Below are 144,179 nucleotides of genomic sequence, written 5' to 3' on the forward strand. Positions count from 1 at the left end.
ACGTTTCAGTTTGGATCACTTTGGAGGGAAAGGCAGAAGAAAGAATGCTTTGCTTGGTGTCTTAATTGTGAGCTAGAGGCACAACTGTGAACGAATAGAAAAAGCTGAATTTTTTCTTGTGTACATAATGGTAACCTCCCATTAAAACAAACAAAAACCGAACCAAACAAAAAAAACAGAGACATCTTCAGTATTTAAATATTTATTGGGCATGCAAGGAGTTTCTGCCTCACAGGTGTTTAAATGGTCCTTCAGGCAACTGCACCTCTTTTGGATATAGCCTTGTCCTTCTGTTTCTGCCTGGCAGTGTCCAGAAGGCTTTTAGAGGATGTGTTGCAGCAATGCTGCAAATTCTGACTCTCCCCTAGGAGAGTTAGGAAAAAAAAAAGTTAGCTGGTTTCACTTGCTGAAAAATTATTCACAAAAAGTTCAGCCAAAACAGCTTGGTAGGAATTAGCCAGAGTTACTATATTGTGAAACATGACCCACTTCTATGTCTTAATTCATATGAAAGTCTAGCTTTTTATTATTTAAGTTTTCTTTTTTGTTCTTTTAAAGTACAGCATTAATGAAATGATGATTAAAAAGTCATTCCACTCTTTCTCGTTGCTGCATTGAACCTGCTTTTGTTAATTGCTAAAATATTTAAAAAACATTAAAGTAGTTAGTTCCTTATTAACAAACATCTGCTATTTCCAAACTTCTAAGAGCCTGAAAAATTGGTATGTAGTGAGATGACTTTTAGGTACATATTAGGTACAAACCCCAGGCCAGCATACAGTCCCTTGTGTATGCCATCTTCCTAAAACATTGCCAGACTTTTCCTCTCCCTGTAAAGGTGTTTTTCATTCATCTGGGCAAACTGGCTGCATCCACACTATTAAAGTCTCCCCTAATCTCTGGCAAGGCAGCATTGAGCACAACTGGATCAGAATCCCTCTGTAATTGAGCTTTGTGCTTGTAGGTGTGATGAGGCAATGGCAGAGATTAGACCCAAGTATTTTTGTGGACCCACATATAGACTTCAGTGCTGCCTGCACACATATCTCATGGTCAGAACTGAAGCTTCTAGACACGCTTTCAGACCTAAGAGGAGTTTCTGTTCCAAATACATGCTAGCTGTTAATAAATAATTATTAAAATATTAAAAATTCTAAAAAATCTGATGTTAATTTTCATAACAATGAAGGATGTTGTTTTTCATACAGAGAGTAATGTGCAGTAAATGTGGAATTTTAATAGCAATTAGGTGAGATATGAAATTAAAATCAGTCTGAAGTATTAAACTAACATTCCCTTCCTGATCCACCTCCAGGTTTTAAAGTACAGAGGCTCCATCTTGGCATTCAAGAAACCCCAAATTTAAACCACGCATTACTACTGAAAGCCCATGGCTTCTGCCTGAGCCACAGAAGGGTGAACATTCTTCCCTTCATTCCTCTGCTGCTTACAAATCTCTCCTTGTTTTCTTTCCGTGAAAAAAATGATTTAAAGGGAAACAATGGCACAAGAATAGAAAAACAGTAGCTGGGGATTGTAAGGATGACATCAGCCCAAGGTCTGGGACAGATTTTATTTTGCTGTAGCTGAATAGCCAATGGCGTTTACTTTAAAATCAGTTTGACTTCAGACCACTCCAGGCATAAGCAATCACATATAAAATTCCAATACAGACACCTCTGCCTTGGGTGAGCTGATCGGTAATATTTATTTATCTGTCTCTCTGTCCTTGCTAGAACCTCCTCATGTTTACCATAATATAATTCCATTTGGTTGTCAGATCACTGGTTTTCTCTTATCATGATCAGATTATACTTGGAAAGTTTCCATTTTGAAGGACACTTCCTATTTCCTATAACTTTAAAACATACCCTAAGCAAAATTTATTGAAGAATTGACTCAATTCAGAGCCTGTCAAGGCAATACAGCAGTGAGGAAGGTGCCAGGTTTGAGTCGCGCTGTGTATTGGGTGCCTTCTGAGACTTGCAGCCACCAAGCCTGTGAATTTTAAAGCAAGGCACATGAAGTATGAGTTTTCAGCTTCTTCATATACAGTGTGTGTTGCCTATATGTAAGCTGTTTTGTGAGAAAGCTGGCATCCTGCATTGCTCCTGAATATGGTTTGCCAGTTTGCAAATAAAAGCCCAAAGAAACAAAGTGTTTAGAAACAACTGATTAGTTTACATTTACATAGCTCTACTAAACACATTACTCCTTTAAAATAGAACTGAGCATCTCAATTTCCCCACCATTCCTAAGGACTGAAAATGTGAATCTGGCTTTGAATTCTCAATTTTAGAGAATTTGGGGCCTATTCTTAGGCCCCAAATACTGGATATCCAGCAACATTGTTCAAGTTTGGGGGTTTCTGGGAACAAGGCTCATGCCGCAGTGGGTTTTAGGCCAGCATTAAAGGTCACTTGGCAACAGAGTTCTAGTTCAGTAGATCTTCTTTCCTTCTATCCTAAATGTAAAGTGTATCATTAGGTTTTGTTATTTGTAAGATTAACTAGAACAGAATAAGCATGCTATTTCTTATCTTTCAATATTTCATAAAGTATTCTGATCACTGTTTTAAATATATTAGTAGCCAAGCTAGATGTCATTATTTTTCTTCTCATGGCCCTGTTCTCAGTTAGCAAAGGTATAAATGGATTCAGTTCACTCAGCAAAGAAAAATACACTCAGTATATTTTTTTCAAGTCCATTGTGAGTATGCCATATATATGAAATCATATCGGTGTGGAGTGTATTATATGAAACAGGTTGATTTCTATCTCACTCACATAGTCCATTTATTATCTATAAATGTAAAATGTTCCAAATCTATAATGGATTTCTTTGCATTTATAAAAACTGTATCATACCTATTGTACATAGTAATGAGAAACCTTATATAAAGTACATACAATCAGCAAGCAACAAGGAAAAATATTTCCTGACTCATTCTATCAGATTAAATGTCCATCTCTTTCTTTGTTTTTTACTGAGGACAGTTTGCTGTGCCTCAAAGCCCTGGGACAAGCTTGCTATAGGTCGGTGTGCCCTAGGGACTCTCTTGGCCAGATGGGGAAACGAGCTCCAAGAATCAGTGAAGAACACAAATGGTTTAGATGGGGCCGTCTCACAGTGAATAAACCTAATGCAACTGCAGCAGAGGTGCATGGACAGCAGGAAATTTTCTTCAGTTGCAGCACCCAGAATATTAAAAGATTTATAAATGACACCCAGAATCTTAGCAAATTAAACATGCTTTTCACCTGTGAGGGGACATACCCCTCCACTTATTTTAATATTCCACCATGACATACCAATAGCTGAATTCTTCCCAAATGTGGATGACAGCCTCCTGTTCCTTGAGGACCGAGAATATTACATGCTGAATTGCCTGTGTTGTACACTTCTGAGTTTAGTAAACCCCAATTAAGATTAGCAGTCTGCTAGAAGCACTTTTTACCACAGCTTGTGTTAAGATTTTCTTTAGAACTTCTGATTGTTTGGTATCAGACTGCTAATCTCCAGGTGGATATAAGGCATTGCCTTGTATTTTAAACTTTGGTATCTGAGTCCATGACTCAGTATGATCTCTTGGAAAAGGAAGTTTTATGTAAGTTAAAAACATATGCATGTTTTATAACAGCAATAACTTCTTATGAAAAAGTGATATACTTTTATTATATAAGGGACATTGCCAGTTCATAAGGGACTCACAATGCTCAGTGATTCAGTGCCCGCTATGTACTTAAAATGTTTTGTAGAGTACTTCAGTGTGTTTGCCTAAGAAGTAAAAATTGCTGTAAAAATGTAAGTTGCGGTAATGGTGTTATTGCAAGACATTTTTGCCAGCCACAATGAATGATTTCTAAATGCCACAGTGTGATTAAGCTGTAAGGCACAACAGGTTATATTACAGTGTGAAGCCCTAGGTGTGCTGAAATTAGCTTTCAACAGCTCACCCGGGAGTATCTCTGGGAGATTATAACATGACAACTTTACTGTTTTTTAAAAATGAATAAATGAAGTCATTAAAAAGCATTTTTTTCCCAGATAAGTGAAGTGCCTTCCATCACCCAGTGTGCAGTCATTAGGTCTAATGTGCTTTTCTGCAGAAATATTTCAAAATGATCCAGGGTTGCCTTCCTTGCTATTGTGGCAATAGAAAGATTTGTTACAGGAATCTTGGTTCTCTCTGAACGAAGGATGTATGCACAATTACCCAACATACTCAATTTTCAGATTCTATAAAACTGCACTACCAACCGACCCACTATGTTTTCTAAAACATTTTTTGCTCCAAAGCTCTTGTTATTTCACTCCATAAGTTTTTCTTCCCCATTTCTTTCTTCCAAGAACAAATAATGCTAGAGACCTCACTAATTGACTGCCCCATAACATGTCTGATTCCTCAAGAGCTGTTTTCAGCATTTTGAAAACGTATACCATAAGGCCCACTAAGTGTTGATCATCATTATTTTTTGTAATTAAACAATGTGACACACCAGTCTTCCCCTCATTTTGAAGAATACACACTCTAGGAAAACAAGCAGAAGGCATAAACTATATTTTTATGCACTTCTATGTTGGTTGCACACAAAGATGCCATGCTGCAGTGATTCCAGCTCAGCAAACTGTAAGGCCTTTGCAGAATGTAGGTGACAGCTCAAGGGTACAACTAGGAAATGTGATTCAAAGCAGGTAAGGTCTGTCCATGTAGCCCAGCTGTTGTGGTTCTTTTCTGATCAAGACATGCTGCTATAAGCCCAAATGTCGAGCATAGGACAATGTCAACATTCGGTTCAGATCTCACCAATGAACCTCAGGAACAACAGAGCTTTTCCCCTCTTCCCTCTGCTTTGGCACTGGAGCACTGCTGGCTCTGAGGTGAGTTGAGACCTGAGCTCTTGTGGACTAGCAAGCAGCCCAGGTAGTGGTCAAGCCTCTGGCATCACTTTTGCAGCCTCCATGGGAGAATACTTGACCCTCAGCAGCCCTACAAGAAATTTCTGTCCTCTCTGCAGCTCTGCCGTGAAGCATCTTCTTTCCCTGTTCTCATCCTGTGCCCTGGAGAGCTGCCAGGAGATTTGTCTCATGGGAAAAATGTAAAAATAAGCTGTTTAAGGTAAATGGAATGATAGTTAAAAGTAAAGGCAAGCTTGGGGGCAGTGTATAAGGACAGGACAGGAAGAGCTAAAGTATAGAGGCAGCAGGTTTAGAGTCTTTCATTAAACCTACTTAAAAAGTTAAAGTACATCAGACCTATCCAGTTCCGCACACGTGAGATAAGTCACACTGCTGTTGTAGTTTCCCCATTGCTGCTTTTCGATTATTTCCCACTTTTCATTGTACCTGCACATCAACTTCTAAGTAGGCTGCAAGCTCTTAAAGAACAGATTAGAGTAATGTGCATGTCTGTAGTTTGTCTAACAGCAAGGAGGTCTTTGGGGGCTGCTATCCCATGTAACAAATACTCATTGCAGAGGCTGGAGTGCAGCAGCCCCTGTGGGCTCTTGGAAAAAAGTCCTAACTGGATTCAATGAACAGGGATTTCTTCTACCTGTGTGCAGGGTTGGAGAGACATGGGGTTAGTCTTCAACAGTAGTTACACCTTTTAAACTCCGGTGTATACACCTAAGGTCGGAAAAACAAAAGAAACAACAGAATCAATGCTTGCAGTGGTTCTCTTTCTTTAAATAAAGCTGAGGAGTGTTGTTATTTACCTTTCATGGTTTGTGCTACAGGTAAACCCATAGTGTTAAAACATACCACCATCTTTTCACAGTACAGATGGCAAGAGCTTATCCTTACGTAGGTGTCAGAATGGATCATACTTGTGATGGAGTGTTTTGATAATGCTTCACTGGTGACAACACAAACTCTATATCCATCTGACTCCAAACAACAACAACTATTTCTACTCACCTTGGAGGGCAGTTGCTGCAAGCATTTGAGAATTTCTTTCTACAATAATTAAAGATGTTTACCTATTTATAAAATCCCTAAACCATCTCCTATAATACCTTCCATTTTGTTTGGAAAAAAATCCAATTTAAATAAAATTAAAATACTGCTCTGATGTAAAGGAACAGAATATTCCAGAACCTAACACAATGTGTAAAAATTTGAGGGTTTTTTTTGGTCTCATTGTGGCTCACATGTGGTTGATTGATAGAAAATAAAGATTAAATTCCACTATATAGTGTATTCCAAACTTGGTTTTGGAAACATACAGTTTACAGACTTTGAAGTATATCACCTTGTACAGTTGGCTTTGAATATTTTGAAGAACAGTACCTTTTCATGTTTTATTTTGGCACCTTTATCTGATTGAATTATTTGTTTTGATGGAGAAGACTGTAAGAAGAAATTCCTCCACTAGGAAGAAGAGAGTTGGCATAAATTTCATGGCATATATGCAGTTCATAAGTGGAAGCATTTGATACAGTACATCTCTCCCTCTCTCAAGTGTTACAGAATTAGCCAGTTTGGTTAGATGTACTGGATAAATTAAAGACAAGTGTGTTGTAGCTGTCCCAGACTCATAGAACTGAGAGCTGGAAATAACATGTTCCTTTTTTTCAGCTGTCCTCCACCAACACAGACCTCTTCGATTTACTACATTCTCAAGTGTTTTAGCAGACTAATTTTTAAATGATTCACTGCTGGAGTTTCTACTGCTTCCCTCTAGAGACTGTATCAATCTGATAGATGTCACCATTAGAAAGTGCATCGGCAGTCAGGCTCAAATAACTTTCATCCAGTTTCATCTCAATATTACTTCATGGGCTACATTACAGAAATCCTGCCCCTCCTTGGCCACCACATTTCTCTTACTTGCATTATTATAGTCTCTTGAAACTCACATCAGGACTGAGGTGTCCTTGAACCATGTTTTTAGTATAAATGCTTTATAAATGATTGTTTCTACCTTACCAGTCTGCAGTCTCTTCAGATAAGTGACTTGGCAAATATGAAGTGCTAAGGAGACAGACGTAATATAAAAACAAGCCTATGCAAATATTTTTGTACTTATAAACAGATATTGCAGTGCACTGACATTTAACCTACCTTTCCCTCCTTTTTATGTGATTTTCTCATCAACCATCACAGGCTTGTTAGTTGTAAATTAGCCAAAAAAACTTTCCAAGCAAGATTGGGGCCTTACAGAATGGACTTTCTACACCCTCAGCTGCTTTTTTTTGTAAACATTTTTTCTTGTACAAAACGACACAAACACATTCATGGTAAATCACACAATACTATTCAGAAACAATAGAGGAACCTAAATTACCTGATTGATTCCAACGAAGAAGCATCCTTACAGGCATCTCAGTAAAAATCTTGGCTCAATATACCATGCTTGTCACAAAGGCTAAGGTGTCAGGATGTACACAGAAAAGGCTAAAAACCAAGATTAAAATTATAGGATGCTGTTCAAAACCAGTAGTGCCTCCTCATTTAGAATCCAGGATCCAGGTCACAGGATCTCGCTGAAGGAAGAATTAAGGAGAGAGGAGAAATTATATGTTCAAGCCAGTAAAAGACTGGAAAAAGACAAACAAGAAAAGGGTGGTTAATCTTGCAAGAAGATGGATAACACAAGACACAAGAAAAGAATGAAAAATGGTACATGATATAATGGTTTTCAGCCAGATGATATCAAGGATAAGGGATTATAAAAGATAATCAAATGGTCCTACAGCACTCAAAAATACATTACAATTTAAAATTAATAAACTCTTGTTCACCTTTGCCCTTCAAAATCAAGTATTTTCTGTCAAGATTTCAAAACGAACACCAAAATATAAGACATATGGTTTTGTCAGTGTTATCATGGATGCATGTTTTACTCTTTCAATAAAAAATAATGGATCAAGTGAAAAACATTCTGAATACAGGTTTATCAACCCATGAGGGGGGCTTAGAATGATCTGTCCATCTTCTTTCATTCTTCACTACATCTTTTTTGTTAATGGAAGAGTTTAATAAATACTAGAAAAGCCAGCTGAAACTGTTGATTCTAATTCATCAGATGTACAATGCTTTCAGATGATTCTCCCAGGATAACAAGAGAAGAAATTTGTCAGTCTGTTTTACCTAATTAACCAGCAGATCATGCACAGCAGCCAGGACAAGGGTCAATATAGTTGTCACCTGCCTGGGAAAAGCTGTCCCAGCGACCTGGCTGCTAGCACTCTAGGGCAGTGTGATGATGGCTTCTCAAACTCTCTTACTGTGGCTCTTCAACCTCACATAAAATTATTAAAGATTAATTGCACACAGATATTTCACCTCCCTAGCAAGTACTCTACCTGCCAAGATGAAGCACCATTCCCAGGGACTCTCTGACCTGATTAATATTTTAAATATTTTATTCAAAATCATATAGCTTCAATAAGTGAGATCAAGGAATACCTGCTCTTATGACCCCAGGAATACATTACTGTGGACCCCTGCCAGGGGCTTGGGATCTTTTTATACTCCCTGCTCACAATCAGCCATGAGTAAATATGAGCTGGTGTCTCTTTCACAGATGTCCTAGCTACCAGTGGAGTCATTGATAGTAATTTCTGCCAGTTTTGCATGAGAGTGTCGGTACTTTATACACAGTAGAAAAAGATCAAGGGGAGACTGAGGGCACTTCAATCAGACCATCTTTCCTATGAGGCACAGAAGCCAAATTAAAGGGTATGTAAAAGAGTCTGAGCTGATGTAACCAGCAGACTGTGGGTTTGCGCTCAAGATAAAACTGTCTTTCCCAAACTACCAGATAATTTCTGCCTTAGCTTTCACCTGTACGCCCATTTCTAGGCGTAAGAGTTTAGGCCTCAGTTTCAGTTCCTGGTGGCAGTGCTGTTCCCCAAGTGCCCTGCTCTGCCACCTGCATCGGCTCCTGCACCTTCACCCTCATCTGATTGCAACTGAACTGAGACCCAAGCAACATTTAGCACAAGCCACAATCCAGCCCCAGCCAGCTACTATCACCCTAGAGAAAACAGCACCTTATCCAAAGCCTACTGTATTCAATGCAAAGACAGCTCTGTCATTTGGATCCAAATAAGAAAACGTTTAGGAAAAAAAGATTTTTTTTGAGGTTTCCCTTTCCAAAGCTAAATAACTAAAATGGAAATCTTAAATACTTCAGAGTGAAAAATATTGGGTTTGACACATTATACTGAACCAATTCAAGCAGAAACTATTTCCAACTGGCAGGTTTCTCTCTTGTGCTCAGAGTTCTTTGCATGTTAAAGTTGCAACAATTCAGTCACCATCATTCTTACACCAAACCATACATGTGGACTCTTAGATACTTTTCTAAAATGCACTAATTTTAATGGTGTTTGTATTACAGCTGTTTTAACTCCAAGTTGTGACAGGAAAAACACATAAATATGTTTAAAAATTAAGTCCTTTGCAAAACAGTGAAGTTAGAGCTACTTGGTGCTATGCTCCACTGAAACATTTTTACACAAGCACATCAGAGTTTATAGGAAGGACAGTCTGCCTATTTTTTAAAACATGTTTTCGTTCTGAAAGATGAAACTGACTTTCATTTGAATCTGGCATGAGGAAGCCACAGAAAATAAAATAAAATAAAAACATCCCTATTCCTGCAGTTCTACATTCATACCAGAATCATGGGTATTTTTGGTTTTATGTGCCTAAAGCTGTAGAGGAGTTGTCAGTGCCCAAATATTGCTTTTTGTCATGATGGATAAACTCCTGCAACAACTACATTGACAGCTTCCAGGTAAGAGAGAGAATGTTCTCTTCTCAAACCCTTGGCTGTTCACGCACAGCTTTCATCATTAAACTACCTTCTCCTCCATATCTCAAAAGTCTAGGAGCCCAACACTGTGCTGCAAATCAACAGTTAGTTTATTACCCTATTTTAATTTATATTCTTTTCTGAATTTATTTCAGCCTTAATAATTTCAGTTATCATATTATAGCATGATTGATATACAGCAGATTTTTATCTATGGTATACAGAAGATATAAGGTTGAGATATATTGTCAGTAGCTACTGCTTAGGTTGTTCCTTGGCAGAAATTACTGTTCCTATCCACTTTAGACTGTCTAGGACTCTAAGGAATAGTTGCTGACTTTGGTTCAGCCCCAGCCTGAGCTTTGAGGATGAAAGAATTTGACACATCCCACTACTCCTCAATGTTTTCCAAGCATCTGTATAAATACTTTCTGTTTGATTGGTATAATATTTTGGACATTTAGAGCAAAAATATGTAGCCTGAGATTGCGGAATTCATTTCATAGCTCAAAGACAAGCATTGTACAGTTTGGAATATATATGCCATTGGTTTCTTTTGACTCACACAGACTGAAATGCAATGTATCAAAAGTGTAGCCTGGATAATATCAAAATAAACTGTTATCTTAATCACAGATTCAGGCAAAATATGTTTCAACAAAGAGCACCAATTAAAATGTGCATCTCCGGGTTACTTAAACTTTAGTGATCCTGTGATATGTGTCACTGACATTAAAATTACTTGTTAATGTCTGTCATAAAAAGTGATGTCATATTCAAAACTTCTTTAAGTGAAAAATTGTTCTCCTTCAGTTTCTAGATAAGCTTTCTGCAAGCATGCCTAACAGCAAAATCACAAGGTGGATTTCACTTCCAGAGCTTTTGCTCCCAAACTCATATTTATTAGCCCACATATAAAAGTATGCATGAAAAGGAGCTGACAGAGCACAGTGAGGCATGAATTTCAAGTATATTACAGAATCAAAGGTCAGAAGCAGATTTCCTATTTGAATAGCATTTCAGATCCCTCAATACACGCTTCACACCCCAAAGAGGTACACTGTCTAGACTGAGCAGCAGATGGCTACTGATGGCCCTGCTCTCCTCATCATCTACAGCATGTTGAGGCCATGCAAAATTTCGGTGTCCTGAAAGCCTCCTCTCAAAGCAGCCAAATCCAAGGGGCTGGGGGGAAGGACCACTAGGACCATAGATTTCCAACCATATGTATTCTTCTGCCAGGACATGACTTTAAGTAATTCCCAAAATACAGTTGTTTATTCATCCTTTTTTTTTCTCCATCCATAGGTCCCACTTGATTTGCTAACTAATTTTAATGATTACCTCTCCTTGGATACCACTCTTACTTCTCTTTCTGTTCTTCAGTTTCAATATATCACCCACAATTTCCTTGTTGTCACCTCTGTCCTTCTTTCCCATGTTCCTCCTCTCACCCAAAATGCACTCAGTTCCATGACCGTAATATCTGAACTCAATAATTATTGCTGGAGGGAAGATAACAATACAAACTACTTTCCTACTCCCAGTACATTTTTGGTAGTATTTTACCTCTTTTCAGCAAGAATGCTTAGGAATATGTACAGCACTGAAGGGATAAAGAGTCAGCACCGGGGCTCCTATCTAGTGTGAAAATCCTTGTGATTGTGAAATGTTTCATTAAACAGCTGCTGTAACTATTCCACACTTTAGCATTTAGGAGAAATAACACGAATAGAAGCATTTTGCTTAAGCTGACTTTGCACCGACCAACTATGAAACACATCATTATAAATTAAATGACTTTGACAAGTAACAGCCCTCACAGCTACTTTGGCCTAATGCTCCCAGCGAGGGTCTCTGGATATGGGGTTTATCTAGGTGACATCATCGAGAAGCCAAAGAAGGAAATTAAACATATCCTAGGTGATTTCCTCTGAACAGACTTTATGTGAAAGATGATAAATAGAGCTCTGTATTTTGAACAGGAGGTTGCAGCTGGGGCAGTGCTGACAGGCTCTAGGCTTTGTGCCAAGGTATTTATTTACTTGTTGTGTCATGACAAATATTAAGCCAGAATCTGAAGTCTCACTGAGCAGCTAAACCTCAGAGGGCCTGGCACAGAAGATCTTGCTGTGTCTCTGTGTCCCCTCTCCGTGGGGAATGAGGAGTCCATGTTTCATCAATGTCTTGACTACCAGGATTTATATTTCACCATGGGGATGAAAACTATTGCATTTTTGCCGATGAAGAACCCAAGTGCTTTTCCTGGGACTGTCAAATTTGCACAATGCTCCACATTTCTGCACAAGTCCAAAACAAAACAGTTTTGATTTAACAACAGAAAAATATGTTTTAAATATTGAATGGCTGTGTTTGGGAGGAGTACTGGCTTAGATCCCTGCATACCAGGAAATGGCTTCTATCAGACATTTGCTAAATAGAAAATAAAACAAAATTTCACAGACTATTGGCGAAATACAGGAATTCACAGACTATTGGTGAAACTACAGGAATTACCACTTAATTAAATGGTTACAGACTGGTGACTGCAGACATATTACCTTTTACTGAGAAGAGCTTTGTAGGTCTTGTAACCTAGCAATAGTAAAGAATGAGAATTATGAAGTAGATAACTAATGAAAAATTTAATAATTTACCACTTTTGTTTGTGTAGTCACTGAAAATGGTTTCACTTGGATGCTATAAAAGCATACTTTGGTATGTAAGTTATCAGCCAGTGCAAATAATACATCGTTCCCATTGCATTCAAGATTTGAAAAGTACTCACAGCAATATTAGGAAGACACCAGCACTAGGCAGGTGAGCTTCTGTACAAATCACTGCAGAAATGTCCGCTGAATGAGGCTGTGAGATGAGGATGCATACTTAAACCATCACTGAAGGAATACAAAAGTAGCTAGATCCAAATCATTTGTGCCCATTTTATGTACTCAGATGCTGGGTCGTGAAGCAATAATTGAAAAATTATATGTGGCTTTTTAGCCACATTTTATTAAACTGCCTCTCTTAGTCACTTCAGTAATATCTTGGTGATACACTGTGCTGCCCTATGTACAAAAGAGCCAGGTGACACTTTTCTCTCTCTGGTTCTTTGCTTCTCAAGTCTGGGAGAACAAAAAGCACCATGAGGTGACATTTCCTGAGCCTGATTCCCCACTGCTTCGCCAGTGCCGTCACAGTAATATCCTGTGTTGATTTTGCTAAGGAGGAGGAAGAAGGAATCAGGTCTTCAAAGGAAAAATTTTCTTCCCAGTCCCTGCTAGTAAAAGTAATTTTACAGCTTTTGAAGGAACTGCCTCTGTGTCCTAAATGAACACAAATCATGATGCATAAACTAATGCTTGAAAGAAAGTGAGATTTGGACAATGAAATCTGTTTTGCAGTGCATGAGATTGAAGAGGGCCCAGGACAAGAAATCAAAAAGCAGCACTGTTAGGTCTACAGTATCTGTGATGCAATTTTGCCAGTCTAATCATAGAGGCTTCACACCATACAATACAATACGAAAAGGCACCCATTTGCATCCATAAATCTACCTGAAGAACAGTATTCAGTCTTGGGGCTAGCCTGGATGTTGATCTGCAAGCACCGTGAACTCAAATCTGGAGTGAGTACAGAAAAGCAGGAGTGCGAAGGAGGCTGGGACTTTCACCAAGGGGTTGTGTGGTAGCCGTGCTGTGCTCCTCATTAAATTGCTGCCTCTGCCTGGTAACGCTGGAAGGGAAATGAAGGCTATGAAATAGCAGGGAAGTGGGAAAAACAACAACCAGCTACAGAGCCTTTGTTGTCAAATGTCTGCTTACGTTGTTTTTATATTCACAGGAAAGCCGATGGCAGAAGAAAATTTAAATTTTCCACTAGCAGCAAAACATCATTGAAGATTACCATGTCTCCAGCTGCCTTCAGTGTGCACCACTGTTTTGCTGCCTGAATTTCAGTGTGCGCTATTGTATTGGTCTTCTCCAGCCCTCACCAGGTTTGGTTCTAGAAACACTTGTTCAGTCGGTAACCTTCAATTATCTGTGATAAAAATGTAACTTGTGTTACTGATAGTCTTTCGCTTGTCAAATTAACGCTAATTGCGTTGTTTTGTCTCTTCATCTAACAGTTTCTTCCCACTTTACACATAGAAGAAATGTTTAAAAATAAACAATCAGAAAAATGTGCTGCTAGAGATAAGCTAAGTCTGAAGTACTGAGGTTAGAAAGAAACCTCTGCTAATGGCTACCAGGAATCTGTTGATCTCTCAAGTTTTGGGATTGCGTGTTTCGTAGTCACTTCACTATCGAGAACAATTTGTGAGGATTTAGGAAGAAGATTCCCCCAGCTGTGTCTAGTGAAAATGTAAAAGTATAGAAACAGAAAACCTTAATTCAGAGGAGATAAGAGATGAGTGAAAAAAGATGAGTGAAATTAGACAGCATTACTGGATGACAGAGGAGCTGAACATACAGTGCAAAGCTCTCTAGCACCTATTTTGTGTATGTGACTTTGTCTTTATGTTGTAAAATCGAGTTCTTAATCCTTCTGCTCTTTTACCACTTCATTGTAACAAGCGAAGTGAGGTGGGACCTATAGGAGATACATGACAAGCCAGTGCCATTGCAGAGCTGTTCATGATACGGCTCTGACTGTCCTGCCAAACTGTGGGCTGCAGTTTCCATCTCATGCCTGTTCATGTAAAGAGAATAACATGTGCCAGGCACCACAGATGGGTCAACAGCTGGCACACGTGAGTTTTGTGTATCGCTGAGTGTTTCCCAGCCAACCAGATAGTTTTGGAAAACATTCAGGGAATGCGTTAGAAAGCTGTCCAGTGCCATTGATAACAAGAAGAATAATGCTCTAGTGAAGACTTGCTGCCAGAGGAAAATGTTGGCATGTGATAAATATCACAAAACTTGCAACTTTTCAACAGCTAGCTCACCAGCCAAATGTCACCCACTTCCAAGGAGGCTCTCACAGCTGTTTTATAAAAATAGAAGACATTTACTGACACTAATAAACTCCCTCTACAAAAGGCTCAGTACTTGAACCAAAGCCAATGCTAACACTCAGCCCCCAAACCTGACCCTGTATCTTAAGTCACTGTCAGATTTGATAACATTCTCCAGATGAGAGTAGGAGGACATTTGCTGTGAAATTTAAACAGACACCAGTGGTAATGTTCTCTCCATGGGTTTACTGTTTCTTTTGAAACCATAGTAGTTCTTGACTTTTTCTGTCACCAACTCAGTAGACAGAGGCAGAGGAAAGGGGCAGTGCAGTTCTAGGACTATTCAACACTATCAATAGCTTTTCTTCAGACGTGTTAGATAACATTCAAAAGGAAAACCTGAAAACCCGATGTCCTCAGTCTCCAGGACATATAAAAAACCCATGTTGACTTATTCTACGAGGGACTATCATCTTCAGGCAAATTATTTCCTTATAATCTATTAGTCCCTGCTGAACACATAATGGCAATTCTACCAAAATACCTGGAAAGTGAAGCTGGTGAGGGATGCTAGCGTATGCATATGACACAGCATATGGTCAATGTAGTTTCTCACAGAGTCTGCCTATGGTCCAATGGCTTCTTACAAATCAATCCTGGGAAGTCTTCTCTGACACAGTGCTTCAAAAAACCCAACTACAGTTCAGCAGATGAGTCAATGCAGTCACTTTTTTTCATATTGACCACAAATATCTTGCTTGTTCTTGTACTGCACTTTGCTGTATTACCCATTTGCTGCTTATATCTTGCATTTACAATATATTCCTCAAAGCAAGAGCCCTCCCCTTGTGCATATTGGTACAGTGCCTTGCACAGCAGAGCTCTGGCCTCTAGGTGTTACCATAATATAAAGAATAAACAAAATCTCTGTTTTGGGATATCCAGCCATTTGCCAAGCACAAAATAAGGTTTTGTGTTAATAATATCTAATTAATAAACATTATTTTTCATAACAAACAATAGCAGGGTGCTAAACCAATATTAACCATAGGAAGAAAAGTGTATTTTACTTGCACCCAAAAGCACTTAATCCAGGCTTGCTGGAAGGCTCCCTTTATCACAGATGTTTCTTTTTTTTTTTTCTTTCGGGTGAATAGCATGGCAGTGGAGATTACCTGAGGTATTAACAGAGCCCTGATATAATTGAGAGGGGCTGAGACAGAGTGTTCTGACAAAAGGTCCTGAACTTGCTTTCCCCATCCTTCCACAAAGCTTGAATTAGTTGACCTCTAGGTCATACTATAAAGGATACCTTTTTTACCAGGCTCTTTCTGGGAAAGCAGGATGAGTGGGTTGTGTTGGATGGTAGGCAAGACCTCATTTTCATTACTTTAGGAAGGCTTTTATATAATGGTGCTGATTTTGACTTGTGTTTATTTCACATGCTTTCTTGGACTTTTGGATAGGCTTGTTTTTCACTAAATTAAAATAGTAAATAATGATGCAGTAGATTCCTGTTGAAACTGCAACACTTATTCTTACAACAGTTCTAGTAATTTCTGAACAGTTTGTTCCCAACAGAAGTAGGTGGGAGGAGGAAGGTCTGTCACTGACTGCTGTTGTGGAACACAGTTTTCCTTCAATTGCCTGCCTGGGTTGACACTGCAGCTACCTCATGTTGTTGTAGTGGACATTACCTCAGGGACATTACCTCAGTACTGCTCTTCAGAGCTGCAGCAGAAGCAGCATCACAGTCTCTTACCTTGGGCTCCCTTTACACACCAAGGAAATGCAGGAGAGAAGTCCACAGGAAGCCACTTCCAGAAATAGCTTTAAACTGTGCCTTTTGTTATGGTTCAGTATAAAAAGAGGTGTGATTCCAGGAAAGCCGTAGCTTGCCCTCAGGTCTTAATAGTATGAGTGGGGACTGTTTGTTCAAGTTTTGTCTGGCTCCTGAGGCTGGTTCTAGTTTGTCTAAGCTGGCTGAAAAAAATGCAATGGTACCAGATGTACTGGATGAAGACAAAAAATTCAGGTGCAATAGATATCCTGCCAAAGTTTGTTTGCAAACAGAGTTGAGCTTAGGACAGATTATTTTGTTATGAAACCCACAGTCAATGTGTTTAAACACTACAGATCCTGGTGTATGTTGTGGTGTGTAGGCGTCCACCTTAGTAAACAGCTGATCAGAGAGGGAGCCAGCAAGACGAGTCCAACATCTTTATACTGTGTGATCTAACTCCCAAAGAGCATCTATACAAAATGAGCTCTGAAATGACTTTATTTTTCTATTTTTTTGTTTTGGAGCTTGCCAAGATGAGTGGCTAGTGCAGTCCTTTCCAAAGACAGAAAAGGTTTTGCTTTGTGAATAAATTAAACACTATCTAAACTGGTTTGCAATCCCTTTATGTAAAGGACTTTCTGAAGTCACTCTTTGTCTAGACTTTTCTCTGGTCTAGGACAAAGCTGCCTTTTGCTCTGTAAGTGCATTACTTCAGTGTAGCTGACACTCACCTTAGGGGGAACAACATAATTCAAAAATACAGTGTGTCCCTGCTTTTATTCATTTTTCAGGACAATAGGCAGAGTCACAGAGTGCTTGGTGTGAGTTGGGAATTACATGGGCAGTGGAAAAATTCTGTCCCCAACCTCAAAAGAAAGAAACTGCTGTGCAAGTACCTCCTCCCTCTGACACAGTTTTTACAGCATCTGGATATAGCCAGTGAAGCTTTCTGAGTTTTTATTTGACTTGGAGTATTTCTTTAGTTATTTCAGAAGTTCAATTTTCTTCACCCAGTGTTTGGGAAGAACAGTCAAGCATCACCCACTCCACTGCTTCTCTTTTTGTCATGTGTGGGCCCCCTACTCTACTAAGAAAGCCATGCAGAACCCTCCAAACCCCCAAAAAACAGACTTTTAAGTAGAGCTGTTAAAATAAAAATACATATATATCATCACACCACCAGAAACATTAGGCAGAAGATCTTAATTTTTAATCTGAGTGAGTAATACAGCTTACAGATTTTCATGGTATTCAACACAGTGAATGGTAACAGGACGGAGGAAGATCTTTCTGAAGAGCACCTTCCTCCATGGTATGCCCTGCCTCCACCATGATGGGACACTGGCAATTGCGCTGCTGCAGGAGTTCTCCTGCTCCTGTTGGTGAAGCGTGATCTTTGTCCCTCACCTCTGAATCAACTACTATTGAAATGTCAGTGCACTGCTGACTTGTTTTATTTGTGCATTATTCAACAGCAATTCTGCCACTTGTTCTGAGTAAGAAAATACTGAATGAAGAATCGTATTTATTAGACACTTAGGAGAAGGAGACCAGTAGTATTTTCCCTGCTGGCATTTTATACAAATAAAATATATTTATCCTTGGTGGAGGATTCTCAAAGTGACTAATCTGAGCACAATTGGCTCCTACCTGAATAAACAGCTGAAAGACAGGCTCCTTCATGCCACATATCTGACTCCTTGGGAAACTGAACTATTCTAACTGTCTAAGGCCTGGGCTACATAAGTGAAAGGCATGATTTGAAATGTGTGTTTTTAAATCAAATCATCTTCAAGTAAACCAAAAATCTCCTATCAAGCTGAAACAAGAGCACACCCCAGCAGATTTCATTCACTTAAGTTCTGTCATTTGAGGAAACCCTAACTAAAATGGCACAATTTCCCTATACAGAATAAGGTCTTTCTTATGGCAAATGTCATATCATATGAAAATGCCATCTTCTCAGTGTCACTAAAGAGTGAAGCAGCTCCAGGAAGCAAGAATGGAGAAAATTCATCCAGACTTTTAAATGCCCAACCAGACACTACCTTCCTCTGCAAAGAGAATCTGTCTTTTGTACCACTTCACAGCAAAGCTGAACATTTTCTAAGACTTCTAAGAACAAAAAATAACCCCCCTCCAGGACATTTTTTTAGACACAGATTCCAGCATAAGTCAAGCCTCAGGGCACGGTGTGAGTTGGTTTCTCAAGTGGACAGGATTCATGAAAAGAGGAAACAACAGAGAGAAAAAGTAAGAGCATAGCACTCCTCCCACATCATCAAGCACCAGCCTTTGCTTCAGACAGGGATCAACAAATCACTGTGTGAGCAATGAGAAGTATGATAAATTTACCACAGTGTGATAAAATTGATTGCAATGGTAACTACTCCTACTTTTCAGAAAATGTTAGGCTGGATTTCTTTGGTTGTGGATCCAACCAAGACATTAATCTCTAGTGTTTTTTAGCTACTGAACGCTGGCAAGACATTATGAATTTATCTGAAATAAAACCAAAAATGAAATCTTTTCTTTGACTTATTGAACTGTGGCAGTGGAGCACAACCTCTTCCTGCTTCTCTCTTTGCCACCTTGTGTCCATTTCCCCTGCACAGTAAAAACTATTTTGGGGATTTGGAAGCCCAGTGAGTCCTATTTTCTTCTGTATGAAAATATAATCCCAGGGTTTTAAAATATTGCCTTTGGGACTTGTCAATTTTGAATGCATCCAGGAGTAGAAGTAAATTTTTAGATAACTGCAACTTCGCAGAAAAAAACTAAAACATTTCAATGGTAACAATGCTGCTTCCAAAAATAAGAAATTCAAGCATTTGGATTGCCTGAAGAAAAATAGAAGATATTTTTTTATTATTTCAAAATTAAAAGAACAGATATTTCAAGCCCTTTCACTTAAGATTTTTTAAAGAAAACAAAACAATTCTTTGTGACATTTCCTTTTAAACATAGTAGTTTCATTTCAAAACTAACCTTTAAGAAAAAAGTGGTTAAATAACCTACGATATGAATAAAAAATTTTTGCCTCAGGTTGACCTAAAATGTAAATTTGAAGTTTTTTTTCATACATTATCAAAGCATTTAGACACTTTTTTTTTTTTTTCTCCTTTCAGTGCAAATAGATTTTTCTCACTTACTTACATTTTCTGGTTTATCCATCAATCACTTACCTGTAACCTGAAGTATTTAGGAAATCTCTCACACTTTTGCTACATTCTCCATTCTCACTCATTAAAAACATATATACAACATAGATCCCTCTGGTAGCTGGCTTAGACACTCAGTCTACCCAGTAGCTACCCCTGATCCCAGTATCCCCAGTTGCTGGCACTGGGACATGTGACTCCCCGAGGTCTCAGCCTCACCCTCATCCCAGCTGCTGATACTCAGACCTATGCACACTGTAGATCCCTGCAGTGATTACCCATAGACATGCAGTTCATCCAGTAGCTGCCCTGGATCCTTGCTCTCCCCTCATGCCTCTTGCACAGACACACACATGGGTCTCAGCAGACCCGCAGATGCCACAGCCTCTCCAGCAGTTGACCTCTACCTCCTGATCCCCCCAGTACCCAGTTCTTCTGGTTGTCTCACTCCCAGACACACACGTACACCTAGCTCCCAAGCCACCTATCCTACTGACCAGCTCAACGTTCACTAGTGATCACATACTGACACATGCACCTTCACCGCTGCAGGCATACTGGCTCCTCTGACCCGTGGCCCCCCCTCCAGTTCCTGCATTCAGACCCCCGTACACACACATGCACTCAGATAGAGAGCCCCTCACCCAGGAAAAGAGTTAGGAAAGGAATTTAATAAGAAGCCAAGACAGCCTGGGGGATCAGACAAGGGCACTGGCCAGCCACTTGTTTACACAACTGGTTCCTTTTATTCCCTTTATCCCTCTGTTTTCCCATGCTTGTTTCTGCCCAAACTACCCTGGCCTCTCCTTTTCCCAACCTTTGGTTCCTCCCATAAATATCCTATAATAAGTCTTGTGCAAATGCTCTTCCCTGGTATCCCATAATGAGCCCATATGCCTTGGCAGTGACCCTTCAGTCTGTATGTTATCTCAGGACAGCTTCTCCCAGGGACCAACAGTGGTAGGTGTCACTCCTAGCCCATGAGGCTAACACCCTCCTGGGATGGTGTGGGGGGCCAGGTCAGGGACTCATGTCTCTGGCTGGGTTATTGGGATTCCCCTACCTGCCGCTGTTCCTCTGTGCTCCTTTGTGTGTGTGGAGACCAGCTTCTTATCACACATCCTAACAATACTTAGTATAAGAGGCTGGTTGGGTGGGTAAGAGTTCAAGAACTACTCTGAGTGGAGTTCCTCTTCAGTCACATTCATGCCCCCCTTCTGGTTGCATTTCTTTAAGCATTTGAGCAGATGCTTTCCTTTGTAGGGTTGCTTGGAGAACGACTGTTGCTAACACTGACTTATGATGATGAACAAACAAAAAAAAAAAAAGAAGAAAAGGAAAAAGAGTATTTTCTGTGGTTTTTTCCTCTTAATTGAAAATGTTCATCGATCAATTCAGGAAAGAAGGAGTAGGTGAAAAAAACATGCCTATTCTCAGAGATTTTGTCAGTGGCTGAAGTATCAGAAACAGATGGCAGCTGACATGACAAAGTTACAAACACCCTTAGTTGGTATGCTACAGGCATACCATGAGGAGTTCTGTCACAGAAGATACACTATACCATACCAGCCTGCACTACATCAGTGTTGAACAGCTGATTTTTTTTGTGCAGTGCATTGTGGGGTGACAGCTACCAGTCAAGTTTTCACATTTCAAGCAGAATCTTCAGTTCCTGCAAATTTCCTGTTTCACGGCTTTTAATTTTTGCTAGTCCCTCCTGTAACATCCATGCTCTGTTCCTCTGTGTTTACCAGTCTCTCTGCTGGAAACGGCTACAAGCACAGATGCTGAAGAGTTGATGTAATTCTTCTATCAAGTTCTAAACAGAGACCAAAGTCTTGCTTCTTCTGCTTTGGCAGAACTTCAGCAATTATTGCAGTGGCTCTCCACTGAGCCAGGAAAATGAGACAACTGGGGAGGGGGTGCTGCAATACAAAATGAGAATTGCCAGGTGATGAAGGCATTCATCAGCCAGCTACAGAGAGCAGAGCGGTGCCCCTGGGCCTCTGCAACTACTGAGAGTTCATAGTAGTTCAAACTGAGTAATCAGCAAAACCATCAAAATTTTCCAGTATAGAAAATAAAACTTCTGGTGGTCCTATATGATATGGCATCCAGTTCTGCTCACGAGCAGCAGTACCAGAAGACAACCCCAAATTTTTCCATCAGCCCTCTGCATTGTGATCAAACTGCAATTCTTTTCTTTTGTCTAAAAGTCTTGCTCATTCATCTTTTTCTTGGCTTCTTCAGCATTTAAATAAGGATAATTAATTCTTAGAATCATTTAGGTTGGAAAAGACCTTTAAGATCACTAAGTCCCGCCGTGAACTGCCAAGTCCACCAATACAATCCCTGTATTTATTCAGGAGCTATGGTTGCACCATGGGCTGAGGTAGTGTGAGAAATTTTTAGACCAGTACACAGTCTGAGATTTATTTTTTTTTAAAGGTATTTAAAAAATAACAGTAGATTTTCTGTAATTCGTTGCTCTCTTCTGAATCTTGGTTGGCAACTGATAAGCCAAGAAACCAAAGCAATCAATCAAAAACCACTAATGCTTTCTTATGTCTTGGGTCCTTTGGCCACTTCAATGACTGCATCCTCCTTTGGAAGGAAATGGTCCATCTTACACAGATAGGCATATTTTGGTATTTTTACTGCATAACTGTTCGTATCAACAATGCTGCTCCCACACAAGACATTGTGTTGTGCCGTAAAGGACTTATGCCATTATGGCAAGTCATCTGTATTCAAACAGCACGAGTTAGATGTTACTTACTGAACTCAAAATTGAGAACTGATGCACACAGGGTGACACTGTCATAAGGTAAGGTTTATCATTTCAACATAGTTCACAGCACAGCCAAGCTCTGCACAAATGAGCACAAAATATAAATGTCACATTTAGCAGTTTGTCAGCACTCTGTACTTTCCTAACGTCTCAAAAAACTTTCACTGAAAAGGCTACATGGCAAACGTATAAACAGAGTAAAATAGGCCAAATTCCTGTGATTCTTTACTTCGCACTGAACAAGTATCAGTCATCTAATCTTTCCACACACTTTCCCTTGACACCCTTAAGCGTCAGACAATGATAGGAACAATTTCTCTGATCAAGTATGACAATACTGGCATTTATAAATTAAAATACGTATGATTTAGTATCTCTTTTCTGATCTGGAAGTAGAATCTGCTTTACCTTCCTTTAAATGGTAGCCAAGCTTTGAGTTTTGTTTGCTTATAGTCTGGGTTTCTTTCCATCAAGACCTAAGGCACTTCTTATTTTGGCTATTTGCTTTATTTTAATCACACAAATATAAACTTTTCCACCATATTTCAGCATTGAATTTGTATTGAAAAATCTCAATTGCTTCTTTTTCCAACATCCATTCGCTCTTGGGTTGCAATAGTTCCATATGAACTTCAAAAAAGGGCTTTGCTCACCAGTGAAGGCTGAGGGATCTCTGTTCAGACACAACCAGCTGAGATTTCAAAGATGCTCAAGGGAAAATGCAAATTAAATTGCCCCACAGGACTACCTGGGTCAGTGCCCTGTCTCATAATCTTTGTGAAAGATGATGTTCAGAGACTGTTTGTAATGTGCAGTAAGTGTCATCTCTTTCGTCTTTTATTGAGTTCTTAGGTCTTTTTGTAAAATTGAGTATGCACATTGCAAAGCTTGAGGCGTGAACGGGGCTACTTCCATTCATACAAATTAATATCAACCACTGTTTATTGATGGTAAAAGTACTACTTTATTTTATGGAAGCTGTATTGTTGCGTGTCTAACATATCATATTCTACTAGATGTTTTTATATGCAACTATGAATGATCATTTTAAATAATATTCTGATGCTACTTGGGGAATTACTGACTTATAGTTTATGAAATCTTTCCTCACATTTTTTTAATAATAGATTTTGTACCTTTTCCATAATGCAGGAGAGTAGCTGATTATAATGACACTGTGAAGTCTGATGAAAACCTGCCCCATTACAGAGAAGAGCTGATGAATGTAGTAAGACACCAACTCCAGCAGGAGCTCTTCAATGATCAGGAGATGGGGGTAGGGGGGAAGGAGTTGTACACAATGGAAACAAGGACATATTGCTAAAAACCAAGTTAGAAGAATAGCACATGATGGAGGGATAGACACAGAAGCCTATCACACAAAATGATATACAGCTGGAAGAAAACAAAAGGCAATCAGGAAATACTCTGAAATGCATTAGACGTAATAACGTGATGGGAGAAAGAAGGGCTTGTTATTTAAAGGGAGAAGGCGAGCTATTGCAGGTGACAGAGAAAGCCAAAGTGTTCTTGCTTCAGTTTGGTTGCTTTATTCTATATAAAGAGGTTAAGGAGATCAGCCACTTAACATGGTTAATATTAATAACAAGGGATGAAGAAAACAGGCCATATTAGGGGAAAAACAGGCTAATGATATTAAGATAAGTTAGATCTTTAAAGTTATCATTCCCTGACAAGAATCACTTAAGGCAAGTTTAGCCAGTTTTCTTGGATGACTTGTGAGGACTCAGTGGAGTGAAGAAAGGGAAACAACTAGTATCCATTAGGGAGGAAGGGAAGGGGTAGCGAGAAGAAAGATTAAAGGAGGTATAGGCCCAACAGAACAGGTAACATTGATGCCTGGAAAAATATTAGGCGCTACATGATTAATGAATTTGTAAGAACTTCAAGAATACAAGAATAATCAAGTAATAATGAACAGCCAACATTTGTTAGTCAAAGCCAGGTTTTAATCAAAGCAATCTTGTTTCCTCTTAATAGGACAAATTTCCTAGAAGACAGAGGGAAAAAGTAGATGCAATCTATTTTGACTTTAGTAATGCTTTTGATCTAGTTTGATGTAGTGATCTTATAAGTAGACTGGAAAAATTACTGGAAATGTGTAATTAGACCAAAAAAAAAATTTGAAGAACAGTTATTGAGTTTAGTCTCAAAGCAGAAAGAGCATTTTAGCTATCACAGTGGTCTCACCTATCCTGTATTTATTATCCAATTATTATTTATGACAGTGATATAAACAATGAAACAGAAAAGCACATATCTTAAAATTGGACATGACACCAAACTAGAAAGCAAAGATTTTGGCAGTGGGATAAGAGTTCAAAATATTTTGTTAAATTGAAGAAATTATAAATACAATAAAAATCTGTAATTACAGGAGCAAAGAACTACATTTAAGAAGGAAAAAAAATCTTATTTAAAAATTTGTGTTAGGCAATAGCTATCTTGAAAGCTGCACTGCAAAAAAAATTCTGACACATGCAGTGGAATGCACACATCACAAAAATGTGTGTTACTGAAAATAAGACAAATGTCATTTTAAGAAGCATTACTTAGAGCTTTGTGTAAACAACAAAATACAAAATTACACCTTTTCACTCAACACTGCTAAAGCTTCTAATGAAAGATCATATCCAGAAAAATTGGAGAAAAGAATAAATTGCAAGAGTAAGCGTCTTAGAAAATGTGATCTATGTGGGAAAGTTAAAAAAACACACCTCTAAGAAAAAAAAAAAGAGAAGACTCAAAAGAGATGATATGCAAAGGTTATTCTAAACAGGACAAAGATGTACAATTGCCTGCATGCATGGGGTTAGGTAACAAGTTGTGGGTCTAATCTAAAACTCAGGATAGAGATAAGGAGAAACTGTCCAAGTATAAAAATGTTTAAACATCAGAATAGGTTTTTCAGAAAGGCTTCACACCAGAGATTTAAAAAAAAATTTGTCAGCATCTGCCAAGAGCCATGTAGGTATGTGCAATTCTGCCTCAAATTATGCACATGGACTAAATGATCTCTTCAAAGGCTGTTACCACTTTGTATTTCTTTGATAACAAAATCAAGCATTTCCCCATTCAAAAATACATAGCAGGTGACCTCTGGTCCTAAAATGATTCTGACTGAAGTTAGAACAAGGCTGAGACCACAGTGTAATTCAATACATCCTATTTGGCATTTATTTTTCAATACTACTTCAATCTTATTGCATGATGGGCATCAGCAGTTTTACTAAAAAAGTAAAAAAGAGTTACCCTTCCACCTGACTGAGAATTGATCTCAAATTAAAATTGTTCTTTGCATATCTTAACACATTTTTCCTCCTAGGAAGTTTGCATGAGAGCAAGTTCTACACTTACCTCCAGTCTGTGCTTTAACTGTCCTAAAAAGAAAACAAAAAAGCAAAACAAGCAAACAAACAATCATCAGCAAAACCCCACACACATTGCACACAAAAACAAATGAAGTGCTAGGTCTGGGCAGAAGAAACAGGGCGTTTAGCTGACTGTGTCTTTCTGTATCCTGTGTCCTAAAATGTCAAGGTAACGTGCACTTCACCACAAAATTAATGTCAAAAGCTGTATTACCTAATAGTAAGCATCAGCTGGGATCCTCAAATCCAGTAGCATGAGCTGTTTCTTCATGGCCTGTGAAAAGATCATTCTTGCCCAACGCCAGCTCAGAAAAACAGGTTTTAAGAAACAGAACAGCCCATTTGAATCCCTTAGGGACTGGTCACTGCATGATTCCTTTGTTTTCTGGTGGTCTCTGAAGTAAGAATACCTTATCAGAGAAGATACACAAAATAAACTATGCTCAGTAGTCATCAGAGATACTTGTTTAAACACCTCAATTTTTTAAAAGAAAACAGGAAGGTCTACAATCCCTCTCTTCTCTGTCAACAAAGTAGGAGAAGTGCATTCAAAGGAAAAATATTAAGAACATTTCTTCACTGAATCACCAAAACACATTTCCCTTGTCCCATCCCTTAGCAATACAAAAGGCAGTACTTCTCTGTAACATGGGACCTCCATTTTCTGGAGAAAATAAAAAAAAGAAATGCTGATGCTGGACTGAAAGAATGCATTGGGAAGGCAGATAAGATCATTCCATTAATTCACCCACATACTTCACACAGTCACTTTAGGAAAGTCACTTGTCAGAACTGTGGGGTAATTTTTTTTTAATCTATAATTAATCTCAAATAAGCCACTGTTTCAGAGAAAGAGGACCCAAAGTGCCGATCAAACAATTATTTTGTTCATATTTGAGTAGCTGAGCAAAAAATAGCATTTTTGAAAAGCAGAATGCACATTTTTATGGTGTCATTGCACATCATCAATGAATATTTATCTTTAAAACAATAACTGGGCAGAGAATAGGACTGAAGTGTCAAAAATAAAGTGGAAAAAAATCTTGCTTAATAAATATATATATGCACAACTAATTTACATCTCTAGAGAAAATTAGACTTACTTCTATTTCCCTAACTTCCCACACACACACTCCAAGGAATGTCTTGATGTTCCAGTTTTATGTATGATTTGTTTATTCATAATTTTCCGTATTTTATTTTTTTAACTGTGTTTTATAATCCTTCCCTTTGTGCTTTGACAAACAGCTATCAGCATAATCGTGTTTGGAACGGAGTGAATGCCAGGGAGCAGATGCTTGAAATGAAGTTCAGGCAACTAGAAATGGAGAACAGTATGTTGGCCACGGTATTAGCCATTTAACTCTTTCTTGCCATCAGAGCCATGATTTCATTTTCTTTTTCATGCAGAAGTGTTAGCTATAGGGACTGGTACCATGAGGAGAAATGCTATGACCCTAATACTGGGAGAACAGGATACAACTCAAGCTGTAAACCAGTGGACTGAGTCACATCAATCTAATGTAAGTGCTGCAAGAGATTACTATCTACTCACTTTAGTTGATTTTGTTTCCTGTGCTGAATGCCTATGCCCCAGTGACACTGCAAAGTTTTTCACTGGATACTCCACAAGAATGAACTTAAAACCATTATATTTTACTTTAGTCTGCCATTCTCCCTCATTTACTTTCACATGTGCTAGAATCCACGATGCTTTTCCTTGTCTTCCCCACTTTTCTCTTCTTAACAAAACAGGTAAAGGAATAACAATGTCTGCTTACTATAAAATACATCTGCAGCTGGAAACATTCCTCCTTTAATCTGTCAGCTGCTTTTAGGCAGAAAAGAGAGATTTTGCAACATGTCTTGAATAACTTTTGTTCACTCAGATACTATGAAGGCAACTCATCCCACTAGGGATCTTGTTATATAGTTCTTCTTTCCTGTGAGTTTTTATGGAGAGGGTACAGAAGAAAAAAAAATAGTTTTGCACTGACATGGTCCATTAAGGACAGATCAGCAATGAAAACAAGCCATTATTTACAGATGTCCAGGAGAACATCAACAAAGTTTAGCCACTTCAGCATTTGTGCCCTATCTGATGCTGCAAAGAGCTGATACAATTATTTCTAGTCTGGGGGTAGGCTCGTGTCACTGCTTTCTTCCATCTCACACTGATGCAGCTCAAGAGAAGCCCAGTCAAGCCTTTTTTGCATCACTGGTTTTGCAGTCTTAGGGAGATATAACGGTTACAAAGCAAGCAGATAAATAATGATAGAAGGCATCTTTAGAGGCAATCCATTTACTGATTTAAGATGTTAACTAGGCAACTTTAAAAACTGAAGACAGCTTCAATTTTATCTTTCTGAGGGATTTGAAGACAGCAGTAGAGTTACATGACTATCACGCGGAAAAAGGTAGACAGGCCATCTCCAGAAAAAGATCAGGAAGGCTGGTGGTTTGTTGGTTTCGTGGTGTTTTTTTTTTTTTTTTCCACACAAGTCCAAAACCCCATACCTTTCTGCTACCATTCTAAGTGGATCTGTTGGTTCACCTGTAGGACTCTCCCCACTCAAAAATTTTCCTTGTGAGTAACAGATATGCTCATTAGCTTGTAATAATTTTTTCACAGGTCTCAATGTATCACCAGTAGCCATTCATAGATTCCCACCCCCACAGGACTAGGCACATGACAGCTTACTGCTTGTCTTGCCCAGAACAGAAGCAAGTCTAGGATGGTATCCACAGAATTAGTCACCAGTATTATACATATTATGCATCATAACTTTCTAATGCTCTTTATCCATACATTTAGCTCTATAAGACACCTGTTTATAAAGGCTTTGCCTTCCTCTTCCCTTCTTTTCAGGCCTTCTTTTCCCTTCATCTTTCCTAGAAGTCAGCAATTCATGATAAAGTCTGTCATCTGGAGGGAGCAGGGGAGGCAAAATCCTGAGCTGAAGAGGAGTCAATACTGTATGAATACAGAACATGTATTAGAAAACATGAGGCACCTTACGACAAATTTCCGGTTAAAGACAGGTGAAAACTTTGTACCTATTTGCAGACTTTAGCAAAAAAGATGTCTTACAAAATATGTCCCCCAAAGATACATCCTGTCACCCAACTGCTAGAAGAGGAACTCAAGTCTACAAAAGTCCGAAGAGAATGGTGAAAGGAAGATCACCCTATGAGAAGGGCCTCATAAATAAAAAAAATATAAATAAACAAATAAATGTTCTTCATATGTGACTAAGGGAACACAAAGAGATGTTCATTCTTCAAATTCCTTGAGAAAACAGCTGTCACCAGAACCAGCATCCAGGTTCTGAGTGCCATAACGATGCCTGCAAAGGTAGGGTGACAGGCACTGGCTCCTCCTTACTTGGTGGATCAGTAGGGCCAAAGAGGGTGAACAATTATAGAGAGGAGCAGGATCCTCCTAGCACAAGCTTTTCCACCAGTTATTTCAATATCAGCATATTGCAATATTTGGACGGTGATCTTTTTTGCTTATTCTTCATATCATAGGAGATAGATACATGAAACTAAACAGTGATACAGACTGTATGAAGCTAGTAGGTTCTTTAAAAGTGAAAGAGATAATCCCAAAGAGTAGTAGAAGTTTGAGAATTAAGAGTACAATGTTTCCTTACTATCCACGCACAATTAATTCTGGAAAAAAGTAATGACTTTAGCTGCCAGGAGAAATAATACATTTCAGATTATAGGGGTAGTTAAATCTTCCAGTATATTTATCATCAGTTTCACATAGATCAATTCATCAGTTCAGACTTTTTGATGGATGAATGAAGGAACCCTGCTTCAAACTTAAGGCTTAAATTTCTTAGATCTGTCTACATTAAGAAAATAGTTGATACTGGTCACTGGGAATTTATATTTTAAGAACAAAACAAATACAGCTGACAACCCAGCCACACTGGCAAATTTGGCAAGAACACATTAATTTAGTATATTTTATTATGGATACATTTTTGGTGGGACTATTTAGCTCTTAGATCAGTAACAAAGTGAGCAAATAATTTTACGAAGGAGGTAAGCACATGTAGCAGCTGTTTGTAGGTGGTGCTTCTGGTTTTGCAATTTGGAGTAAGTTGCAGCTTCAAGAAGCAGCTCTAACAACAATAGCAGCGGTAATGAGAGGCTGCTAAATTGGCTAAAATTTGTACAAAGTGTCCAAATGAAACTATGGATTTCCTTGAAATTTATTGAAACTATTTAGCACAAATGACCTAAATCAGCCTAATTCAGTTTATATCCATCCATTTTGCAGTTAATGAATGCATTCTTGGCCACACACAAAAAAAACCCCAATAAATCAATTTAAAAGAAAAAAAAGTAAATAAAGCTAGTAAATGAATGAAAATGTGATTTGCAGGAACCACAACTCTAGTAAACAATGATGTGAACAAAAGGAAAAGATGTTTTTCTGTCTTCTACATACGATCTTCTGCATCTAAGAATCTAGATGGACTTCTAGCAACCACATGACGCAGAAATGAAATGAAATTGGTTGTGGCAGAGATTGAAATAAGAGGACATCACCGGTTGTCTTAATTTACAGCATGCTAAAACCAGTCTGCTTTAAGTTCACTAAAGCTCAATTGAATCATCAGCCAGGTCCCAAACCTGGGCACGCCCAGGCCTGGCTGTCCCTGCCTGGTCCCCTTGTGGTTTCCCCACCCTGCCCATGGCCCAGGATCCCATTTCAGCCCCCTGGGGCTGTCAGTCCCTGTCCCAGCAATGCCACAACAGTGTCTGTCTCCAGCCATATCTCCTGGATGCACATGGACATCCACTGTGGGCAGCCCATCTCCTGGAAAGGCACCTCAGTTGTACATTGCAGCCTTGTCTCTGGTCTCTTTGGCCCCATTTGCATTAGCTCCTGATCATAGAATCATAGAATGTCCTGAATTGGAAGGGACCCACAAGGATCATCAAGTCCAATTCCTGTCCCTGTGTAGGATAAGCCCAAATTTCACACCATATATCTGAGGGCACTATCCAAATGCTTCTTAAATATTGTCAGGCTTGGCACCATGACTACCTCATGATGGGAGCCCCTGGATGGTCCCTGGCCCTGGTTCATCACTTTCCATGTCAGGGGCTGTTGATGGACACTGTTACAGTCCCCAGCTCTGTCCACTATGGTCAGACCCCGTGGCAGCCATTAGTGAGGGTCCACCTCAGATCTCACCTTGCCTGCCTTCAGGAGCACTCAGTGCTCACTATGCCCTGACAGTTAGTTTGGAGGGTGGGAAGAGGGAAAGGAGAGAGCAGCCATCTTCACTCAGAGTCCTACACAGAAGTGGTTGCTCCACAGTGTAAAGGGAGGCCCCGTTCTCCCCTCATCCTGAGCTGCCCCCATGGGTTAGCCTCTCCTGGGCCCAGATCCCCAGAGTGCAAGATCTACCCTGACTCCCCTCCTATCCCCACCCCTGCTCCCACAGGATGCCTTGGTATTCAGAGGACAACATAGTCCTCGTGAGGGATGACCCAAACTCAGAATTAAACAGGGATGTCTCTGGTGTTTCGGTCGCTTACGGTTTGTAAAATGGACTGAGTACTTCTCTGTAAGTAGGATACAGAAAGAAGCCTTAGTCGATAGGTATTTATTAATAGCTGAATTTCATACACTGCAAGAAGTGACATGTAAAATGGGAGCAGGGCTGAAGAGGAAAAAGAGTTTTTATGCCACTATAGCTTTTGCCAATTGAATGCACATTGACAATCCAGGAGAGAGCCTAAATAAAGAAATAAATTGAAACTACAGTCTACATCCTACACCTAAAGGGAGTTTCCCCATGACAAGCCTCAGCCAACTGGGCCAGGAGGCTTTTTTGAATAACAGTTTTTCATGTCATTACTGCAAATTAAAGAAAAAAAAAAGGAAGAAGAAAGGAAAAAAAAAATTAGGAGTGCTGGTAACTGGTTTGGTTTTCTTGTGAGCACTAAAATCATGGCAAGAATTATAATATTAGTTTATCACTTTGGGATACTTTTGAATTAAAAAAAAAAAGTTGTCATATCTTTAAAAGAAAAATGAAGTGTTTTTTAATGTATGACTAAAGGTACTGAAAGATATAATTATTTGTCTCCCTTGGTAATTTTGTTCTACAAAAAGAACAGTTTTGCAGTTTCTGCTTAAGCTCTCCCTTCTTTTATTATGTTATCCTCTTCCCATTTCATCTCTCCCCCATATTATTCCACAGTACTATTTGTCCCTCCCCCATGTCTAGGAAAGCGACAAATTTTGATACAATGATTCTTTTCCTTTCCTCCTTGTACTTTTTTTCCTTTTGCTGTCTTATTTTCCCTTCATTTCTGTAACTCCCTCCCGCTAGACTTGTGCATCTTTTCCAGCTCCATTCCCTGATTCTCTATTTGTTTCTCCCTTCTCTCTCCATTGTTTCTTTTTATCTTCCTAGAACACAACTTCTTACCACTTTTCTGCATATTTTGTCACTTCCCTCTTTATTTCTTTTCCTCCTTATGCCCTTCATCTTCCCGATCTGTACAATCACTAGGTTAGACAAAGAAAGGGTAAGATAAAGAAGAGGAGAGAAAAGTCATACCCTGTACCAGACCTGGTTGCCTCTCCCTTCCTCTGGCACCAAAAAGCAGTAGTAACCAAGGGACTGTTTTTTTCAAAGGGTAGGAGTCTTCATCATCCATCTCCTACCCATGGAGAAAAGAGAAGGAAGCCACTGATACCACCTCTTCCTTTTACTACAGAGACAAATCTGCTTTTGTTGCCCCAAGAGGCAAAGCAAGAATATTTGCTTGAAAACCAGATCTCACCATCTCAAATGCTGTTGATACATCTCATGCTTGCAATAACAACAGGAGTCTCAGAAATTCCTTCAGGAGTAATGGTGACAACTTTGAACTGTCCTACTGCAGAATCCTTGCTTCTACTGCCCCTGAGAAAGGTGAATTACATTACATGTAAGCAAGATTCTTTTAGCTGAGTGAAATTGTCTAACTCCTTCAGGGGAGAGAAAAAAAAAAAGGAGGAGGCCAAACCCTCACGCCTTTCTGAAACACTTTAGTTTTGGGCATAACTACAAAATTAAAGAAGATGATAGAGTTTTTCTGTTGGAGCAGTTCTACTACTTAATATCAGTAATTGATCACTCATAAGACCACTGTGTGGGCACTCTCAGCCCCAGCTTCCAGCTAAGGACATCCGAATCCATCTCCCCATGGAGTGCCTACTCTTAGCACAGGAGGTTGTTCCAAGCTGCAGAGCACTGATCAGCTTCATTTTTATGGACTTCCTAAATGCCCATTCAGTCAGAGGGACCCCCTTCTTTACAGCATGGGAGGGGAGACGTGTTTTAATTGCTGGTCTGACCTGGCAGATTCATTGAAACCATCCTCCCTCCTGAGAGCACTGCACCATGAGGGTACAGAAATATTCTCATTTACTTCCCACCTCATCACTGAAATCAATGCAAGACTTTCTACTGACTTGGGGCTTGAATAAGCTGCTGTGTAATTATATTACTGTACCTTATACTGTTACACTTTTATATTCTATACTGTAATTATACAGCACAGAATTAATTGCATGCAAATGTGTTAGCACATCGTTAATAAGATTTATCAAGCACTCTTCCAAGTAAATTACAAGAAATGATCGTAACATGGTAAGGATGCAGCATGACATAGTTTTTTGGAAAGCCTAAATGGGAGTGTTAGGGCTTTTGGATTGTCACAATCGTCATTATGCTACCTAAAACAATACCCCCAGAGTCCATTCAGAAGAGCACATGCACAACCGTAGTCACTTAGCCAAGACCCACAGACATTGCTGAAACAAGCGTGTTCTCAAGTGCTGCCTTAAAGCAGAATTTTCTCTGCACTAGGCCTTAAGCTCTCCATGTCTGTGCATATCTCTCTACAAGCCAGTATAATACATTGTACACCCTAGGCTTAATCTTGAGCAGTCTACAGTCTTAGAAATATCAGGGGAAAAAAATCACATTGGTCTCTAATATTAAGAAATTAAATTTAAAGTATTTCATCTTCCTATAGTGCTTTAATTTGTATCCATCTCAAACAGTCTGTCTAGTGCTCTTCCTCTAATTGTGCTATCAGACCAAGTTTTTCAAGGCAGGGATTGACTTTCCAGGTGCATTCTGTAAGCCATCAGGCATAATTCTGATACTTAATATAGAGTAACAAGAAGAAAAAAGTACTGTAAACAAAACAGGGAACATGTCAGAATGGGATGCCTGACACATTACTGTACGGGGGTGTTCTTCACACTCCAGCCAACATATTTTTGCACCTTGCAAGTCCAGTGAATCATCCATACTGTAAAGGGGCAATAATGTTTTGGTCTAGTAAATTAGTTTATCAAACAACAATATAAAGCAATATTTCTTGAAGTTATAGCTAGCAAAGTTCTTAAGAAAATCCTTAATGTCAGTTCAGAGGAGCTTAACACTTATGACAACTCATTAGAAATATAAGCTACGAAATCTATGCCAGCAAAACCCAATAATATGTGAATTAAGGTAAGGACAGAACACACAGGCTTAATCCTGCAGACTTACGTGTTTAAATAGGTTCCACTTATAATTAAATTTCACACTGTTTCTGACAGGAAGAAAAAAAATTGCCTCTATTGCTGTTAATATATTTGCCACACAATTTTGGCAGCTTTGATCAGCTTTGTCATTTCAGGCATCCGGTAGTTTTCATATTGATTCAGGCATTAATCAGAACACATTTTTTATTTCAGAATTAGCATACCAAAACTGTTTTGTGAGTTATCATGCTAATATGTTCTATCAAAGACTAAATTAACATTTTACCACTGTTAACCAGAGGCAATGCTTCATACACAATTCAGATGATGTCGCCAAACTTTTCATATTACCAGCTGCTTAAATATGAGGATGCTTAATATCTGTGGACCTGAAGAAATATCTTTTGAGAATAACCTAACAACAAAGCCCCCCACAGTCCAGTACCGGTATTCCTAGAGCTAATGAAGCCCCATACTGTTCCTAAGCTCTATTGTACTTCCAGTAATGAGGTAAAGCACAATGTTCCAAACACCACTATACAGCATCCCTTTCCATCTTCACCTTCCTTTCATTTTTTCAAATTTCTTTTGGTCTCAAAGGTATTATGAAAAAGGATAGGAGAGTGGAAGGGATGAGGGAACTGGTAACATGCCGTATCTGAACTGCTTTCCTTTCCTGGGAGCAAAAGAGAAAGACAAAGTAGTAAGACTGTATTTTGCTGTTTTCCACTGTCTTCACATGCAAACTGCTACCCTTCTTCTAAAGCAACCATTCAATGCCAACAATTATCATTATGCATTAGTGTTTTGCTGGCAGAATTCCTGGCTCTCAATCCAGAGGCTTCCTATGGCAAGTGTACCAGTTTCATCGTACCTGTAAATGCACAGATCATGCATGCAGCTACTACCTGCCAGGGCGTACTCACCAGTCACCATCCAAGCAAACTTTCTTGACTTCTGTGACATCTGCATAACAACATTCAGCAGGGTATCTGAGAAGTTGTGCCAGCAGAAGTTTGTATCTTCTACATATATGACGAATCTTTTGCCAGGAATCTGATAGCAACCGTTGAGGGTAGATGGAAGTTTTCACTTTTCGTCTGAGAATGGGTCTTATCCACAATGGGGAGCACAGCTTAAGTACTTCATTTAGACTCAGAATAACCATTATCTAGGTTTAAATTCAGACTTAAAGTTTCATTTAAAACAAAATTTGCATACATTTAGAACAACAGATACACTCGTTTATAAACTTTGTCACCCTAATGTAAGTAATTATAAATTAAAAATAATTAAGTCTAGACAGTGCCAAACTCAATTACTCAGGAAGTTGACTTGCTCCCAAAATTCCCTGTGTCCTTTATCACCTTTTGATACTCAAGAGTATCAAAAAGTATCTTGATACTCAAGAGTATCAAAAAGACTTTTTCGCCAAGGTGAGGACGTCACCAAATTTTGGCAATGTCAGCCCAGAGGCACCAAATTCCTGAGTCCTGATACTGTCTCGGTCAATGGTGCAAAGAAATACCAACTGCAGCAATAATGGCAAAGAACAAGAGCTGGGCTGTTCCTCAACTATTATTTGCATCCACTCTGAGATCCACCTGTACAAACCTGAGAGGAACCATGTTCCCATCAAGTTGCTCTCCTATAAGCAAACTGCCAGAATCCCCATTAGTCTCCCTCTATAAATGTCAAATGTTTAGCAATAATTTAATGTTTAAGGGAACAGGACTTGGATGCCACTGCCAATGTCTCTGTCTACAAAGAAAGGTCACAGCTCCTTAGCCAAACACCAGTAATTCAAGGCTATCTGGGTTGCTGCTGTGACATAATTGTCAAATAGCAGCTGGGAGTTTATAATCACATCTTAGCTGTGGGTACTGCTAACTAATGGCAGATATATTTCTTCCTACAGAGGAGCTAAGATTACTTCCTCTGTCTCCTCTGGCTACTTTCCCAACCTGTCATCACAATCTCAGTTAATCTGAGTTGAGCCTCAGCCAACTAATTCATATCTCTGCTGTGCTCTTCTTTGCGAACTGAAGTGTTGTGTCATCCATCGTGGGTGGACGAAATAAATTCACACATGTTCTCTTTATCAATAGGCTAAAAATAACCAGATCCCATCCTTCCTAAGGGTGGGATTCATTCATCTTAACTTTTAGCAATCTGAAGTCCAATCTGGTCTCCCTTACCTCCACACAAAGTCAAAAAAGAGTAATAAGCAGATCCAGAAGGTAAGTTGTTTGACCTGTTTTAAACTTATTCTGCTTTCAATGCCTGCTTCTCTCTCTTGATTGTGATGATCAGACTTGCTCAAGTTTTTTTGACCTCAGAGTTAGATCCCACACTAACTCCCAAAAGGCCCCTTTTCTGGTTGAACAAAAGTGAAAAGCAAACCAGTGTCCAGCGGTATCCACACTAGAAAGAAGTTTGGGAAGAAAAAAGTTACCCACACTTATCTGCTGAAATCTAAGAGGAAGAAAGAAGGCACTGAAAAAAAACAGTTTCATCTTACTCTGATGAGAGATACTGCTTACAGTCCTTCACAAGCAACAGTGTTGGAAGTAGCTGTAAGGTTTAAAGCAACTGACAAAACGCCGACACCAAGTCATCAACTACTCCTTACACAAATGCTATCAACCACCTCAATCTCTCTGGCACAGCAATCCTCATTTCTTATATCCCACAGCTCCAAGTCCACAGTTTTAGAAGCCATATAACTATTCACATCACACTGAGGCAGGCTGTAATCCACTGAAGACAATGCAGTTCTTCATCAGCTTCAAGTTAGATTTTTTCCAAAGACTTTCTTAAATCATGGCTTTCCAGAAGAAAAACCAACACTTGCTTAATTCTTCAGAGAGATACAAAACTTTTTTTATAATGAGTAAATGATGTATTTGAAAAATATGCTTTTTACTTAAAAATATCTGAGATTCAGAGTTTGCTACTTCTCTTTTGAAACACAGCCCACCTTTAAACCTCAATAAAAGGTGAATTTCTCACCTATGTTGGTTTAACACTTCAAGAGGAGACCTTGCTATTTAAACAATATACTTAGCTTTTTAGAACCAGAGTTCTGCAATGAAGAATTTGCAGATTTAGGCACTGTTTGCTCATGTAGAAAAGTTCTTCCTTTTCTAGATTTCAGATGCCTTGGCTAAATAAATATGTTTTCCTTCTCTGCCAAAATTCCTCCCACCTCACCAGCAGCAAGCAATATTATATCAACAGCAAAAGAACTAAGAGAAAACTTTATTACAGTGAGATTTCCTGAAGAGTTGGCGCCTAGCAATGCAAAAAAACAGAAAAAAAAATGCTATTTCCTAACTGTTTCTCTTGTACTTTTAAGGGATCTAGCCTGCAGAGAGAATTTTGAAGATCTTACTGCCCACTCTCTGCACCTTTGGGAGCCCCACTACCATTGAATCTCTGAGTTTACATGTTTTGCAACACAGATAACAGTATCACTATTGATCTAGCACACTGCAATTGCCTCTCATTTATAAAACAAGCACAAAATGCTATTACAGCCCTTCACATGTAAGATGCAACACAGCACACAGGGGATCAGTAAGACAGAGTAGTTGACTAACGAGCCACCAGCCAAGGCTGCTTACTCCATCATTAGTGTGAAAGAAAGCCTTGCAGTAGTTCAATAATCTCTGCATCAGCTCATCACCCACAGCGCAAGGCAGCTTGCTGAGGAAGGAGAGCCCAGAAACTTGCTTCTTTTGAGCCTACTGAGCCATTTGTATCAGCGTTGTGCTTTCAAAGCTGCTTCTGCCTGGGAAAGAATGAAACTCCTGTTTTCAGAAGAAATCTGGTCTTTCATCAAGACACTTAAAAAAATAAAACAAAACATTAATCAGGGAGTCACAGTAGTTAACCCATTGGTGGTGTGAGGTGGGGATATTTAAAAAGGCTTTTGCTAGCCCAGGAAAGCAAATCTCCCAAAGTAGTCCCTGTAGAGTGAAAACATGCTCTCCAAAGGGCAATTGAGAGCAGGCTCTGAAACACAGGTGATCTGACTTACCCACCAAAGGAGCCTGCTGATTGTAAGTCAGCTTTTCTCAAGCTCCCTGCAAGCCTGACCTTTTCTGGGTTTCATTGCCTTTGTACTACTCCTGTCCCCAAAGAGGGGAAAAGTTACTGTCTTTGATTGATGGCAGCAGCTCCTCTCCTAGGGAGTAAGGAAGGGAGAAGCGGGTGTAATTATTAGGAACAACTTAGTTCATTTTTTCCCCCATCACACGGGAGCTAGGACGATGCCTACAATTAGAGGTTGTTAGCTGTTCCCTGGCTAGTATAAACAGTAGTAACCAGCAGCTGCAGCTGCTTCGTACACAATTACACAGGAGAAACTGAGCTGCCACTAGTAATAAATCAGCAGAATTTAGTTTTGATTTAACATTTATCCTTTTTTGTTTAGTAGCTAATACTATTTTGATCCCTTTTAAACATTCCTATCTCTCTTTCACCACAATACTCGCTTTGATAAACTGCTGTAGAGTTACCAAAATTTACTTTTGAAAATACTCTTTTTTCCACAAACCTTCCATCTGTAGAGCATCACTGTATCCTGTCTAAGCAGCTAATATTTAGGTGATAATCCCATTCAATCACCAATATGTCGCCTGCAATTTTTGTTTCGCTTGCCTTTCTGTGACAGCTCAGCTTGGGGGGTGTGTGTGTGTGTGTGTGTGTGTGTGTTTACAGCAAGAACAAGCTGTAATTACTAGTTGCAGATATAAATATGCACCTCCAAACCCTGGAAGAAAGTGAGCCGCTTCAACCATTAAAGTTGTCTGACAGCGTAAACATTTGAAGATTTTAATGACAGTTTTTTCTCATTTCCCTGCTTGCAGAAATTGAACTGCTTCTGGCTGGTATCAATTAGCACGTCCCAACACTTTGTAGGGATGTGGCTGCCAGTGACCCCACGTTCATGTGTCAAGATAGAAGCCGTGTGCGTCTGAATATCTGTCCTTGGCTCTCCTAAGCCTGATGACATCATGGGTTGCTAAAACCCTCAGTCTGGCACTTCACTGAGCAATAGCTTGTAATAATAATAATAATAACAATAACACATCTTTATAATATGGTAATATGCTTATAATAAACGGAATCTATTTCTAGCTGGAGAATATAAGACTACACTGTAACAAGATAGTTTTCAGCTTGATCTCTTTAGCCAGCATCCAACTCCTAAACTAAGGAGTCAAAAGTAAGTCAAAATCTCACATTATTTCATTTATAAAAAGCAAAATTTTTATTTTGTTTTTTAAGAATTGTTGGAAATGAAAGAAAAGATATATCAATGAATTGTTTAACAGTCTAAATAACTAAAGGATAAATGATGAAATGTGGGACTATATGGTTTCTGCCTCTTCTTTAAGCAACTGCTTAGGTGCCCGAGAACCTAGAAATGAACAATAAAACTTTACAGCTTTCCTGTAGAGTATTTTTTCTTGTTTGTCTTTACTCTGAACATTTCCAGTAATTAACCTTATACTTCCTATCTTACTGTTTCCTTCAAAAATTCACCTGAAGTGTTTTGGTGGAGGTAGACTGCCTCCTCCAAACAGTTCTGTCACCCTTCATATTTTGGATGAGATAGGTCTGGAAAAGTTATAGTTAGCCTAAGCAACTGCCACTGCAGCTGGCCTTTCTCAGCAGCTCAGATAACCTAGTGCGCTGCTCCGTGTTGTGAGATGTGACATCGCACTAGATGCTGAAAATTTACAGAGAACTACCAGCAAACGTACCACCAAATTTTCCCTTTTTAGGGATTACCTTTGGCTGCTCTAACTCATCGCCATTTCAACTCACACATTAATTTAGCCACAAAACAGACATGAGAAATAGGAAAATCATTTCCACAGCAGTTAACTCCCACAATCAAGATCTTGGTATTCACTTTCCAGAGCCTTCAGTCTAACACAGTGTGACATTATCTTACAGAAAGGCATTTGAGAAGGTTTTGAGCTATTTAAGTCCAGACAAATCAGCTGCATTTAAATAAACTGTTTATTAATTGTCATCAGATTTGTTCTTTCCCATTTGTTCTATAGAAGTCTCTGACTTCTGAATTAGGGGAAAGTATCAACCTATTTACGACCAACTTAAGTCCTGCCTCCTGCTCCCTCGTTCAAAAGAAGCAAGAGTAACTTGTCTTTCTTTCCTGCCACACTGTTATACATTCAATTCTTTGAAACAAATGGGGTTCTCTGAGCATGCCAATACATTTCAGTCAGTTGACAAGATCGTTGCAACAGTTTGGACTGGATTTCAGATTATCTGCCAGATTTACCCCTCAAAATGCTACATTTAGAAAGCAAGTAGCTTAATGTTTGTCCCTTTTATACTTAATAACTACAGTGCAGTAAAGTTTCTTTCATTTTGGTTTTATTAATTCTTGTCAATAAATATCGAACTCATTGAGAAGAAGACAATTTCAATCATTTTCAAATTATATGAAAATTCAGATCACATCAAAAGTTTTGGAGGAAGGAATAGGCTCACAGAACTGATGAAGTGGTGGAGTTAGCGTGCTAGCTCCTATGTCTAGAAACCTACATTCATTTCTTTCTGGAGATTTGAGTCCAGATCTCATAATCAAGTATTTTGGGTAGAGAATTTTATTTACGCCCATGGTACAAGCCAGGCAAAGAGCGGGTCTGAGAATCCACCTCTTAGTTGACTCCATTGGTACACAGGATACCTTGGAGGAGGTGATTCTCACTCCTCCTTGTTGGAGCTATGATACTTGGAGAAATGAGTCACTAGCCCAAAAGAGGATGCTCCAGGACAGTAGGAAGGACACTCAGGAACCAGCACCCATAGAGTCTACTTGCTGGTCCTGTAGATAGTGACATTGTTCAGGTTTCTCTAGGTAATGACTTGGGAACATTCATGACCCTTTCCGTCCCTTAGGATCTTGGAAAAAAGCATACATAGTGACCAAATTCCCTCTAGCATATAAGGAGACTAAACCACTAAACCTCCGTAACCCATATCCTAGTTCCCAATAACTTCATATTTTTTGTAAAAATAAAGGTGAAATTATGTCACTGACAAAGTTAAAAATTTTGTACCACCGAATCAATAAGTTGACAGAGGACACTTGCCTGTGAAAGCTAATAGTGTGCAGAGCAGAAGAGAATGAAATATTCTTTGTTTTAGACTTGTAATAAAACTTTCAGTGCTTCACAGTGCCTCTGGTAGCTCTTCATAACCTCTCTATGGAGCTGTGACTCCTCAGCTGAAGAATGCTAGTCTGGATTAATGTGTTCACCCAGAGCTAACTTTTTTTTTTTTTTTTGTGAAGAAGCATGTCTGAGGCAGAGCCACCTTTTCTTTAGTGCTTACATCCATAACCGAAGTTGAATATGTTATGATTCTGCATTCCTCGGCATTATTCCACGTTCCTAGGAGTAAAATGTCTTTGTTGCAAAGCAGGGCAGATGTGATTATGAAACACATTCGTACATTCACAACTAGCTATTGCTCTGTTCTACACAAATTACTCATGGTTAAAGTTTCATGTTAATGGCATAGGGGAGTAGCAGGGGACAAAGCCAATGCAATGAAAGAAACTAATAAAGCAAGGCATCTCTGGGCCTTCTGGCTCCCTGTGTTATCAGTCAGCTGCACAGCCTAAATTTTATAATAATGTGTCCTGGTTTCAGCTGGGATAGAGTTAATTTTCTTCTTAGTAGCTGGTAGAGTGCTGTGTTTTGGATTTAGGATGAGAATAATGTTGATAAGACACTGATGTTTTGGTTCTTGCTGAGTAGTGCTTACACTAGTCAAGGACTTTTTAGCTTCTTGTGCTCTGCCAGGTGCATAAGAAGCTGGGAGGGAGCATAGCTAGGACAGCTGACCCAGACTGGCCAAAGGGCTATTCCATACCATATGACATCATGCTCAGTATATAAGCTGGGGGAAGAAGAAGGAAGGGGGGGACATTCGGAGTGATGCGTTTGTCTTCCCAAGTATGCGTTTGTCTTCCCAAGTAACCGTTACGCGTGATGGAGCCCTGCTTTCCTGGAGATGGCTGAACACCTGCCTGCCGCTGGGAAGTAGTGAATGAATTCCTTGCTTTGCTTTGCTTGTGCATGTGGCTTTTGCTTTACCTATTAAACTGTCTTTATCTCAACCCATGAGTTTTCTCACTTTTACTCTTCCGATTCTCTCCCCCATCCCACCGGGGGGGAGTGAGCGAGCGGCTGTGTGGTGGTTAGTTGCTGGCTGGGGTTAAACCACGACATAATGTAAACCTGAAACCTCTAATTGGGAACACTCTGGCTAACGTATAGATGAATCAAGAAGGCTTGTGATAAAATTGAAGAAGCAGCAAGGGAAAGCCCCATGGGACATGAGCTCTCCAGAACATTTTTACGTGGGTTTCTGGGTTGTGTGTATTCTTACCAGATCTTCATGCTCCAAAAAAACTAATGTGGAACATGTCGGGAAGGGAAATGGTGTCAGAAACATTCCTAAGAGGTTTAATTTGCTTTGAAGGAAAAACATGTCTTCAAAAAGGTCTGGAAAGTCTAAAAGATGATATTGCAATGTCAGAATGATAACAACATTCATGGCACTGTTGATGTGAATCAATATCAGAGTAACACAATGCCAGTACAAGTTATCCTACTATGAAAACAAACACATCAGGAAATTCAAGACCTAATTATGTTGTGTGCAGAAGGGGAAGCCTGAAGCAAGACATACAAAGAAAAGGTGAGTTAGTGCTATATCGGTAAATCTGAGGCCTAAATCAAGTAGACAAAGAAACATAAATGCTGTAAAAAATACATTCCTCAGGGCCTCTTTCTCCTTTGAATAGTATCTGTAACAATGAATAGCACCAATTCCCCATCCAGACAGAATAACATTCACCACACGAAGGGAGAAGGTAAAAAGAAGGTGGGTCTATAACTCCTCTCTGCCAGGCCAAATTCTGAGATTTCCAGTCTCCCTGACCCAGACATAAATCAGAGCCTCATGACATGAGTACTTCCAACTGGGGAGATCTGCTGATGGCCAAAAAAGGCTACAGAAGAATGAAGAATCAGGCCTGCCATGTGCAAATAATGCAGGATGAGGTGAGAGTTAAGATCCCCACATGTAATAAAAAAAGCTTTTATGCAATAGGTAGCTCATTCTGCTGAAGATGGAGGTTTCGGCCAGAAAAAGCCAATAAGACCTTTCCTCATTAAGACCAATACTCTGAAAGGACTTCAGGACTTAGAGCTGTGTCGATGTGGCTCATGCCCAAATCCAGCTCACACGCTCTGATTAGCCACACTAGAGCTTTGCTCAGAGCCAGGTATATAGTGTGGTTGAAAACAACAGAAGCCACAGATGGACTTGGATGGGAATACCGGTCCTACCTGAACTGTTACCAAGAATAGTGGGAACATGACCTAGGAGATCAGAAACCAGCATTAGATGTAAATGTTAAAATTGTGAGAATTTAAAAATTTGTTACAAAAATGCTTGGACTGCATCAGTGTTAGTGGATCAGGATCCATTTGGCTTGAAGAAAAAGGCAGGAAGCCTGCTGGAGTAAAAAACTAAGACACAGTCTAAACGTTACATACCAGAGAATAATTAAAGTAAATTAGGAAACTGTTGGAAGGAAGAGCTAAAGGGAAGACTATAAGATACACATTTCACCTGTTTTAGTAATTTGCACAAGCTTAATTATGGCGTTTCCTAGCTTAATAACTGAAAGAGAACTTTATATAAGACCAGGTAGTTGTTGCAGGAATATTATGAAGCTGAATAACCAAACCATCAGTAAGTAAATACTTTGAGATGTTCTACAAAGCACTGCAGAAGTAAAAAAGATCTATAGAATTGATTACTACCTATGCAAACTTAATTAAGCTGAATTCAAGAAATTTTACTAAAGTAAACAATTCAGAACTTGGGCTCAAAATGTACAGCTATGTTCTTAGGATACTTATATCTCCACAGTGCTCTTTTTACTTTCCGTTACCTTCTGCCTCCCGCTATGTATCCTCAGCAGTCTTTAGCTTGATTTTTCACTTGAAAAAGTAAATTTGTGAATTTTGCAAATTAAAAGAACAAAACCATACACATTTCTACCAGAATGTCCCTTGATGCAAAAGCTCCCCCTGATTTTCTCTTATTGCCTTCCTGGGCTTCTGCTTAGTAAAAGTTTCTTGTTCAGGTAGGCATTTTCAGGGGGGAGTTATAAACAAAAGAGAAAGATCAATTAGGAAGCTGTAGGGCAGCTTCACCATATGGTATGCCCAAAGGAGACACTAGCAACACAATAAACTGCAACTCATCATGTCATACTGCTGTATTATGCATACCTCATTGTCTCCACTTGTAGCAGAGGTCTTAATCAGAAGACATGAGATAATACCTATAAGACAGTTCTCATTCTCCAAGTAGTCCATAGCAAAATTTATTTTTAAGGTGTAAAATGAGGATGTCCAAGGTGAATAAAAACTTTCTTGAGCAGACCAAATATTGACCTGCTCTGTTCCTGAATGGTTTCCAGGTTCAGGAACATGCAGGCTACCCAGTGCAGAAAGGTAAGGGTACTCCCTGTCCTGGTTTCAGCTGGGGTAGAGTTAATTTTCTTCCTAGTAGCTGGTAGAGTGCTGTGTTTTGGATTTAGGATGAGAATAATGTTGATAACACACTGATGTTTTGGTTCTTGCTGAGCAGAGTTTACACTAGTCAAGGACTTTTCAGCTTCTTGTGCTCTGCCAGGTGCACAAGAAGCTGGGAGGGAGCACAGCCAGGACAGCTGACCCAGACTGGCCAAAGGGCTATTCCGTACCATATGACATCATGCTCAGTATATAAGTTGGGGGAAGAAGAAGGAAGGGGGGGACATTCGGAGTGATGGCGTTTGTCTTCCCAAGTAACCGTTACGCGTGATGGAGCCCTGCTTCCCTGGGGATGGCTGAACGCCTGCCTGCCGCTGGGAAGTAGCGAATGAATTCCTTGCTTTGCTTTGCTTGTGCACGTAGCTTTTGCTTTAGCTATTTTGTCTTTATCTCAACCCATGAGTTTTCTCACTTTTACTCTTCCGATTCTCTCCCCCATCCCACCGGGGGGGAGTGAGCGAACGGCTGTGTGGTGCTTAGTTGCTGGCTGGAGTTAAACCACAACACTCCCCCAGCCCCTAAATTTGTGTCTGAAGCCTCAGCGCTCTGATTCAACAGATCATTGACTGTTGTCCTGCAATGTAAGCAAAATACGGCTCAAGTGCTTGTAAGGCCTTTGCACTGCTGCACATGCACACAGATGGTACAAGGTACCTGAGAGTCTGACCTAGAAATCCATCTATTCTGAGGCCCTTCTAAATCCTTTGCTCACTCTCTTTGGAGCGCTGAATGAAAATAAAAGCTTTTAGCTTTGCTTCTTTTTTTAAAAGTCTCCACTATCAACCACTGTTAAAGTTTCACACAGTGAAGTACCTGAAAAACCTCTGCTGAAACCCTGTGATTTAGGAAAGGGACAAAAGAGAAAGAAACAAGGAAAGAAGGAAGGAGAAAGACAGCTCACTTCCACTGTCTTTGAAAAAAAGACGCAAGGTGGGATTAAAGCACCAGATGAGACAGTTCAGACACAAAGCACAAGTAACAGACAGAACAGGTTCATCACACATTAGAGCAGTGGTGTCTGCTGGCTGATTTTTGGCAGCTGCTTCTGCAAGCACAACCACTTGCAGCTGCTTTACCAGCCAATGGCTGAGAACAAAACCCAGCATCCATCACTCACACAAAAAGCGCTCTGTTGCTCATCAGCAGGGCTCCTTGTGCTACAGCTCTGTGGGGTGGAGGATGAGTGCTCAAGTCTGTTTATTCTTAGTTAAATTACACTATTTTCAGGTATCATTCACAAGATAGCTGATAGAAAAAAAGTACAAAGGCTTTGGTTCAGCAGTAATGAAGCCTGTAGGTAAGCGCTTACCATGAAGATATATCTTGTTTTGTTTGTGTTTGTATTTGTTTTATTTTTTTCTTCACTTTTAAATACGTGACTCGTCATTCAATTTACAAACGTTCAAATTACCATTGTAACTCAAAAGCTACACCACAAGTCCAAATGGGATGCAATTATAAACCCTTAGCATCATTATGAAGTTAAGTGATAAGAACATCTTATGCAACTTCAACTAAACATACTAAATATCTAGTAAAATTACACTTTACTACAGCTAAGAGGAGCTGGAAACAGGTCAGGCTGTTAACAGGAATCAGTTACAAATGTAAAATTGATCCCTTGTTGGCCAAAACTTCACAGATAGTCAATCTAATAACAGCTAATCAAACAAGTGCTACAAGTTAAACAAATAAATCCTTCCCTCCCAGTCCCTCCTTTTGAGACAATAGCTCACAACAGGAGTGGGAATGTGCAGGGAGGTGACAGTTGTCCCTGACCAGTCTTGCTGCTGGTACTTCAAAAATGCTAGGCCACAGCCTAGGAATTTATCTTTTAAGGCTTGTTCCTTTTAAACAGTTGCAGATTATACATGCAAAAGCAGTCATAGTCAACATTTAAAACATGTCCCAGAATCTCTAAACATTGGAGTGAGGTACATGGTACAGCCTCAAAGCTGTGCACAAGTGCACCTCCTCCCAAGACTGAATTATATAACATTGATAATGTTGTGATTTCTCTTTTTCCCCAATTATATTTTTCATCTTCCATTTTCCTCTCTATAGCACCAAGTTTACAGCAGCTAAACTCAGGCTGCTGAACACTCTTTGTGCTTTGTCTCCACTTAACAGAGAAGCACACGAGTATGTTCCATCTATTCTGCCGGCTGGAACCAAAGCATCCATGCTCGACTTGGAAAAGTTGAGCTGTAACAGGTTGTCCCATCCCACCTCAGTCTATCCAAGACACTTCAGTGGAAGATTACACCTACAATTAGGGACCAATCTTGCCTGGGTTCCTGGTGCTCAACGAACTCCAAGCTTGGGCTTGGGTGAACAATAAGTGGAAGTTGGAAGATTTATAATGTGTGGTTGTGAGGAAATCTGTCTTGAGAACATGTACTTAACTGGTGGTATAGACATGCTGAGTGTTATTCTGCCGAGAGCAGTTTGTTCCTGCAACATTCAGTTATTGCTTCAGGGGACTTTAAATATCATTACTTGTGGCCCAGATGATCTCAGGTATTCAGGCTCATACAAGAAATGTAAGCTTTCCACAGTGCTGTTTCACTGAGACACAGATGGAGCTGTATGATTTATCTGAAGTCACTGAGGGATACAACAGCAATCAACCTCACCAGGCCTATTCCCAAAAGCACAGGCAGCCTTCATAATAGATGCTGACTAAGTACACAGTCTGTGCGAGGAGTGGAAATGGATTCCTCCACTGAATTCTGTTTATTGTTATAAACAATTTACATGGATAGCAGCTTGTTGTGGGGTTGATGATTCATTGAGATGTCTTCCTAAATCATGTTGTGGTGAAAGGAGTAAGTCAAGAGCATAACTCGGACTGCGGGTGTGACTTAGTCTCTGTGAGGCTGGTGAGGTGGCTATATTTTGGCTAACTTGTCGGCAATTCAAACCTGGGTTTTCTAAACGACAGCATCAGACTCAGTGGCAGGTGGCAGAAAACGCTGCATAGAGAGGTGGGACTTGTGGAAAAAGGCATAAAATTGTCAACTGTGAGTTACGCTTGTAGTCTAAAGATGACGCCACCTCACTGAAGCCATGTACGTAGTGCTCATAGCATCTCCAATGTCTGGCATTATCTGCACTTGGTCTTATGAGTTTCACTGATAATGATCTCAGCCCTAGTCCTCATTTACACAAAGATCTTATATACATCTTGACCATTACAAAGTTCTTGTACCTTTCATTGGCACCTGCTGTAAGATTGTTTTTCATCGGCAGTGCAGTCTAGAAAGACCTCGAGATAGATTGGATTCAGGTCCCTGCTCTGCCTTGTGTACCGTGCTCTCGAACATATGTTGTGGAGTCTATAATGCTTTGCTGTAATAAGCAATTCACTGTGTAACGGGTGATGAATGAGTTATAATATTTTACTGCTCTTGGCTAAGTACATGAAGTGGCACGTGTAGTGAGCATATTTCAGGGTTTATTCAAGTATGATCATTGAAACACTCATATTCTTTGCAGGAGACAAGAGGAAATAAAGACTTCAATGTTTTTTAATAAAATTGGGGCATTCTTTGAAAGGATTTGTGCTGGTTTTGCCATTTTGGAGTATTAACTACAAAGTAGTTTGGCAGAGTTATGCTTAAATGATGTTCTAACATTTGCCACTATGTATAAATTGAGGGGAAGAAGGTTGTTTGTGAGATTCTTCTTGCAGGTACAGCTGTGTTGGGTGCTGCAGGGAGGCTGCCCAAGTCAGAGGAGCAGGAGGAGACACTGACCAGTGACAGGATCTACCAAGAACTGGACAACCCTACAGGATCCTTCTCTGGGGTTTCTCCATACACGTTGGACTTAGATCTGTGGTGTATCAGTGAGATATCACTGCTGACACTAGCGCCTGCTTACATTGTCACCCCTGTTTGCTCCCTGCCATTGAGTGTCCATCCCTGGAGGTATTTAAAAGAAGGGTAGACATGGTGCTCGAGGACATGGTTTAGTGGTGGACTTGGCGAGTGGATCTTGAGGGTCTTTTCCAACCTTAACGATTCTATGATTCTATGATTTAGTTTCCTTTCTGTTATAGAGAGTGGGTTTCTCCAGGGGAAGGAACTGCACTGTACTTGCTCTACACTAATAAAGTTAGAGCAATATTGTCATATTATGGTACCGATAATTGTAAAAATAAGGTGTGGGCTGATGAAGTGACTACAAGTTGTCCTCACATCTATTTTAAGCTAGAGGTTTTTCTTAAATCTCAACATCTTCACTCCCAAGACTCAACTGCATTAAGAATGAATCACTCTTCTCACCTCCTTTTTAGGTTCACATCATTAGATTTCCATTAAAAACAGCCATTTGGCTGGTTTTCACCCACGGTACAAAGCTGTCATCAGGCCCTATCACTCCTTCCTTCTTTCAAATCCCAACGACTACTTTCCCTTGTTTGAGTCAACATCAGGATGTTGACACTGAATGTCTTCTATTTGAATTTCATGCCAGGCTGCTGCCTGGTGGTTATCTGATTGGTCCCTGACATCAGCAAAACTCAACCTATGTGAAAGTCAGACAACAGAGAAACTCAGCAGTTGGGGGTGGAGCAAACAAAACAAAACAAAACAAAAACCACCACAACAAAACAAACAAACAAAAAAATCCAGCCTTTTTTTGTGTGCTATAATAATGCAAGTACTCACTGATGGGAGGGTGTATACTTCCCCTGACACCACATACATGAACTTTTTTTGTTTTAAACAGGAATAATACTATCCTCATCTAAACTAATGTGCTGACTTAGCTTTACAGCGGCTAGATGGTCATCTTTTCCTCCTGTAATCAGAGTGCTGGGAATCAGGTTTTATGCTTGAGAAGTCATCTTGCCATCAACAAAGGGCTAAAGAGCAAAAGTGATTGAAATAAAGCTGCACTGTCAGCAACAATTGCTTCTTGACTCTGAGTCTGCAAATGACTACATAACTTTACATAATTCACACATTTTCATGGAAGAGGATTATATGCATTGTCTTGCACAGTAAATTACAGAACCTTGGCCAAAGTATTCCTTTTCTGGCAATTTATCACACTGATATAATATAAAGACGCTTTCTCCAATTTGTTTTTTCACCATCAACAATAAGGTGAAAGCCTGAAAAAGACACCTAGCTGAGTGCTTTCCTATTGATTTATTTTGTCTTATTAAAACCTTTTTCCTAAATACAAAGTAGCGAAACACTTAAAATCTGTATAACAAAAATCTGGAGTTACAATAGATTTTTTTTAAATAACTCCACAGGTACTCTATACTGACTTTATGAAAATAAGCTGATTTTGTATAGATGTTAAATAACATTACACCATTGGCCCACAGGTATGGATATTCATAAAATACCATAAGCAACAACATGTTTTTCTCCAGTTAACCTTGACTACAAGAACGTCAGTTTCCTGTGTTTATAAACAATGTTGGAGGATCTCCTGGACAGTGTTGCCCACAAGCCTTGTGTTAAAAACCATAGCATTAGATATTCAGTTTCAGCTCTTCAAGGTTTAAAAATGCATGCTGTTTGGAGCACAGAGCAAGGGTAAAGAGTGTGCTGCAGACCTGATGTTCCCAAGGTCAGTGAACCATGACAAGAAACCAGATGATACTGCAAGAAGTTGCTTGTTGAGCAGGAGACCTCATAGAGATTCCCTGTCTCTGTCTGAGTCCAGCATGCACCAATAGGCTCTGCAGCCTCTTCCTCACTGCCTCTACCAGGGCTTTGGCTGACTGCTTCCAAGCTGCAGTGAGCGCCAGGAGCTGCCCCAGCAGCAGGGGGGAGCAATACTTTGGTGGCTGTGATGCAAGGGGACATACCAGTGGACATCTTTACAGACTGCCCCATCAAGAAGAGGAGGTAGACAAAGCTTTCTTAAACCAATCGGGAAAAACCTTACAATCTCAGGCCCTAACTCTCATGGGGCCACTTTAACCATGTAGAAGGGCAACATGTCAGGGTACAAGGAATCAAATTTCTGGAGTATGTTGGGGACAGTTTTTTGACACAGGAAAAACTGTCTGGGGATATGATGTTAGATGGCAGCATTGCCCAGAGTGTCTATGAGAATGGCAGATCTGATCTGCCAATTAAGATCCTGAAGGAAGTGAGGAAGGCAAGTAAGAGGATAGCCCTCAACTTTAGCAAAACAAACCCAGTTTGTTCAGGGACCTGATCAGCAGGATCCCATGGGAAACTGTCCCAAAGAGAAAAGGTGTTCAGGAGACCTCTACAGTCCATCCCAGTGTGTGGGACAACAAGGAGCTGGCAGAAGACCAGCGTGGCTGAATGGGAGCACCTGGCTGAACCCACTCCACCAAGGGACACACACATAGTAGGAGCAGGCAGGGGCTGCCCTGCAGCAGTGCAGAAGTGCTGCCCAGGTGCGCGGGGATGGAATCAGCAAGGACAAATATTGGCTGAAAGGTGAGTGTGGTGTGGGATGTGCAGGGTGGCAAGGGCTTCGACAGCTGCACGGGCAGCAAAAAGATCAGGGAAAATATTGGCCCACTGCTAACTGGGGAGGGCAATCTAGTGACAAAGGACATAGCAAAGACTCAAAACATTCCTTGCCTTGGCCTTTACTGGCAAGGTCTGCTCTCAGACCTCCCATGTCTTTGTGCTTAGTCGCAGAGCTTGAGAGTGAGAGAACTTCATGGTAGGTGAAGACAAAAAGTTAGGCACCGCTTAAGTAAAATGGGCATACAAAAACATATGGGAATTAATGGGATACCTCAGAGGGTGCTGATATTGCTCCCTATGCTATGTCTCATTAAGATCCAAATGTGCCAAAATTAAAACATGTAAAATATTCACAAGCAACCACAAATCCATGAGAAAAAGCAGAAGTCAAGAAAGCCTGAGAATTCAAATATCAGTCACAAACTTTTCTCACCAATGCCTTCTGCAGAGCTCCCTTTTCTCTTTCAGAGCAACTTTAGGCTATTTGACCCTGGTTATTCGACTCCGTCTTGCCCCTCAGGAACAATACTTACAAGTCAAGCCTCCATGACTGTCCCAGCTACCTAGAGACCTTTCAGTACAGGCTTACCAAAAACCATCTGGATTAGTTCCAGCTTGCTTTAACGGAGCATGAGAGTGCAGACATTCAAACAGTAGCAATGAGTAGGGCCAGGCAGCTTACTGTATTGTTAGGATTGCAGTAACTGATTGTAAAATAATGATCGCTTTGAAATAAAGATTACTTCTTCTGACACAGATGAGTGTTTTGGGCTTGGGACATACCTTAATGTAATATTATGAATATGGGGCATTGTTTTTAGATATGAAAAGTGTTGCTGTGATGTAGACGTCATAATAGCAAGGTATTAACAGCCATAGAAGTTCTCATTTCACAGTATTTGTAGTGTTCATAATGTCATATACCAGGAATATGAAAAACCACAGGACAGAGTTTCTAAAGTGGGTCAACTAATTCTTAGCACATAGCAGAGGTATGGAAAATATTCCCCACCAAGGTGCCACTACACAATTTTACATCCCAGAGAGTTGTACTCGGTACTACAGGATCCATATATGGGTAATTAATGAATCTTCTCTAACCAGCCCACCACATGCCCATTACTGAGCTTGTGAGTCAATACTACTAATTCACAATGACATCAGCTGGTGGCTGGGGATTGTCCCTCACAGTGTGCTACTGTTTAACTCATGTTTATGACACTAATTACACTGGCACATGCTAAATAATTCAAGCTTCCTTGGACTCACTCACAGACATCAGTAAGGTTTATTCATGCCTATTAAGCACTGACCCACACTGGAAACTGTGCACACTGCATGCTGTCCCAATTTTCAACATAAAAAATGGCAATTCCTGATATAGTTGAGGCTGCCAGACATGTTGTTTTTTCTGGACTTGTCTTTTTTCCTGGATGAGAAATCTTTTCCAGGTGGAATCTGAAAACTCTGCACTGTAATTAGTGGTGCTGAAGCACAATCATGGATGAAGCACCCAGTATGCTATATGCATGACATATTCTCTCATGGCCATGCTAGTGATCTGGATGCAGCAGACTGAGGGCAGATGTAAAGAGGGCAAAATAGGTTTGCTCTTTCCTGGATGTGTTGGACATCCTGAACAGGTGCTGCACCAATGGCCTGTACATTTACAGTAAATCTGATGTATGCAAGAGCTGCAAACTCCTGTGCATTTGTGAGTCACCTGCAGAGTACGTACACACAGGCTAGGAACTGTAATTGCCTCTGTTAGGGTGACATACAACACGATCTGAAAGCCATTTGAAAAAATGCAATGGTGTTGCCATTCTGAAAATGGCATTGCCAGAGCCAAATCACTTTCACAAGTCTTTTGAGCTACTTATGTGCTGCGAAGAGACAAAATAAGAGGAAACTATGACCTCAGGAGACTGCACAAGACTAATTCCATGGCTGGCATCTGAATGCAGAAATGTTGTGGATATGGTGAGTGATAGGGACCTTTTTCAGAGGTTGGTTTCCACTGTGACTCACAAGCAGTTAGAGAAGCAAGTATTGTTAATGAGGAAACAGGACCTGGGTTTTTTTGTCCCCATATCTCATGAATGCACCAGACTAGTAGTGCTCCTAATTACCAACCTCTGTACATTTCAAAAATATGGATAAAACATAGGTCCAGCAGAGAATGACTGAGAGACCAAATGTCATTTAATTTTGTACATTTAAAGTACGTGGTGCAGTGAGAGCTAGCTACAGCTTTGTTTAAAAAAAAAAATAAAAATCTGACAATCTGGCAAGACTTGAGATAGTGATCTGGAAATTACAGTAAAAAAAAAAAACAAACCTGTATTAGTAAAGAAATAAATTATTTATTGAAGTTTTTGTCCAAGCTGGACTGACTGGTGTCATCTGTGTGTTCAGAACAAAGCAGAGATCCTTAACTCTATGACAATTTTAGGTAACTTTCAAGACCATCAAGACAGCAGAGAGGAAATAGCTCAAAACATATTAAAGAAATTTGCCTCAGCCTTAAAATATGCAATAATTTAATTAAGAATAGGAAAGCTAAATTTCATCCACCAGCCCACTCACCAGCCCACATATTCAAAATATATTACAGCAAGAACTCAAGCTCTCTGTTAATTTTTTGTCATAATAGACTATTTGTTACCTGCTTTTCTGCCTATTTCACATCTTTACTGAGAAATTCAATCTTTGCTGAAATTAAATCCCTTCTGAAATAAGATAAAATTTTATCGACATGTTCAGAACAACTAATCTTGCACAAGCCTAAAAGCTGTGTTTTTATTCAGGAAAAAGCCAGTGAAAAAATAGAATAAAACTAGTGAGACAGATTTCACTCAGCTTGTAGGATTTTGCATCTGAATCTCAAAATGGCAATCTCCACACCGTCTTCCCTGAAGCAGGGAGGAAAACAACGCCTTTTCAATGGAAGAACTGCACACGCACAACTAAATGCCATTCTCAGTCAAGCATTTCTATTCCCTTTCCCTTGCCTAATTTATGATTTTTTTTCTTTAATTTCCTGATGGATGATTTTAGACTTTGGGAGAGTTTATACTACAATGTTGTGGCCAGGTGTGTGTATCAGAAGAGGCGACTGGCATGTGCTCTTCCTCATTTACACCTCAAGATTTACCATCTGCCACATGGCATTGGGAGACAGTCATTGAAATATTTGTGTTCTTCAAACACTGAACAGGGAACTTGATTAGTAAAAGGAACATTGTATTAACCCCAAAGCTACCATTCTTTTTTCCATTTGATTGCAGAGTTTTTGCATAAAATCCCTCTTGTGCCTGGCTTCTCACTGCAAGCCAAGATAAACAGTTTACAACATCATCGCAGCACCAAGTGCACCATTACATTTACATTGCCTTTAGGCTGATAAGAAGTTCGGTCTTTTTCTTTTTTTATTAATCACATTACCTTCATTTGGCATTTGAAGGTTTTTCCTTCTGAGTAATAGTTAATCTGTCAAAAGGTCCTTTCATTAATTCACTTAATATTTCCTCCCAGCGTAGTCTTAATAGTTTTCTTCTTCAAATGTTGCTTCATTTGTAATTTTATATCCAAACCCTCCGATCTAAACATAAAGCCCTGGGAGGCTTTATTATTATTGCTGTTATTCTTTTCTCTGTGTTTTTCCCTATCCAGTGTTTTTTCTGAATCTAGTAATTTGATCTAGCAAATCAAATCTAGATTGTAACAGACATTTTAGAAATCAGGCTACTGCAGCTTTTAGCACAACATGGAATTTGCAGTACGGTGTTTCAGAACACTTTTTCTTGTTGCTTTTTTAAGTATCTTTGAAGCAGATTTGGGTATCCTATTAAGAGCTATTAAGAGAGGGGTTTACTTCCAGCTATGTTGTTCTTTCAACTTTGACTTCAACTAGAGTGGGATCAAGTCTTTAAATCTGAATTTATTCTGAGAAATTAAAGATCAGAAATTAAGCGTTGTTATCTAAGACAACGTCCTCAGATAACTTCATGCAGTAAACAACATACTGTGCTCCATTACTTACATTACGGAAGTGTTTGACATGTGTACTGTTTCTGGACATTGGAAATTAGCACCATTATTACTAGTCCATTTTACCTGTTTAACCATTTCTTCAGAATCATTACATGGTCTTTGCTAGGATTTACTGACCCAGTTTTAAATACAGTTCCAAAATCTACTTGCTTTACTCATCCATCAGAAATCTATCCAACATTTTTACACCATCAGACACACACACACACACACAAATCAGTTTCTTTCTGTGCTTTCAGGAACATCTATATCATTGTTATGTTAGAGTGAATGTAATTGTATTTTTTATTATGACACACAATTCCAAACACAGTTCAGGAAAACACAGGCATTGCCTTTCAGAGCAAGCCAGACTGATGAAATATCTTCCTTTGCTTGGGACATTTCCACATAGAAAATAATCAACGTATTGGAATCACCATAGTCTCCAACATGCAGCAAATCCTAATTATCCTGGAAGATGAACAGCCCACAAGTTTTACTCTGAAGAGTTTAGCAAGTGCTATTATTCTGTTTAGAACAGGCACAGAGAAATAGGCAGAAATCCAACTTCACACACAGTACAAAACAGCAAGGCAATGACTGCAGCTCTCCCTGATCCTGAAAGAGCAACTCAGGTGACTGTCTTCTCATACTCCAGATTCAAAATACAACCCTTCTGTTTTTTCAGTACAGTTTTTTCAGTATTCATTCAAATAATTAGAATACCTTTCCTCTTCTCAGTTCACCTTGAATGTGTTTTGAGGTTTAATTCTTTCTCCTTCCCCTAAACTAAAAATATCATATCCCCCTCACTGATATTCTATTTCCTTCTTCAGGTACAAAACATCATTATTCTTAGCATCTTCCACTCCTCAGTCAACTGTCTTTTGTTTGATTTGTCTGATACCTAGTTTGCTGAACTTGATTTTTCAAGACTATGTCAAATTTCTATCAGGCAACATTCTCTCTGATTTTCTCTTTCCCCAAGGTGTGAAATTTAGATGTTAACTTGAATCAAAAAATATATATCCATACATAGAAAATGTCAAGGATGAATACACTCCTGTTACAAGATCCAGGTAATACTGAATTATTTACAGAAAACCTGCTGTATCTGAACACAAAATAATGCTTAAGTAACCTCCCATGGATATATCAATAAAGATTTCCAGAAGCACCAGAAAAAAAAGAGAAAATACAAGAAAGATTACATTTGGAAACTCAATAAATATAAAGTATTGCCATTTAAAAAGTTAGACTAAAATGCCACATGAGTTCATCAGCTTGGAGAGAAGAAAACAGAAGCCTCTTTAGTTATTCTACAAGATCAGAACAAAAGACAACAAGCGAGCAGAGCTTACGACACACATTCACTTTTTTCTTCTGTTGGGAATATATAAGCTTTAGTTACTTGGTCTAAAGATATACAGAAAATGTCCACAGGCACCAAAAGGTATTTTAAAATGTTAAGGGTGTGAAATCAAGTATTGAAAAATTACAAAATTCTAGGCTTGCTCTTACAGTGTCATTGCTGATGCACACACATGTGTGGCAGCTCTGATGCTTTTCAGCTGTTGAGAATCTTCACAGTGCTTCATTCTGCTTCACCCCAGGAAAAAGGAACAAAGTATTCAGTTAAACAGTTAATTCTTACTATTCACCTTGTGAATGAAATTGCAGGACAGTCAGGGTGTTGGGACCCTCTAATTCTGCCTTATGTGCCACTTTTCATGCTCGATCTATGCTGCTGCACACCCCTCTCTGCAGTTTGGGGGTAGCCAAGTAAATCCCCATGGAGGGTTATTACCCAGGGGCAACGTACCCTGCTGTGCTGAGCTCACTGCCATCATGTGCTCCATCTCCGTGTATGTAGCATAGGAGGGAAAAGACTCAGAAAAGTCTTACTAAACACCTTTACAGTTCTGGTAGGAATGGACCTCTTTGTTCCCAAGGAAAGAGCCACCAACCTACATTTTTATTGCATGATCTCACAAGGTTTTTCTTTGCGGCCAATGCCTCATTCAACATACCACTGAGCACAGTGCCCTGAAATAATCCATCTTTCTGAGATGCATGGAGACTGAGCTGGCTTCTCAAGTCCATTTGCATCAGATGTGTACAGTTTCTGCAGTTCAGTTATAACCTGGGGATAATATTTTTTACTTCTAAAAATCCTTAGGACTGTTCTTTTAACACTAGCGTTATTTTCTATAGTACCATAATTATTTCCTGATTGCACACATAAAAAGAAAAAGTGGTGCTGTCATTATGGCAGAAGGAAGGGAGGAGGCACACACATATAGGTGCCATACTTTTGTATGCTTTTAACTTGCCTAAACCTTTCTTGAAATTTTAAAAGAAATTCAACACTGTATGGAAGATTAAATGTTCAGGAGAATTTTACTGAGCAACCAATGCTATCAAAAAACTTATCTAGAATAAATGCATACAACTATTATGTATTTACTCTGCATTTATTAAAATATTTCAGGGTGATCTCTTCAAATAATTTGGAACAAATTACTGGAATTTAACATCTCCATTAATAAATCAAATACTAAAAAACTTGTTTGATTGAACAGTATAATTATTGTCAAAATTAAGCCTTTCAGGCACTATTTCTTTCCTAAGTTTTCTATCAAATTAAAAATTGTAAGAAATGCATGATACACTGTGATATAAAACAGTGCAGTGGAGAAAAGCAATGGTAATATGCAGGCTGTGCCACTTACCAAACAAAAGATAATAATGGTTAGTCAAAAAGATGGCAAATAAACACCATATTTACATGCAATGTAGTGCACTTCCAAAGGGCAATTTATTCCACCCTAAAAAGTATCTGAAATAGTTGGGTTGAAGTGGTTTTTAAATAATTCTATTACTTTTTATTCACTACGGAGAGAACTAAGATTATTAGTTTTACAGCGGAAGCCGTACGAGGAGCGGCTGAAGTCACTTGGTCTGTTCAGCCTGGAGAAGAGGAGACTGAGGGGAGACCTCATCACAGTCTACAGCTTCCTCACAAGGGAAGGAGGAGGGGCAGGTACTGATCTCTTCTCCCTGATGACCAATGATAGGACCCGAGGGAACGGCAGGAAGATATGCCGGGGGCAGTTTAGGTTGGGCATTAGGAAAAGGTTCTTCATCCAGAGGGTAGCGGAGCATTGGAACAGGCTCCCCAGGGAGGTAGTCATGGTGCCAAGCCTGACAACATTCAAGAAGAAATTGGAGAACACCCTCAGGCATATGATGTGATTTTTGGGGTTGTCCTATGCAGGGACAGGAGTTGGACTCAGTGATCCTTGTGGGTCCCTTCCAACTCAGGATATTCTATGATTCTATGATACCTGAATTCCAGATAGCTGTGGTAGGTGCTGTCTAGGTATACTGTCACCTAGAATTTCTAGGTCCTAAAGTCCAGTTATCTACCTTTGAAGCAGTATACATTTATTTCAAAAATCCCATAAAACTCTGTCGCATGTATCCCAGGCATGGATACTCACATTTACAGGTAACTCAGATGAAAGAAGCTTGAAAGGCTGATGTAGGTCTTAAAAATTCTCTAAATTCCTGAAAAAAACATTATGATGAATTACACAGTATGGACAAAGAGGTGAGATAACACTCTTCGGCTGTTTGGATGTACACATCAGTGACTACCCAGATCAACATTCCAAAAATTAACAGTTTTACAGAATATCACAACAGTTAAATTAGCTGTGAGGAAAAACTAAGCTGAAATTAAACTAGCAGTGAGAAAGAAAAAAAAAAAAATAGAAAATCTCATTTATGAGGATAGAGAAATGTGAATAAATAAACACAGCACTCAGAAGCTATAAAAACAAAAAGTTATAGAAAAATAATATTGTCTCATAATATTGTATAATACAATAGATCAGTATTTTAAATTATTATATGGTGACACAAACTATGTATTTATCAAAGACAGTCTATACATTCTTTAAATACCCTCTGAAGATTGTCCAAAACTTGGATTCGTGCACCCAAAGCACACATATCCTCACCTCAGAACAGGAAAGCGATGAATATACAAGCTTTGACAGAATTTCCCTTTAATACTGTTTAACACAGGGAATGCTGTACTATACAAGTCTGAAGAAGTGGGAAATTACTGGCATCCAGAACAAGGGAAATCACAGAGCTGCACCCCAAAATGCTGGGAGTCATGGTGTTTCTTACACACTGCTGTGCTAATCTTTAAGGCACTTTTCACTTTTAGAACTTGATACTTCTTTACCTGAATACAACATATTTCCCTTTTGCTGCCAGACAACCTAACGTCTAACAGAGTGTGTATCTATGTGGCATGTAAAAGTGGGCTTTATTCTTCTTGGAGAAAAGATTTTCTGAGTTGCATTAATGAAAATTAAGTGAAATATAGGAAGTGAAAATTTACTTAGCAATCAGAGAAAAGTGGAAAAATCTAACATTAGTATTTAAAAAATAAATTTCAAACCTATTATATAGCTTAAGGTCAGCCCAATAATGAATTACACAAGTCATGAATGCAATTTATGTGACAAGAGATGATGTCATATGGAAACATAGGATAAACACAAGGAGCTTTTGCATATTCATTATTGAACTTAAACAAATGAAAGGTGTAATTAACAGTTAGTAATTGTTATTTTAATGTGCAAAAGTCAAGCAACAGGCACCAAAATACCAAGAAACAGCTGCTTTTCAGGCTCCTGTATATTAAATGAAAAACAGATTTTCAGCCTAAGACGAAATACCTCTTATTTGCTATTCTGTAGTTTAAATCAACAGATTTCAATTTTGAGAACCATCCATTCTCAAAGTTTCACTAGACAGTAAAGTATCTTCAGAGATTTCTACTGATTGACAATTTAGTCATGGTTCACCTTTGCCTCATTTAATTGCATGATCATGCAAAGGAAGATTAAATTAACACCTTTCCTCCTCTAAAGAATGATTCAGTCCAGATTCCCTACATTATTTTTCACTAGATAATCAAGCATTTGCAAAAGCTGAAGCCTAAATAATTAATCAGTCAATGAGTTGAAAACATGAAAAACTAATGAGTCATGGCCTGTGTAAGAATCACAACTCCTGTATGATGGAATGCATGTGTGGCACCAATTTATATGTTTATTTAGACTTCACCTTTACAAGTACTCAAAATGAATGTCTACAGCCATTTTAAAGGTCAGCAGGATTGAGTATACTGATGTTTCTATATACGAATCTGAATTATTTTTAAGGCTGCACCTGGTGTGAATGACTTTTGAATCATTCCTTGATCTTTACTGAAATAGATCAGTTAGCAAAAGAAATTGCATTTCTCAGAAAGTGCCATCTAATGTATGGAGATTTCCATCTCTCTTGGAAAAGTTACAAGACACCTGATAATGTTAATCCTTCTGTACAATAACTTCTTTTTTTAAATTCAGAGCAAAACAGGCAATATTTTCCTACTGACTTTGAGTCAACAGAGATTGCTGGTACTGTGTGTCTTTGAGGATTTAACCAACTTCTATTGCAAAATTGGATGTAATAGAAGTATTTTATCCAAAAATACTGCGAGGAAATGGAGATGAGAAGGACCATACATCTAGCAGAAAAAGAGCAGAAGGAAAACATGATATTGGAAGCTGAAAATGACAGTGGTGTCAGACCAACTGCCCTGCACATGCTAAAATATAAACTGCTGTGCAAGAGGGTTCTGTAATGTATTGATACGATATGGAGAGGCTGACTATCCCACTTTGCTCTGTGCCATGTTTTTGTCTATTCTGACTGCTCAAAGCAGAATTGTTCTCAGGTAGCAACAGTCCACCCATGCAGATTGAGCTGCAAAGGCTGAAGGCTCTTGGGGTATCTCCCCTCTAACGCTCTGGTGAGAATGCTTTTGCATTATTTCCAAGGGTTGTCCAAGGCCAAAAAAATATGGACAACTGGAGAACTGATAATCACAGATACTGTGAAGACCATGTTTATCTGAGGTGTGGTACAGGGTTTTTTTTCAAGAACCATGAGAAGTTCTCTCTCACTGCTCTTTCCGTGTTGCTGAACCACTTAGTCCACACAAACAGAACTGTAAAAAAAAAAAAAAACAAAAGAAAAAGAGAGGAGGTTGTTATTATTATTATTATTATTATTATTAATATTAATATTGGCACATTGGCTACCTCTATAGCAGCACAATAAACAGCATGTGGGCTTCTGCCTGAGGAGTGTCATGCTAACAATTAAACTGTTAGCAAGGTCCCTGTGTCAACTAGAAACCTCTCAAACAAAGCCTGGGCATGCATCAGGGTTTTGTATGGGCCAGGAGTCATTTCCAACAGGCTGTCTGAATAAGGCCATCTTCTTTTGGTGGGTAAGGGAGTTAATGGTATGGACATAGGTCATATCGTGCCAGCTGGCTGCAAAGAACTGGCCTGGCCTGTACTTCTGCTGTTGTTTTTAACCATGATAAATGTAGCCATGGGATTCAGCCAGCCCAATAGCTTGTCTGTGGCAATGACAAATAGAAAATGTTTAGGGAAAGCATTTAAAAAGCAGGAAAGGCACGGAGTGATATTTCCCTTGGTGTATCCTGCTGGCTTCCAACAATCAACAACCTAGGGATTTCATGAGTCACAGACTGCATCCAGATGCATTGATTTTAATAGCTTCATCTTCTTACTTCCAGCTGTTTTCAGCTTTGCATTTTCTGTTTTCTAGGCTTATTTTTAGAGTGAGCTCTTGGGGCAAGAGGGGAGCACACCTTGCCTCTCTTCCAGTTTCTGAGACCAGCTATGCACAAGCTGCATTGGGTCACATCAGCTCCAGGAGGTGCAATGGGCCGGATCCAGAAAATAAGGAATTCAGTTCTGGAAGGATCCAACTAACTGCCTGATTTGTTAAACTTCTCTTCTAGGAAGTCAGTGGCCTCCTTCAGGCTCCCATGCTGAAGAGAAACATTCTCTCTATGACAGGGTGCCAGAAGTTCCATCACGCAATGGGATATTTTGGATACTTGAAGCTCAGGTGAGCAATGTTTGATTTTATTTCAAAATGAGATATTTTCTTTCAAAACTTAATTAGCACTGTTACTTCATATGTTTTGGGGGTTTTGTGGATTTTTCATGAGCTCTTCTGAAGCTTCCTCTGCTGATAAACTTGTATGGATAATTAAAGTCTTTCATATGAATAACTTATTTTGAAGTTCCTTATTCTCCAGTTTAATTAACATCTTGGTATGGAGTTGAAAGTGTGACATCTGCCCTGCACAAGATATGTTTTTTTCCAAGTTCAGGAGCTGGTGCCATTGCACAGAGACAGGGCAGGGACTTTTTCAAACGCACAGAGAGTAGAAGAGGAAAGCAGACAAGAGACCTTTTGAATTTCTGAGGGGAGAAAGGAGTTTAGCAGAAGAGCAGAAGCTGATGGTCTGAGAGGAGGTAAGGTCACGCTCTTTCATCAATTACTCCTTGGAGAAGATAAACTCAATTAGAAAAATACATTTGACTATAGTTCAACTACACTTTACATTAAGGCAGTTTCTAATACCCTTTAAAACCAAGATTGGACTCTTATCATCTGACACAGGAATACATGACCAAAAAGGATCTAGCAGAGATAAAGGCCTACAGATCCTTGAACATAAGCAGTGGCAGCAGCAGGTAACAGTGCTGGTTGAGGCAGCTCCCATCTGTGTGTCTGATCATTTGGAGGGGCCTTACAAGCCCCCTGTGGCACATATGGTACTGTTTAGAAACCTATGATCCAGGCCAAAATATGTTTTTTAAAACAAAAAGACAAAAAATGCATATTAGCAAAATCTTAGGCGGTGCATAATGGTTCTTTTACTTGTATTAAAACCCAGTTTTGTTCATAACAGTCTAAATGGTTTTCCAAATATGGTGTCCCTGCTCATCTAGGTGTATGACTTCATGTCATATTTCTTAGTGTGCTGTTTTTTGGGGGGATAGAGTTAATTTTCTTTATAGTAACTAGTATGGGGCTATGTTTTGGATTTCTGATGAAAACAGTGTTGATAACACAGGAACGTTTTCGTTACTGCTGAGCAGTGCTTACACAGAGTCAAAGCCTTTTCTGCTTCACACACCACCCCATCAGCGAGTAGGCTGGAAGTGCTCAAGAAGTTGGGAAGGGACACAGCTGGGACAGCTGACCCCAACTGACCAAAGGGATATTCCACACCATATAGAATCATAGAATCATAGAATCGTTAAGGTTGGAAAAGACCCTTAAGATCATCAAGTCCAACCGTTAACCTAGCACTGCCAAGTCCACAACTAAACCATGTCCTCGAGCACCACGTCTACCCGTCTTTTAAATACCTCCAGGGATGAAGACTCAACCACTTCCCTGGGCAGCCTGGTCCAGTGCCTGACTACCCTCTCGGAGAACAAGTTTTTCCTGATATCCAACGTAATCTTCCCCTGGCACAGCTTGAGGCCATTCCCTCTCATCCTATTGCTTGTTACGAGGGAGAAGAGACCGACCCCCACCTCGCTACAACCTCCTTTCAGGTAGTTGTATAGAGCAATAAGGTCACCCTTCAGCCTCCTTTTCTCCAGACTAAACAACCCCAGCTCCCTCAGCCGCTCCTCATAAGACTTGTTCTCTAGACTCTTCACCATCTTCGTTGCCCTTCTTTGGACACACTCCAGCACCTCCATGTCCTTCTTGTAGTGAGGGGCCCAAAACTGAACACAGTACTCGAGGTGCGGCCTCACCAGTGCCGAGCACAGGGGCACTATCACCTCCCTGGTCCTGCTGGCCACACTATTCCTGATACAAGCCAGGATGCCATTGGCCTTCTTGGCCACCTGAGCACACTGCTGGCTCATGTTCAGGTGGCTGTCAACCAGCACACCCAGGTCGTTTTCCGCCAGGCAGCTCTCCGGCCACTCTTCCCCAAGCTGTAGCGTTGCATGGGGTTGTTGTGACCCAAGTGCAGGACCCGGCACTTGGCCTTGTTAAATCTCATACAGTTGGCCCTGGACCAACGATCCAGCCTGTCCAGGTCCCTCTGTAGGGCCTTCCTACCCTCCAGCAGATCAACACTCCCACCCAGCTTGGTGTCATCTGCAAACTTACTGAGGGTGCACTCAATCCCCTCATCCAGATCATCAGTGAAGATATTGAACAGAACTGGCCCCAACACTGAGCCCTGAGGAACACCACTCGTGACCAGCTGCCAACTGGATTTGACTCCATTCACCACCACTCTCTGGGCTTGGCCATCCAGCCAGTTTTTAACCCAGCGCAGAGTGCACTTATCCAAGCCGTGAGCAGTCAGCTTCTCCAGGAGAATGCTGTGGGAGACAGTGTCAAAGGCCTTACTAAAGTACAAGTAGACAACATCCACAGCCTTCCCCTCATCCGCTAAGCGTGTCACCTTGTCGTAGAAGGAGACCAGGTTAGTGAAACAGGATCTCCCTTTCATAAACCCACGCTGGCTGAGCCTGATCCCCTGGTTGCCCCACACATGCTGCATAATGGCACTCAAGATGATCTGTTCCATGACCTTCCCTGGCACCGAGGTCGGGCTGACAGGCCTGTAGTTCCCTGGATCCTACTTCCAACCCTTCTTGTAGAGGGGTGTCACATTAGCTAACTTCCAGTCAGCTGGGACCTCCCTGGTTGACCAGGACTGCTGATAAATGATGGAGAGTGGCTTGGCAAGCTCCTCTGCCAGCTCCCTCAGTATCCTCAGGTGGATCCCGTCTGGCCCCATGGACTTGTGAGCATCCAGGTGGAGGAGCAGGCCGGTGACTGCCACCTCTTTGACAACTGGGGCTTCATTCTGCATCCTATCTCAATCTCCCAGCTCTGGGGCCTGAAAACCCCGAGGATGACCAGTCTGACTATTAAAGACTGAGGCAAAGAAGGCATTAAGTACCTCAGCCTTCTCCTCATCCTTAGTGGCGATGTTTCCCTCTGCATCCAATGAAGGATGGAGATTCTCCCTGGCCCTCCTTTTGTCCCTGGTATATTTGTAAAAACATTTTTTGTTATTTTTAACGGCGGTGGCCAGTTTAAGTTCTAGCTGGGCCTTCGCCTTTCTCATCTTCTCCCTGCATAACCTCACAACATACTTGTAGTCCTCCTGAGTCACCTGCCCCTTCTTCCAAAGGTGGTAGGCTCTCCTTTCTTTCTTGAATTCCAGCCAAAGCTCTCTGTCCAGCCAGGCCGGTCTTCTGCCCCACCTGCTCGACTTACGGCACATGGGGACAGCCTGCTCCTGTGCCTGTAAGACTTCCTTCTTAAATAGGATCCAGCCTTCCTGGATTCCTTTGCCCTTCAGGACTGCCTCCCAAGGGACTCTGTCAACCAGATTCCTAAACAGGCCAAAGTCTGCCCTTCTAAAGTTCAGGGTAGCGGTTTTGCTGACCCCCTTCCTTACTTCTGCAAGAACTGAAACCTCTATCATTTCATGGTCGCTGAACCCAAGACAGCCTCCGACCACCACATCGCCCACCAGACCCTCTCTCTTCGTAAACAGCAGGTCCAGCGGGGCATCCCCCCTGGTTGGCTTCCTTACCAGCTGCGTCAGGAAGTTATCTTCCACACACTCCTGGAACCTCTGAGACTGCTTTCTCTCTGCTGTGTTGTATTTCCAGCAGATATCTGGCAAGTTGAACTCTCCCACGAGAACAAGGGCTAATGTTATATGCCATATGATGTCATGCTCGACATATAAAGCTGGAGGATGAAGAAGGAAGGGGGGGACATTTGGAGTTATGGCATTTTGTCTTCCCAAGTAACCCTTACGAATGATGGAGCCCTGCTTTCCTGGAGATGGCTGAACACCTGCCTGACGATGGGAAGTAGTGAATGAATTCCTTGTTTTGCTTTACCTGCGTGCACAGCTTTTGTCTTTACGTATTAAACTGTCTTTATCTCAACCCATGAGTTTTCCCAGTTTTACACTTCTGATTCTTTCCCCCATCCCACAGGGTGTGGGGAGTGAACGAGCAGCTGTGTGGTGCCAGCTGGGGTTAAACCACGACATCTAGTACAAAAGAAATCAAATTATAAGTAGATCACTTAAAGCAATTACTTATAGACTTTTTCTTCATGACAGATAAGAAACAGACCTGTTACTAGCCATATTCTAATTATAGTCTTAAAAGGATTTAGTAATATAGCCTAAGATGAATATTAAATTACCTTTGCCTTGTCTTATGCTACCTGGGTCAGGAAGGTTGATTGGGGTTATGGCCTAGGCTGTGAAACCTTTATTTCACTGGCAATGTCATTACCTTTTTTTCACTTTCTTTTAATACAGAAAAAATAATTCTATATTTTTATTTGGTTTTGTTTCTAAATTAATTTTCCATCTCATCTGCTAAGGAAATGAGATGTGAAAACAGTTCTGTACTGTGTGTGAGCACATTAGTTGAGGAACATACTTTCAGACTTAGTCTAGCTAACACTGTAGCAAGGCTACATTTATCTGTTTTTCCTACCAGATGAATAAAAAAACCTGTGCAAAAATTATCTTATTTTTCTCTGTTATGAAAAAAGCTTTAAATACATTAAAAAATATACATTTCAGTATGGCATATCAACACTGAGTGCCTAGGAAGTCTTAAACTGTCAGTGACCCAGGAAGCTAAGCAGTACATCACTGAGATTTGGAAATGTCTCTCAGAATTTGCAAAATCCTCTGTCACATTACAAATGCGTGCCCTCTGTACAGTTAAGAGGATTGGCTCACTGATCTATGCGTCACACCTGAAACAATAGGATTCTGATTTTGACCTCACATCAATTTCACTTTACTGTAGTCGCAAAGACTCCAGCAGAGTTATTTCAGAAATACGTATGTGCAGCTGAAACCAATAGAGAGCCACAGCTCTCTAATGTCATAGCATGAGCTCATGCTCATTATCTCCCACATTTCTTCTCTACTTTCTCATTGCACTCAACAGTTGCCTCTGTTTCCTTTTGTATTGCAAGCTCTCTGGGACAGACACTACCTATTTATGACTTTCCAGTCAGGGTTTCTGGACATTTCTGTAAAGATAATCTGAAATAATAATAGTATTCAGAGAGTGTCTAGACAAGGTAGAAGCAATTACTGAGCCAAGGCCCTTCCATAATCATGCATTGCCTACAAATTGCGTAATAATAGTCTGACTACTCACTGGAATCTATTCTTGCTGTTTTTCAGTCATGTGAGTGGCTTGTTGTCAGTCAAAAGCTGAAAGCAATCTAATCCATAGGACCATTTTGCAATTTCTTCTCATGCCCATAACATATCCAGGCAGTCCATCTCAATCAGAGCATAGCAAGTTACAGTATCCCTTCAGTGTTCTCAAACTTTATGCAGCTTGCTTTGGCTGACCATCAGTCCACACTTACTGCTCTCTGCACTTCCATCTGAGTATACCTACTGGCAGTGGAGAAGGAAACACTGACATGCTTTACAGGTCACCCAAGCTGATGAATGCTTACTTTCTATATTTTGCTGCAATACCAAGTGCTTTCATTTTTCGGGATTTGTTCCAGAAAAGCAGGTCATCTTTCAGAGATCTCTGCATAGACTAAAGAAAAAAAATCAGAATTCTATTTTGCAGTGAGATTCAAGGTTTTGTGCATTTGTTCTCATTTTGTATCCAACAAGCCTGAGATGCTCAACAGTGTTTTCAGCTTTCCCATCATCCAGGTAGAGCCCAGAGATTAAAGCCCCTACCAGGGACAGGGAATAGCCATGTTCAACGTGTTTCAAGGCAGGACTAGGAAATGGACTTTCCAAATATTCACTTGTAGGTGGAAAAACAGCTTGAATTTTGAATGCTGACAGGCAGCAGCTAATTGGGTGTAGGTTTGCTGGGGTGAGTGTCTGAAACTGAACTTTTGAACTCTTCAACTCTCAAGCGGAAGGCTGCTACTTGGTAGCTGCAGCTGGTGTGGGCTGGTTCTAAATTTTGGTGATACTCGGACTGAACAAAGTGACACATCCTGAATCCTCCAGCTAATAAGAAAACATGAGGCAGAACCACCATCTAGAAGGCTAATCACGCATTGTGCTTCTGCACATAAGCTATTTAGACTGGGAAAATGGGAGGCTTGGAGGACAAGAAAGAAGAGCTGGTGCCAAAAAGAAGTAGTCTCAGAAAAGAGAAGGGGCCTGGAAAGCAGAAGGTGAAGATCCTGGCTGCAGGAAAGATCCTGGAAGTGGGGGAAGATCCTGGAGATCAGAAGGTTGTATGGAGATGAATGCCAAGGATGCCCAGGGGTCTTGGCCAGTGATGCCAAAGGCTGGTACCCGAGAGCAGCAGATCAGTGGGAATTGACCCAACTTTCCGCACGACAGATTCGGAGCAGCAATGACCTCCCTGCGGGGAAGGGAAGTCAGGACCTAGGGAATATAACAGTGTGGGGAGAGAGTGAGTGTGTGAAACAATCAGGTAGGGTAAAAGCTCTCATCTCGTTGGTCCTTAAATAAATCCCAGTGTTCAGATCCACCATGGATTGTGGTTTACTCTGTCTCAACTGTGACAACTCTCTACAGGCTGTCCTTGCTTGCTTTCATTTAGTCTCTGTCTTTCCTCCTGTTCCTCAGCTGAATTCTGTATGAAAAGCCTCCATTTCAAGAGTCTCCATCTCCTGCAAAGAGTTTGTCAAAAAAATCCTAACTATTTCTATGAGACAGTGAATCATTGTAAGAATTCTTTCATTTCCAAAATTAATTCAGAAATTTGTGCTGCCTTACTGACTGCTACCTTCTCTCTATCTGGATCTATTACTTGCTCGCTAATTGTTTCCAAGGAACCCTAGATGACTGTGACAAAGGGAACACTTATTTCTCTTGAGCTTTAGGCCCACACACTTCATTGTTTCAATATAATAGACTTATTACATTCTTCTTCAGAAAGGTCGTACAACACCACCTGTAAGCGATCACCTTTCAGGTGCTGCAGTTGCTATTATTTTCCTCGTTATGAGCTGAAGTGTGTGAATAATGTTGAGGGGAACTAGTCTATTCAAATTGTTAAATAAAATTAGCTAACTTGACACTTCGTGAATGTAGGGGAATCTGGGGGGGAAATGAAAGACCACAAGGAAGCAAAACTGCAGCTTGTTAATCTGGACAAAAATCTTGCCCAGTACAAGTAAGACCTGCCAGGAGTTATACAAATTTCAGTGAAAAAATTCAAAATTAATCCAAATAACATAAACCTGATTTAACTGTACCATTTCTTTCCAAGTGAACATTTTCTTTGAGTTACCCAGCTGTCTGTCAATCCTAGCTTTGCAAAATTTTGATTGGCAAAGTACCTACCATATCTTGACACATGGCAAAATTCTCAAAACTATGTTTACTGAAATTTCAAAAAAAACCCTTTTCCATAATTTGAAATGTTGTGTATCCTGATTTGTGACAATATGCAATGTTGTGAGATTTAATATTTTTGTGAAGTGCAAATGCGGCTTTTCTGCTGACTGTTACTGAATTAACCCTCTACAGGTTTTCATTAAAGCTGGACAAAGAATTTTCAAGAATGGAAAATGCAGCAAAAATGTGCTTTCTGTCATCTCAGACTATTTACAAATTTGGCTTCACTTTCACTAAGACCTTTCAAATGAGAGGAAAATGTTCAGGGCTGGTTTGGTATCACAGGAGCAATTGGTAATATTCCCCTCTATTCTCCAACTGTTCAGTAGTTCAAACACTCTCAGAGGAAGCAGGACACTCCTGGTTTCTATCCACAGACTGTAAAGCCCTGGGGAGGGCTTCAGCAAAGCTTTTACTTCCCCTTCCTCTCATTCAGATGAATGGCCTGGTCAGAGGCTTCAGAAACATGTCTGTGCTCAGTCCCCAATGTTGAAACCATACCATTTTTCACATTGAAAATGTGAAGAGTCAGAAGCTGATAAAACCAGTGGCTGGACTGGTCACCCTGTCCCACAACCCATGCAGAGCAGAACTAATACCTGCTGGGGCTTTGCCTAGCTGAACCTTAAAAACCTCCGAGCACAGCAATTTCACAAATTCTCCAGGTAATCTGTTCTAGTGCCTCAGTCTTTCCCAAACTTGTAACCATTGCCCCTTGTTATGTCACCTGTCATTGTGGAGGAAAGTTTGGCTCTGTAATCTTTGTAACTCACCACGTTTGGTCACTTCTAGCTTGCACTTCACCAAAACTAAACAAGCTCAGCTGCTTCAACCTCTCCTGCCAGCTTGTGTGCTCTAGACCCTCGGTGACCTGAGCAGCCCTTCATTGCACTTTAGTTTCTCAATCTCCATCTTGAATTAGGCAGTCCAAAATTAGACAGTGTTCCAGGTTTGGCCTCACTAGTGCCAAGCAGACCTGGTCATAACATGGCCTGGTATGCAGTTTGTCTTATTTGCAATGAGAGCGCACTGTTGGCTCATATTCAGCCTGGCATGCACCGTAATTGCCATGTCTGTTTCCAACAATGCTTCTCCTCATCCAGCCAGTCTCCAGCTGGTACTGATACATGGGGGTTATTACTCTGCGGTGTGGGACTTTGCATTTCTCCTTTCTTAACTTCAAGAGGTTTCTGTTGGCGCCATCTTCAAGTTTGTCAAGTTCCCTGTGGATCCAAGCACTGCTGTTTCAACGTGCTGTGCATTTCAGGCATCTCCACCCACAGACACATAGTGTTGTATCACACATTCAGTGTTTGGGAAACTCAGGAGCTGCTCAGCCTGCTTCCAGCCTTCACGCCAAAGTCATTTGCTCAAACGAAGTAGAAAAGATTCTGCAGAAGGGACTGAGACTCCCTTACCTCCAAACACAGATAGTTTATAGTATGGTTATTGATGCATTTTCCTGGGAAGAGAGCAACCAGGGCCAAACCTCAGGCAAAGGAAGGAGTTGCAGTGCCTGTCCCATAGTCTCATTCAGTTAATCTGGCTGTCAGTTACAGAAAGGAATGGCAACACCACTTCCCTCTCTGAAAGTTTTGCATTTGTATTTAGCCCTTTTTTCCCTACCTTTTCTTGTTTGTCACTGAAAATGAAACTTTATATTTTGGTGTCACCAGACTGTTTTTCTTGACGCAAAACAATATTTTTGCCTTGGTAAAGACAATAAAATTGAAAAATATGGTTTTCATTAAAATCTCATCCCAAACTTTATTTTTACATGATTAATTGTTTGTCTAGACCTAGCTCTAATATTTTCTCTAGTCCCACACTTTACCTTTTGATGCAGTTCTCTTAGTTTCAAAAACACTGAAAATTTAATCCATTGCCATAACAATGTTTAAGGGAATGAATCTTAAAGCAAAATAACACAAGAGTAATAACTACTTTTCTTTAAAACTAGAGAGCTACTTTTTCTTTTACATCTCTCCAAACAATACAACTCTGTCATCCAAAACAGATCTGCGCTCATCTTTCTGGAATTAGTATGCTTTAGCTTAATAATTCTCTAGAAAACTTTCGCAAAGTTTTCCTCCTAGACTGTCTCCAAACGAGTTAATGTACATTAACTGAGCAGGATTTTTCAGACCCAATTAGAAGATGACATCTGTTCCTATATCAATTTTAAAGTTGGCTTCAGTGTCACTGATTTAGAGACTCACCTTCAAGGACCTACTAAAAACATACATCTAGGAAACGATTCAATAGATGAGCACACATTTCCTTGTGTTCTAACTTCTCTCACTTTCATTATATAAAACACAACAGCAAAAATTTTTTCTTCTTTCTCTTCCAGCATCATTTTTTCAGGTAGCCATTTCCCTGACATGCTGAATCTATCTAAGATGTGGCCTTTGTGTTTTAAGTGTTTAATTGCTCTCCAAAGATTTCATCCTCTGAGGAACTGAAGTACTCACATTACCTTTTCTAGTTCTTATAGCTGCTTTAAAAACACTTTGAAATGTAAAAGTTAATAACTATGTACATTCTTCACAGATGTCTGCATACTTCAAAAAACTTAAAACTATTTTTAGAGATGATCTTTATTCAGCAGTCTAATGAAAAACTGGGCCCTCTTGCAGCCATTTAACAATTGCCTGTTCATTCCTAGAAAGTCCTTGTAAACATTTTTATTGTTTCACCATGCAGTTAAAATATTCTTTTACGAATTAGACTTCATCAGAAAATAAAAAAATAAATAAGAAAACACAATTGATATTTCATAATAATTTTCTCCAATTTCACTTTGTAATGAGAAGGCTTTACACGCAGTATTACTCCCTGCATTAAATACAGAGTCTAGATATGATTTTGCTACCCAACCCACTATGCGTCATGATGGGTTCTATCAAAGAGGAAAAAATACTTGTGCCAACCATCTTTCTTCTCTCTCTCCCCAGAATGGTGCTCCAGCCCAGATACATTTTACTCCTTCAAAGACAGGGTTCTGCTCCCAAACCATTTCAAAGCACTGATTCCACAAACAGAAGGTATGGTTTCACTTTTACATCTAAAGCTTTTCAGCCTCCACAGGGTCTTGTTCATATGTATGATAAAATGCAAGCTGTGCATTGTATTCGGGATTTATACAGAGCTTGCTTTTGTGATAGGAAAACCTTGGCAAATTACTAATGAAGAGAGGTTGTGCAATAATATATGCAGCAGTAATTCTGTGAAACGAAACAGTAGCTACTGAAATGGAGAATTCAAGGGCTAAATTATAAAAGTACATTGTGGCTGGGAGTTTACAAGAGAAAATACGTGATCTTAAAAAAAATTATAGAAAGTTGCAAAGCTCAGAGTGGGTTTTAAAATTTAGCTACTGTAGCGGATCTACAGTAAGGAACTTATATCCTAAGACATTCTTTTCTGCTTAGATCTTGAGCGGCTTGAAACTCTTGGTTTAGGATTAAACACACTGTAAAAAAATCTCATGTCTTTGGTCAGTAGAAGCCTCAGATGCAATCCTTGGAAGTTGGCTAATGCGGATAAATAAATGAAAAACATATTTTGCAATTTCTTGGACTTCTTGAATCTGCATCTGAAAACTGAATACAATTGAGATACCTGGTAGGGCATCTTGCCAAAAAAAGTTTTGCCTCCTATAAATAGTAACTGACACAAGTACTTCCAAAGGGAAATAAGTGTAAAGGTTTTAGAAGCACCTCATTAATTTACATATCAAGAATACCTTGAAGAAAAGTATTACCTTCCAGGAAATGACAAGATTTGATCAAATCCATACCTCCTGAACACTCTCCGTGCTTAGATATGTCCTTGGGAATTCTGAATGGTTTGAAATATTAGAAAGGTTTTATTGACTGTGCCAAATAAAGGAAATAAGGAATCCACTGCAATACAGCCAGAAGTCTGGTCCCACTAGGTTTGAGAATTCAATCAGAGCCTGAAGAGGATAAAGGAGAAATGTGTAAAGACTCTGACTAATAAATGAGTTAGAAAATTCAAGTGTCTTTCATTTTTAAGTAAAAGCATTCATTATTTTCAGAATACCTAAAACAAAATGGGCCTCTTATCCTAAAATCAAAACAACCATTTTACGCCAGCTCCATTGAAATGATTCTCCCTCCTCTTATTCAGAGAGCCCTAACTGGACTGATGTTAACAGAGGGAGGTTTGTGAGGATTTCTTCCTTGCTTTTAACTATTTAGAAAGTTCTCAGCCCACATTCTAAGCAAGCTTTGAGAACACCTTGGTCCTTGCTTGTTTGCTAAGGCCTCAGTTATGATAATATCAAAGCCAGCATTCAAAGTTATGATAAAGGTCTAGTGTATATTAGATTGACACTTTTCATAGCTGACCTTCTTCCTTTTCATTATTCTTACTTCTCTTCTTCAGTAGCATATTATGCCTCCTCAACACATGGGCCTGTGCTCTAGTAGAGCCAGTAGAAAATATTTCAGTGATATAAAGCTTTGCCAAAAAAAAAAATCAACCACACACACCCCCCTTGCCAACAACAATCTTATACCTGCTTCAGGGTTTTCTGGTATCACACTGTACCGATCTTGTCAAAAGAGTCCCCAGTGCAATGTCATAAGTGATGGACTGTGAGCGTTCACTGAACTGAAGCCATCACTTTCTGGTTTGTATGTGCTACTAAGATAAAGGCCAGTGTCAGTAGCCATAGCTGTCTACCAAGGACACCAAAGAAACATTTAAATATTTACAGGAAGAAATAAGCATATTTGGAGAAATTCAAAATAAATTAATTTTAGGAAAAAAAAACATTAAGCCATATGCAATGCAAGTATTAGCTGTATATTGAAGAGGTGTGTGTAAAGCAATTAAAATTCAATTAAGGAACCAAATTACCTTTTTAGAAAATTACAGGGTTTTAGGATTTCTGTTAAAAGTGCATTACAGGTTGTTAGCAATTAATTGATGTCATTTAGTATTGATATGTAATTAAGTTCAAAAAGTAACTTTTATTTCCAGTAGAAAAGCTTTCCTGCTTATGTTATGAAACTTAATCAGGTAGAGGAGCCACAAAGACATTCCCCTCCCTCTCTTGACAAGCAGCAATCTATATTGTCTTAGTTTGACAGGTAATGGTTTATATCTACATAATTTTAAACCAGTTACTTATCTTGTCTTTTACATTATAAAAGCATGCTTTTAGTTGTATAATTTCTCCCAAAAATTCTATCGAACTAAATTACAGGATGGAAATAGATGCATGAAACAAAATAGGTAGGCCTAAGTTCTAAAACAAATACCAAGCAATTTGTATTCACATCGAAATAACAGTCTAAGCTGAACATTAAACTCAAACATTTTGTTAATTTCCTAGTTCGAGCCTTTTTTATATTTTGAACTGGAGAAAAATGTGTTGGTAACCAGTATATTTGTAACATCTTTTATTTTCCTACTTCCAAATGATTCTTTAAAATCTGTTGCCAAAATCCATTGCTGATTATGGCAGGAAAGACCCTGGGGTCCTGGTGGTTAACAAGACAACCAGGAGCCAGCAGTATACCCTCCTGGCAAAGACCCTCCTTCTCCTCTGTTCAACGGTGGTGAGGCCACATCTGGATGCTGGGTCCATTTCTGGGCTCCCCAGTACAAGAGACGAGGACATACTGGAGTGAGCACAGTAAAGGGCCAGAAGGATGATTAAGAGACGGGAACACATCTCCTATGAGGAGAGGCTAAGAGAGCTGGGACTCTTTAGCCTGGAGAAGAGGAAGTTTAGGGGGATCTTATCCATGTGCACAAATACAAGGGGTGTAAAGAAGACTGAGCCAGAATTTTCTCAGTGGTGGCCAGTGAAAGACAAGACAATCATAGAATAATAATTTGGGTTTGGGTTGGAAGGGACCTTTAAAGGTCACCTAGTCCAACCCCCCTGCAATGAGAAGGGACATCTTCCACTAGATCAGTTTGCTCAGAGCCCCGTCCAACCTGACCTTGAATGTTCCCAGCGATGGGGCATCTACCATCTCTCTGGGCAACCTGTTCCAGTGTTTCACCACTCTCATCATAAAAAATTTCTTCATTATATCTAGTCTGAATCTACCCTCTTTTAATCTGAAACCATTACCTCTTGTCCCATTGCAACAGGTCCTGCTAGAAAGTTTGTCCCCATCTTTCTTATAAACACCCTTTAAGAATTGAAAGGCTGCAATAATGTGTCCCCAGAGCCTTCTCTTCTCCAGGCTGAACAACCCCACCTCTCTCAGCCTTTCTTCAGAGGTGTTCCATCCCTCTGATCATTTTTGTGGCCCTCCTCTGGACCCGCTCCAACAGGTCCATGTCTTTCTTGTACTGAGGACTCCAGAGTGGGATGCAGTACTCCAGGTGGGGTCTCACCAGAGCAGAGTAGAGGAGGATGATCACCTCCCTTGACTTGCTGTCCACACTTCTTTTGATGTAGCCCAGGGTATGGCTGGCTTTCTGGGCTGTGACTGCACATTGCCAGCTTATTTCCAGTTTTTCATCAACCAAGACGTGATGGGCACGAGTCAAAACACAGAAAATTCCATCTGAACACAAGAAAAAGTTTTTTTATTGTGAGGGTGGTTGAAGACTGGAATGGATTACCCAGGGATGCCATGGAATCTCCATCCTTGGAGATATACAAAACCCAGTTGAACGTGGTTCCAGGCATCCTGTGCTCTGAGCAGAGATGGTGGGCTAGATGATCTCAAGAGGTCCCTTTCAACCTCTGCTATTCTGTGATTCTGCAAATAAAAGTAATTTCCAGTGTCTGAGCACAACCAGTTGAGATTACTGTGATTTTTGGTATTGATTCCAAAAGGGCATGGTCAGACCTAATGGATGGGTTAGTGGCTTTTTAATACCATGAGCTTGTTAATGTAGTGAATTCAAAGTTACAGAACAACACTGGTGTGCTTAATTATTTTGTTGCCTTAAAGGTCAAAACAAAAATGGTCTGAAATGGTGAGAAAAACACACATCAGATTGCAAATGATAGCTGTGAGTTAAGAGCCATGGAGCTGACCTGTCTGAGTAAATAGAAAGATAATTATTTCTCAGAAAGTCTGTGTGGTGTGTGAATTAACCTTGATATAAAATGAATGACAGATGCCTGAATTTACAGGAATCAGAACATCAGCTTCATGATATTTAGCTCTTGTGGCTGACTATTCTTATATTTACCATTCAGTTAAGGCAATCTCTCCCCTAAAGGAAAAAGTTTTCTTTTTTCCAAGACACTTTTCTGCTTTAAAGCAAGGGGAGCTTTCAGCACCGAAAACTGCTATCAAAAGCTATGACTGCTAAGATCCATTTGTTTTACTTGCCTCAAACTTGCATTGCATGAAAATGAGATGGCTAAATGCAGAGGTTTACTTTGTTTCATATTTTTTTCTGCAGCGAAGGATTCAAATATGCGTGAGCATATTACAGAATACAGTACTGACAAGTGCTGTCTTTTGATTCTTTACCCATTGAATTATCCTGTAAAACTTTTTTTTTCTATCAATCACCTGCCCTCTCCTCACCTCAAAAATCTACATTAAACTCCTCTTGATCAAGGTCACACTGATATGAGTGGATTAAAGTTTGGCATTCAATCAGGGTCAGCAGTATCCCTTGGGCTGCAATATGCCTAAATTTAATTTACCATATGATCCTAAGAGTGAGGCTTTTGAACTGCAGTCCTCCTCCCTTGCTTCCAAACAGCTGACATTTCTGAACTTCTCATATTTTTTGCCACATCATTTGGTAATTTTATTTTTTTCTAAGGGAGGACTCATTCCCTCATCCAGAAGTTTGAGGGTTTTTTCCCCATGGAGGGGAATATATGCAAGCAGGTACATTTTAAGTATTTAACCTCAGTATCTCTACCACTAGTAACAGCAAGACAGCGAGTTTTGAAGATTTTGCAGATCACCCCTCTCAGAATAATACTGTAACAAGGTCAAGAGTACACTTTTGCAACATGCCGATCCTGGATTACCAACAAAGTAAACCTCAGACCATTAGCACTGACCATATCAGTACAAATTAATAACTCTCTGAGCAAAAAGATTCACTCCTTTAGGTTACAACTAAGGTAGACTGTGAACCATTCCAGCACTGGATGAAACACTCAAATTCTGGTAGCACTGGTCCTTCCATTACAGAAAATTCTTTCCTGACTTTCATCTCTATGACACAAAAAGTAGCAAATTTCATTTCAAAATCTCTTCATTTCCTTTCCTAAATACTAAGTCAGGTTAGAAAGACTGGTAACAGAGCCTCTGCAGTTGGGGCTCCATTTGTAAACTACCATCTGTGAGAAGTTCACGTGGTCTCTTTAAATTTCTTTTTTTCACCTCTAAGTGCTACCAAAGAATAATTTGCAAGATGGTAGCACACACCAGAAAATGTGTGTAACTTGATACAGGTTATAAACATTAATTCATTCTTTTCTAGTACAGTGTTAGTGCTCTGTCCAGTCCTAGTAATGCTAAAAACACTGGGAGAATTTAGAAAAGAACAAGATGAGTCATTTGAGTTTGTACCATGAGATGTTAAACGAAATCTCTTTTTTTTATGAGGTTAAGGTCAAACCTGGTAACAGTTTACATGTATTATCATATATTTTTTGAAAATAAAAATACTTATACTTAGAAAAAAAAGACAAAATAAGATCTAATGAATGGAGTGAAATTTAGAAAAAAGGAGACTAAAAATAAATAATCATTGGCAACAGGTATATTACCTTTTAGAACAATTTACTAATATTGCAGATGTGATATCACCTGACATCTTCATTAAAAACTAAGTATTTTGCTCAAGCAAAAGTGATAAGCTACAGAAAGTACCATATGCCAGTTTCAGGAAAATACATGCAAGACGATGGTAAGATTTTTCTGGCCCTCACATGCAACTCTAACTTGCTTTATTCTTGACAATCCTCTCTGATTATGCAGTGAGATCCAAAATAGTACTTTGGCATCAGCTGTATAATTCAAAAGGGATATAAGCACCTGTGTTTGTGACAACAATCCAAAAAAAACTACTTAGGTAGTAGTAGTCAAGAGGCCATAACTGCTTAAGTTTTCACAAGAGAACTTGTTCTTATGCATACCAGAGGCACTTACACTGTCACTGAGCATGCAGGTAGGTATCTCTGCCCGCAACGCTGATTCAGTAGGGTAGGCTCAATGCAAGATTAACATGCAATGGTACCACTGAGTACAACACAACATATAGGAATTGTTGTTACTTACATTAAAAACAAGCAACAGAAAAATGGGGATAGTGCCCTTTTATGTAATATCCTCATGATGAGATCCCCTACACAGCAAGTGGGAGTACTGGGTTTTACCCACTAAGCTATTCAATAGGTTGTAAAATTTGTGCATGTGAACTTTAAAACAAAAAGCTTCTAATATCTCTCAGTTATGCTCCTCTCTGAGGATTTTGAGTGACAAAACCAAGAAATTAAAACAGTAGGACGAAAAGATATTTATATCAGAATGAATTAGAGTGCTTCTTTTCCTGCTCCCTGACTTCATCACACTGGGCTCAAATAGTTCTCACATCAAAACAATGATAAGCAAGAGTGGCTGACACTGGGAGAGGAGGAAAGCGCAAGAGATATGAGCATTGACTGATTAGACAGCTGGCATCTGTCACTGCGCTCAGAGTGCAGAAACGAAAAATGCACCTTCAGAGCATCCAAGCACCGTCATTTCCAGCACTGCACACGTTCCCCAGCACTATCTACAGCCGTGTTATGTACCAATTGTAACTCATGGCTAATGAGTCTGAGGAGAGGGGAGAACACATGGAAAAACAAGATATTACATTGTAAAAGGGGAATTCCCTAAATTTAATCTTTACTCTTGCTTTCCTCTCTACCCTTTTGATTGTTCCATCTCACATGCCACAAGGCCTCCAAATACAACCACTATTTATATCTGGGATTGAAAATTCTAGCTATAAGGAAACTGTGAAAGTTAGTTACAAGTGGTGTAATGGCATTACTTTTCAGTTTCGTATACATATACATATACATATACATGTCCATATATCAACATATGACACAAACACCAAATCTCAGAACCCGCAGCACAACATTTGTGATGTTTATAGAGTCAATTCACTAACACGGATTTAGCAATGAAAGAAAAGATCAAAGTCATTTCTTTTTCAAGTAATACAGTCAATTTTCTTTGTCTGTGCTGGTTTTGGAAGGAAGCTATCATAATGTATAGTCTTAATGAAAACTTTCTGTGCCAATTCCCTGTTGTCTTTATTGATGAAAATCTGAAATGTCTATCTGTGTTGAATTTAACAATAACTCCCTGTGGTAATACTTTATATTTTGACTTGATGTCCATAAAATGTCAGAAATTATATCTCTACACACTTATCCAAATCAATATTGTCCTTGACAAGAGACAACAAAGAACAAATGACACATAGCTGAACATCTCAAAGAGAAAAATACAGATATTAGTAATTACAGGCATCCAACTCACTTTATCTTGCTACAACTGGGATTAACTACGTAAAGAAAGAAAAGAGAAAAGAAAGAGGGCTCTCATTAAATAAGTACCAGTCTAGTTTCTGTCTTTCTCCTTACTCATTTATCTTACGGCTCCATTCACTACTTACTGTCCACCATGCAAATATAGAAAAGTAGTGATTTCCTTCTGGGCTTTTTTCTAATGGTCTCAGAAAGTAATCTGAGATCTGAATCTTAAAACAAGGTCAGATAGTATTATGCATTTGCCCTTCTTTGGGTCAACATACTATACCTAAGGTAAATGTCAAAAAGGGACTAGCTAGTTCTCACACTAGAAGGGCCACACAGAATAAAAAGTGGTCAGCAAACACCCTGACTGACACAGTGAGGTTTTATGGCAGCCTTGATCCCCCCAGCCAGCTCCATAAACCCTGGATGTTCAGCGACGGAGGGGCAACACACCTCATACATCTCAGTCCCTTTGAGTCCCCAACCTTGGAGATCGCTATGCTAGTTTAAGGCCTCAACAGTCCTCCCACATGTGCTTAGAGGAGTTCTCAATCTTTTGCACAAAGATAAACCTTTCCAGCACACAAACTTCCAGGAAATTAACAGTTGCACTCATACCTGCTTCTAGGAGTCCAGTACAAGGTTGCAAAGCCCATCATGGGAGTCAAATGCTTATTTCCTTCTGGCTAAGCCTAGACTGTGTCCTGTGACTCACTGTACTGGCCTTCTGATTAACCAAACTGGGTAACTGGCCAGGGCACAACGTATTTTCTTCCAGGCCAGGCACCTCTTTTTCCTTCTCACTGAAAGTTCTTGGAAGCAGTGGAGTTGGACTAGACTTTGAGCCAGACCTGAAGCAGGGAAATATTTTAATGTCTAACCGTTTAGATGCAGATTTTTGAGAATCTGGATGTCAGTTCTTCAGTAACGTTCATTTCTGCTGTATTCATAGAATCATAGAATGGCTTGGGTTGGAAGGAACCTCTAAAGGTCATCTATTCCTGTAAAATACATACTTCTCTTCCCATAGAATGGGATACATGTGCTCATTTTGTTTTGTATATGAGACTGAGACTCAGAGTTTAAACCTAAATGTCTCAAGAATGTTATTAACTCAAGATGCTCAGTTTGTGAAGACTTGAGACTGACTTAATGAAGTAATTAGAATTTTAGATGACTTGTAAGGGAGACTTCCCACTGACAACAGAGGCAGCTGGTCAGCACTTCTGGAAGTCATATAGCAGGTGCGGAGAGCTGGGTAACCAAAAAATTTGGAGCTTAGTATTAGCAACCATCTGTGAAAACTTCAGGTAACAGGCCTACCATTACATAGAAATAATGTGATATCAACAGGAACAGAATCCTTGACAGTCTACTGTTTTGTCCATAAAAAATATCCTTTCTCTTTGCACTGTTCCCTTCTGGGATCTGGGGTCATTCTTCAGTGAATAGAAATTTGGCAGAAAAAAATTCAGTTTTAGGGTGAAGAGAGTAAGAAGAGATTAAGAAAGAGGAGCATAAGAGGAGATTAAACAGAATACACCTTCACAGAATAATAATGTATACAGCATCAGATGAAAGAAAAGAGGCTTTCAAATATAAGCACTTTGACCCTTCATTTAAAATAACTATCTGCTTTTGAAATTCTCCTATATGGAGGAAAAAAATTATATATACATTTGGCATGCTGATATGAAATACCTTTTTTGGTTTGTTTTGCTTTTTGCCAGACTGGAATAATAATAATAATAATAATTGACTTTTCCAAAACTTTTCTGTTTACCTTCTGAAGCAATAGAAGGAAAAAACAGTATTGCCAAAGGTATATTCACTGCTTTACTCATCACCTCCTTTTTAGTGTCTGCAACAAATTAAGTAGGAGGTAGAGACATCAAGCTTTTTAACCATAAACCCTTGGTTCTTCTCCAGAAAAGGTCTGTACTATACTCCCATGACACAAGGATTTATGTGGATAATATAGCATATGATTAAATAATCACAGACAGTATTGTAATGCAAATAACAGAAAGACACGAATGGGGGGTGGTTAATCATAATCACAGAATCTCAGACTGGTGCTAAGATCTTGATTGTTAGCACAGCCAAGAATGAGAAGCATATCTTCTCAGACAGCAGTTTTACAGCAACACAGACATTTCAAAGAGGGAGAGGGTATGACAAAGTAGTATGCATTTGTGAATATTTGTCATCAGTTTTTTTTAAAAAGCATCCTTGCAAAGGCATCCCTTAGAATAAAATAGATCACATTCATTTCGTCAGTCTCTTGATCTGTGTGTAGGTACAAGAATATGTAATAAACTGACTAAAATTCACAGCTATGCAGCTTGCCCAAAAGATGGTTTTGTCACAACTGTAGTAACCATATTTTTCTGGTCTTTCTACCAAAAAGTCAGGTAAACTTTTGGTACAATATATGTCTCTAGAACTATTACTGAAATGGCATCTCATCTGAGGGATGCAGTGTTGTGATGCTATGCCAAAGACATAAGAGCTTTCATCAGTTTACATTTGCAGATATAATGCAGCACAGAAAGAATAACCTGCTTAGAACAGAAACTGGCCTGAGGTACCTTGTAGGATTTTATGTAAATGACAGATAAGTAGGGTTTTTATTTTAATTATCCCCTCCACCCGAGAAATAGGAACACCAAAACCTGATACAAACACTTATTACCTAAATCTAACTCCAAATATGGGTATCTTCAATTAAAACTAAGCAAATCACACTAAGGAAATCTAGAAGGATCCCAAGAGTCAATAATGCCCTCCCTTCTGCTTTTTCCCTGCTGCTGTAAAGTGCATAATCAGCCACTGCCATCTGCACTGACTTTCAGCAGGGTTGTATCTCATTTCCTCACTGTCGCAGCACCCAGCGCCTCCCTTCAGACAGTGGATGCTTTCTCTTGCAGGCTGGGTGCAAGGGGTAGCAAGACAGCACTGCCCTCCCACCAACCCTACCCCTTCCCTACACACAGGGAGAGACAGGCCAAAAGTGGACTTCACAGTCGTCACTGATGCCCCAGTGTCCTGCCCAGCTGGAGCAGCCTTCCCAGACCTTAGGCCAGACCCTCTATGTATCTACGCTGTATGGAAATCAATACAGGTCCAGAGTCTGTTTCCTCAATACTTGCATCTGATTGATCAGGCTAACACAAGACGAACCTTCAGCATATGTAACAGTTTGATGTAACCAGCCCAAAACAGAGATTGCCCAAAATACACTTCTCCACAGAAACTAGCCAGAGGACCTTTGTGGCTCTGCCCACATTGCAATGCCTACGGCAGCAACTCACTTAATTTTACATTTCTTGCTCAGAGAAAGAGGAATAGCACTCGCAGAATAATAGATCTTTAATTCAGCAGGCATAGTAAGGGTGTAAGTTTAAGTCTTCTTGTATGCCCTGGTAGGGAAGCAAATTTAGAGTTTACAGGAAATTCTTTTGGTCCTACTCTGTCCCAGATGGATCTGTTCATAAAAGCTTGTGTCATGTTATGTAAAATACACGTACTTTGAGCTTTGCGCTCCACTTAAGAAATGCAATGTATTCCAAATGTCTAAAGTTAACACTGCATACATCTTTTCTAGCCTTACATATTCATCTACTCATTAAAGTGGAGAGTGAGAAAGGACTTTTAAATTGTGTGTATAAGCATGTGTGTAGACAGAAATATATCACAGATTTTAAGAAGTGTTATTTGAAACAGGACTGGGCAACTTTGCAAAACACAACTACTGTTAAAAACCCTGTACTAGAAAGGTTAGGAAGGAAAATTAAACATAGCAGTAATTGTATTCGTGTATTTTCTATTTTCTGCTATATCCTGCAAGGTTCAAAAATTACCATATTGTGACTGTAGGTTGTAGACACACCATTCTGTTCCATTGAAAGCTGCTCTGTCAGGCACTTCCTAAGCCCCTTCAAAAAAATTTTCTTTCTAGAAATATCTTGCAAGGACAAAATGCATCTGAGAAGAAGAACAAGCTACCCCTCTGTACCACTAATCTAATTTGTAACAGCATAGCAGAGTGTCAGGTGGAAAAACAAATACAAGTTTCAAACACATGAAAACTAATGAACAAATTAAGGCTCTCATACACAAACACAAAATTATTTGGAATTATATAAATGGCAGCATCATCAGTCCAGTTTGGATTATGGTGCTAATGACATTGATAACTTGGCTCACCTGCTCGTAGACTGCTCCTCTGCTGAACAGTACTACCCAGAACCTCTGGAGATGTCTGACAAATGTTTTATTTACATGTTGATGTGTCAGCTGCTGCCTCTCTCACACATTGCCATGCAAATAAAACATTTATCAAACTCACAGAGGGGTTTGAATAGAATTCGTTTGCTACGAAATTGTGTGCTGTAGGTAAGTAGTGCTTATTGAACCTTTGCCTGGTGTGTATTGTACATCTTGCAGGACAGAATTATCTTTCCAGATCCACATGCCAGCTGTGATTGCCAATATTTTGCTTTTTTGTGCATGCTGCTATCCATGGGTCAGACTCTTTCACAATAAGACTATTTTACACCATTCAGGTAAAGTGGTGAAAAAACTTAATGGGTGGAGGCAGGCATACTGCACCCTTTACACTGTCAGATTTGTGTAATGACAGCTTTATACAAGTAAGAAAAGTTTTACTAACATAATTAGTGACATCAATGAATGGACTGGAAACTCCCCCTTCCTCCTAAAAACATATACCTTGAAATCTCTGGGAGTTTTGCAATTTGGACATCCTATGCTGTTCTAGATACTGTTCTCACCCTCTAAAACCAAACAAGATTTCTAAGAACTGTATCAGAGCTGGGTGGGATTCGAATCACAATCAGAATAGGTAGATTTCACTGGATTATTTTTCTTGTGTCAGCTATTCAACAGAAACTCCCTGGAAAGTCAGGGCTCCCAGTGTCCTGATCTGCTTGACCTGCTCCAGCCAGCATTGACAGCAGATGGAGAATTGAGTGTTCTGCAATCCATAGACAAATGGAATTTGTCTAGACCTTGTCAAAACATCCAGCTGAAATATCAGAGAACATCTGCAAGAAAAACAGTGCTGCTCAGCATTTCACGACATAGTAGGAGGGTGGCACTGAGGTCTCTTTTATTTACTTTATGTGAATAACTATTTAATTTTTTTTTTCCAACATCATTATCTCATTCTAGGGTAATTTGAACTTTTACCAATCTACATCAGTAAAATACAGCCATTTGTTGAGCCCGTGGCTCCATATAAAAATGAAAGTACTTTTTAAAAAAAAAAAAATAATAATCCCCATAAGTAATAGAAGACTGAACAGCAAATTGGTTATTGTTTGTGGCAAATAAATCTGTAACAAGAACTAAATTATAAGTGAGTCAAAAAAGCAACCCAGAGTTAACCCAGGACACAGTTAAAAGAGCGTGCCAACCAGAAGAAATGACCTGATCCCAACTAGAGCATATAAAGTGTGGACCATGGGCAAACTATATGCACATCTTAGAGAAAGAAAACTACTAGGAGAGGAGGGACCTGGCTGGCATTTAGAAACAGAGGAAAGAACAGTGTTACTTTACATCACCATGCAAAGATCTGCAGAGTGTGCACAACATGGATAAGATGACAACAGCATGTTTCGCCAAACAGATTTAAGGACTCTATGGCTGGTGTTGCAACAGAGAAGAGTAATCCCTCTACAGATGGATAGGTCTTGCATTGTTCAGCAGTACTCAGCTCAAAACACAGAATGCACAAAGCCATGTATTCACAGTTTTACAGGCATTAGTACAAAGAGAAAAAAACCAGAAAATGGAAAGTTAATTGATAGACCTGAGGGTTTACAATTGTAACCTTATCCCTACAGGGGAGTGTGTGAACTGAATACATGAAAACAAAATAATAAATGGGAAATGACAAAATATATAATAGTACGAGTGAGAAATGTATCTATTATAGGGATGAAAGCTCATCAAGCCATTGCTCTCCCTCAAGAAAAAGCAGTCACTGGAAGGCCGAGGTTTAAAATAGATAAGGAAGAATCTGAGGCCATCTTCTTCCTAATAGTGAAGAAATTCTCAGAAGACCATAAAAAGAGAGCTGAAAGATCATCACTATAATTTACATTCAAATAATTTCCTGTACTCTAAAATAAAGGTTAAAGGAAGAGCTCATTGTTTGGAAAATCATTTGTTAAGTACAAGAGCTGATAAAGCAGGCCTCTTCACTGCTACTTGCAACAGGAGGTAAAAGTCTTTCCTTTTGCATCACCTTGGAAAATTTTAACATAAATGTGAAAAAGTATTCTTTTTTGCTCTTTGTCACATGAGAAATCAATCAGATTTCTCAAGTAAAGATGCCTCAGCTAGACCCAACCAAGTGCTCTCAAAACCAGGAAACAGTTTGAACTGTTTTCACTTCTGCCTTTTGGTCTGTATTTCACATATTTCACTGAAGGACAGGACACATTTACGATGTCATGGGACTGTAGCTCTCAGCCCGCAATACCAGTTTCTTTGAGATTCACAAGGACAACTAGCAGACAGATAACCTGTTCACAGTGGCCCTCTTTTCTGGAGGAAATGAACTCTTGGCTGGATTAATTTTACAGGACCCAGCAGGAATTCAGTCTTGGCAGCCACATGTTAGAGGGCAGGAAAATCTTGTGCCACAGGAAGGACACACCTCCAGTCTCAGAACTGCAGAGGGTTAACAGGTGCCCAAGAGGAAAGGGGTCAGCATCCCATCCCAGTGAACAATATTGTTTGCATATTAGGTCCAGTAATGTGACAAGTGGACACTACCATGTATTGACACTGGCACTGGCCTTTGCTTACTGCTAGAATAAAGTATATGATCTGCCCAGCCAGAAAGGCAATTAAAGGTTAGACATACCTATTTAGGGGGAAACAACACACTAGAAACAGAAGGAAAACATCTGGAGAAAAAGGGCAAAAAAAGAAAGGATCTGGATAGTTCTAGAAAGACTTTCTGGATAAAAATAAGTAAGTAAAATGTAAATCCCATGTAATGAAAATGCCATATGAGGTTCTCTTTGTGGAGAAAAAGTAAAAGTATCTATCTGCTTCATATACTTAGACAGAAGTGCCCAAACATCATCCTTTGAGCACTGTAAGTCAGTCTACCATGGCTGTCCAAACAAGCAACATAAGAAGCAAAGGCATTCAACTGAAATGGGATTATTCAATTTAGTAAAGAATATGAGAACTAGTCCAAGATTTACATAGCAACGACACAATCTTTAGGTACCCTAAAGAAGGAAGAAGTTGTTCACAAGTATTTCAAGGAATCAAAACAAAGCAATTTCTATCAGTGCAAAAATGTTCTGTTTCTCTCCAGTGTGCTGTACATTACAGCTCTTAGTTCTCCTGTGTTCAGCTCCTCATGCAATAATAGAGCGGAGAAGGAAGGTGTCTCATACATAGCATCAAGTGAGAGAGTAGATGCCATCAGAGGACAAAAGCAGCAAAAGAAGTCACTTAAAAGAAGCTGACTTTACAATCAAAAGAGATGTTTTTTACAAGTAGTCAGTCTTCAAGACCAGCATTTTTATGCACTGCCAAGACCTATGACTCATGAGTAGGAGAAAATCAAGCTGAGGATTCTAAAGTGCTTAAGGGACAGAGACCACAATGTATGAGAGGCTGATAGAGATGAAAAAACTAAGGGAAAATCTAATTGCTATTTTCTACAATGTAGAGGGAAACTATACAGATGAAGCCAGACTCACCTCAGAGGCGCACAGCAAAAGGACACAAGTTACAGCAAGGTAAACTCAGTCTTGTTGTAAGGAAACCTTTCTCCTCAAGGAGCATGGTTAAGCCCTGGAACAGATTTCCATCCCTGGAGATTTTCAAAATTCAGATGGACAAAGCCTGGAACAACCTTATCTAAATTTTGAAATTAGCCTTGCTTTGAGCAGGAGATTGGACTAGATGACACTCAAACATCCCTTACAATCTATTTTTCTATGATTTTTATTATTTTCAAATTTTTGCTATGATTCTATGATTGCAAGTAGAATTTAACAGGCAGGTTGAGTATTAAGAGTCAAATTTTGGAATGTAAGTACAAACAAGTGAAAGCAAACCCCAGTATTACAAATTACTGAAAAGAGTTGCAGACTAACAATATTTCATTTTATGATGCACCTGAGAATCTCATTTCAGGTTCATCTTGTAATAAAAAGCTTGTAATAAAAACCAAATATACTAACATCTGAATTATGCAACTACAATTTCAGGAACAACTTTAGACAAATCTTAACTTTGTAAATTTTGCAATGTTCTATAGGTCTTAATGTTGCTGTTGCAATAAAAAGAGCATATAAAAATGAGCCACAAATGACTACTCCTTACTATCAAGAGAGTACCTGGGATTCCTCATACTTTTGAAGGATTGTTCTTTTACTAACTGTGCTATCTCATAAAGCTCCCTGAATACAATGAGAAATTGATTGTGAGGGTCCTCTTTATTCATGATGAAGTATTCCATTATGATTGGAGGGGTGATTTCTGTCACTTGCTCTTAATTTTGCATATGAAGCCGTAGACGGAATTCTTAAACTTCAGAAGATGAAGATGCTGAGAGATGGTTGCATATGCTTTAATACAGTTATGTTGTTGCCACAGGATTTTCAATGGCCTCTCCCTACTGTTCTGTGGAACATATATACCCCTGTTGATCTTAATTCTGTGTTTCTGTATACTGCACTATTAAACTTGCGCCAGGTTCAGCAGGGTGTAATGGAAGACAGGTTGACAATATCCTTACACACTTTGGCTTGGGCATAGACTTTGTTTGTGTCCACTGAGGACAGAAGGCTGAGCAGTGAGACTATGCAGACTGGGGTTTTTTTACATCTGTTGCAGGACTGAAGTTTCCAGACAGAGGGAATTTCAGTGTGAATATTTTTCTGTGCCATCCTGTTATACAGAGTCACCGGCTTTTTAGCACTAGCCACCAGCAAACATCTGTGAATTATAACAGCCACGTAATAGAGGCAGCATGCTTCTATCTCCCCACAAACACAGATGCTGCGACTGGCTCTTTATAGCACACAATTATCTGTAGCAGAATGGTGAATGGGCCTAACCAGTGCCTACCACATAAATACTTAACCTTGGCTTTTATGTAAAAAAAAAGCTCTGTTTATTTGGTACCCACAAGCATAACCTGCCCCTTCTGCTGCACAGAAAATATATGTACAATTCTCTTTCTCTGAGGGTACAAAATTCTCCATTTATGCTAGATGGCAGCCAGTAAAGTGTTAGCAAAGCAAAAGCTGATTCTTATGAAAACACAGGGTAACATGAAGCAACAAGGGCCCTTGTGGAATGCCAAGCCCTGCTGGTAGGACAGTGTTCTTGGCAATGCCACCAGTTTCTCCCATTCATTTCCTTGTCCCCATGAAAGAGTTGGAGGTTACAGAGGTGTTCCAAAAATTCATTAACTGTGACATTCATAACTGGATAAATCACATGTATGTAACAGATTGCATGATAAAGAGCAGCTCTCACAAGCTATATAGCATAAGCACCAACAACCCGAAACAGCAAGAGGGATATTTAGTGGGCTTTCATAGAATCATAGAATAATAGAATGGTTTGGGTTGGAAGGCACCTTTAAAGGTCACCTAGTCCAACCCCCCTGCAATGAGAAGGGACATCTTCAACTAGGTCAGGTTGCTCAGAGCCCCGTCCAACCTGACCTTGAATGTTTCCAAGGATGGGGCTACCACCTCCCTGGGCAACCTGTTCCAGTGTTTCACCACACTCACTGTAAATAATTTCTTCCTTATATCTAGTCTAAATCTACCCTCTTTTAGTTTAAAACCATTACCCCTTGTCCTATCGCAACAGGGCCTACTAAAAAGTTTGTCCCCATCTTTCTTATAAGCCCCCTTTAAGTACTGAAAGGCTGCAATAATGTGTCCCCAGAGCCTTCTCTTCTCCAGACTGAATAACCCCAACTCTCTCAGCCTTTCCTCATAGGTGAGGTGTTCCATCCTGCCGATCATTTTTGTGGCCCTCCTCTGGACCCACTCTAACAGGTCCATGTCTTTCCTGTGCTGAGGACCCCAGAGCTGGACGCAGTACTCCAGGTGGGGTCTCACCAGAGCGGAGTAGAGGAGGAGAATCACCTCCCTCGACCTGCTGGCCATGCTTCTTTTGATGCAGCCCAGGATACGGTTGGCTTTCTGCGCTGCAAGCACAGATTGCCAGCTCATGTCCAGTTTTTCATCCACCAGTACCCCCAAGTCCTTCTCTGCGGGGCCTTGTTTTGTTTCATTTTAGAGCACTTCACTATTGATTTCTGAGTCTCTTTTTACTCAAGACCTAAGAAGTAAATTGTTTCAGAATATCTTAGCATTTCCCCTCTCTACCTAGTCAAAACACACTGAACAAATCAATACATAAGAAGCATTTATTTGCCTGTAATGTAATTATCAAAAATCACATGCTCTTTTTATCAAAACCGTATCACCTTCTCCTTTATATTCACCGTCTAAGCTTTTAGTTCATCTGGGTTTTGTTTCCTTAAAATCAAAAATTCCTTGTTAGTAATCTCTTTAAGAAAAATTGAAACCTCCACATGAATTAAAGCCTCTCAGTTTCAGGCAATGCTAATGCCAATAAGTGAAAGAAAAAACCTCCTTTCACCTCGGAACCCCTGAATTAGAATATCCATGGAGAAAATAGCTCATCTACAACCTAAATTATGTGCCGTACAGAGATGTCTGGCAATCTTCGTAAAGGTACCTCAACAGGTATTAACTGACTAACTTGCTCAGGAAATTTTGCTGGCCTCTTTGCTTTCTTCTGTGTCACCTTCATAAGACCATGCCTGCCTCTCTGAAGTGAAGGTAAGGATTTGGTTAAAAACAGTTGAGGATGCATACTAAGCCCCTTGTTTGCTGAAGTTGCAGGACAGTATTTAAACTCTCTCCTTCCAAAGGCAGAGAACAGGTTTCAGCAATCACACTTAATGTTCAAAGTTATTGCTCTGATACACTCCTCAGACTTACTTTCCTTTCATATTGCCTTATAACAGTGATACAGTATTAGCCATTTTTACACAGAAGCTGAAACTTTGCAATGTGCTTCTGTCTTCCATTTGCATGGGAAAGCACATGGGGATGATTCTCTGTGGCAGAAGCATCTAAGGTTGTTTGTACTGGTTCAACAGAGCACAGCAGAGAAACAGCAACCACTTTTTCATATTTGTGACAACACTTGGACTTTTCAAGGTCGTAGGCCTTTTTTCTCCATCTTTTTTTTAAAAAAAGGCTCAATAATAGAGATGCTTCAATAACTTAGGGGCAAGTGAAACACACGTAAGGACATGAATGAAATAAAAGCCTGCTCTCATAGGTTCATTCATTTGTCTCCGTACAGTGTCCCCAAGAGCATGCTTCAAAATCACCCTACCAGGAAAACAGAACTTTTTGACAAAGGCAAATGTTGATCAAAGCCATAACCATAATTATAATAGCCGCACTAAAACTAATAAAAGATTATTTAAATTCTGAATCCCTGAAGCAACTCAGAGTTTTAGCCTGTGCGGCTATCATGGATTAAAAATGCAAGATTGCTGGCATTCTTAATCACTGGTAACTACAAGAGTACTGAAGCACAAAGTGGCAATTAAACCTTCTTTATGAGTAACATATAGTCATACAACTCTAAAAAGACAAAAGTTAAATAACAGTGGACTGAGAGAACACTGGCAAGATGCATAAGAAAAAGAGGCTCTGCCATGACTCACCAACTGCTGATATAATCCAGAGCTTTTGTTTTAAGGGAGAAAATATTTCATTGTTGTTGTCAATTTGAGACAAATGTTTGCTGATACATGGGACAACACAGTAACAAAATTCAGTTTTGCACTGAAGCAGAACATCTCCAAGGAACAGGTGAGCACACTCATGATATACTTTATCAGGACAGCCAGCAGACAAACTTTCAACAGTTACACACTGCTTGTCATTTGACAGATCCATGAGAAGATGACCTATATAGCTGCTATATCTGCTAAAGGAAGTGTCAGGTGGAAAGAATAACCCTGACACTGCAAAGACTGAAAATAAGAAAAATAAAGTCTTAATAAAAAAATTTCTCTGAGGTTGGTGGGTGTATTTCACAATTTTTACCACTTTGTTTAGTGTCAGAAGTCCCCAGAGAGACTAAGGTGACAATGTAATTTCTAGGTAATAAGCAGGTATCATGTGTAGTGACACCCCATAAATTTAACAAATTATGAGTTTCTTCCTAAGAAATGCCTCGGTGTCCCTTCAAACCCTGGCACGATGTTACTGGTGACTTGGAGCTTGACAGAGGAGCTGCTGCCCTCATTTTTGCACCAGTACAAAACCCCTCCCAGCCAAGAAAGATCATGAATGCTTTTCTTTTTTAATTAAAAAAAGGTTTCTGTGAGGACTAACATAGGAGGCTAAACAATGCCCTTTCCTTCCTTAGGAAATATTTGCTTTCACACTTGGGACCTGTTCTCTGAAAGCTGAGCTGGACTTTGCAGAGGAAGCTGCAAGTGGGGCAGACCCAACAGCTCTGACAAATGGTGTTCTTCAACACCATGGGATTCAGAAGTTTATTTCTGAAGATAAGCATGTAAAACATTTGTATATCCCCCAGAAGGATCATTGAGAACTGTAAGGAAGGCAGCCAACACCTGTAATCTGGACTGAAATGTCTGTCAACACTTAATCCAAAAATAAGTAACTAACTCTCCTGGTCCTCCTGCATGAACTGAGCAAACCCACAGAGGTACCGGTAATGAACTTAAGGACACAATTTTATGACAACAATGAGGAAAGAAAGGAAAAATACGATTTATTTTTCTTCATGTTTATAAAATTTATTCCTCTTCTCCAATCATCTGTCTTACACAGAAACCAATAGACCATATGGTGAACAGAACTACAGACCCAAGTCAGCTGAAAACTAATTTTTCTTTTTCTATGTTGCTTTTAACCTGACTCAGTTGCTCAAGCAGGTTACCACCTGATGACACTAATGCTTGTGGAGGCAAAAGGAGAGAGCATGAGGATGGGAATGAGAAACGGAAGTACAAGACAATCTCTTTCAAAATCAGCATCAATTTTTACTCACATCAGGAGATCACAAGGTCACAGCTTAAGTGCGTCTAGCCACTACAACACACTTGGGGTGTTCTTAAATTTTCTGTCATATGCAGATCAAGTTTTGATGTTTTTCCAACAGTTCTGTCTAGCCTGAATGAAAGCTATTTATCCCATTTTGTACTTATAATCAGATTATCTGGCCACAATGATCCCTTTTTGCCTTTATAATTGAACATATACACTGCAGTGAATAACATGCTCAGTTAGATTAGACTTCTGCTTGTAAAATATCAGCTATGGGATTATAGTTTTTTGGACATTTTATACAATTTAATTTGATTTGTTTATTCAGTCAATTCAAATTATTCAACTATACTTTGCACATTTTCATGGACTAATTTTCACTCTCATCAAACAGTTTTCATTTCACATTTCCAGCACATTTATTCAAGGTTAGAAACAAGATAAATGATATTATTTCAGTTCCTCAATTGGATAAGCATCGCTTTAGTGAGAGGGAGGGTTTAAGTTCGAGGTTCCTCAGTTTATGACGAGGTAGAAAGACTAATTTTATTAGTGACTCTGAAAAAAAACTTCTCCATCACTTACGTTTTACTGGTAGACTCAGGCAACCTGAAACTTCTTGGATTCTGACAGATTTATTGTCTGAATGCAAAGCCTAAATGTGATATTCTCTCATTAACCTTGACACAAAGCAATTATGTGCACATGGACAGCTCTGAGGTTAAAAAGCTACAGGGACGTCTCCTTCGCTTAACTATTATACGGCAAGGTGCTGGCAAAGCATTCTGTGAACCTGCCTTCCCTGTTACAAGTCATATTTCTTTCTCATTTCTTTAATGCCATATAAGAATAGTGTTTACCAGCTTCCAGCTGTTGTGCAAATGAGTACATGACCATGTTCATGCTGGTCCTTGACCAATTTCCAATAAGGTTTGTGAAACCTTGTTTCCCTGTTGTACCAAGTAGTACTCCAGCCTACAAAAATACAGAGCTTTCACATAACCATGAGAACTTGAGAATCACTATGTAATATCCACAAGATGATGAAATTGTGACAATAGATTGTGAAAATTATTTGACACTGATTTTTTAGTGTTTATAGTGAGAACTGGATGGGCATATCAAGCTGGTTGAATATAGATGACTGAAGAGCCATTATTTTAGCAACTATTTTAAATCAATACCAGAATCAACTCTAAATTGCAACAAAACCACTGGCTAGAAGATCTTTAAAACAGGATTGATCTTTGGATTCTCACAGCGGGATGCATTACATTTGAGTATTGGAATCTCCATAGAAAGCTCCTAAGTGTGTGTAAAAACCATTTAACTAGACCTGTAGTTTCATTTGTAAGGAGGGGGGATATACCAGGTACCATGTTGTCATGGGTTAGTTTCTTTTTCCCTAATGAGAAAAAAATAACAATGATGAATGAAAGAAATATTTCCCACAGTAGCAAGAACATCAGGAAACAAATTTCTTCAAATTCCAAACAAAAATGCTTGGACAGGACAATCTGTTATGAAATAGTATGCTGTTTCCCAAATTTCTAGATGCCAAGCCATTACCTGAACAGAGAAATCAGAAGCAAGTTTATGGCACCTCGAACCTAGTCCCAGTTTTTAATAGGGTATGGCCAGGCATATCTTCACCTTTTGCACAATCATTCAATGCTGAGATACCTCTTGTATTCTCAGCATGTGTCAGGCTAATGCAGCTATCAAAGATGAACATACCCAAATTCTCTCTCTCATGATGAGAACAAGTCTTGCAAAGCCAGGAGCTCTAGCGTTTAATGCAAGACAAGTCACCAACTCCTGTGTGATCTAAAAAGCATGTCCTTTGGCCCTCAGTTAAAATAGAAAGCAGCTCTCAGACGGCTAAAATACTGCTGGTGGGACAGACAGTGTCCTGTCAGAATAACTGCAGCTACTTGGGAATGAAAACATTTCACAAGAATGTGTCCAATTTGATTATATTTGGGGGAGAAGTGTCAAAACAAATCATTTCTGCTTGCTTGTTTCAATAACATGGATAACACTGAAGTGTTTTATTTAGGTACAGTGGAAATGCTATAACTTTTGTAATATAAACATTAATATAACAATATACAGATATTAGATTAATAATTTCTACCTTATGGGAAAAGTGTTCACATTTTTGAACACCCTGTTTTAGTGCTTATTAAATTCTTCCAAAATTTTTCTTTGATGCAGAATTTTAACACTCTACTGCGAATAAGCACAAATGAGTTTTGAAAGATAAATTTCACAAAGCATGACAGCCATTTTCCATCTAGCTTTTGCATCAGATGGCATTCACAAATAAGCTGCTTAGTTTAAATGTTTGCCACTGATACAGTATTTTGAGACCCTCAGATGCAAAATGCTGTAAAACAGTGAAGCTGATCAAATATCCATGTATTGTAAGAAATACCTAATTTACAGTAACATCTAGAACAGTTGCACCCCACCAGAATTGCTCTGCAGGCATTATCTGCAATAATAAAATCCTATTTTTTTCTATAACTATGTTATCCCTGACATCCGGATCACTCTTGCAGATGACAGCTGTCTGAAGAAGTAGCTTTACTTTGAACAGCCTCCTACGGTGCTTAGCACTATTAGTTTGGAAAAAAAAATCCTCCCTTTGGCAATCAATATGCTTTGTTTTATTGAATTTGTTATCTAATCACAGGCACATTCTGTGCAGTTTAGGAAGGAGAAAAGGTTTTACTACCTGCCAAAGAATGAAATGATTCTTATGACTTACTTTCTACTCTCACTTCATCATTGTTACTATCCTCAGGCATAAAGATGGGAAGAAGGGGGGAAAAAAAAACAGGCAGGGGTCTAAAAGAACCCTATTGAAATAATGAAAGCAAATGATTAAGTGACAGTCCTCGAATATCAATTTCATTTTTATTCAATAAGACATTTATCTATATTAGTTAATAACAAATTATTAAAAATCCATCTGCTGAGACTGAGAAATAAAAGACTACATACCAATGCCATGGTAATTAGTTTTTAATTGCCATGTGTTAGTAATCAATTAGTATTTAATATAAAATAATTGTTCTAGTGAAGTCTGGGCTTTTATTGGGTTATAAATAAATAACATTTAAATATCAATTGCATGAATTAATCTTTCCCCCAGTTTTTCACTGATTCTGGATGACTCTGGTTTTGACCAATTCCTTTAGGAATCTATGCAGCAATAGGATTTTATTCATTACTGTCCGCTATGAAATCCCTTCCTTAATTCCATTGGCTTATGTTCAATGGACTGTAGATAGATAGTGACTTTATTTAGGGGTGCTACTTTGAAGTTACTTTACGATTCTTGTGTCCCTTGAGATCTCTCTTTTAAAGAATACATAAATTGTGTTTCTTCAGTCTTTCCATGTCTTACCTGCTTATCTCTTTCTCTTTTCTTGACTTTGTGTTGTTTCTCTTGTGTCCTTTCTAATGTCAGTCCTACATCATGTGCAGTACTCCAGATGTGCATAAATTATAACTTTATAGTTCTTCTATTTGTACTTAATCTACTAATAATTAATATTAAGCTACACTTCCCTTTCAATAAATCAGATACGTGAGGGAATGGTCTGTACATGAAGAACCTGAAGTTTAGATTTAGTGCATTGCAACAACACAAACCAGAGAGATTTGAGGGAACTTGAAATTGGCAGACCTTTTATTAACTATTTCATGTTCCTCTGTATATCTTACAGAAATGGAAAATCCTTTCTTTCCTTAGGAGGCTTAGTGAATAATCAGGTCCTATTAAAAAGTGCACACGAAGTTAGGCAGCCTTCTGGTGCATTGCTAGCTGACTATAATTCTTGCATCTTTTAACTTTCACACACTAGAACAAAATGCATTATTAAAAAGATTACCTGTATTGTTAGCCTCAAAGAAATGGCTGTGTAATTCATTCAAAAGATATTATTTTGAATACTTCCCTCAATATTTTATCAAAATAAAACTGAACAGAATTGAACAGAACTCCCATAGATATCAAATGTCTGGAGGCAGGAATCCTGTAGCGATTTAAAATACTGCTTGACAACTCTCTTCTTTTCTAGATCGAAAAAAAACCCAAACTTTGATTGTGGCCATGCCTAAAGACAAGGATGACAGAGATCCACCAGACTCTATGAAGTGTACTTTCTACTTGTTTCACTGGAGTATCCAGTTCAGAAAGAGGCTCAAAACTTCTGGAGTTAAGCAATGTTTTTCAGCTCATCCAGCCTCCTGCTCCACACTATCAGTGAAGCTAAAGCAGTAATATTTTCTCTGTAAAGACCCTACCATTTCAACTCCACCACTGGCATTGGCAGGACTAAACGTAGGGATAGATATTAACTTTTGAAGTATCCTATCTTCAAAAATCTTTTGCAGAGCAGGTTTCAAGCTTTCTGCTTCATAGACAAGTATAACTGCTTCACATCAACTCTTCAACTCACAAACAGAGCTGAAGAAGTCATCATCAGGGTGGGAATTTTAGCTAACCTGATCTACTACAGTCAAGTCCAATACTGAGATATATTTCAATCTTCTTTCAGTGGGACAATAGGAAAACAAAACATCATGCAAGTGGTTCCAGGAAAAATACTTGTAAAGAGAATGGCTTCATTCTTATTATGTGTGGCTGGAAGCAACTAGTTTATCAAGGTAGAATTTTAAAATAGTGGGGACAAAGGAAAAATAAGCAAGCACTAAGGAAAGACAGAAGCATAACAGGACAAATACATTAGAACTTATCTAAGAGGGTTCCAGCAAACCTTCTTCATTTGTTTCATGGTTCATTTTTTAGGCTGGTTGGTAGGTTTCACACTGCTCAGCATCATTTAAAAACAATGTTTGGATGTGGATAAAGGTTTAATTTATACGTTAATTTCCTCTGGCTACCCAGGCAAACAGGATGCATCACATAACACGATTACTGAATTTGCATGGATCTGATGGCTTCAGTATACAATACTGCATAACGTTAACTCATTTTCCAACAAAATCTGGCTGCAATAAGCTCTGCTGTACTAGCTGAATGCATTACAAGAGCAAAGGAGTTGATAGCTCCGCTTTAACATGGTACTGCCCTGCAATGTTTTGTGTATGCCATAAGAGGTGAAAATGTACTTTGTAATTTTCTCCCTACAAAGTCAAAATCCTAAAGGGATTCTGGAGAAGGTGAAGGGTCCCTTGCTTTAAAGAAATATTAGCAGAACAAAACAGTCCTTCCTGATACAAAGTGAGTTCAAATGAAAGCTTAACCATCTTCCTATCCATCTATGCAAATTTTAGGATGTCCATTAAGATTTATGCTTTCACTGATACTCTTTCAGTGGTGGCAATGAATTTGTTTTTTCCTCTGGAAAATGCCAAGCATCTTAATGTCTTTGAGAACATTCTTCTTGTGTCTTATGTACTTGAAAGTGGTCAAAAGGATTCAAAGGTTATTAAATGGGACATGGAAAAACTAGACAGGTAAAAAACTTTGCCCAGAGTTCATTTCCACAGCAGTCCGGGCTACAGAAGAACAGGAGAGAGGCGTGTTCATGTTCTGCTGCACCCAGATGAACAAGGCAGGCCATGCGGCATGGGAGCCAGAGACAAACCATCTCAGCTCTGAGAATCCCATAACTGCATTAGCATGGCATAGGACCTGAGATAGTTCCATTTAAGTAGAGCTGGACATCATGATACAGAACCCTAACAATGTGACAGTACAGTGTCTGGACTGGGCTTTTAGCTACTGACCCAGCCTTGCAAAACAGTGGCACATCTGCATTCTGACCTGCTGGCCCAGCCTGGTGGAACAACGCTGTATTGATGGTGCTGTGGCCACCTAATATAAGTCTGTGACAAAAAAAAAGAGACTATTTTATAGGCAGAAAGATCTTTGTTCAGGAGAACCATCTGTCACTGAGGCAAGAATAATTTCTTTTTGTCTGACAGATTTTGGCAACAGATTCTCAATGCCAGGCAGTGGTAGGTGTGAATTGAGCTGTTGATGAATGGGATAGTTCAATGAAACCATCATCCTGAGTGTTTAAACAAACAATGAGACATTTCAGTGGATTAAAGGGAATGAAAGATACTCCAAATAAAACATCGTAATGACACTACATTTTGCTCTCCTATAAAGAGCAAAGTATGCTTTCATCCCAATTGGAAATTGAAACAGAGAAGAGAAGGAAATGGTTTCTAAATGCCACCAAATTTATCACCACATTTCCTAGATTGAAAAAAAAAAACATTGGTTTAAGGGGATACCTACTGATGCACAGAAGTTTATTAGGATATTCAAAATCATGTAGGAAACCAATAGAAATAATTTGAGGAAAATCACGGGGAAACTGATTACTCCTCCTGTGTTTAAAATATCAAAGAAAAGCCTGCAGCTAAAGTGAAGGAAATTTAGAACCATGCAAAGGAAGTATTTCTTTACAAGTCACATGTACCTATCCAGTCTATTGGTACAAATGGTCACTGAGACAAAATTTGGATTGCCTGTAAAAAAGGGCTGGAGATTTGTACAAATATTAATTGTATTTGTGAATATTGTCACTAGCAATGATAAGGGATAACCAAACTATGTACATCTGAGATAGCATAAGGTGTTCAAAACATGTCATGTTTAATTGCCAATGATTTCATGACAAGAAACTATCACATAAGCTTGCAGCTTTTTAATTTTACTAGGTAGTTGAGGCTTTTGCATGCCAGATAAAACTAATTCATAATTTCAAAAGTAGCTCAGCAATCTTAGGTATTCTTCTTTATAAAGAAGAACATCTTTTATCTTCAAGCAAGTCCCAGCACTGCTAATGGTTTGATGATTTTCATGGTGTGAATAAGCAGCTGACCATTTCTAAATTTATAATGGCACCAACCCACCATGCTTAAATGCAAAGATGAATTTCCTTTGAGTTTAAGAAAGTTTACAACTGGATTTTGGTTTGGTTCTATTGTCATCATGGGCTGGTCATAGAGCTCAGTTCAGGATCTGAAAAGACACATATTTAAAGGTTTTCAGACATGTGCTTAGCATCTGCATCATCTCTACATGCAACTGAAGCTGGCCTTAGCATGCATATACCTTCTGTATCAGCATCTGCTCTATCTGGATGCCTCAGCTTTAGCTTTTGTGATGGGCTTCTTCAGATTTTGCCTGCTCATTCCTCCTCACCCCAGTCTTTTTTGCCCTCTCTGTTTCTTTCAGTGAGCATCCTTCCTTTGGGTAAGCTCATTAAGTCAGTTTTCATTTCCTTATTTTTCTACCAAAGGAGTAAAAGTAAGACTGGATGTGACCTGGGGCCATCCATTTCAACATCCTAATGGTCAGAAGCTTCCAAAAGAGGTTTGAGATGCTTCTATTTTAAGTTGGTGTACAGGACAGTTTGCCATGGACAAGTCTCTTCCAAACAACCTGTAGGTTAAAAAAAAATAAGGTAAATCCTAAATTCTGAGATTTTCAAATGGGATAGTACTTATTGCTAAGGCTCACAACCCTTTGTTATGCACCAAAGAGACTGATTTCATTCTTAGTTTCAGTAGCTTCTTAATTCTATGTATGTCACATACATAAAGAAATACTTCCGTTTACCAAGCTGAATCCACCACATTCAGTTGCTTTTGGCTCAGCAGCAAGTAATCCTCCTTAGCAGAATATGCCACAGCACCATAAAAACCAGTTGTCTCTTATATCTGTAGTTTTTTAAAATAAAGGTAGTCACATATTCAAAGGTATTCAAACATTTAAGTCACAAGCCAAATATCAGTCTTCAGCTGAAATGAGTAACACAGCTTCAAAATTGCTTTCAAATGTATCTATCTAATGCTTTCACATTCTGGTTACTAGTTGCCCTAGAGGAAAGAAAAAAAAAAAAAAGTAAACTAGAACAAACAGAGTTGATTTACTAATGTTTAATCAAGTATATCCGAAGTCAGTAAGGTGCTGTGAAGAGCAGGGCTTACTCTCTGCAAGAAAAGATGCTAAATACAGAAAATATTTTGAGATCAAGTCCCTTGTTTTACCTGTTGTCTTGAGTGTTCATGTCTGTGCATGCCTAGGAATGTCTCTAGTAAACAGTTATATTTGTGACCTGTAGAATAGTTAATGCTATAGAGGAGGGAAAAAAGTGACATTGACCGGCTTTTCCCCTCTCAGCTACTTTAATTGGCCTTAGCAATTGCATCCAGCATCGCTGCAGAGACCATCTCCTCATTACTGTGCAGAGCAACTCCAACAGCTCTTTCACTGCCATTATTGCTTTGCTCCTTTGATAAATTCTAGGTCAGAAGTAGACATTTCCACACACGGAGCACAAAGCTGCTAACTTTTCTTTCATAGCTCAGATCCCCAGCTGCCCATAAGGAGGAAACAGCAATCCCAAGGAGATGAAAGCCAACCTGAAGTGCATTTCCTCAGCCAGCAAGATAAAAAGTGGAGGAGAGCATGACCTGATCCATGGTTGGGTTTGCTTTGTTGTCCCACTCTGAATTATCCCAGGTCTCATTTGGCTTATATATTTCTTTGAATGAAACTTTCTTCTGGCAGTTGCTGAGAAAACCTTTGGAGCCTGCTCGGTCTTTAGGTATATTTGTTGTCCTTGGGGAAGGAAGAAGATTTGGGAGACGGGGAAGGGGAGGATGCTTCTTCTTAAAATCACATCCCATGTAGATAAATGGATCAACATGTACACAACAGTCAGCTTTTGACCTACTCAATCAGAAAAACTTCAGAACAGGACTGGATACCCAAAAAGCCAGCTCTCTAAGATAAATTAACTACCTGAACCCTAGTAACAGCCTTCCCTGCCATAGATAGATAGCCATAGATAGGCTACAGTGACAGGGTCACATCAGAGTATCCTGCTGCCTCTGGCAGGAGAAAGCCCAAGGCAGGAGAAGGATTCTTGCAGCCCTGGCCCATTTCCAGCTGGGCCGTACAAAGCCCTGGGGCTGGCAGCTGGGACTGCACCACTGCAGGGGCTGTGCAGGAGAGAAGCTGCTCCAGAGATCAGAGGAAAGGATTCCCATCCAAATAACAACTGTCCCCACTCTCAGCCTTGCAGGAGGAGCAAGCTTGACCCTCTGTGGCTAGCTAACTAAATACCAACAGGAGGCGGCAGATTTAGTTTTGCTCACAACTCTGAGAAGCTTAGTTTGCTGTGTGTACAGCAGATAACACACCCTGCTGTGCATGGATCTGAATGACTTGCTGTTTCTAAGACTCATTTTACCTGAGGTTACTTCAGGCTTTTGAAGTATCTTCCCATTTTTGTTCACTTATAAGAGCTTTCTGCTTTTATGAAAAAGTACTATAAACATAAGATATTACCCCTTAAAGGATACAATATGATTTATCTAGCTGCCTCACCTTTTATTTCTAACATAGCTATTTCTTTTATAGCAGTTAATCTGACATTGATTTGCTTCAAAAGAGAGACAGACAGAGAGAGCATAAGACTTGCTACTGCTATCACAACATTTTGCACCACTCATCCCAGGTTCACACAGTGTAAAAAGAGCAGTCTCCTGGGGGGCTCACTGCAGGCTTGCTTACCTCCCATCCATGCAGCTGCTGCAGCTCCCCACCAGCCGAGCTGCCTGATGGGTGCCAAGGGGCCTCCCACATTTGGGATTTCACTTACCACATGCTCCAGAAGGCAACTGTTGGCCTCACCTGAGCCTATGCCCGCGTTTGCTGCATGAGCAGACTGCAAGGCTGGACTCACCCGGTGTCAGCTCTTGCAAGACACTGCGGGTATCCCCAGCTCTCGCTTCGCAAGTGATTGCAATACCAGCAGCCTGTCCCTGGCAAAGACAAAGCCCCATCAACACTGACTGCTGACAGTGTCAATGTTTCCCCAGATAGCCAAATAAGTGGATTTGGTGGATTGCCTGGGTACGCAACGTTTCACCTCTTTGTTGTGAGGACGTCAGAGCTGCAGGAAACACCATCAGCCCTTCTTGGCCCTGGGTAGCTGAAAAAAACCAAAGAGTCTGGTAGACACTAATGCGCCGTCCTGACAGGGTAGCAGAACAAACTTCAGAGCCAGCTTAAATATGAGTACCAGACACCCCCCCATTATCACTACTCAATACATCTTCCCCTCAGAACAAAAGCAAGCACAAGAGCACAGCCCCAAAAGCCTGTCCATTCCCAGGCATGAACTTGGACTGCTGGAGGAGAGCTTTGGATGAGATGGAAGAATGATTACAGGTTGGCTAAGATGACGTGTTTGCAGGTATACCATTGGGTTAGGAAATTGTGAAATTCCTGCTTGCTGCTTGAAAACATGCAAAAATATCTTTTAGAGGGTTAAAGGAAATTGGGTTACTGCTATAATTTAAAAAATTACATTTCCATGCTTATGTCTGCAGCATGGGAGGCTGAGCTGCCAGAGCTCAGTATCTGTTCAGCAAGGTAGCCTGGTCCAAGAAGAGCACAGTGATAACACAGGGCTTGTACTGCCAGGAACCAAATGGCTTTCCTAGAATTGCTGACTCCCCAAATCACTTCTGTTTCTTTCCCTCTTACAGGAAGCATAAATGCTCCATCCACAGCCTTTCAAGCATTTTTGTCAGCTGCTTTTTTAAATTACAGGATGACCCTGATGAAACATGAATTCAATAAAATGTGATTTATCATGTAAATAGCTAAGAACTAGAATAATATGCCCCAATATTAGACACATTCAGAGAGACTAGGGATTTGTATCAATATGAAGAGGCTGAAATAGCTATTTAAAAACAATAGTTTTAGACTCTGCCAGCTTATAGCTATAAATATTTGGGACCATATGGTTTTTGCTATATACTACATCTTGCCCAGGAAATTAAGAGATAGGACTGGAAACACATTGGGTTTTTTCAGTTGTCTTCAACATGTGGCAATACAGGTGTGCGGAGGAACCCAGTGCTTGTCAGCTGCAGTGACCATATTGCACAGGTTGGCCCATTGTCTTACCAGGTTGTTCCCCAAACAGACAGGCTTCAAGAAGAACAGATCTTAGCTTCCAGAAGGGAGGCACAAAGGGTACTGAATTTGCCATTTCAATTGAAGACACATCTTTGCTTTGGCAAGTATTAATTCAACTAACCAAGCCCTAGGAAATTACTAAAGGTGAACTGCAAGACTCTCTTCTCACCCAAAAAAACCTGTAGTTATAAGTCAAAATAGGAATTTTGGTGGAAACTAACAGGATGGAAATCCTGGGTGAAGAAATGACAAGGAAAATCTCCACCTTTGAAGGGTGAGTAGTCTCTTGCTGAGGCATGTACTTAGGACTTCAGAGTCCTATCTTCAAGGCCCTACTTTTCTAGGCACAGCTGACGGTGATTCTGAAATGTCAAGTATGCATGACCTTCCTTTCCCATGAAAATATGTGAAACCTGTCATCTTGATATAACATTTGAGGCTCAAAAGCTGTGACACAAGTATAGCCTCACTCTAGTGTAGTCACTTCAGGAATAACAAGTAAGACCGATATTTGAAAAAGTCCAAGTAATGATGCAGAATCCTGCATGGATTAAAAAAAAAAAAAAAGTTGTTATATCTGGATAACAGATTTATTGTAAGTATTTGAGATCATATGTTGTTTGTTAAGTGGTATTAAGTTTTGACAGGGAAAGAAGAGGCAGCCCTGGGAACTGTATCGTTAAGTGTCTTAGATTCACAAGCACATAAAACTAGGGGCAGGGGCATTGCAGAAACGAATGTTTATTAAACAGAGCTTGCTGGAGATGGATACTGAGAAAAGAAAAATGAGTTTCAAGCACTTGAATGCATCTGTGCTCCTGCTGGGAATCAATGACAGAGCTGCAAATAGATTCTAGGCATCTTGCCTCTCTGTTACCAGCTCTAACGCTGGACTCATTCACTCCTAACCAAACATGCTGCTTGAAAGGCTTGTGCTTCACTGAGTCCAAAATTCACTTCTTCCCAAACTACGTCAGACTGTGGGATTGCAGTTATTTTATTAAGAGAGAATGTGTTCCCCATCGGCGAAAGGGCCAGCAGCTGATTCCATTAGTTATGCAGCTGGCTCCAGAGGATCCCCTGATATGAGATGCAGACCGGTTTTTACTCATTTGCAGAGCATTTCTTTTTCCTTAAGCTGACCACCAAATTGCAGGATTTGAGACGCTTGCTGGAAAGAGTCAAATCCATTACCACTGAGGCATATACTTGCTATAAAAGCTAAAATTACAGTCTTCATGTTTAAACATCTGGTCACAACCCAGGAGGGATATATCCCTGCTGGACATGAAAAAGTAAATCTTAAATAAGTATAAGTTAATTGCCTGTAGTAATATGGAATCTTTGTAATCATTTATGTTCAAGCATTTGAGTGGGTATTCATTAAGCTGTATTTTCAGGCATTTACAGAGATTACTTAACACATACATTACCAAAATGATTAGCTGCAAATTGGAGAATGTGCCCTGCACACTGGCACTGTCATTTTATTCCACTCAGTGTCACTGAATCAAGGGGCTAGATAATATATTCGCAGATCAACATGACAGGAGGAGGAGATACATGGTTTGGGCTTCTGTGTATATCTCTATTCATCTGAGCACACACTCTGCAACTACCTGTGCCTAATGGGTTACTACCTTGCCCTTTTCCAGCACACAAGACACACTTGGGTTTAAGATCTGACCTGTCCCCTTTTTCTGTCTTCTGGAAACTTCAGTACATGACTCAGGGGGGGAAAAAAAAAGGAAAAGAAAAAAAAAAAAAAGAAAAGAAAGAGAACATTCCAGGACACTTCTTCAGATGTCTGTTTCCTTCTTCTGCCTCCTTAGTCCCTGAACACTTGTCCCATGTTTCCATTTGCAGAAAAATGCAGGTGAGAACTTACATTGAAAAGGGATCAGGGAGATTACAAGGAGTCAACACCAGCAGTGCAGTCAATTGGAGGGCTGCAAGGAAAGCAGAGTCATAAAGATTTCTTTGTACTGCTGCCAAGTCTAAGACACCAGAAATGTTAGTTTGTCCATGTTTTTATTTACCACTACATCACTGATCAATGTATATTAATTACTAGCCCTTTGAAAGTTTCCACTCCCTAACTGTCAACAGTGGACTCAAGCCATCTTGTTGCCAAACTTGCTACAGAAACTGAGTGTCCTAGGCATCAGTGGAGAATGTTTCAGAGGTTCAGTCACACCAGTATAAGATGATGCAAACTCAGCCACCAACAAAAACCTAGAAATACCCAGCTCTATTCTGAATCAGTTACAATGCTTTGTACGCCTTGCTGAAAAAGCCTGCAGAAAGATAAAAGCTTTGAAGTGTGACCTAAAGTTCAAGATACTGGACAAAGCAGGAGGTGACTTCTGATGGAAGCTGTCTTCTCAGCATTTTGATCCTTTTTTTTTTCCTCTGGGGTTCTGTAGCTTGAATGCCTCCATCAACAATAATTTGTTGTAAGATTTGCACAGAGGAAAACAGTGGTTAATACAATAGGCCCTAAACCAAATACATGTATATAAATCAAGAAGAATAGCCAACCATTTTTAAAAGAGAGAAAGAGAGAGAGAGTTATTTTTGAATGTGTCTACATGCAGAATGTGGTCATGGCAGAAACAGAGTACAAGCTGCAATATGCTGGGTTACAAAAAAATATTTTATATCTAGCACTTGAAATTTTCAAGAAAATTATATGTGGAAAATGTGGATCCAATGGGGAGTTTCTTACAGTAGACGGACTTTCAAAGACAATGGCAAATAGAAGCAGAAAGCTTCAAGAAAGGAATCTGAACAAAATGTCTTTCAGCTTCTAAAATGGAGAAACATTCCCTCAGATTACAGATATGTAACTGTTGTGCATGGTAGTGTTTGGTATCATTGGGTAACACTGGGTCATAGCCACACAGGAGTCTTGGAAAAAACAAGGATAATTTAACATGCATGTTTGTATACTATGAAATAAATGTAAGAGCAACCCCAAAGTAGTTCGACACTGCTTAAGGCAGCCAAGTGTGGGATCTCCGGTAAATAGAGGAAACAATACAAAAGAATCATGTAGCTGTAAAGCTCCCACTTTAGCTTTGCTCCAGGGTTGATATAAACCTATCTATCTGAAGTATCTGGGACACAGTGCCACTTTGTGTGGATATTATTATCCCTGTTATAACAGTAAAACCAAATGCATCAATTAGCAATAGCATAGATACCTGTAATACATAGTTTGCTCACCACAAGATTAATGCCAAATATTAAATCTTGACTGGCTCATTTCATGTAATCTGTTCAGTGTCAAACAGACAATTCAAGCCTCTACTACACACTTCCAGAAGGTTAAACAGTAAAAAGTCAGTAAAAACACAAAAACAGTAAGTTCAAGACATTTTCTTACTAGTCTAATAATTTTACATGCTGTGCTTTATAAGGTTTAAAACATACTACCACTTTAGAGACGTGGATAGAAGGATGGTTCTAAGTAGCAATAACGGCTGTTAATTGCCAATAAACCTTCTACAGGGCAATTATGCACCCCCTGAAATATACACCAGCAGAGCAAAAGAGAAGACAAACAAGGTAATCCACCAGTTCTTTGTGAACAAAACACTGCAGGCAGCCTCAACACCAATAATACTTACCTCTCACCAAGTTCAGACATCATATTCACCTGTGACAGTCACATCAGCAAAAGAAATTTTAAAAGTTGAGAAGAAACCCACCAGAGCACAGTTTCATAATTTCTTGAAGATATCTTTGGTGCTGCCCACTCCTGTATCTGTCAAACAATGAAAATTTCCAGGAGAAATGCAAAAATCTTAGGTGTCAGGTCCTCCTCCCTGATCAAAAAGCCAAATGGATTCTCTAGGTGTGCTTTATATCATGCAAAAGAGCAAGGGAGCAGAGAGCAGTAAGGAGTGCCATAAATCAGATAAAAGCATAAACTTAAACCATCAGTACATTTGGTAAACATACCATTTTATATTTAGACCTGAAATAAAGAATTCATCTTCCAATCAACCGCATCAAGTCATATGGTAGGGGGAGAGATAACAGCACCACACTACGTCTAATAAAAGGTTCTGCTTGCTGGGACACTGAGTACATTTAATCCACAAGCCAAATAATTCACCTGTGAATAACAAAATGTTGGCAGGATACAGATCTGATTTTCAAAAAGGCTACAGGACAAAAGAAAAGTCACTTGGCCCAAAACTACTGGTACGGCTATGCAGTTGCATTTTTCTGGAATGATGTTGTGTGCTAATACATGCAGAGCATTGCCAGGATTGGTCCCATAAGCCCACAGTAAAATTAGACCTATTGAATTTACCTTACTATTCTGCAAAGACTCAACAGTCTCGTCACATGTCAGGGGAAAGACCAGGACATGTGGTTCTTTCCAGTCTCTAGATAAAGACAAGGACTATCTACCCATAAAAAGGCCAGGTGCAAACTTGATTTTCAATGTTTTTAGATTTCACTTTAAAAAAATCAAAATAAAATTCCACAAAAATCACTGTGATTATCTTTCCCATAGGCTGGCTGATTTTAGCCTACCTTGAATTCATAGTTCCTAGAACCATCCTCCTTTCTGGTTTGCAATTGTGTATGACCTGGCTAGCAATTATTAAAACTGCATATATGAAATTAGCACTAGGGAACCATTTAGCGTTTTCTATAATCCTCTAAAATAACTCATCAAAAGTTGGCAAGGATCTGACTATAAAGACTACTAGTCCTTCACAGAACAGCAAGAGGCACCTTTTTAGGAACACAGTTTGTGAACTACTCTGGCAGTGAACTCATTTTCTCAAGGACAATAGATTATATCTTCCCTTATAAAGCAGCAGACATGTAAAAGAATCTGGCATGGACTTCCAATGTATAGCTTGAACTATATAAATACTGAAATCCATAAACATGAGATTAGACATCTATTTATCTAATTAGAGCCAATAAGACAGTGGTACTTTTAAGTGTAAAAAGTGATGCAATCATTTGAAAAATTGCTCTAAAAACAGATTTGTATTGTCTCACAATAATTCAATTTCAAATACGTTCTTGCAATAGAGACAGATTCTTTGCCCTCTCCAATTTATCTAAGAATATGAAAAATGAATTGTTTCTAACCCATCAATCCATGCCTGGAAAACAAATCAAACAAAGGTAATGCAACAAATAGAAAAGAATCAGGCATGTTTTCTGTGTCTGCACTCTTTTCACAAGGCTGACATGAATAACTCTGGCCACCCAAAACACTTGAGCTGAGAGTAATCAGGCTGTGCAGAATCCAGCCAGGTAAGAAAGCAGGATTTGAATGCAACAGATCTTCTGATGGAGATATGGTTCATATAGAGAAAAAATAAGCCAATGAACCACAAAAATGACATTTAGCTGTCTAAAGTCAAATATCAAACTACGTGTTTTGACAATTGCTCTTTTCAGAGCTGCTGCAACTATAGCTGGGGATAACTAGAGGTATCTGAAATCCCCATTCAATTTTGTGTTAACTGCAGATACTTAAAACTCAGACCAAATATCTTCAGCTTCTAATTATGGAGTAAAATGACTAATTTAAAACATGTAAATCCGAGTTTTTTGGCTTGAGCCTACAGATACACTTGAACCTCTGACTGTTTCTTCCACTTCAGTGCCTCATAAAACTACTTAGTCTGAATGTGTTTGAGGTCAGCTTCCCAACTGAAGCATTAATAAATTGCAAGATAGGCAATAACAGCTTTTTCTGAGCTGAGTCCAAATTACTTTTTCCATTGTCTGTCTGAAAGTTGTCAGTAGCGTTGCATGAAGTAACATAAGTCCAGTGGCTTTTCTGTAAATCAATACGGAATATTTTAAGTCTTTTGAGATTTCATACAAGCTCAGCTGAATTTTCTGAATGCTTCTGTATGCAGCATTTTATGAAGCATCTCCTTAGAGGACATTTCTGAAATCCCACTAGTTCTCAGCAAATCAGTTCCATCATACCCATGTGATTTAAAGGTAACATACTGAGAAGACGTGGGACATGAAAAAATACACTTAATTATAGTATTTAGGTGAAGTTTAATGCATAGAGAATGGTTGGCAGTCAAAGGAAAGCTTAAGGATTTTCAATTCAGCTGTAAAAGGACTGATATGTGTTTGCAGTATTACAAAAAGCAGCTGAAGCCTGCCAGCCAGACAATAGAGTGAAACCCAGTGCATGCTAACTAACAAAGATGCCTGGTGTGAAGGGATTGTATTAACTGCAAGAACGCTTATTATACAGGTATATTTTCTTCCAGAACAATAAAAAAACATTGCTACACTGTTCTTGGGATTGCATAAAAACCCAAATCTGCCAGGAAAAGAGCCCCAATTCCCTAAGGAGACTGTTCGTTTTCCAAAAGAAGGCAAGTTCTTTTTCTATAGAGTCATTTTCAGTGATCAGACACTTGCCCGCTGCTGGAAAGGAACAGGGGATGGAAAACTCGGCATGTTTCTTTTCTTTGTATCAGTACTCTTTACGCAGTCTCTTATAACCCACAAGTTTAATACATTCATTAAATACACCAAGCAACAGAATGACTTTAGGTAGCAGCAGGGGGATATTTTTTAACTTGTGATACACCGCACAAAATACATGTCAAGCTTTATGTCGATTCAGCTATTGCAAGAACCTGCCCATTAAAATGTTCTGTGTCAAATGAAGCTCTCTATTATTCCAGTCAACTTTTTCCGGCCTTCTTATACTCTGAAGTACACAATACCTGACCTTCGGGCATTTTCTGTTGGTTTCCCACATGCTTTGCTATCAGAAGGAGCTCAGTTGTTGTTGCAGACACTTACCGTCATTTCGGTGTGCCTGTACGTTCACATGTAGTGCTTGTCCTTATGCACAGATTGGTCTGGAGAGGAGTCAAACCTAAGATTCAGGACTTCTCTAGCAGATATCTAGAGATAAATGCACTATACAAGTATGGTGGCGGTATTATTGTGTTATAATGCAGTAAAGCACCCTGCACTGGCAAGGGCTGCAAAACTTAATAGTTCTTTCCCATCTCCAACAACTATGTAAGAGGAGCACAACAAATCTAAAATAGCTTAGCCAACACTGTAGCAGTTAATTCTCTTTTTCTTTTTTTCCCCAAGGAAAATGCTAGAATTTGTTGGTTGTTAGGCTAAATCCCAAAAGGGGTACTTTGAAGAGAATCTTGATTGGATCCAGTTTGCTGCAATATTTAACATATTTGAAACCAAGAAGATGAGGATAGAGTACTTAAGCACAGAAGAAAAGCTGCAGCCATTGAGCAGGGAAGTTATAGCCACATTGTCCCATTGTATTCCCCATCAATAACCACTTCTGTCCATAATCTGCCTCTGTAGCCAGTAGTTGCTATACTTAAAGTTGTACCTTGAACAGTGAAATCCCAACCAAATGCAAAGCATTAGTTTTTAAAGAGCTACAAATAGAGACACCAGATGACAAGTATGATTAAAGAAAAATTCGAGGGCCTTATGCTTTTAAACATGAAAGTGTCTTTTTTTCTTTTCTTTGGCAAACAGAAGAAATGCAAATTATGAAAAAGCTGTCAAGAGAGCATCCAGAGGCCAAAATGCTTCACATGCTCATGAGTATGTAACGATCCTTCTTCCCGAGGACTTGAGATTGAGCCCTGAAGCTACAACACTTTGCATGTAGTGTCTTTTTTTTTTACCCTTATTCTGTCTCTTATATTAGTGATAGCTGCAGGCAAGGTTTGTTTTCCCTCACTCATTTGCTTCAGCTGTGTCACACGTCATGGTTAGCTTCTTTAATGGAGTGTTTGCAGATGAGGTTGTAAAAATCATTAGCCACGGTCGGCAGATGCTAGGTACTGCTAGGATGTTGTTCCAATAACTTCTTTTCTTTAATTAAAATTCTAAATAAATCATGAGGTTTTGCAAACACAAGCCTACAGTACTTGCATAAGATGAAAGCTGTGCTGACTGCTGGCAGTCTTGATGCAGCTCTTTAGCCTATTTCTTCCATGTTTTGTTTTGTTGTTTTTTGCTTTTTTTTTTCCTTGGCCTTCACACAAAATCCCCATATGCACTTCTTCAATGCTTAAAAATCATTATTGCTGAAGATCAATACCAAGAAAACATCTGTGGCTCTTCTTGGTGCACAAACAGATTTACTCTGGGTTTGTTTTGTTTTGTTTTTTTACAATGAATGCAACTAAAACTCCATGTAAAGAGTAAAGGAAATTTTCTATATTCTGTTGCCTATTGATTTTTCATGATATTCTTGTGAAACATAGATGTGGGAGCATTAAATATGCACAGCAGAAGAATATTTATTTGCCATAAAACCTGAATAAATTGAATCTTTTGCTCCTTGTTTCTATGGGAACAAGTTTTATTGAATAAACAGTCTTTGAATAATATTTTATTATTTCTAATTATATTAATTATAATTCAATATGTCACATTAAAATAATTTCAATTGTAATGAGAAACTTTAATACCGGTGCAAGCTTAAAAAAACAGGCCAGTTGAGCTTAAAGTAATTTATGCTGCCTGTAATTTTTAGTTTCCATTGATACTGGAGCTAATTATTGAGTGTTTGCATTTGAAATCTTAATGGGGTGATGTTTTATTGTGGTATTAAGAACAGATACGAAATAACCATGATGAAAAGAGCAAAAGTTGTAGAAAAATAATTTTACTGATGCAACGTGTCACTAGGGATCTTTTCTTGGTCACAAACCCCCTACATTTTCCTGTTTTCTATGTAACTATTACCTACCCTTTTTTTGCTAAAGTAGCAGGCAAATATCTGAACTATGATTTTTAATACAAATTAAAAGGAGACTGGTATTGCAGCCTAGTCTGTTGGTTAACCTCTTATGCCTACATAAAATCAATGGAGTCCCTCACAGAACAGCTCAGATGGATCAGCATGCAGAAATGGGCTCCAAAATGACACTGTGATGGAATAGTAAAATTATTTTAAAGTGAATATAGCAATGTTTAACCAAAACTGAATTTGGCAAACCCAGTCAAACCAATATAAATAACAATAAAATACAACAACAACAAAACAAAACCAAAAACAACCCAAACCAAAACAAAAAAAAAAAAGACATTTAAGTGAAGGGAGACCTTGGCTTCATCCTGGAGAAATTAAAACCAACATAAAATGTTCACTGACCTTTTTTTGTGTTACTACATTGCTGCTGATCATCATATCGATATTGTCATCACATCTAACTACTCATACACAAAATATCAAAAGTCAGGCAAAACTTTGTTTGTTTTTAAAAAATGAAAATCGGTTGTAGCCTTATTCATCATTACCCAGTCTTTTCTTAATTATTCTACAGCAATATCAAAATCTCTTCTTCTTGAGTTCCTTTTCATATCAGAAAATCACCTAAATCATGACTTCAACATAAGTTAAAGATTAAATGATGAGTCAGAAAAAGAAACAAATTCTTGGCACAATATACTTCTGTTGTATTAAAATAGCAAAGGGAAATCTGAAAACTATGTGAAAAGAACAATGTATTACTACTTTATCAAAGGCAACTTAACTATTTAAGCATTCTCATGATTGCACTTGTTTAGAAAGCGCTGACCAGCAAAGTTCTGTTCATGTTCTCCAGTGGTAGGACTCATGATCACAGAAATAGAAATTTACTTTCAGATTTTTCATCTGCCACCACTCAAATCTCATAAACCTGTCAGAATTGATCATCTACATTAGAAATGTTTCAATAAGCTGTAAAAAGCCGTTGCAGGGATTTTCATTTAACAGCTGGAATAGCTAATGAAGTTGAATAATGGTTTTATAACTGTGGCATGCTAAAGGATCAGAAGTCATTTTTATTTCTTACTAAAAGGAGTTATTCATTATCCATAAATATTAAAAATATACATACTTGAAAATGCAATATTTTGCATTTGGCAACATGTTGTGTAAACATGATGAATCTAGAGAGGAAAAAATTCTCATTACAAGCTTCTTTGTTCTGCTTTATTGTTGCTTGTGATCTGCGATACAGTCTGAAATGGCAGGATTTTTTTAAAGTAGAATGACAGTAATTCTTTTCCAATATAGCCCTAGGTTTGAGAGAGCAAAGTCATTCTTCTTATTACAGAGGAGATAGCACTTCTTATAATACAGACTAGTCCGCATTTTATCCCAAAAATAAGTGATAAAAAGATTTTTGATGCCATTTTGTAGACCTGGCACATGTAATTCAATAAGGTTATTAGAAGTTGTGTTTGCAATTTGTTCCAGGACCATGTAACTAAAGCAATTACTTATTGGAAATAACTTTTTCAGAAAAAAAAATCCTGCAGTAAATCCTAATGAACAGAAATGATCCTACAAATCAAAGTTTTAGCTTCAGTGAAGTTTGTAACTGAGGAGGACACTCAAAAAGGAGAAAAGCCACTTAAGGCATTCCTTTTGAAACAATTGAATGAGGCACTTGTCACCACAGCAGGAAAGAAACAGAAAAGCACTTAAAGCCACTGCCTGTACAAGTAATTTATTTTAGCAATCATCTCCAAAGTTATACAGGAAACAAAATGCAAAGGAAATATCTAATGAGAGTTCATTAATTGAAACTCCAGCAGTCACTAATTTATAGGAATGGGATATGTACTAAAGTTCCCACAATGCAAATGATATAAAATTAAATGTATTAGAAGATATTTTTAAAGTCAGCTAAAAATAACTTATGTAACCACTTTAGGTAGGGTGAAAACTTCAGGAAGTACAGCCCAGCAGGCCAGAAAATGTATACGCCCAAGAAGTCAAAGCATGTGTTTTTGTCACTGCTTTGACTGAAACAGTCTTTTAGTTGAGGGCTTTACCAAATAACAAGTAATTATTTTAGAAGTTCCAGAGGATTTAGAAAATGCTCAATATACTTTCCATCTTTAAAAGCAAAAGAACCTGTTTCTGGTAACTACCACTAGTTAAATTTATCTTCTGTCTGGTAAAATGCAAACACAACTAAATGAGAATGTCACATAATATTTTAGAAAGCTGTAATAAAGAATAAGACTACAGGAAAACAGCAAGGAATAATAAAATTCTCAACAGGAATTCATTTGAGAGAAGTAGTAGGGGACTAAGGAGAAATGGACAATCAATAGAGTAAGTAAAGATGAAGAGTAGGTAGGTATTGAGGAAGCAAAGACAGACAGTGAAAGTATAGGAAGCAATGAAATGAGTAGAGGGACAGAGTGACAATGGGTAGGAGATGATACATGCATTTGTTCCCGAGTAGATTGTTGTTCTTATGGTTCTGAAGACAGAAATTGAAAAGCATACAGAATTCTTCTGTATGCACTTCTGATGTGGGCCAGGATATTGAGAAATGGGATGAGAAATCAGTGGCTAAATTCTGTATTTCCAGGCAACAGAACTGCACTGCAAGCTCTTCCATTGCAGCAAGAGCTTATGGCGAGGATCACTACCACAGAGCTTACCACGTTCCTGGGTTTTACTTCAAGAGACGCAATGCAGAGTGTATCCTTATCTGTATTAGAGTGCATTCTTATTTCAGACTGTGATGACACTTTTGAAGCAAACTTCTTCATCTTCCACCATGCTTCATTTCGTACTGGAATTGGTCTTGCACTGCACAAACTGGTCCCCTTTTGGATGAAACCAGAAGATACAGATTTGGGGCCCTTCTAACAAGCCCTAACTGCTAATAGATCCGTGGGACCAGACTAGAGCTAGTGTGAAGTGAAACCTCTGACATACATGTAGGTTGGTTGTCACGTCTGCAATACAAACAGTTTTGCTCTTCAGTTTCAGTCCTGCTGTTCTACTTTACCAGCTTACATAGATATAGCCCCAGAGGCACTTGCAGAAACACAACCTGCAATCTAGAGTCAAACCTGCTGCCCAGGCCTTCGAAAGTTTTCCTTGATTTTGCCTCACTGCTTCCCTCCCTTGACTTCATAAACCCTCCAGGTTGCAACTTGGTTAAAATTCATACATCATTAGTTTCAGTGGGTCAGACATTTTGAACAACAAAAAGAAAAATCCTTTTTGAAACTGCTGCTTGAAGACTGACCAACTGTTTTTAAAAGTAGCATACATTTGATGGAACATAGGTGGAACATTTGATCAGGTAACAAAGGTGTCTTCATAGGAGACTCAAGAACTGCTGATTGTTAAGAGTGAGATACCATCTGTATTCACTAGAGGTCATATTGGGAGAACATATTTAAGTTGATGGCATAATCACATAGCAATACACATTAAAGAAACAACAAATACATAAAATAAACTAAAATTATGATGATTTCAGTAACATTAGCTTCATTTATTTCTCAGGAATAGTCAGATAAAAATTAGAAATGTTTTGAAGAATAATTTAAAACTAAACTTTTTAACAAAAAAAAGAGAAAATTAATGCAAACTTTGTCACAATTTTTTCAAGAGCAATGCACAAAATGATAAATTTGCTTAATTTCATAGCTGAATTGTTAGTTGTATCTGAAATTTCATGTTCACAATACAAATACTTGTTCAGACTTCACTGCATATAAGTACTGAGTTAAAAAAAAAAAAAAAAGACAGAAAAAGATACAAAAAGGAATTAAGGTTGCAGGGCAAAAAATATATTTTCAGCAGATAATAAAAATAATTCTGTTTTTGCAGTCCACTGTGTCAGGACCAAGGCAGACAGAGGACAGCAGAGACAGACAAAACCTTACATGGTTTTGAACGCCATAAAATAATGACTAAATGTAATCAAATATCATGTTAAGCATCTCAGAAAAATGATAGCATTTCAGATATCAAATTTTTTGCATATTTAAAAATTAATCTACAAGCTTTAGAAACTTCTTCCCCTTATTCATCCCAAACAGCCAATTTTATTTTTGTACTATAAACTATACACTATTCAAACAGTTCCCCTATAATATTAACTGTGTTAAAGTGACTTTACTAGCGCTATTTAACCTCAGGGCCACAGCAAAATTATTTCATTTTAAAGGTAAAAGAATAATTTTTTTATAACATCTTAGAAGAATCACCAAATGGCAATACATGATGTATTAAAAAAAAACCTGACAGACATAGTAGGTAGCGGTGGGACAACTTCTTTGATACTCAGCAGTGGTTTTCAGTTGCAACTGCTTGTGAGTCACTGACACAACCAAGAATTTCAATTATCTTTACTAATCTAAAAATTAAATAAAAACAAAAAGGAATTCCTCATTTCTATTTTACTGAACACCACCCATTTTGAAGGCCAACTTAGGAACTTATGAAGTAGACAGTGAAACTATATGGCATACAAAAAAGTACCATATTAATAAATTAAGAGAAGCTTTTTGTTCTTTGTTTTGTAGTTCCTGTCAGCTCTTCATTTAATGCCATCTCTTCATCTTTGCTGTACCAGACTTGTATCAGAGGATGACAAACGGACCAGACACAAGCTACATTAGATACTTCATTGTTTACACTGTCATAAACAGAGAAACATTTTAATCTATTATTTTTATCGTGACAAGATCCCACTACACAAAAGTTCTCTGCATAAGCAAGCTTGCAGTTGATGGCATATTCCCAGAATCCAGATTTGGTATATTTTTGGGGTATATATTTTGTGTTGGCATAAATACATTTTTAAGACGACATTGAAATATCCATTTTTGACTTCCTGTCCCAAACAACATATTAAAGAAAGATTTTATTAACATTCAAAAACATAGCAAAGAAGAAGTCTAAGTTTAAAAACCATAGGTCTGGGAATGAAGATCTCTGCACAAGAAATCATACTCATGGCTTGCTACAGTTTTCTGCAGACCCTGGGAGACACATTCTCGTTTAATATCTTTCCATTTTCCCTTGTGCAAGATGAAGATATTGATTCCTCATAGTGATGCTGGAATGTTTAACTCATCTTACGAAGTACTTTGGAGGGTTATTCTAATGTAAAGAATCTAAATTAATTGCAAGGTCTCTCTCTCACACACACACATGCAAAGACAGATCATCTCATTTTTAGTTAGTTACAGTTTGATCTGAATATTTCTTGATGAAATCACAAGAAAAATTTTGCCTTAAGGTAATTTGGGTTTAAACAGCATAAAACAAGGATTAGAAATTATCCCCTGTTTTTTCTCTTTGATTACCTTTCATCATCACTCTCCTGCATTAATAAGAGTGTTTTGTCAATTCTTTACTCTCCAATCTAGCACCTAACACCTTGATTTCAGTTTTTAAAGTTTTTTTTTTTTAAATTTCATGATCGATGCACTATCATAACTTTTACCCTTTGCCCCATTAACAGTAAGTGGAAAGAAACGGGCAGGTCAAAGATATGCATATAGGAAAAGTAGTTTCACCAATAAATGTGAAGAATAAACATTTAATCAATTTAGATGTCTTACTTTGTCTCACTTTTAAAAGTCTTGTTTTATAAATAACATCAGTTTGCATATCAAAAAACAACACAGCGAGATGCCTTAAATTGGTGCCTGTCTAAATGTGAGTCTTGTATCTATACTTCAGCTTGACTCCTGCAGTGAAAATGAAAACAACATTAATAAATGTGCACTGATAACAAATCTTATCGAGTTCTCTCAGATTACATTGAAATATGACTTTGTCTGTCCTTTGTTATACCCCACTCTGGTGTCTGCTGTGGGAAGAGAGTGCAACATCAAGGCCTAAGGCAAGAAGAAAAGAAAGACTTCTCTGGTGTTCAAGCCTATGCAGAGTTTGAGGGTGTATATTGAAAAAAATTAAAGCTCCCCAGATTCACACACTTTGTTTCCATCTGATGTTACTAAAGAAGGCCTCTGGCAGTATCATACTGTTGGAATCCATTTTTTTCTGGGGAAAGATTTCAGATAAATTTTGTTTCTGTAACTGTAAAAAATGTTCTCTGACCCAAGGTCAGTGCAAAGAAGAGATTATACTTACAAGAGTGCCTTACTCTCACCATGTTCCCCATCAGTAATTCCATAATTACAATTAATTATTATTATTATTAATTACAATTAATTTCTGCACTCTCTTTGCTTAAGTATGCTGGAAAACTGGAGTCATTCCTGTCACACCACTTTGTATGAAGCATTATTGCCCCATCAAAGTGCAATATAACAAAATCCTCAGAGAAACTGGTGAAAAAAAATCCCCACTTTTTTTCTTTTCTACAAACAATACTTCTCATGAAGAGGAAAATCACAACCTTATATTACAGTTCACCAAGTTGTGGTTACTTAAAAAAAAGGTGAGGAGCACAGTGTGTAGATTATACAAACAGGCTGAGCAAGCCCTTCTTTGTGTTTTCTTACTCATTTGGCATAACAGCAAAAAGAGAGACAGACAGACAGACAGATAGATAGACAGATAGACAGACAGAAAGATTTGTCTTAATGATCCCTTCCACATATGCAATTTTAACTAGAATGAGAATGCAACTGAAATGCCAGGGGAGAGTATATTCCATTATCACATGCGGACAAGAAAGTGGCTCAACATATCCTCTCTAGAAGGAACCAAACTATACTAGGAAGAAACTTTGGGTATGTGTAAAGAGTTGGGAGGAGGGTTGGTTTGTTGACTTTTTTAGCTTGTTTTCCCATTTTAACTTATGATTGTCAAAGTGCGATATGTTCAGTACTGTTCATGCTTCAGGAAATAAGAAAAATGGACTTGCACAGTTATAAAGGTGAAAGCAGGTGGGAAGAAAGGCAGGAAGGACAGTCATTTCCCTTCCCACACAACTTTCTGGGGTTCTAAAATTTTCCCTGTTTCACACCAGGATAAGACAAAGAACTTTTAGTGGGCAAGCAAGAACTGCATAGAGTTTAACAAAGACAAGTGCAAGGTCCTGCACCTGGGACAGAATAACCAAAGAGCCCAGTATAGGCTAGGATCTGTGTAGCTGGGAAGCAGTCTTGCTGAAAGGGACCTGGGGGTCCTGGTGGACCATAAGCTGAAAATAAGTTAGCAGTATGTTGCTGCAACAACAAAGGCAAATCGGATCCTGTGCTGCATCCGCAAGGACATTACTAGCAGAGACGATAGAGGTGTGATCATACCACTCTACTCAGCACTTGTGAGGCCACACCTGGAGTACTCTGTTCAGTTTTGGTCCCCACAATTCAAAAAAGGACACGGACAGACTAGAGAGGGACCAAAGGAGAGCCACGAAGATAATCAAAGGGCTGGAGAGCCTGCCTGATGAAGGAGTTAGGTCTTTTCACCTTGGAGAAGAGGAGGCTCAGGGGGGACGTCATCAGAGTTTTCCAGTAACTAAAAGGCAGCTACAAAGAGGATGGTCTTCTTTCACAAGGAGCCACATGGAGAAGACAAGGGGCAACAGGTACAAGTTGCACCGGGAGAGGTTTCATCTTGATATAAGAAAGGAATTTTTTGCAGTAACAACCATTCACTGGAAGAACCTCCTCAAAGACATGGTGGAGACTCCATCACTAGAGGTTTTCAAGACACAAATGGACAGGGTGCTAGACAAACTCATCTAGGTTCACTTTCGCAAAAGAGGTTGGACCAGATGATCTTTCGAGGTGCCATCCAACCTGGGCTGTTCTATGATTCCGTGATTCTATGATTCTATTCTATAGAAGGGAAAAACAATCTCTTCTTCCCAGCAAAACCATAATGGGGAGGGTACATAGACAGACAGGCTTCTCTCCAAATAGCCAGACGGTTAGCTTTCTCCTGCACATTTCTTCAAAGCTAAAATTTTCATATTTGATCTCAAGCTCAAGGTAAATTCCCGTAGAAGCTTGTGCCTCCTACTTATAAATCATCAATTTCAAATCTAGCTAGGTCATGGAAAAAGCAAAACTATATTTCTTGAGTGAAAATATTTCATTACACTTTCTTTATGTCCTGTATTTCCAGTATTTCTTCTGCACATAAATTGACGAAATACAGACAAAACAGTTTACTTTGTTCACTTCTTTCTATCCCCACAACTGTTAAACCAAATGGCAGTGCACTCCATAGCACACCTAGCCATAAATGTATAATCAGAGACCTAGATACATTGCATCCTGTCATTCAATCTGTTCGCTGGAAAGAAATCCTGGCCATGAACAGGGAGGGAACCTTGGTGATTTCTATTGGTCTGAATGATGGAGGGACCCGGGTCAGGGTACAACGCACTGAACATATCGGCCCTGTTGCACAGACACAGTTTATGAGCTGTCAGACAGAGCAGGCTTCCAGTGACATTTTTGCAATCAGTTCTTTGCACCAGTCCAGATTCAATCAGGTAGAATTCAAGTCAAAGTGAAGATACCTAAATATATGTATCTGCACATAAACTTATGTAGGCCCAAGTGCCCATTGCAGTCAATGGAGATTTAGCCAATAGTCAATGAAACCTATGACTTCCAGCTGACCAGCCAGCAGCTGCTTACTTTGAATCATAGAATCATAGAATGGTTTGGATTGGAAAAGAACTTTAAATATCATCTAGTTCAACCCCCTGCCATGGGCAGGGACATCTTTCAGTAGATCTGGTTGCTCAAAGCCCTGTCCAATCTCACTTTGAACTCTTCCAATGATGGGCCATCCACAAGTTCTCTGAGGAACCTGTTTCAGTGTCCCACCACCCTCCTCATAAAAAATTTCTTCCTTATATCCAATCTAAATATATCATCTCTCAGTTTAAAACCATTGTTCTTGTCTTGTCACTACAGGCCCTGGTAAAAAGTCTGTCTCCCCAGAGCCTTCTCTTCTACAGGCTAAACAACCCCAGCTCTCTCAGCTTTTCTTCATAGGAGAGATGTTCTAGCCCTCTGATCATTTTCATGGCCCTCCTCTGGATCCACTCTAACAGGTCCATGTCTGTCTTGTTCTGGGGACCCCAGAGCCAGATGCAGTACCCACAGGTGGGGTCTCACAAGAGCAGAATAGAGGGGGAAAATCACCTCCCTCCACCTGCTGGCCACACTTCTTTTTATGCAGTCCATGCATAAGGTTGAGGTTAAGCATCCTCTAGCTTCCATTACTCTACAGACAAGCACTCGATTGACTATAGTAGGAGTCTGGGCACCTTGCTTATGCATAGACAGCTGTGTTTAGATATTTGAACCTCTAACTGAATCCTACCTTGTAGGCACCTAATGTCAGGTGTCACCTAATGCCAAGTTGCCTGGGCTGATCTGGTCTCCAGCTTCTCTTCAGAAGGGCACAGTACCCAGATCATATCTGCCAGTCCTATGCAGATGTCTCATCTACCCTAGGACATTTCAACATATCAACCAAACATGGACCACAGTGTCAACTCAGTGTGCATGCATTTGATTATCAGCCTCCTTAGCTAACATCCCCAAAGACACCTTACCCCTGAATTGCACTGAGTTGTTCTGCTGGTTTTGACTGGGGTAGAGTTAATTTTCTTCATAGCAGCTAGTATGGGGCTATGTTTTGGATTTGTGCTGAAAACAGTGTTGATAACAGGGATTTTTTCATTTATTGCTGAGCAGTGCTTAGCAAGGAGTCAAGGCCTTTTCTGCTTCTCACACCACCCCACCAGCGAGTAGGCTAGGGGTGCACAAGAAGTTGGGAGGGGGCACAGCCAGGACAGCTGACCCCAAACTGACCAAAAGCATATTCCACACCATATGACATCATACTCAGCATATAAAGCTGGGAGAAGAAGAAGGAAGGGGGGGGACGTTTGGCATGATGGCATTTGTCTTCCCAAGTAACTATTACGCATGATGGACCCCTGCTTTCCTGAAGATGGCTGAACATCTGCCTGCTGATGGGAAGTAGTGAATGAATTCCTTGTTTTGCTTTGCTTGCATGCATGGCTTTTGCTTTGCCTATTGAACTGTCTTTATCTCAATCCACAGGTTTTCTCACTTTTACTCTTCTGATTCTCTCCATCCTACCAGGGTGGGAGTGAGCAAGCGGCTGTGTGGTGCTTAGTTGCCAGCTGGGGTTAAACCACAACAGTCATAAATATCAGAATGTCTTACAGTGTAAATTAATATCTTTGATCTGCTTGCAGTCCTTTGACATAATACATCTGAAGGGGCTACAAAAGAAATAAGGACTAAATATTTGTACATTCTGTCTACAAAGGTTTCAAGATTCTCTTATATATTCCTGTAATGAATGGGAGTAAGTCATCACACTTCTGTGAAGTAATTAAAATAAATTCCCTTTAATGCATTGTATCAGACTTATTATGTGGAACAAATATGACACTTCTAATGGAATGTATCAGGAACTACAAAAATTCTATCACATAATAATATGATAGTTTTCTGAGCTATTTTATATCTAGATAGAAATATAGACAGATAGATAGACAGATAGATAGATAAGGAAACAATTCGGCTCACTTATGAGCCTGAGAGATTGGCACACTTCCTATCACAATTCTGACCCTTTAAAACATGCAATAGATGCATAAATCCAGCACAAAAAGAATACAGCACATTGTCCTGCATGCATTAACTTGGATATTTTCGTTCTGTTCTTGGCCATGCAAAATTAAAAAGCATATATATATATAGTTTCACTTACACTTACCAGAGACTGCTGATTAAGTCAGGCCATGAAAGGGTAATTTTAGACATGATAACCTATAGTCTTTAGTTCAAACGGTTATTGATAACTGGAATGTATTTTTTTAACTATCAATTTATGAATGTATTTATTACAAAGTTTAAAACTTTCTGTAAAGTTCAAAATGATTCAATGATTTAAAACATGCATGCCTGTAACTCACAATGTACAACAGATTCAAATACTCTACTATCCAAAGCAAAATCTAACTACATAGAACCCAAGTTTTTATTTTCTTTGGGATCTTGTAGAAAGCCAACTTGGTAAGAAGTCTCAAATTTAAAAGCTTTACAATTTAAAGAACAGATTAAAGCACTGAAATGTCACTATTGTGTCATGGGATCCATGCTCAGAGCTTTACTTTTCTCCCAGCTGTAGGCCCATCGTGTTGAACTGACATTGCACATCACTTAGCATGGTGGTGGCAAAACAGCTAGCACCAGCACATGTATCAGCCTGTTGCTGTACTGATCAAGCCCTGACTTATTCCAGTTTCCATCAGCACAAACCAACAAACTGCCCGTTTGGCATGGTAAGAGAGAAGGAAACAACAGGTATGCCATGGAAGAGCAGTAGGACTGAGACTATTCTGCCAAACTTTACATTTCAGCTTGAAAGCTGCTTCCAAGCCCTTGTGTCCACTTGCATTTTTTTGTGCATTCCAGTTGCCAAGACTGTGCCTGTGGAAAGCAAATGAAATTTTTAGCATGCAGTTTCTACCAGGACTGAGTTATTTACATAGAGTAGGTATATGCTCTACAAACCAGGAGGAGACCAATTCCTGGAAACTGATGTACAAAGCTTTACATGATCCCTTAGCTACTGTCACACTACAGAGTCCCCGCAGAAATGACCTGTCTTCTTCTAGCTTCCCATTTGCCTTTTACTGCTGAACCTCCATCAGCTGAAGTTTCTGGACTTTGATGGCTCGAACCCAGCAAAAGTACATGAAGTGCATTGCTGTTACAGACTACCAGGTGGTTGCTGATGTTGTTAGACTGCTAAAGTGAAACAAGGCTCTGAAAACAGTGCTTGCCTTACATACTCAGGACAGCCATATTGTATGGATACAAATGATGCTGTCCAGGTCAGGAAACTCATCAACAGGTCTAAGAGCATCTCTTTTAGGACAATGAGTTTTCATACTGATTTTCATAACATATGTTTTTGAATTGTACATTTTAAGATCTACTTGTTTAGTAGTTCTGATTAGAAAGTTTGTTGTTGCATTTCACATCTCAGTACATTCAGGAAGCAAGTGTCATTCATATTCATATAACTCTGGTAAGACCAGCCCAAATAATCCATCCTTGACATCTTCGGTTTGTTAATAATGCTTCTAAATGACCCAGGTTATTTTACAAGGGCACAGACATATTTCTGTTGTCTGCCACAGAAATATTCTACTTATGCCACAAAAGGATTTTGAATAGTCTACCAGGCTTAGGATGAGTGACGGCTACCATTTATTTCTTTTTTCACCTTTGTTATATACAATAGAAATTGAACACTGCAAGAATAAGCGTGATGAAATTAAGCTCATCTGAGTTTGAGGTCAAAGGCATTGTGGAGTCTACCCATTTTTCAAATAAGGATCAGGAGATTTTTTTTTTTTTTTTTTAAAAAGGATACTTTTTAACTGTGAACTGGCCCAACTAATAACAAGTGACCTCTGCTTTATGCTGCAGATGTAAGCATGAACAGAATGGTGAAGAACAGTCTTTCAAATTGATGTGCTCTAAAAAAGGGACACTTTCTGTGTACAGGCACACTTAATGTCCTCCTTAGTGCCTTGAATCTGAGACCAGAACCTTTCCAGACCAGTTAGTCACTCAGGCACAAGTCAAAGGTAATTTTGAGTTACTTTTCCCATAGTTCTGCTGGAGATTCCTTCTCCAGCACTCGGCAGTGCATCAATGATTTCTGCAGTTATTTTATATTATTCTTAGGTTTTAGCTTGTAGCCTTGTTTGTGGACATCTGGATTGAGTTCTTTCCTCCAAAGCCTCTTTTATCAACGTTCACCTTTCATATCAAATGGAGGTGTCTCTAAAACATGTTGAAAATGTCCTACGTCTCCATTTGTTTGTAGTTTTGTGGGGAGGGAAGAAGAAAGAAAAATCTGTATTCATGTTTTTTTGGTAACATGGTAGTTGCAAAAAAAATCAAGCAGAGGCTTTCTGGTTTAGAATAGCTTTCTTTTATTCTCTTTTATGTTGCTGTTTATGATTACTAGGCCTGACTTTCAATATATATTTGTTTTTCCTTGTTGACAATTTTATTATTACTTTTACTTTGAGGGTTTTTTTCTTTTCATTAACATTAAACAATGTCTAGGTCTGCCTGCTTCTGGTCATAATGGCTTTCCACATTGTCCTGATGAACTATTTCTCTCTCCTATACAAATCATTCCTAGATATATTGCCAAATATATCTCTAAGAGTTTCTCCAAGTTTCTCCTCTCTTATCAGAGATGGAATCCTGCAAACACGGTGGAAAAGCTGTCTGAGAGAAGTTTAAACTCCTCTCTACTTTGATGGTAGAGGGTACATCTGGAAATAAGCATTCTTTGAAAGCACTTTAAAAAAAAAAAAAAAATTCACAACACAGCACACAAGTCATGGTCATTTTGTACATTGGCTTCTCTGATGTACAAATGTCCGAAAGAATGAAACAAATTGCTTACTTTGTTCCTGACTATTTATGGATCACATCGTGGGTTAAACATCCATTCTCACAAAAAAAAAAAGATGATTTATTGGCAGCAATTCATGAGCTGGTCATCCCTGCTATTACATCCACAAATTCTTCATGTGCAAGTGGTGCTCTTTAGTTTATGATTGTCCATCCCATGGCACTCAGGGAGACTGACAGAAAGGTAAGGTAGAAACTTATAAATTTATCTTTGGCTTCTTCATATTACCCATTTTAAAAGCAAAATGCAGGATAATAATTAGATTCACACGTTGCATGTGGACTTTGGAAAATACTAGTCTCAGTCTAGGATGGCTTTGAGTCCTGTCGCTCATTACTATAATAATTCCTATTCTTCCAATCAGAAAACTCCAAGGTAGTTTATCAGCCTCTGGTCCCAGTCTCAGTTCATTTGTGCCCAGGCAAGAACTTGATCATACATATCATATTCAGGCCATCCACAAGCATTCAGTTTCATTTTGTCAATGTTAGGAGACTACAGGACAGCTAATCAAATAAGTGTGCTTGGCTTATTATATCTTAATGAGATATTCTTAAAATAATGGATCGTGTATTCCCCAAGCTCCTTGTAAAAAATCAGTCCCAGAGGCAATCAAATAAAATAGACAAACCTCAACCTGCACTTTCCACAGCACATCTCTGCAGTCTGTAGACTGTAGACAGCAACCTGGGTGAGAAATTTTCAACAAAATGGGTTTTCACCAGAATTTGTCAAAACTAAAATTTCTTGTTTTCAGAAACACATCTCCTTTGTTGAGAAATTTTCCCAGCAGCGAGATGGGCTTACGTGTTGATTGCAACCTCAGAGACAAGATTCTCAGGGTTGTATGAAAATTTCCATGCAAGTTTTGGACTCTCTCTCCACTGAGCACCCTAACCATTGCAGTAGCTGGTTATTCTCTTTCTGGTTGCATCCAACACAGAAGCCTCAAAGCTCTAAGGAATGGAAAAACATGAAAACATTTCTATTTTCCCTCTTTCAATATTTCAAGTAAGCATGCTAAAAAAAATTAAACCATGCAGACAGCAAATAAATCTTGCAGAAGCCTAATTTTTTTTACAATGATGCCTCAGGCAAATCAACTGTGCCAAAGAAAGGGAAAGGATGAAAGTTATGTAAAATTCCCTCGTTTGCGTATCTTCTACATCTTCTTAAACTACTACTGCTCCCAAGGGATTCAAAGTCCTAGTGTTGCTCAGTTCTTCTACCGACCACTTGAGAAGAAATGTTTAGTGATACTTATCAGACCAATTCAAACCAAGTAATTATTATTTTTAACAAAAATATAATAAATATAGCATATAAGAAAGTTGCAGAAAATATTAGTCATTTAGTTCTTTTTACGGACCCTTCTTGCTCACTGAAGAAATCTTTCTTTCCTCTTTCAACAGGAAGTATATCAGCTCTGATGAATCTCTGTTGAAATTCATCTGGCTTGGCTAGCTACTACCTTTTCTATTCCTCAGTAATTTCAGAGAAGTGCTTTTAAAGCTCACGTAGCCATTACCAGTAATTTTGATGCTGTACACACCACACCAGAACTAAAAACTCATTAGCCATGCTATTGACTATCCCACAGATAGAAGGTTAATACTCATTCTTATATTGCTGGGATCTCTCTGCATCATTCAGTGTTTCCATCATGAGACAGAACTATGCCATCTAAGGAAGTACTTCATATTTTGTACGGCATTCTGCTCCATTAGCTTTCATAGCCTGAGCTACTGTATACTTTGTTTGCGGTTGCTTGGATAAGGACCTATTCTCCTGAGGCAAGAATTCACACTTAATTCTTCCAAGGCAAGCACACCTAATGAGAGAAAGTAAGAAATTCAAATTGTAGACACCTCACGCGCAGAGATTCGCAAAGATCATTCATCTTTGACTATATAGAGAACTGATGAGACACTACAGACTCAAATTTGAATATGTTTGATAATGATACATAGTTCTGTTTACCCTTCACATCATACATCTATATTGCCCTCACTAAATTAATCTACTTTTTGATGAAGATGAGCTCATGGATGAAGAACAGCTGTTTGAAAATTAATCAAATCAAAACTAAGATTACACTGTGAGCTAGAGGAAAGCACACAGTTTGCAAAAGGCATGTTCTCATCTATTTATATATATCTATATCTATATATAAAATGTAATCACGACTAGTCCATTCTTAACACAAGTTACTTAAGAATTTTTGATTCCTCACTGATGGGAAGTTTTCATCATATAGTAATATCCATGGAGAAGTAATTGATTTTGGCTAGGACATTCCATTATATTTTCCCTTAAATAACCTAACTCTATGTCCCTTGGATATATTTAGGACTACAACAACACAGTCTTGGAAGTCGACACAAAACGGAACTCCAGAAACAACAGCCAAAGATGAAATCCAGCAGAAAACTTTGTAACTTACCATAAGCACCACAAGTCTCACTCAGTTTTGCTTTTTAGTCTCCCTGCAGAATTTCCCATCATGATCAAGATCTCGGGTCACCTTTCAGGGTGGGTGTCCCTTAAAAAAAAAACAAAAAAACCCACCTGATTTTCCTTAAAAAACCACCATGGTTAACAAGCAAAATGCTGTCTGTTGCCAGGTGAATAAAGGCTCTTTGTTGGGCAAAACACTGCTTGGAGCTGGTCCAAAACTGTTGAAAACATTCTCAGAAGACCTAAGAACCAATGCAAGCCCTGCTAACCTTACTCTCTGTCTACAAAACCAACTTCCTTGACCTTCACTCTTCTAATAAACACATAGCAGAACATATGTAAATGTAAAAAATATTTTGCCTTTTTTCATCTACAGACAATTATCCCCCAGGAAAAGGCAGAGGGAAAGAAGAAAATAACCTATATAAATTAACAGCTCTGAATTATTCATTTTTCTCAGTATTAATAATATTTTCATATGAAATAACGATTCCCTGTCCTGCACATTTGAAATAACGCATGAGGTTTTATGATTCAGGAATGACAGGATTGACTGCCCCCAAAGAATAGATTTTCATTGTTTATCATTCAAACATACCAGATGTATCAAAGTTTGACTTTGCAGGAAGTGCTGTTTCTGCCATGTACAATTCATGGTGTTTTAAAATAAACTAATATTTCTCTTCTAAATTATGGAAGCAGCCTCTGATTTCTATTAACAGGAAACAGGAAGCAGACTCCTACTCATATCTTCTATATTTTTTTGCTCATATCATAAGGTCTGGTGTGATTTTGTTACTCATTGTCAACATCCAAGACTCAGATATATTTACAGGAGAATGAGACAGTGATAATGGTTTTCAAAGCAAAGTTAATTAAATATGAATGTTATTAAATAACATGCTTTTCATGAACTCAAAAAATGAAATCATTGAAACTACTAGTAATGATCCAGCTCTAAAATAATGAAAAAATGAGGCTACTTGTATCTATTCATTTGTTTTGAGCTATCACTAAAAAAAAAAAAATTCAGCCTAGTAACATCAAGCGCTAATAATAACACAGAGTATTTTATTTGTCTCCAATCATATTGCACCCATGATGCACTAAGCTCCTTTTAAACTTCTGCCTCTGCAGCCAGCCAGTTCCATTGCCTGCTCAGGCTGGAGGCAGAGGAGGGCTCTGCCATCTCTCTCACTCAGCATTCAGCACCAAAAGGAAGAACAGATGGGACAACAGAGGTATAGACAATGCCAACTTTTTTTAGGAACCTGAGTTTTAACTGGCTGTACTACAGAGGTGGAGCATAGGTAACAGAGGCTTCTTCTGACCTTCCTACCTTATGCAGCTACCCACGTACCAGATAGCATATGGCTTCAAACAAGAAAATTATAAAAGTGCTGTGTTTCCTTGAAAGAAATTGAAAAAATAAGAGAAAATGCCAAGGTGTATAGAAACTACTAAGATAATGAGTAGCGTTAATCCTACCAAAAATCATTATTGTTGATATTAAGAAATACATCATTAATTTTAAAGAACAGATGCAATATAGCACTAACTTGCAAGGCATAGCTTCAAAATACATGTAAATGGCTTGTCATTATCATGAAACAAACTGTCGTGGTTTAACCCCAGCCAGCAACTAAGCACCACACAGCCGCTCGCTCACTCCCCCCCGGTGGGATGGGGGAGAGAATCGGAAGAGTAAAAGTGAGAAAACTCATGGGTTGAGATAAAGACAGTTTAATAGGTAAAGCAAAAGCCGCCCGCACAAGCAAAGCAAAGCAAGGAATTCATTCACTACTTCCCATCGGCAGGCAGGTGTTCAGCCATCCCCAGGAAAGCAGGGCTCCATCACGCATAACGGTTACTTGGGAAGACAAACGCCATCACTCCGAACGTCCCCCCCTTCCTTCTTCTTCCCCCAGTTTATATACTGAGCATGATGTCATATGGTATGGAATAGCCCTTTGGCCAGTCTGGGTCAGCTGTCCTAGCTATGCTCCCTCCCAGCTTCTTATGCACCTGGCAGAGCACAAGAAGCTAAAAAGTCCTTGACTAGTGTAAACTCTACTCAGCAAGAACCAAAACATCAGTGTCTTATCAACATTATTCTCATCCTAAATCCAAAACACAGCACTCTACCAGCTACTAAGAAGAAAATTAACTCTATCCCAGCTGAAACCAGGACACAAACTTATTTAAAAAAACTAAAATCCTCTCCACAACATGACAAAATACAAGTGTAATGTCTAGGCGATATGTTACATCAATCTTTCATCTTCAAGCTCAACTATAATCTATGTTCAGGAAAGAGCAGAATCGCCTTCTAAATGTATACCTGATGGCTGAACTGGCCTCTTGAAGGGCCTATAACAAATTATGCATTTAATACATTTAGTTTGGTCTTTAATGACCAGAAAAGAGAAAACCCAGCTAAGTGGATACAGAACTTGTGTGGCAACACAGAGAATTATACTGATTTCATTCTCACTGACAGGCTCTGTATTGCCCAGAAGACTGTAGAATAAAACCACTTCAACTCAGGAACTGCCTGCTGAGATATATCATTTAACAAAACATTAAGCAGAAAGGAACAAAATTGTTCAGCATGAAAACTTCAAAATTAGCTAAGACAAGTTCAAGACCGAATTTAGTCATGGGATGAAAGTGGAAAGACATTAAGTGTTACTAACTAATTGAATTTTTCTGCATTAAATAAAAATGAAAGATCTGGTTGCTCTTGTAAATGTAGCCCATCAAGTTAAGAAATTACTAAGGTTATATTCTCTCAGAAAATATTCTATTTTATTGAATTGGAGGCTGGCGTTACAAACCTGGAATGTAAGTCTTAATATCCTGTCACAGATATTGTATTTCTCAAAAAGATCAACCAGAAAGAAGTTCAGCCACTGTGCTACAGAGCAGATTGCTTTGCCCATTTTCAGAAATGACAGTGACGCAGAAGGTAGACAGACCACAGACAGACTAGCCAGTGGGAACAGAGGCAAAGGAATGGAAAGATATGGAGGGGACATTATGTGACATTGCCTTGAAAAAGCAGCCTTCAGGAAATTTGGTCATTGACTAATTTTGCTCAATATTTTAGAATTTATTTTATTTCATTGTTTTCATTAATTTCTTTAACACAAAAACTGTGACCAAATTAAGAAACTGGCCAACATCACAAAGCCGGGAAGATAATCTGCTCAAGAGATAACTGGAATAACACCTGGGAAGAACCAGATGACCTTGAAATATGAAGAAACAGAAATGTAATTGTAAAATAAAATACAAGGTCCTGAACTGAAGAAATGACAGGAGTTTCTATGAACAGTTGTAAGTGCATCAGCTAGAACTGAAGGAGAAGGAGAAAAACATAGGTACCTTAGCTAATCACAGCGAGACCAATAACCAGTAAAGAGAAGCAGCTACGAAAAATATGATTAAAGGTGTGTCAGTCAAGCTGTTTCTAGTTGAACTAGGTAAATATAAATATCACGTGTGCATCACGATGTGAGGCCTAATTTAAAATACAGCTTTCACCACACGTATTTAGATACAAGGAACTCAGACTAGGACAGATGTAGAGAATAAGTACCGGTATGCTCTGAGCAATGACTAGTCCATCATATGAGGTGAGGTTAGGTGAAATTGGTTTGTTTCCAGTCAAGTACAATGAAGACCAGGAGGAATTTATTATCTATAAATCTGGGGTAAACAATAGAGGAAAAAGAATGCTTTAATTTAGAGTATAAAAAAAATGTAATAGGATGCAAACTGTTATTAAAAGAACAGAAAAATTCAAGTTTCTAGACTGTCAGGTAGTGAAATCTGGAACAGCCTTTTTAAAGGCTTCTCATCCATCAAATGCTTATCATCCTTCAGTTTTGATAAGTTAAATTCAATTAACTTGTACTACTATTACTAAATTGTAGAAAACTGTGGGCTTACAGAAATCAAGAGGAAGTTGACTTTATCGGTAGAAGTCATTGTTTTCTTGCTTGCCATTAGTCAGCCTGGCAGAAGCAGAATGGCATGAGTCTGTAGTGTTGCGCTAGAACATACCTCTGACACTTCAACCTCCAGGTGGTCTCCTCCTCTAAGGCAAGTGGCTTGATGCCATTTATATAAAGTAAAATTGCTCATAACAAGTGTATTTTCATGTGCAACAATTCAAATGTGTTTTCCCACTTACAGTTATTAAAAACCTGAACACCCCAAAGAATCAGATTATGTGTAGAGAGCCAATGAAAAGCAGATAGCCATTTATGGAGGCAAAGGAGCAAGCAAAAGAGGATCACATCCCAGCTTGAGCATCGAGTCAGTATTTACTCATATAATGGCTCCCAGGGTGAAAGGATGTGTATGGAGAAACTGCTTCACTACGTGGCTCAGAGGGATCAATGGAAACTGGGCTGCACGCACAGCGAGATCTGAACATCACTATAGCTCAGGCTGTGCGTGGTCAGTTCTCCTTGTTTCCTTAAATGAAGTGGTTTTCTCTTGTACTAAGAGCCTGGTCTGTTCAAATTAGTCCCACTTGCAACAGAAGACATTACCTGGAAGACAGTTTTAAAGAAACATCCTTCCCATCTGTATTTTATCTATTTGCCATATAATTTCTTACTCATCTCTTAGCCATATCAATTAAGATATGTTTTTTCTTAGCTACACTTATTTATTTTGTCATCTTTGTATTAATGCTTACTATCATATTAGTATGCTTCCATTATTATTACATTTCAATATTCTTCTTTGCTGTTACTGAAAAGCAACTTGAGTAAACAATCTAAATTGTTATGACTGTATTTTCCTTTTTACTCAACAAACAAGATCACTCCTCATTCAGGTGAATGGGTTAACGTCTATGTATCAACATAGCTACAATATAATTAATTTAGAGTAAACAAACTTTTTAAGCCTAAACTCTTCTGTACATATTTCTGCAAAGCTAGAGCAATAGGATCATTGGTGTACAATGCTGAAGAATATACACATTCTTCCTGAAAGTGTTCTCATATATTCAAGTTTGTACACTGTACACTGAAGCTATTATAGCAATTTTTGCCACTGCCACCTAGGGCCACCATTAGTGGTGACAGAAACAGAAGCAGTGGTACAGCAGTAGTTTTTGGAATGAGTTAATTTTACTCATTTAGAAAGGTGCACCTGTGACATGCAGAAGGAATTACAGCAGCTAGGTTTAAGATGCAGCTTGTGAATATAATTCCCTATGAAAGGCATTATAAGACATAGCCTTTTGACACATCAGAGGTTTAGCATAGAAGGTTTCTATCAGTCCTTGTACTTACCAAACAGAAACAAGAATGCTGGAGGATCATTGCTGCTTCATCGCACTTTCAGAGATAGAACAACCCTGCGAAGTACAAAAAAAAGAAGACCCTGAACAAAGGACACCTTTACCTGCATTAAGTACTTTTAAGCATCTGTCAGGGAAATAGCATGTAAATGCAAATATTTTAAATCAATATGAAGAATTAACAACACCCTCATGATCCACTTGCAGAGAGTAGAAAAAGAAATAATAATGACATAAAGTTAAAAGCATAAAAAACTTGTAAAACCTGAAAATTTTCTTCCTTTTTTCACACTCCTAGCATCAAATACAGTATTCAGATGAGGTATGCAGAAAGACCTTGGAAGAAGTAGAACACAGGATCACATGCAGAACACTGAAACTGTAGTTAGAAATATAATCACCAACTTAGGAATTCCTAAAGGGCAATATGGTATATCTGAACTCTTTAAAGTGATGTGGAGCACTGACAAACTGAAAGGGGTTCAGTGAGCAGCCAACGAGCGCTACCCATTCATACAGCTGTTCAGCTACTGCACTCAGGCACTCATTTACAATTCTTACCTTCAAAAGGGCATAAGTGGAAATTTTATCCATCCTGAAATCATGTAGTGACACTTCATTGAAAAGAATCATTGAATTTAGATAGGTTAAAAAAACAAGGAGCATAGGCTCAGAGAATAGTTTTTGCAGATGAACATTATTGCCTTAGGATGTGCAAAAGCAGTTACTGGAGAAATCATAGAAGAAACAATATGTTTTGAAGCTAGTGAGCATTTGATCTATTTCAATATCTTGAAAAGTTGATTTATATGGACTTGGACAGTGATAACGTCATATGAATTAAAAATAGCTAAAAGACCATGACAAATAGGAATGATAAAAAGAAATGTATCAATTTGTGATAGCTCAGCATCAGTACTCACATAGATAAGATTAGATCAGTATGTTAGACTGAAAGATAGAAATATTCAAACCATCAAAGGGAGATGCAATTGAACAAATAAGTGTCTTAACCTGCTTTCTGAGTAGAGCCCAGACAATCTAGAACTCCCCACAACAGGTCCATCCACTTGAACTGACACTTATATCTGCATCAGATTCTCAATTTTGGCAATTGAGAAAGAGGATAATATTGGTTGTGAAAGGTTGCTGGTCATCAGAAAAAGTCTTATAGAAAGAGTAATGTATGAATTGAAGCAAAACTTGCTTTTCTTTTTTTTCTTCACTTTTTGATTGGATGAAAGCAATATTTCTTATTTTTACACCAATAATCATATGTTCTCTTCTGTTCAGTTTGGTAATAAATATGTAGAAAGTAAATAATATAACAATATAACATTTGTTAAGTGTCAGGTTCTTTTGTGTACCCATCCTAAAAATATCAGATATCCTTTCTCAGGAGAAATTTACAGAGCAGGGAGTAGTAACAGGGCTCTGGCTGACTGTGAGCCCAGCCTTGTGCACTAGTTGTTAGGTCTTGTGTGTCTTCCAGCAGGGAGAAATTGTACTGCCAAAAACCAAAAACATTACAACTACTTCCTCCTATATTTTGAAAAGTATGTCAATATACTGACTCTTCTTTGCATAACATGCAACACAAAAGAAAGTCCAGTTGCTGTACTGTCAAACTTTCTCACAGTGGCTGTCCCTTTTCATACATATTTTTCTGCTTTATGCATTATTCACTCTCAAAAGAAACTTTGAAAGAAAACATGAAGACTCATATCCTCACACAGGATTTGAGTAGATGTGATGACAGGAAGTCACAGAGGAAGGACTAAGAAATTCTGAAGTATTGTGCTTTGGAGGAAGATCTTGTTAGAATGTGAAATTCCAGTCCTATAAAAACTAAAATTTAAGGTGGTTTTATTTCAGTTTACTCCACCTTTTATCAAATCAGATAGATATATTTTGTTTAGAGAAAAAGACCAAAATGGTATTTTGTAGTGCTTTAACTGCTTTGTTGTGACAAAGTTTTGATTGAACTTTGTCTATGCAACCTCAATAAAACCCAATGTAACACATACTAACATGTATGTTAAATAAAATATAATTACCAAGGTATATAGTTGTACTGTACATACTGTGTACAGTACAGTTAAAAATAGGCAGCAATATTTTACAAACTTATTAAAATATAATTAAAAAATCACCAGTTAAAACATTAGGGAGAGCTGGAAAAGCTTCTAAAAGTGAGAAATCCAAGATTTTGGAAGTCTAGATAGTGCTTTTATGTTCAGCTATCTGATGGGAAAAGCCATTCACTCCTCTAACCTGCAAGATGTATATATTGATTCTGACAAAATCCACCTCTTACAATAGCAAATCTTTCTATCGGGTCAAATAAAAAGCAGGCCAAATGTTTGATATAACCTGAAAATATTCCAAAATTTGAAACACTAAGACATTGGATTTAGACTATTTAGAAGACATATTTTCAATTCATATATACTATTAGTAGGTGTGTTCTCTGTGTGGTCTGCTTTCTGAATGTGAAGACAGAAAAAAAAAGGCTGGAAGATTAATATTGTGCAAGGGCAGTCTAAACGATTCATCAATTAGTTAAAAAAATAATCTGAGAATTTTCATGGGTGAGAAGCATAATTTCTGGAAAGCTGAATAATTTTTACTTTTTGCTATGTGCAGTGTTAAATTTTAGCTTTATACCAAATACGTAATTTTCTAGATATTTAGAAAAATCAACCACAAAGAAATTACATGAATGGCAGTTCAACCAGCCTAATTTGTCATAATTTCGCTGCATCAGTAAAACCAGTAAACCATAAAAGACCATAATGTCATCTAATTAGAATTTTGGTACAGAAAACATTATTCTTGTCCTTTCCAGTCTCATCCATACCTGCCTTACCACCTTTACTCTCCAACAGTGAAACATTGTCTTTGAGATCATGTTTGTCACTTTCCTAGAATTATCTACAAAGAAATGACAGATCATGTGTTTGATCTTTGCTAGATTTAAGTTTACTACATTGTACTACTAACCTGCTCGGATGGTGTGAGGACCCATCAAGGGGAATTCAGTAGCATTATTAAGACCCTAAGAGTCTCCACTGTATCTATTTCTCTCCTTTCTTTTTGCGGTCAAAGCGTCCCTTGCAAGAAGTGTTTTCTTATTGGATGGTTGGTTTCCTGGGAAGGAGCTTTGTTGCTTATGAATAAAGTGTGAGGGCTCCCTCTGTCATATGGGTGGAGAGACAGACACATCCAAAGCTGATCTTCCCCATCTGAACACAGGCTGCAATGAATCACCATGAGAAAGTGCCACTGTTTTCACTGACTGTTAGAGTTTACTCAGCCAGCTTTGACAGGCGTCTAAGATTAAATGAGATATACACCATCCTTAATGTCTAGACTACTCAATGTCCAGTGCCTGTACAGGGGGTAACAACACCTACAAGCTCATAGGTACGCTGCAGTTGCTGTAATTTTTGTGGTGCTTTGCTAATGAGAAAACGCACAGAGTACTTCCTAAAAGTGGTCAGAGTTCATATTCACCTCTGGAAAATTGCTGTAAAACCTATTCACACAACCAAGAACCAAGAACAAATTAGATTACTTTGTCTCAGGAACTTTGTGCTTCTCCAGGCAGAAATCACAACTCAAAAATCAAAGAAAGAATACAATTTCCCCAAGTTATTTTTAAAATTATTGTGGATAACATTTATACTTCTGCCAGCTGTCTTCTCTCTTGTGAAACAGAGCTCTCTAGCTAACAGGAAAACTTCAAAAAGTTTTGCATTTATTTTCAGTTTAGATAAGCACACTGAATTGCAAATAATCTTTACAAAAAATTATCCAACCCTTTGAAGGCTGGGTTTAGATCTCACTTACATTGATTTGAACTTGCATCCCACCTACTGAATTCAGTAGCACTACTTCTGGCTTAGGTTGGAATAAATGAGATTCAGACCTCTGAAGTCTACAAATGGGAGTAGATTCAATACAAGAACTGCCTGTCTTTCAAGATTCCCAACACTTTTGATTCCAGCTGGAAACTTCTCAACAGCAACATCTCTCAAGGTATCTTGGCACTTCCAGTGTTGGCCAGCTCCCAAAAATTCAAGGGCTGTAAAAATGAGAAAGGGAAAATGCATTGAAACATTTCAGAACCTCCATAAAGTCTGTATCACATCTGGAAATTGGGCCATTTTTGCAAGAGCACATACGGGTAAGACAGAGTGAACAGAGCTCTTTAAATTCCCGACTGATTCTCTGTCCCTAATTCTATTCTCATACTCAAGTTTCCCTTCAGTCTACTGCCGAGTGCAAAATGATGTTTCATTTCAAGACACATAGTGACTCGATGACTAGAGTTTAGCTCCTTGCTTTCAAAAGTGCTTTTATGCAATGGAGAAATAAAAGGTATGAAAATAAAATCATGTTATATTCTTTAAATCTGTCCACTTGCATTATGTTGAGGACTTGACCAGTCCTTCACATAATGTCTAAGAGATGACAGCAAGAAGGAGTTCCCGCTGTGCATCACAGAACTCTGAAGAAGCTCAGTTGTGTTATATTTCTCAGCAGAGATTCACAGTTAGATTCTTGCCAAGTATTTATTTAAAAGATAGAACATCAGCTCGTGATAATCAACCAAATTTTGCATAGCATTTTTACATCCAATTATCTCTAGTAAGCAGATAAAGTTTACTGTTGAGCAATATATTTTTCTTCCATTGGCATTTTCAACGTAAAAGCAGCTTATTATAACTGCAGAAGCAAAAGGCAAAAAACCTGTGATTTCACCAAGTTTGTATGAAACTCATGATTAACTAATTCATTTTCCATTGGCTCTCCTTGCATACTTTCTGTTCTTTATGTCTGTCACTGAACTATGAAATCTGGCCCAGACTTTAATGGTTCAGAATCATGTTTGCAGAAGAAAGCACTATCTCACCAGTGAAAACAGCTTGAATAAATACCTATTCTTTTTTTTACATATTTGGAAACAATAATTACAGAATTTGTTCCACTGCCTTAAATTGCAGGTACAGCAACTGATGTTCATAAGCCTTAGCCTCAGAAAGAAAAGTGAAAAGATAACTAAGGGTTGTTAACCAAAGGCTACAGAAAACAAAGTGGATTTCAACTCACAGAGCGGTCAGTAGACTGTCTGTTGTTGGGTTGCAAAGTTGCGAGTTTTTTTTGGCTTACCTAAGACAGAAGTGCTGAAATCAGCTCACTCAGAATTAAAAGACAATAAAAAAGTCTCTACCCTTCCAGTTCTAGGAACTTCACTCTCTTGGCCTCTTATCCAAGAGGATGGACAAAATCCCCAATTATTTCAAGGACAGCAAAATAACCGCATTCAAGCACAAGAATTAAGTTGGCATAAAATTGTCATGAATATTCTGTATAAAAGCTCTTTGCCTTTGCTTCTTGTTATAATTGAGGAAAATATTTAAAATTTTGACTTATCAAAACAGCTACTTGTTTTGGATGAATGAGCCAGAGGAATTTTGCCTATATGTGTTAAAAAATCCATTCCACTGCCCCAATCCTTTTTCTGCTTTCCAGCCAAACAAAATAACAGAAAGAGGCCAACTATTCCAACTGGCATGTTCTGAGTGCTGACAAATTTTCATGAGAGGAGACATCCCAAGCACTGGACTAAACTCTCATATTCCAAGTATAATTTTGAACCATTTACCTAAACCCAAACATCTCCATATTGAAATGAGACCTCTGTTTTACCTCCTGGATCTTCACAATGTGGAAATGATTTTGCTTCTGAAGCTAGCTTGTGGTGGCATCTTAGTCAAGCCACCCACTTATCTGCCTCAGTTTTTCCATTAACTTTTCCATTTTCCCATTAAAAAAATATAATTGTGACGTCATCTACCTCTACAACTATTAATCATTTTTCTACGGCCAATTCTCAATCTTCAGCCTTCAGGTCTTCCCAGTGTGCTGTCACTCCTTATCTTTTATGTGAACTATGTCGACTTCTCACTCCCTGTGACAAACTCAAGTTCCTCAGCATCTTTTGCAGAGCTCAGATCCTACCTATATTTCATCTTGATTTTCATGCCATAAGCCTCAAGTCACACATCAGCAATTATCTCACAATATTGCTTCTTTGCCATGTGACTTTGACTTTGTTTTAAGCCCTAAAGCTGTCAAACCCTCTGGGAAACAGAGATACAGCCTACAGCAATCTGGTGTGAGGACACCAGGAAGGGACATGGGATCACTGAAGAACAACTTCTTCCAGACCTGCAGAGCAATTAGTATTCAACAGCATTGAAGGCAACATGTTAAACCAAAAAATGTTATTCCGCTGCAAAGAAGAAAGGACTAATGACTGCAACAAACCTTCTGCCTCTTCCTTCCCACATCTCAGATACAAGTACCCCTTTCCCTTTACTAGTGTTTCTCTTGCTCCCCCTTGACAGCCTCCCCTTCTTCCAAAACAGAGTTTGCATCCTATTCGCAGTGCTGACACAGTCCAGATCCGGTGAATGTCTATTCCAGCATTTCCCATCCTTCATTTATCTTGCCTTTCTGGAGATGTGACCTCGTGAAGGTTTAAGTACTTCTCCCTCTATAACCGAGAGAAGCAAAGTCTGCTGTGTATACTAGCACAGCTTCACAAGGACAAGGCAAAGTGGTCATTAGTGCTTCTGCAGCCAGAAGACAGAAAATACAGTTAAACCAGGGGAAGGAGGTGGCAAGGTAAAGCTGCATGGTTTTGAGGGTGAGGGGGATATTTTATCTCCTTGCCTCAAGTTTTGTGCCCATTAGAAGGAGGGCAGGCAGAAGCCTTTAAAAGCAAAAGCAACATTGCTGCACTTATGAAAGCTTCATGGTTCAACAACAGGGAAGGGTATCACATTTATCTTATTGCTTCAGTTAAGCAATGCTTGCTAAAGCCCCTCTGATTTTAAAACCTCAATGAGAAGAACTGCCTGGCTGCTTCAGTTGGCTAAACTGACAATGAATGGATGAATGAAAAGTCACATGCAAATTACAGATTTTAAACAAAAAAATTAAAGAGTACACAAGCATGCCTGTACACAGAAAATTCACATTACAACATAGACTTTCACTTAAGCTGTGACTGACAGGAGATGCCTGGTAATTCCATGTCACAATGGAAAATTCAGTCTCCAATCCAGAACAATATTTCCCAATACCCTCTGACAGTAAAACTGCAGTTTAAAGGGCAACAGATCCCAGGCTGCTTTCCTAACTATGAAAAGGGGGTGGCCATGTCCCTGTCTAACTCTAAGTGATTGCTTCAGCTCTATAAAAATGTCTTAATATTTTATGTGTCTTACTTAAAAACCTAGCTCAAGGATCTTTTTTTTTTAGCTTACAGTCACAGAAATGGCTCATAAAGTAAACTTTTATAGGCTCCAACTCTAAAAAGACTTTTTTTTAAATAAAACAAAAATCATGGTTTCAAAAAGTGTCAGGATTTTGACAGCTCTTGAGCACTTCCAGCTGGCAATACTCATGCTACCCTCTTCCCTTTTCAGCTGATTTTAACAGCATTAGCTGTAAGCAGTCCATTAGTTTACAGCTTTATGACTTTGTTATGGCTAGGGGTGGGGGAATAATCCCTGGGTGTCCTGCTCCTTTCCTCCTACACCACCATCACCAGCCCCCTAGAGAAACAACTGCTGACAAGCACCACCAGCTTTGGGCATAAGCCAAATAGGTAGTTGCTTTGTACAGAAAACAATAGACTTTGCTGTAATCTTTGTCTAGGTGTCATCTGGTTTAAGCGTTGAACTAGGAGAATTGTAAGAGGGACTCACAGGAGGTACCTGCCCCTGTATGAACTCATCCTTTGCAACACAGTACTGTAAGACAGCAATGACCTGGCATAAAGAAAGAAGGAATAAGAGAGGGTTTTTTTCCCTGGCCACCCCTTACCTCCCTAGCAAAAATTTCAAATCTATCTATTTCATGCTTTCCCATCACTTTATTTTGCCTACAAAGCTGACAAGCCTTGAGTCAACTCTTCTAACAGTTTGACGTACATTTATATAGCATCTTAATCTATGGAAGAGTGAAAGAACACTGCAATAAAAATTAACAAGCAAAACTGGATAGATCATCAGTTGGTGGTCCCAGTGAGAGCAATGCATTGAGCTTATTTCAGAAAGGAAAGAGAATATGTCAAAATTATCCCAGCTGATGGTAGGTTTTTACAAAAAGAATTCTCATTGCTGGCAAAATCAGTAGGAAAGAAGAACAGCAAGTTGGCACATGCTGAATTTTACATGAAATGAAAAGTAGTACTTGTTCAAAACACCGAGTCATGCATTTACATCCAGGAGAAAAATGTTTTGAGAATTTTCCCAACAGAGCATATAGGAAGATTGGATTGAAAAAGAACCACTTTTTCACACAAACAAGCAAATGTCACTGTTTTAATTCATTTATCAGAACCCCCTCAAACTCTGGTGGATTTTAGGGCACATTCTTGACCAGAGGCATAATATTCTTCAGCTCCCAGTACCAAAATAAACATCCATACATCCTGGACTTTTCTTTTGCCATTGGCTGATACAGCTAACTTTTTATTTCTTTAAATACTAACCTACTACTAAAAAAAAAAAAAAAAAAAAAGGACAGAAAATATTATCCTAGTGCATATCCTATGACGTTTGGCAAATTAGCTCCATTTTCAAAAAATAAAAATTTCAGTAGCAAAATGTTTCTTGGTAATAAATCCATACAAAAACCTATAAAAATACCAGCTGTTCCTGACAAAACCTTGAAGCAAAATTAACACTTCTGTACAATTTTAGCAGCTGCAACCTCTAGGGAGTAGTTGTTTTGATGACCAAAAATAGCTATTATGCACGTTTGATATTAACTGAAACAGGGAGGCTTCTGGCACTACGCTTGCAGTCTGAATGGAAAGTAAGATGGCACACAAAGGTCAGCTCTTCTGAAGATGTGAATCACAGAGTCACAGAATCATAGAGTCGGATAGGAAGGCACCTCTGGAAGTCATCTGATCCAACCCCCCTGCTCAAGTAGCGCCACCTACAGATGGTTGCCCAGGACCATGTCTAGACAGTTTTTTAATATCTCTAAGGATGGAGACTCCACAACATCCCTGGGCAACCTATTCCAGTGCTCAGTCACCCTCACAGTAAAAAAGTGTTTTCTGATGTTTAGAGGGAATCTTCTGTGTTTCAGTGTGTGCCCATTGCCTCTGGTCCTATCACTGAGCACCACTGAAAAGAGCCTGGCTCTGTCCTTTTTGCACCCTCCCTTCAGGTATTTATATACATTGATAAGATCTTCCTGAGCCTTCTCTTCTCTAAGCAGAACAGTTCCCACTCTCTCAACCTTTCCTCATATGTGAGGTGCCCTGTCCCTTAATCATCCTTGTGGCCTTTTGTTGAACTCTCCAGTATGTCCAAATCTCTCTTGTACTGGGGAGCCCAGAACTGGACCCAGGACTCCAGGTATGGCCTCACCAGTGCTCAGTAGAGGGGAAGGATCACCTCCCTCAACCTGCTGGCAGTATTTTGTTTAATGCAGCCAAGGATACCATTCTCCTTCTTT

The sequence above is a fragment of the Platalea leucorodia genome, assembly GCF_965183815.1.
Source record: "Platalea leucorodia genome assembly, chromosome: 3".
In the NCBI taxonomy this organism is placed as follows: Eukaryota; Metazoa; Chordata; class Aves; order Pelecaniformes; family Threskiornithidae; genus Platalea; species Platalea leucorodia.